This window comes from Patella vulgata, chromosome 1 (assembly GCF_932274485.2).
Source record: "Patella vulgata chromosome 1, xgPatVulg1.2, whole genome shotgun sequence".
NCBI lineage: Eukaryota > Metazoa > Mollusca > Gastropoda > Patellidae > Patella > Patella vulgata.
In genome coordinates this window covers 53,490,900-53,626,070 of record NC_065879.2, presented here as the reverse complement: position 1 = coordinate 53,626,070, position 135,171 = coordinate 53,490,900, and the positions used below count along the sequence as shown (strand labels likewise).

At 36.1% G+C, this 135,171-nt stretch overlaps 2 long non-coding RNA genes across 3 annotated transcripts; one reads left to right on the top strand and one right to left on the bottom strand.

Moving 5' to 3' along the window:
- Positions 1-32,323: 32,323 nt before the first annotated feature.
- LOC126830605 (uncharacterized) lies at positions 32,324-131,991 on the bottom strand. The gene is made up of 2 exons (XR_007683873.1): positions 131,807-131,991; positions 32,324-32,558 (listed from the first exon to the last, which is right to left on the bottom strand). It is a non-coding gene; the product is annotated as an uncharacterized LOC126830605 (long non-coding RNA).
- Positions 42,552-99,865, top strand: LOC126830296 (uncharacterized). 2 transcript variants are annotated; one of them, XR_008786254.1, is made up of 3 exons: positions 42,552-42,652; positions 98,689-98,770; positions 99,723-99,865. It is a non-coding gene; the product is annotated as an uncharacterized LOC126830296 (long non-coding RNA). The 2 variants fall into 2 exon arrangements; XR_008786253.1 differs by lacking the exons at positions 98,689-98,770; positions 99,723-99,865 and adding exons at positions 89,174-89,298; positions 89,520-89,773.
- Positions 131,992-135,171: the final 3,180 nt, after the last annotated feature.

Below are 135,171 nucleotides of genomic sequence, written 5' to 3'. Positions count from 1 at the left end.
ATGTATTTTGATAAACATGACTTAAACGTGCAACAGATTCTGAGACTAAACTGCGGGAAAAAAGTGGACAGGGAATAATCCAATCGAGTTAATACCGGGGTATATCTATGTTGTAGGTAATGGTATAATCGAGTTACTACCGGAGTATATTTTGGATATAACGACACCGGATTATACCCAGACTGGGGCTAGAGAATGGTTTGATTTGGAAGATACAAACGGAGATGGTTTCGTATCGAGTGATGAGTTGGAAACAATAGCATTGAATGTTGGAATGAGTCGTGATGAAGCTTTAGGGACAGTTAATACTTACTATATGACGATGGATACAAACAAAGATGGCAAGCTTAGCTGGGATGGTAAGTCATTCAAACGGCGAACTGGTTATGGTCTACTCTCGACACACTACTTGGGCAGTCTGGTAGAAATGAAATGGAGTTTCACGTGCTGCGTTTCTGCACCGATTGGGCTAATGAAGACGTGCAGTGTGCTATGTGGAAAATTTGCGCAAACATCGGCGCTTTAACGACCTACTCTTATTTCGAAGGGATCATTTACGTACATGTCACTGTGTACACGGGACCTTGGTTTTTCGTTCCACCCGAGCGACTATTGTTCATTGTTGCTCCACACAAGGGACAACCATGCCGGAAATCCCGAGGAATTTTCTCGTCAATACTAGACACTATTCCACGATCTATAAAAATTCTAAAATCTATAGTGGCTGATAGTGGCCATGTTAAATCTCGCCCTTTTCATAACGCGACAACACGACATCACAACAGTATTGACGCAATACTCTGTCGTATTATCGTGTTATTTTTGTCGTAACTTTGAGATGTCTCTTTCTACAAGTCACAAAAATACAGCTGTACTCATTACATCATATAAGTAGCAGATTAGATAAATATAAATAAGACTCGTGCAAAAGAGATAATAGAAAAACGTTTAGTATTATTTGTTTTCTCAAAATAATGAAACATTTTGTGCCCAAAAGTGAATTATATTTTGTATTATATTCAACCAACGGCTGCCAGACAGGATACGCCCACATTTTGCAAGAGATGGATAGAGAACAAGCTAAAAACAAACGAGATTTTTTGTACAATCAGGGGCAATAATCCAGAAAGTTATGGTCTGAAATGCGCAAATATCAAAAGGGGCTGAGATCTTTGGGATATAAAGATATGTTTTAAGTTTCATCAAAATCAGATAAAAATTGTGACCTCTACAGGTTCCACAACCTTCGTAGCATACTTTTACACAATTTGCGTACAAAGTTCGGCCATTTTGTCGGGCAGTTTCATTTCGATTTTCCCGAAATTCTAATTCAACCGTCATTATGGTGGAATGGTGATATATTTAAACGGATTTTAAAATCGGAAAAAAAATTGTGACCTCTAGAGAATCCGCATGCCAAAAACGTGATTTTTCGAACCTTCAGGCGCCATAATCCAGGAAGTTACGTTCGGATATACGCGATTATCAAAAGGAACCAGATCTTAGTGTGTAATGGTGAAATATTCACAATTTTTTTTTAAATCAGATATAAATTGTGACCTCTACATGGAACGCAAGTTAAAGCGTGATTTTTTGTACATTCAAGGGCCATAATTCAGGAAAATACAATCCGATACGCGCGAATATCGAAAGGAACCAAGATCTTTGGATTATAAACATGTATTTCAACTTTCATCAAAATCGGATCAAAATTGTGACCTCTAGAGGGTCCACAACCTTGATTTACCAGATGTTTACACTACTTGCGTACGAGGGGCGACCATTTTGTCCAGCAGTTTTGGCCCGATTTTCACGAAATTCGAAGTCAACAAACATTACTGTGTAACGGTGATATATTCGAACGTTTTTTTTAAATCGAATAATAATTTTGACTTCTAGAGGGACCACATGCTAAAAAAGCGATTTTTCGTACAACCAGAGGCCATAATAATCAGGAAGTTACTATTCGATATGCGCGAATATTGAAAGGAACCGATATCTTTGGGTTATAAACTTGCTTTTCAAGTTTCATCAAAATCGGATCAAAATTGTGGTCTTTAGAGGGTCCACAACTTTGATATACCAGATGTTTACACTATTTGCGTACGAAGGGCGGCCATTTTGTGTGGCAATTTTTGTCCGATTTTCATGAAACTCAACCTCAGACAAAATTACGGTGTAACGGTGATATATCCGAACGTTTTTTTTTAAATTGGATAATAAGTGTGACCTCTAGAGGGCCCACAAGCTAAAAACGCGAATTTTCGTACAATCAGGGGCCAGAATTCAGGAAGTTACGATTCGATATGCACGAAAATACAAAGGAACCAAGATATTTGGGTTATAAACATGCATTTCAAATTTCATCAAAATCAGATGAAAACAAAATTGTGACCTCCACAGGATCCACAACCCTGATTCGATAAGAACCAAGATCTTAGGGTGATAAACCTATAATTCAAGTTTCATTGAAATCGGATAAAAATTGTGACCTGTAGAGTGTTCACAAACAATTGTGGACGGACGGACAGGGGCGACGACAATATACGTCTACATGTCATGTACGACACCCACCAATACTTATAGATGACATGAACGGTAGTTTAGACGGGAATTCAGAAGATTTCACATTTGTTTTATAACAAGGTGGGAAGGGGATTGCAGAAAGAATCAAATCGGGCCACATACTTTAAAATCACCGCATTAGTGTTGCACGCCACCCCAATAGTTGCAGGAGAAGTTTTTTTATGAGGTGCAGGATAGGCTGTTTTATGAGGCGCAGAAAACGATTCGCAGCTGTTATTGACCTTATCGCATATTCATCCGTTTGGAATCACTAATAGGATCGAGTCCTAGATGAATAAAAATAGGCCAAGTATTGCCTTCAACTATGAACACACTCAAAAAGTCCTATACACCCCTCTCCCCTACGTCTCTTATTTTGTTCTACAAATAATTTCAGAATCAATAAAACGGTATCAATGATGTTTGATAGGACTGGAAAATAATATGTCTAAAATTGATTAAACAACATAGGGTAGTAATGAGAAATATTGCATTTTGAATCCGTATCAATGATAACGTACATTTACTCAGTAGGGCAAAACACTCAATGCGCGCAAAAGAACTGCGTCCCCTTCACTTAGCCCCTGCGCTCTGCATGGATCAAATTTAGCACGATCAATACTGGCACCCTCTGATGTAAATGCATGCCCGAACCACTTCTATCATATTGAAATGCGCTTTGAATCTTTCTTTTTTTTTTTTCGATCGGCTGCTTCCCTTGTTTTCAAGTACCCTATGTTGTTTAATCATTTTAGACATATTTTTTTCCAGTCGTATCAAACATCATTGATTATTATTATTATTATTATTATTATTACAGCTTATTTATAGTGCACCCTTTCATATAACATGTTCAGGGGCACTTTACAAAGTGACAATGTAAATCACACATAAACAACAAGATTATGGGCATGTTAACGATTGTATACAGAGTCAGTTAAAAGCCTGATTAAATAAATGTGTTTTAAGTTGTTTTTTAAAAGAATACAGAGATGTACAACATCTTAAACTAAATGGTAGATTATTCCATAAAACAGGTGCTTGATAACTAAAAGAGCGCTGACCATAGGAGACTAGTTGAACAGTTTTGGGCTTTAAAAGTAGTTTATTTGATGTACGTAATGTTCGGCCAGGTGTATAAAGTTCTAAAAGATCTGAGGGGTAAATAAAACAAAAGAAGAGACGGTGGGTGGGGGGGGGGGGGGTATGGGACTTTACTGGGCCTATTTTTAATCATCTAGGCCTGGATCCCATTAGTGATGCCAAACGAATGAATATGCGAATCGTTTTCTGCAACTCATAAAAAAAAACTCTCCTGCAACTATTTGGGTGGCGTGCTACACCAATGCAGTGATTTTAAAGATTGTGGCTCGATTTGAGGCTTTCTATAATTCCCTCCCCACCCTGTAATAAAACAAATATGAAATCTTCTGAAATCCCTTCTAAACTATCGCTCTAGTCATCTATAAATATTGGTGGGTGTCGTACACGAGCAAATGTTTGCTTACTTGTTCAATACCTCCGACACCACTTCTTATTCACGGAATTAACATATGCTAACTCACTCTGGTCCTGCTATTGTAATTTTAGATTTTTTTAATATAATACCAAATATAATTCACGTTTGGACGCAGAATGTTTCATTATTTTGAGAAAACAAATAATTAATCAACGTTTTTCTAATATCTATTTTGCACGAGTCTTATTTATATTTATCTAATCTACTACTTATATGATGCAATGAGTACAGCTGTATTTTTGTGACTTGTAGAAAGAGGCTAAGCCGACAAGTCCACATCTCGATGTTACGACAAAAATAATACGATGTTACGACAGAGTAAAGTGTCGTGTGATTGCGTCAATACTGTCGTGATGTCGTGTTATAAAAAGGGCGAGCTTTAACATGGCCACTATCAGCCACCATAAAAATCTATTCCACTATCTAAAAATTCTAAAAAAAGAATGCTAGACACTATTCCATGTGCACTATCTAAAAATGCTAGAAACTATTGTAAAAAAAAAAAACAAAAAAAAAAACAGCGGCTGCCAGGCAGGATACGCCCACAAGCTAAAAAGAAAGTGATTTTTCCTACAATCAAGGGCCATAATTCAGGAAATTACAATTCGATATGCGCGAAAATCGAAATGAACCGAGATCTTTGTGTTATAAACTTACATTTCAAGTTTCAACAAAATCGGATAAAAATTGTGACCTCTATAGGGTCCACAACCTTGATATACCATATTTTTACGCTATTTGAGAACGAACGGCAGAAATTTTGTCTGTCAATTTTGGGCCGATTTTCACGAAATTCGAACTCAGCCGTCCTTAGGGTGTAACAGTGATATAATAATACGTTTTTTTTTTAAATCGGATAAAAATTATAACCTCTATAGGGTCCACAAGCTAAAAACGCGATTTTTAGTACAATCAGGGGCCATAATTTAGGAAGTTACGGTCCGATATGCGCGAATATCGACAGGAACCGAGATCTTTCGGTTATAAACTTACATTTCAAGTTTCAACAAAATCGGATAAAAATTGTGACCTCTATAGGGTCCACAACCTTGATATACCATATTTTTACGCTATTTGAGAACGAACGGCGGCCATTTTGTCTGTCAATTTTGGGCCGATTTTCACGACTTTCGATCTTAGTCGTCCTTAGGGTGTAACGGTGATATAATAATACGGTTTTTTAAATCGGATAAAAATTATGACCTCTATAGGGTCCACAAGCTAAAAACGCGATTTTTCGTACAATCAGGGGCCATAATTCAGGAAGTTACGGTCCGATATGCGCGAATATCGAAAGGAACCGAGATCTTTGGGTTATAAACTTACATTTCAAGTTTCAACAAAATCGGATAAAAATTGTTACCTCTATAGGGTCCACAAGCTAAAAACGTGATTTTTCGTACAAACAGGGGCCATAATCCATGAAGTTTCGATCTGATACATGCCAATATCGAAAGCAGACGAGATCTTTTGGAGATAAACCTATATTTTAAGTTTCGTCAAAATCGGATAAGAATTGTGACCTGTAGAGTGTGGACAGACGGACGGACGGACGGACAGGGGCGCGACAATATACGTCCACATGAAAATGTGGGCGTATAAAAATGCTATAAACTATTTGAATATCTCAAAAATGCTGGTAATTATTACACCTATCGTATGTTTCTACAACTGTGGGTTGTTTGCTTTTGGCATTATTTCCGAGATATATTCAGACATAACAATTAAACAGAATATATCGAAGTTGAACTACTTGCTACAAATTTCTCAATAATTTCAACGTAATAATACACGATCGACGTGGGCTATTTGTTGTCTTCATCCTGTGATTCATTTCTGTCAGGACTTACGCGAGACAAGTATTGAAATTGTAAAATGTGAGGGGACCGACAAGAAGATGTAAAAGGTCAACAACTGCTGTCTATAATAAAACATTTTTAATAGTTTGGTTGGTTGTACAAATACGAGAATCGGTCGGCAATTAAACATAATAGAGGATGGATATTTGTAGTAATCATAATTTTCATGTTTATAAAATATTGCATATTTATAAAATATTGCATGTATATAAAACATAAATATTAACCTACGTTATATCTTTCAAGAAAAATCATCCGATAAATAGGTCTTCAATTGTGGATTTCAGCTTGTGGCGTTTAAATTCTTTAGGCACGGTGGTATGGAAGGGTATCGCTGCCAATATTAAATGCTCTGCTAAAATGTCTTTTCGATTGATTAAATATGTAAAAAGTACAATGTACAAAGTCCTAATACCGGTAATGATAAAGTCAAAATACCTCTAAGGTCAATGTTAAATGTAAAACGTCAAAAGTAATGTGTCAAATGACAATGTCTTATTGGAAAATGCTGTTTTTGACCTGTCAACATTTTACATTTCTCTCATTACATTTTACATTTGCGCCCTGCTGCATCTCATTTGTCCTTCGCGCTTTCTACATAACATCTTAAGCACAGCACTATCTTTGATATTATGCAAATGTTAGATATCACGTGACTTATTAACGTCCACTCGACACAAACTAGGTCATTTCGGGACTAACATGGTTTAATTTTATTTCAATCATTCGCTTGCGCATAGGGGTCTTTAGCAGTGGGAGGAAACCGGAGGACCCGGAGAAAACCCACGAGGTTGGACAGGCGACCCTACTCCTTGTCACGTACAACCGGGGAATCGAAACCACGCCAGTTGACTCAACAGTGATATATAATACGATAACTGGAATTTCGTATTAAGACCTGTATTTTGTCATTTTAAACACTCGCTGCCCCCACCCCCTCCGCTCTCTTAAAGAGAGGAATGAGCATGAATGTGCCAGAACATTATTTGCATATTCGAAAAGAGCAATGAACGTGCTTGTCTTCAATATATGTATGTTAAGTCAATAATTATTTCAATATACAACTAATCTATTATTAATTTAAAGAGCAAAAATTCTAGCAATCTTGCTACACGGGCGGGCGGACCGACGGCAATATACGACCATATTTCCATGTGGGCGTATAAAAATGGATAACTGAGACTTTGTTTACTATCGTAACAACGGTAGCAATGACAATCGAGATTCCCCTATTCTCCAAGCAGTCCTAACGTTGCTCAGAATGAAGGAATTTGACTGAAATCTGAAATTTTCAAGATATTTCCTTTTCATTATCTAGTTTTTAAGTATTATAGCGAGAACCGTCAACTCTTTATCTAAATCTTACATAATGCATCTTTAATTAGATGTTAAATAATTAATATTTTGGTATATTTTAGCGTGGGTTCAGCCGTGAAAAAAAGATATTGTCTGAAAAATCATAATGACGATCAAGTGCTTGACTGTCAATTTATTATTATTTTTGTATTTTTCAGAGTACCGGGCCCTATACAGACCATAGTAACGGCGGAAGTATTAGCAATTGAATGCAGGTTTTTTGGTTGTGTTTTTAAATTTTAACATTTATCTATTGAATGATATTAAATTTATAATTATAGGTGAATTCTTTTATTTCACTTGCACCACTTGTTCGTGTCGATAGACCAGGGGCGGATTGGGCCATCGGGCGATCGGACAAAAAATGAAAAAAATAATTTTGTCCAATTCGTCTAAAAAACCTTTTTCTGCTGAGCATTATATAGGGGGGGGGGGGTATTGGACCGGTATAATAGACTTTTTGGGCCGGGTGTGCTGGGTGTGGGCCGTAATTCGGAATCCTGCAATGGGGATTCCGAATTTCATCCGAAAATTTCATCAGATTCACCTGACACTGTCGCCCGCAAATTTACATATTATTAAGTCACCTGCACCCTGTTTGTGGGGATACGCCAGAAAGGTCTGCCGATGTTCTGAACTAATGCTATGTTCATTAATCAATCTGTAGTGTGTCAAATGTTCAAGTTCGGAGTCAAGGTAAAATAATTTACCTGGAACAACAAATCCAAAATTCAAAAAGCAGCTTTCATGAATTTCACTTTCGTCACTTTGTACCAATGTGTTTCGTGGCCTTCCATCACAGGAGGAATCAACTAGCGCTCCCGGCAACAAAAATGGGACATTTTTCAATGAAAATATTCCTACTTATTCAATATTCCTAACTGGTTAATCAAATGGTCAAAATTTTCTCAACTAGTCCCATTTTTTAACCAGTTAAATTCTCTTGACTCTTGACGATACAATATGTTAATTTCACAGGTTGATGGTTGTAAATTACTTGCAGGTCGGGGTTTTGGCCTAAATTAATCGATTTATGAGATATATTCTATGACAGAGATTCTAATCAGATATGCCACCAAATCGCATATTTGGGGTTCATTCTTTCAAAATTTTCCAGGAGGGGGGAGCCACCGGACCCCCGTCCGGGCTCCGCGGTCAGTAAAAGGGGCCGCTCAGACACGGGAGCCCGGGCCGGTTCCCGGTCCCAATCCGCCCCTGCGATAGACAATAAGATATACATTAAATTATTGTAACTTTTACGAGAAGAAGCAAAAAGGGTTAATTTGACTGGAAACTGAATAACCCATTTGTGCGTTACTCAGAAGTCCATACCACTGTACTTGAAAGTCAAGTGTTATAGCCATGGGAAAGAAGCCCATTGGTTCTCAAAAAATGAAATGAAATGGGGATTAACTCCTACTGTTCTGCTCCGACTGGGCTGAAGACGGGTGTTTCACAATGATTACTTAAAACTTTTTGCAGAATTTTATTACAACGCATATATAAATTATTTTGACAAATTTCGATATATATATACCAACATACAAAAAAAATGTGTTTTGTCCTAAAAGAAATGTCGGCCAATAGACCGACAGATATTTATTCGACACTAGTGGTTATCGGATTAATGATTGTATATTTTTATTATGTGCGCATTAGACTGACAACACTGTTATTATCAGACAAATACATGATGAGCTGGGTTTTCGGACTAGAGACATGGACACAGTCGTATGCTGACACAGTCTGATTCAAATATGCCAATACGATTTATGCAGGTTTGAACTCTTGTGGACGATGTTCGGCCATTTGTTTTAATTATTATTACGATTTTTGTGCAATTAAATAATTATAGACACAATTCCTTGTTTACACGATTTTAATTGCCATACAATGGACACTGATTATTCATTACATGATTTTTTTACGTGTTTGTTATGGACTCTAAAGTATATCAAGTACATTTAGTAGAAACCACAAAACTACAGAGCGCATCATGAAGTTATGTTTGCACAAATGGTATACTTGTATGGTTGTTTAATTAAATCAACATTTATTGTTAAATGTTTGCCGTCTCTGCTGTTTAACCTTGAAAATAAATAATTCTATTTAACTTTTGAATTGCGTTTTATTTTATAGAATACGTTACATTTGATCAGTTCAAATTCGATGTTGTTGCACCATATAAAAAGTAGAAGTAGCTTATCCAAAGGAAAACTTGGATGTTGAGCAAATGTGATGACTCCAGAACGCTTAAATATTGATAGGGTTCATCTTCTCATGACGCCAATGCTTACAACCAAATTTGAAAAACACCTGTTAAAAACTACAGCCTGTATTATGTTCACAAGGTTTTCGGCAAGGGAGGAATAACTCCGGAACGGAAAGTCGCGGGACACTAAATATCGATAGGGTTTTTTCTCTCATGAAAAAGTCACTGAACGCTGAAAATAAATATGGTTCATCCACTCATGACATGACCCCTTTGCTTCCCACCAAATTTGAAAAACAGCCTCTGTCGTGTTCACAAGGTTTTTGGCAAAGAGGGGGGGGGGGATACGGAAATTCGCAGGATGCTAAATATCGATAGGGTTCGTTTCGTCATCTCATGACCATAATGCTCCACACCAAGTTTGAAAAAAATCTGTCGAAAACTGCAGTCTCTGTCGCGTTCGCAAGGTTTTCGGCAAGGGGGGGGGGGGGTAACTCCATAGGTTTTGTTCCCTCATGGTAATAGTGCTTCATTCCAAATTTGAAAAGGATCGGTAGAAAACTGTAGCCTCTATCGCGTTCAAAAGGTTTTCGGAAAAGGGGGCAGAACTCTGTTAAAAAAGGTCGCAGAACATTGAATATCGATATGGTTCATCCTCTCGTGCTTCACACCAAATCTGAAAAGTATTCGTCAAAAACCATAGCCTCGATCACGTTCACAAGCCAATTGTTGACGAACTGGTTGACGACACAATCTGCCCCACTGAAATGTGGGAGTATAAAAATGTAGGCGTAGAAAAAGAAACGATGGAGGAGCCACATTTATCATATACAAAGCATCGAGCAATCACTATGCTTAACCTGGGCAAAATGTTCATTATCAAACTTAGTCAAGACATTCACCTAACTAACATCTCCACAAAGTTTGAACGTTCTACCTCCATTGAAATCCTAGTTAATCAATGTGTGACAGATAGACATACCTGAGCTGCTTAGCCTATCATTAACTCTGTCAACAGCCACGTAAGAAACGTCTACACCAGGTTTGAACATTCTACCCCAATTAGAAATGAGATGGGGTTTTAACGTCACACTTTTCTGCACCAACTGGGCTAATGAAAAGGACCTTAGTGTTCAAACTAACTAATCTATCAAAAATTTGGTTCAAATCCCTCTCAAAACAGACGCTGGCTCGCTAGCCTGGTGGTCGGGTGTTCGATCCCTGCATTGGCCGAGAAAGTTCATCCAGATTTTCCGGCGTGGTTCCCGGGCCATACTATATACCGGAATACACCATTTTATACTGAATACCGGAAAACACCGGAAAAAAAACTAAATACCGGAAACACCCTAAATACCGGAAAACATCCTAAATAGGTAACCCGGAGCCTGGTCCTCTGTGTGCGGTTTTGGACCAAGTGAGCGCCGATGAAGGAAGGTCAAGGTCATTACGATGTTCGTTTTACAAATAGCCCCCCCCCCCCCCCCAAAAAAAAAAACTCCAACAAAATTTCCGATTTTTTTTCTCCCAAATTTTGTGGATGCCTATTATGTTTTGAATGTTTTAAAAGACGCAATCAGTCTACCTCCATCATTGACCATATTTTATTTTCTATGTTAATTTTAGTTTTCAGTAAATTTCAGTAGATTTCAGTATTTCAGTAGATTAAACACTGCCCTCGGAGGGCCCCATTATATGCCGGTTGCGCCGGTCTCCTGATTCTTACCAGTAACGCTGGCATCAGGGTGGTACGAATTAGTGGAAGGCACGACTAGGCCAACTCCTCCCTAGGTAACAAAAAAACGCATCATAAAACAGCAAGTATCATCAAAAGCGAGTTAATAAATCTCTGAATAGTTCGAGTTGAAGTTCCAGGTTTAACCGCTATGTGTCCTAATCACCAAACGAAATGGATGCCGCGCAATTCTCGGACAGGCTGTAATCTGAAAAGTGTCTATCCTTTCCAAGAGCTATCCATCTCGTTGGAAGGGCTAAAAATCTACTTGTTTCTGAGCTTACTTTCATTCCAGGGTCAAATATAATCACTTGAACCATAATAATATTCAACATATTCCATCATATTCCGAGGGTTGCACACAGGATTTTTTTCTGGATTACTTTTCGAGCTTTTTTCCCCAACTTGTTGACCAGTTTTCCTTGAGAAAACCCCAACTTTCGCCCAATTGTCCATGAGAAAACTACATATTCTATCTTACTGCATTGACGGGAAGTGGTAAGCTTGACGTCTGTGAAAAGGGTTGATCGATAAATTTTCAAGGAAGCAATTGTTGTTTTTGTTTGTGAAATAGAGGATTCTAGCCGATGAGGCTACTTTCCCCCCGAGAACCTCAGGCAACCAATTTGTTTTATGTACTACTATCGTAATAAAACATTACTATGTTAACCACTTCCTGGTGGCTGAAGACTTACACCGAATGCGTATTCGGAAAAAAATGTCCCCGAGAAAATGTTTTTTCAGACAATCGATATTCGAGATGTCTTCTGTTGCACAAATTATGCTGCACTGTGTAAGAACTTGCATCCTTTGATCTGAAGATTGTAGATGAAAAAGTATCTTTTGCACTATTTCAAAGTATACCTGCATTTTCGTATATCATCCCGTAATTTGTGATTAATGACAATGACGGTGGAAATAATACGGGTTGAGGAACGGGAGATCTATGTTCGTCACGTGACTGGACAATTCCACCCCCGTCCCACCTTCACGATGATCCCTCCCGGAGCGGCGCGCTGTGTAAAAAAATCTCGAGCACAGTTTACTCTTCTAAGTTTTCCGGTAGCTATTTAGTAACCCGGAGTTTGGTCCTCGTGCGTGGTTTTGGACCAGGTGAGCGCTGATGAAATAAGTTCATTAACATACAAGCGAGCGATCGCCTACGGTCAAAGAAAAATTTCTTTTCAGATTTTTTTTTAACAATTTCTTCTCCCAAATTTCTCTCCAAAAAAAATTCAAATTTTTTTCCAGTATTTTTCTCTGTAAAATTATTTTCTACGGAATGTTTTTTTGTAAAACCAATTTTTCGAAACCGCACACAGAGGACCAAGCTCCGGGTTACCTATTTAGGGTGTTTTCCGCTATTTAGGGTGTTTTCCGGTATTCAGTATAAAATGGTGTTTTCCAGTTGTTTTCCGGTATATAGTATTGCCGGTGGTTCCCCCTTGTCAGTGATGCAGGACAGAGGTCCTGTTAAGGACAGCTGGCTAGTCGTTCGGATGGGACGAAAAAACGAGGTCCCGTGTACATATTGCCGTGCACGTAAAAGATCCCTTGGCAGGTGGAATTCGATATAAGAGTAGGCCATAGCGCCGCTGCCCGGGCAAAATTTCCCTCATAGCACACTGTATGACGTATGCCCGTCTTCATTAACCCAGTTTAGGAGCAGAACAGTAGGACGTTTAACCCCATTTCATTTCTCTCAAAACAATAAGATTAAATTACAGATCTATATTTCATTTCGTTTTTTTTATACTTTCGATGGCCTCTACTACATGAACTCGCTGCAACAGACCGTTTCAGTGGTTAATCCCTCACATCAACCATAACGCGGGTTATATAACAACTCTTCCAGATCCTAGTGTAGTAAAGTAGTAAAGACAAGACAAACGAAATTTTGAACTATAAAAAACGAAACGAAATAGGATCTGTGTTTTAATCAGACTGTATTCGCGGTCAGATACCTCAAGCTATAAATAAACTGTTGTAAGAAGCCATGATTGTCACTTAACTTCAATAAGGGAGGGTCCATTTTTCAGAATGTATTTTTCATTACTTACCGTCCATTTACCATACATATTAAGGCCTAAGTAAATTCTTAATTATTTTATGTCAACTCCTTTTTCCGCCGTTTAATTTCAGAGTCTTTGTACGTTGACACTCCACAATGTTCCCAAAACCGCCTAACCATTTGATAAAAGCTAGCACACAATACGCTGACAGACAAATCGGGTTGCCAGTCAGTGATACCCTGACATTTTTGCCCAGTGCTTGCCCCGTGGTTTTTTTTGGGGTAATCCAGTATTTTTCTAGAAAGACTGGGCGTCTACACTTTCGATATATAGCAAATTTGCAATACTTTTATTGGAAATAACCACTCGATAAATACTTTCGGGACAATGTATCTTTAACCAAGCAGAAAATGCTGAACATGGAACTAAGTCAAACCATTCACCTAATGAACACCCACGCCATGTTTGAAAATTCTATTTCAGTTATTAGAGTCACCCACACTGATCAGCAGTGAATATTTGCTAGGCAGCTACAATCACTGAGCAGTGGCGGCGCCAGGGGGGGGGGGGGCATTTGCCCCCCCCCCATTAATCTGGTCTGCCCTCTGTTTGCCCCCCCCCCCCCCAATAATTTTAGAAAATAAAAAACAAGTATTTGTGATATGTTTCGGTAATCAATACCTTCTACGGTGAATAAATTCCACATCCCCACTCAGTCATAAACTTGCATGTTGTAGAGCATTTCCGACAGTCTAATTTTCAAAATTTTCTTGGCGAGGTCCCCAATGGACTCGCTACTTTGGCGTTCACAAGGGGAATTCGTTGAGGTTCGCAAGTCTGTTCGTTTGACATTTTGTTCTCTACTCGGATAAACTAGTGATCAGGCGACGGACGGTATCTGGTCAGATCTTTTTATCTCGACGATCGGCGCCTGTGAATACTGTAAGACAGCATTTCCGGCAGTCTATTTTTCAAAATTTTCTAGGGGAGGACTCCCTACTTTGACGCTTGTGAGTGGGCTTCGTCGTGCCAAGCTGCATTTCCGGCAACCTGTTTTTCAAAATTTTCTGTGGGAGGCCCCCTACCCCTAGTTGAAGCTCGTGCCTTTGCCCCCTTAACCTTGGACTTTGCCCCAGCTTTGCCCCTCCAATCACCGACGGCTGGCACCGCCACTGTCACTGAGAGTGATGACATAGGTGCGGTTTAATGAGCTCAAGATATCAACTTTTTTTTCCATCTGGAAATTAAATTCTAAAACATTTTTTTGAAGTATTAGAAAAAATAAATAACGGTGTTTGAAGTATATCTAGATAAAAAAAAAAAAATTTCCTATTTAGTGTAAATGAGTAAAAGGCACCATCCTGCCCCGGACCAGTAAACGCAACAACGGCTTATGTAAACATCGCACACGCCATACAGTCAATGATGGACGCCCATGATGTGACGTCATACTTGAACTTATAAAGGTCAATCATCTAATACAGACCTACTGATCGATTATTTTAATAGTCCCCTGCTTTCTTCGAAATAATTTTTTATAAGAACATTCTTGAATCTATGGATGGGTTAATCATATTTATCATATTATATATAAATTTTCGACGAGGTCCTGAATGTGGAGAGGCCTATGACACAGAAATATATCTGCTTATCAATATGCCAAAAATACAGGGGTCTAATCTTGATTGATTTGACAAAAAATGACCCTTGGCAAAGATGCAACAAGGCAGGAGGTTCACAGATATCGTAAAACGTAGAAAACATCTACTGCAGTTATTGTACCGTAAAGACATATTATGATCTAAGCACATCCAAGTACCAAATGCTAATACTGGACTGGCATTTCAAAATTATTATTAAAGTAAAGGTGGCAAGTAAACTAAAGCAGGGCTTATGTTGAACTTAAAACTGCGTGCAACTGGTCTTTTGGCAAATGGCATGTTCCTGAAGTAACGACTGTGAGTTTTACAACATCTGGACGTTGCTAGATTACTTCACAATTCCCGAACTTATGGCTACGTTATCTACAGACACGTGAACAGTAACGTCAAATCAGAGGTTGCGACATAGCGACCTACACGAAAACCTTGACATTGAACGTGCCCCGAACTTTGCAACTCGATTATCACACAGGTAGACATTTTAGCTTGAAGGCGCGAGACTTGTACCCAATCGAAATTAGTGCCGAAATATGCAGGGTATTATGTGAAGGCCTTGATAAGATGTACGCAGTTAAAGCAAGACCAAGCCTTCTATTGAAGATGGGCAAATGGGAGCAACTGGCTTTAACTGAAAAAGGTCGACAGCGCCTCTTACAACCAAAATGAACTAGTTCCAGTCAGATGAAGCCAGTTGCCCATGTTTAACTGTCTGCAACTCGCTTCAACAAGTTGCCGTCAACACGAGTGCTCTTACAATTGGCGTCAACTCGTTTCCATGCAAATAACATCACATGATGGTCATTTCGGGACTAACATATGGTTCAATTTTATTCCAATATTTCGCTTGCACCTAGGGGTCTTTAGCAGTGGGAAGAAACCGGAGAACCCGGGGAAATCCCACGAGGTTGGACAGGTGTCCCTACTCCTTGTCACGTTCAAGCGGGGAATCAAAACCACCCCACTTAACTCAATGATAGACGTTGTGAATTCACACGCACACGTTAACCACTAGACCATCCACCCAGCCCCCTCCTCCACGTGTTAATGAGACGTGTCATTTGAATATAAATAGGAAAAATGAAAGCGAAGCAAGGCGTCCACTTTTTGAATGTCGATGATGTTGACAATAATGTAGTAATAGTATTGTGGCAAGACCGACCATGCCTTTTAGTGGGGAGCCGTGCATGGATATATATATTTTTTTTTCATTTTTCATTTCAAATTGATGCAAAAGTTTTGTTTTCAGTACCAATTTTAAGGTAAGCCTCATAACTTTTGTACTATTGAACCTAGAATGGTGATTTTGGTCTCTATACCTAGGTTTGTATGTATGAGTAATTCAATAAAAATAAGATAAAGATGGTTGGAGCATAACTTCTCCTACATTGAGTCCTACTTCCAAGTAAATTCTTACATAATTGAGAGAGAGAGAGGAAGGGGAGGGAGAGAGAGGGGGGGGGGGGTAATGTCCACTCGACACAAACTAGGTCATTTCGGGACTAACAAATTAACCAAGGCTTATATACAAGTTAGTATTGGAAATTGTTCTAGTCCAGCTACTTCTCGCATGTGCACTTCAACTTTGTCGTCACGCATTTGCACAGTGAGCAGGTTCACTTCAAATCCAGGTGAAACACATCCTTGGCGAGGGGCAGCGCAGTCCATAAAGGAAGCAGTATGCCGTCCTCTTCCTTCCACCCATGGTTAGTTATTTTAAACAATATTTTATTTCTTAGTGAATCACAGATATATTTAACATACAATATATGGATACAATAACAAGCATTGCTGCTTATGTAAAATCGCTTCCATAAATAGTGATCATTCAGAAGTGGACGACTGGATGTATTTGATTAACATATTTTACAGAGTGCAGAAGGTGAAGGAAAAGAAGGTAAAGAAGGTAAAGATCCCTTAGAAAGGAAATAAACAGTACATATACAAGTAGATTATAACGATAGATATTCAATAAGACGATGACGATGCCGAGGCCCAAAATTAGTTCATCAAGTTTTATGAATTTTATGAGTTCATCTGCTAACTGGAGGGGGTGGGGAATTTCAGTAATGATCTAGGCAGTTTTAAAGCGTTTAGTTAGTTTGATAAAATTATGTACGATTTCAACGATTAAAGAATTTTCATCAAAAGAAATAGCGGTGTTTCCAAAAAGTATTGTTTGAATATTCCTATGATCAAAACCTAATTTATTTATTGTGATTTTTCGCTGAGAATTGTATAGTGGACAGTGTAGGAAATAATGTTCACAGTCTTCGACACCTTGACCACAAAAACATGAGGGATTTTCCGATATGTGCATCAAACACTTATGAAGGTTTAAGTCGCTCTTTGAGTTTCGTAGTTTACAATGTATTATCTGTAGATGTCTTTCGCCTATATAGTAGTGAGCATTTGTTTCGATTAAGCGCATGCCTGATTTTAATTTAGTTTTGAATTCAGAAATAGTTTTGGAATTTTTTATTTGATGACTTAGATCATTCCACTGTTTAACAGAGGAAGGAAAAAAAGAATTCTGGTATAGTAATGTTCTACAGTTTATTTGCTTAATTTGGTTTGAGTTACGAAGACGGTAGGGTTGGTCGGCGGATACAAGAGGTGGGATTATATCGGTTAGATATTTAGGAACTAGTCCATTTAAAATTTTGTAGAAAAGTATCATTTTATGTTGATAGCGTCTTAGTTGAAGCTGGCATATTCCGGTTTCCGTATAAAGTATATTATGAGAGGTACCACGTGGAAGACCGGTTATAGTACGCAAGGCGTCGAGTTGGGAGTTTTTCAAGTTGGGTTGATTTGTCTTTAGAACAGTTATTCCATACACAATCTGCATAATCGAAAATTGGAAGAATGAATGACTTATATATAGTTTCTAATGTTTTTCGTTTTAGACGGTATTTAAAACTTCGCAGATAATTTATCAGTTTGCTTATTTTCGACGTAAGGTAATCTATATGCATATCCCAGTTACACGACTTACTGAAAAGAAGGCCTAAATGTTTATGGCTTATTTCATCGTTTATATCTGAGTTGTTTAGCGATAATCCACCTTCCATTTAATTGACCATTGAAATATCTTTTCAATATCTCTATTTAGAATGGCTTGTGCATCTTTAGGGTTATTTATTATTAAAAAAAGAGAAGTGTCGTCAGCGAACAAGCGTATATTAGATTCAATGTCATTTACAATATCATTTATGTAAATAAGGAATAGTAACGGACCTAAAATGGAACCCTGGGGTACCCCAGAGGTAATATTTTGAAGAGAAGAACTCTGGCCACCAATTAGCACCTTTTGTTTTCGATTAGATAAATAATTTTCGATTAATTTTAGAGTATTATTTCTGATACCTACCGAATTTAGTTTATGCAAAATGCCCTCGTGCCAAACACGATCAAATGCTTTACTTATATCAAAAAAGATGGATTTGACTTCATGTCCATTGTCGATGGCTCTACATATATAATCATACATTTCAATCAATTGGTAAACGGAAGAATTATTTGGTTGAAAGCCCGACTGTAAAGGGGTTATAAGATTGTGGCGTAGAGTAAAATTAAAAATATGTTTGTATACAATTTTTTCAAATACTTTTCCAATCGAGCTGAGAAGAGATATAGGCCTATAATTAGAACAATCATGAATATCGCCTTTCTTATATATCGGAACTATATTAGCTTCTTTCCAGCAGTTTGGGAAAATACAATTTTCTATTAAAATGTTAAAAAGTTTGGATAGGGGATTACTAAAAGAATTGGCTACGGTTTTCAGAATAATATTATTGATGTTGTCAGGACCACAGGATGTTTTCATTTTTAGAGAGAGTAGTGTAAGTTTAACGTCATATGGATTTACAGAGAGGTCGTTTATAATCGTGTTGTACGTTGTAACAAAAGGGAGATCATTGGACGATTTAGAGTCTGTTACTGACTGGGATACAAAGTAATCGTTCATGAGATTTGCCTTATCAACATTTTCGAAATAGACAGTATCTTTCGATTTAAGTGGCGGTAGTTTGTATTCAGAATTTCCATTATTTAAAGAAACGTTTTTTATCAAAGACCACCATTTTGATTCATTAAAGTTATTTTCGTCTATTAATCTATCAATTTTATCTAAGTAGGCTTTTTTGGATTTTCGGATTTCGTTTGTTACTAAATTTCGTTTTTGTCTAAATAAGTACCAATGGTTCGAATCGTTTGAAAGTTTAGCCTTTTTATGAATTCTATTTCTTTGCCTTATCAGTTTTCTAAGATGCGCATTTATCCATAAGGGATCCTTGGGTCGACATACTATAACCTTATTTGGAACAAATGATTTAATACCACTTAATAAAATTTTTGAAACATTTAAAGTTAATTCATGTGGACAAGCAATAGAGTTAAAAGTACTATCCCAGTCAAAGTTATTTATAAATTCGTTTAGCCCTATAACGTTCATATTCTTGTAATTCCAAATGGTCCTATTAAAACAATGGGGTTTTAGCTTGTTAAAATTGAAATGTAAAACTATCGGGCTATGGTCACTTAAGCCAGAATCCCTCACATCAACACTACTCACGTAATCAGGACAACTCACGATAGCAAGGTCGATCAATGATTTAGAGTTCGGCTGAACACGTGTTGGGTGTTTTACAACTTGAGAGAAGTTAAAAGTGTTTATCAGATTATGTAGTCTGCTATTTTTAATAGCAAGAAAATCAACGTTAAAATCTCCTAAAATAATAATATTATAGTCAACAAAATCACGAGTTGCATTAAAACTTTCTTCTACGAGGTCCCAATAATCAATGGAAGCTGAAGGTTGACGATAAAATGAACCTATTAAAAACTTTTTGTTTCTGAAATACACCTCTACCCAAATCGCCTCGAGTTTTTTAATGATAAGTTCATAACGTGGTTTAAAATATAGGTTTGATTTAATATAAATTGCAACCCCGCCACCCCTACCGTCTTCGCGATTCAATAATACGGGTCGATGATAACCGTGTATGCTCAAAATATCTAAAGGTGTGTTATTATTTAGCCATGTCTCAGAAAAAGTTAGTATATCGAAATCTTTTAATTCTACCGTTATTTCGTCAATTTTGTGTTTAATGCTTCGCACATTTAAATGCAGAATCGAAAATTTATCAGGTCCCGGATTTGGGTGGATATCCCCGCACAATGTTAAAAGTTTAATATTAAAAGATAAGCAGGTCTTCGTAAGACTAAAAGTTATTAAGTATCTGTAAGAAGTACAAACTATATCGTTTAGCGTTATATATTTAAATATTAAGTGATAGTGTTTGGATTAAAATAACTGGTTATCGACATAGTTGTATTTCCTGCAGATAATATAAATTTACAATGTGTGATGTAGGCCTGGCATCGACACCGATAATAATATAAGAAATAATCAATAATACGATGACAATAAGTTAAGATGAAATAAAACTTTACCAAGGGATGTATTACCTCCAGGAAAAATGTGATCAAAAGTATACAATGTGTTTTACATTTAGAAGAAAAATATACAAAATAAAGGTACAAGACAAAAAATGTTAACAAATATTTACAAGGGTGTAGGGGGGTCACAACAGACATATGGAGTACTTTAAACAGAAAGCAACTATTGATCAATATAAGGGTGAAAATTGATATTGATAGGATGGACTAAGTTAGTGTCAACAGATAGTAAAGCTTTTGTAAGTGACAAAGCGAGTAATGGTCACGTTCATGGGATATGTAACTAATATATCTCAAGGTGTGGTCAGGATGGGGGGGGGGGGTCAGGGTGTGTGTGGGGGGGGGGCGGTCAGGGTGTGGGGAGATCAGGGTAAAGATAGTTAATCGGATTATAATACTGCTTAATATATCAAGACATTATATATTGTATATTATTTATAAATGCATATAATAGAATAATGTTGATGGTGATAATAGTTATAATATTCGGATATCTGGGTTTATTTACAAGATAGTGTTACCTATATCATGTCACAGCAATTATACTTTTTGTGCTACTTTTTCGGGTGTGGGATTTTGCTGTTGGTTTTAAGTTAAGACAACGTTATAACGGTAATTTTGACGGTGATAGAGGTCACGGAGTGAGCACGTGTAGCGAAAGAGCAAGGGACTGTTTTGGACTTTCATTGGAATTGTTTACAAATCAAATTTTGATGGATACAGCGTTATCTTTCCTTTTTAAAAGCTATCGGGTGCTACACATGACGTTGCGTCTAAATTCATATATCTTTAAACGAAGTGGAGCCGAAAATCGAAAGTTGATAGCAATTTAGGGAGACAAGCTGGTACTACATACATCCAAAGTTGGAAGGGCCAATTTGCGAGCTTCAGTGGCTGTACATTTTAAATTATACTACAATGGCCAGTATACGATGCTTTGATTGATTGATTAACATTTTTAACCTGGATTTAAGATTATACTTATCTTATCAAACAATTTTACAAGGTTTTCATGATGTACATTAGAAAACAGGTTTGTCCCAAACTCAAGTGTGCTCTCTCATCAGTTTAGGTGGAATGATGTAAGGTATACAAAGGCACATATAAAGGAGGTAGAAGGTTTATGAATATACAATATACTTATGTATATGCACAGAATTATTTAAATGTGAACAAATTTAGCTAGAAGTATATGTTCGTATATGTATGATAAAATGTGTTTGAAATATGCTCTTTGAAATTTTACAGATTAGATTTATCATATATATTTTAGAGCTCTTTCAGAAAAAAAAAAAAAAAAAAAAAAAAGAAATATGTCTGCTACTATACAATTTTACTCATTAAATCCACTTGTTGTGAACAAGGAAAGAAATGGGGATAGTTATCTTAAAGACAAATGTATGTCAGCATACTTCCAGTTATAAATAATTTGTGCTTATACATTTGTAACAATATTTTATAAGAATATATAGGTTGAGCTATGTTATATAAATACGATTATGTAATAAATACTTTATATCCAGGATCTAATCTATAAACACCATTATAAGATAACAAGGAAATGAGATAAAGGGGTGGAACACATCATCTGTATTGTTTAGTGCTTGAGGACACAGCGACATACATTTTTATAACAGTATTCGCACATCTATCATAACTACCATGGATTTTACATGTACTTCAAACAAGCGAGTAGACGACAAAAAGTATGGTGGCCAATTATTGACATCGAAGTGTGTTCTGCAGTTGAACTGTGTTTGATGTTAAGTTTGTCGACTGTGGAAGAAGATATCTGTATACATATTATCTTTTGAGAAACACAATCGGATTTTCGCATATATTTATCAGATTACACATTCAGATTTCTTCAGTCAGATAAATACTTTATAAGTTGATCATCCATATCAGGGTATAATTCAACACGGCAAGTTTTGCCATTATGACCCTCTGCTCGAACCTTACCATTTGAAAACCACGCTGATTTCACAAGGGGGTGTTTTTGTACAGCTGCTAGAAGTTTCACATTGACTTGTGTCATGTCTTCTGATATAGATATGCCAGATTGTTTTAGTTTTTTCCTATTAGACAGCACTAGTTGTCTTTCATCGCGTCTCATAAAACGCACAATGATGCCTCTATGATGTATTTGTGTTGGATGCACTTGTCCTACAACAGCCTGGTTTGTTTTCGATTTGGGTCCGACTCTATGAGCGGCATCTATGGATATCGGCTGATCAATCTTTAATCGTTCTTTAATTATTTTGTTGACTAGCTCTATGCAACTCTCTCCAGCGGTCTCCTTGACGCCAAAAACTCTTAGATGCGATTTACGAGTATATTGTTCAAGATTGTTAATTTTATTTTTAAGTAACATTACCTCTTCGTCGTCGTTAATTTTTATACTGGATTCAATCTTCTCGAATCGTCCATGGAAGCTATCAACATCGCTGCCTACGTTTACAAGGGTCATTTCAACTTCTGTTACTCTTTCTTCTATTTTCGATAGTCGTTCGTTGATGATTGCAGTAAGACCAATTTTAAGTTCATTTACAGCCGCTTTCACTGCCTTGTCGACTATAGAGTTTATTTTAACAACGTCAAACAAAGGACTTTCCACATCACCTGAGATGGTGTTCACCTGAGTAGTTTCTTGATCCAATTCATCGATATCCATTCTTAAAGTGTTACAAAATCCAACAAAAGGTCACTAAATATACATCCTTTTCGTAAGAATACACACTGGTTTATACATTACATTCACTTTATATTCATTTATTTGATTACGTTGCAGTATTTCTGGGGTTTTGAAACTTTAGGCGGAGCGCTGATGAAAACGACTTTCTCCAGTCGCCATCTTGGGTTGTTGACAGGCATCATAGACATGTGAGCTGTTGCCCAGATGCACGCTTGGAAGACACTCCTTTTGAGAGGTTGATCCAAAGCGTCACTAGATGGGGGAATTCTCTCCACGTCCCTAGTCTTCTGTGATAAGAACTACAATCGGACGAGGTCAACATCACTGTCCTCGTTTGATTCATTTGAGTACAGCCTACAGACAAAGGTTGTTGCCACTTCTTTCAACCTTGGCGATATTTGGAATGGAGTGTCGACAAAAGTTGGCTCTTCGTGCATCAACGTGCAGCAGGATCGCTTACCCTTGAACTTGAAGGATAAAGTACTGTCTGATCCAGTGAATGCGTGGAAAGGGTCATGGCTTTGCACGTTGTCGTGCCTAGGTTTGTGGCGATAGTGTTCAGGGAAATCTTTTGGTTGTCTTTCCCGCTTTGAAGGAAATTCAGATTTCTGCGGCCGAATTCAGAGCCTTGATGTGATAGAAATTACGACAAGATCTGTGTCTCCAGTATACACCATGCCAAGTGACGAAGATTAGAGGGTGTGGAGGAGACGTACTACGACACGCGTGTCAGATTCCTCATGATTGCATTGATCCATTGGTGGACTGTTTCCAACATGGTGGACTTGATCACCTGTAGTGATGTAGACATTCTTGTCATCTGGGAAATGTTCATTACCTTTAAAATATTATCCGAGTTGTGAACAAATCATTATTTTGCTTAATACGCGGTGCAACTAAATAGCCACGCGCACGTGGGCAATGCTATTAAGCCGTACCGGTAATACGTGACTCTCATAGGGGCGGTAAAAGGGAAAGAATAAACAGTATAAAATCCTTACCGGTCTCCGTTATATAAATAGCCACGCGCACGGCAACTGAAATAAAAGTTTTATTTCGGTTGCCATGTGCAATGCTATTTAGACGTACCGGTAATACAAGACTCTGGTAAAAGGGAAAGAATAAACAGTACACAGTCCTTACCATTCTCCGTTATTTTTTAAATCCTTATTCACACACTGTTTGAGAGTTCGGTTCTCTCAATGCGATTTTTGAGAATACCATTTCTGCGCATGTGCAGACAGACATTAACGTACAACAGTCCACCGGATAAAACTTTTGATTGGAAAAGGAAATAAGCCAATGCGTGCTGATATTACAAGATTATACACTAGAACAATACCTAATTAGGCTATTGAATTTTTTATTTAAATTGTTTCTGATAAGTTTTAACAAATTTATTAACTATATGAAATAAACAGTGGTCCTCACAATAGTTATTTGTCTATCATGATTCTCGATAATAAAACCAAAGAAGATGTCAAGTCTTGTGATGTCGCTTATCGTGAAATAGTTCCAAAACTTACTACATGTACTTCGCGGCATTTTTTTTTCTCGTTTTATCTAGTTCATTGCTGGTATTTTCTGGACACTATCATAATGAGTAAAAGTTTTGGAAAAGGCGGCAAAATATCACATGGTTTACGCGTGACTGGACTGAAAGCTGAACGGGGGTTATCCCTTTGATGTCACGTGATTACTTTCAGACATTCTGGCTTCTAGATGCCGATAAAAAATTTAGAAATAATTCAGTGATTTGTATTTTTATGCTAGGCTACATTAAAAATTTAGACAAAATTTGTATCAACAAATAATAACTTATAATATAGATCATACTTTATTAATAATATTACCAACATTTGATGGTTTTATTTTTAACTATAGTTCTAGAAATGACAGGAGAATGTCACGTGATTGCCAATGTGGACAGACAGGTCAGGAAGCTATCGCATGTATCATTCATTACCGAATGAACCATTACATCTATTAGGCATACAGGTGCCGATTGCTATAGGGAATTATATCGCAATCAACACTTAAAATATGATAACTCGACATTATTCATTAATGATACAGCAAATAATTAAGTTCATAATAGATGGAGTGTATTTGTGATTGCGTAGGAAGCGTGACCCAATTTTATTACTTCCCAAGGCAAAATAGTACCCTGCATTTCCCAACTAACAATGACATATATCTACATAGATTATCATGCCATTCGAGGGCATTTTAATATGTAAATAGCTTTATATCCACCACTATCGGTAATTGTATCTGTATCAGCCGATATATTTCGCTGTCAATATCTGATATCGGTAAAACCGATAGGTGCCATATCGGACCATCACTAGTTGCAGAAATGTAATAAATAACAATAATTAATCATTGTTTTGAAGAACAAAAATTGACAGTTTTGCTTATGGAAGTACTATGTGATTCACATCTGAACCTTCCAGAAAGAACTATATAGTACCATCTTTTATCTCGAGACAGACAGGGTCGACATATGAGATTTCTTATCTATCTAGCCTTCGGAGAGTTTCATCTAAGGTATTCCGCCATTTTGTTGGTCGCGTCATCAATAAATTAACAGTCATGTGTTAAGAGTAATGTCTAACAGTTCTGACTCAACATTTAAGCACTCCGAATCCTATTGCTCTCAGTTTCTGATTTGATTGACATAAGCACACTTGCAACTGGTTGAAAGCAGTTGTCGACATAAGCCCCGCTTAGTGTTAACTTCAAATGGCTAGAAAACGTTATGAACAATTTGTTGACAAATGCTTGTGTTTGGTTGCTTACATCCCACTTCTACCTCGTTGCCACTGGCAACCTTTGATAAAACTGCTCTGTTTATTTCCAATACAGGCATAAAAGTATCCGTGTATCAGAAATGAACAGTACGCTTTACATAAAGAGTACTATTCATTTCCGACAAACGAACACTTTTATATAAGCAGGATGAAAACAACCGCCTAGAAAGTAATAAATTTTATTACAAATAAATTTCAACGGACCAACCATCCACCGATGCACACTTCACCAGGATTGACCCACGTTGTGCAAGGCCCTTTACATTAGGTTTAATATAATTGCAGTCCTCTACGCCAGGGACAAGCTGTTTTGACGACGGCGGCCCCCGACCAAAACTGTCCTGATCTTCACCGATACACCGAGGAAAGGTGCTAATAAGTAACTTACATCACATTTCTATCGAGTATTGTCAAGCGAAATATGAAAAAGTGTATTTATTATCGAGTCGTGTCAAGCGATATGTGACAAATACTTTCTTCTCTTTCATTTATCCCTTTCTGTGCCTCACGTTACATTTCGTGGTAGACTGATTTCGCAGTGGAGAAACGACCTGAGTAGTATTTACACGTGCGTCTTGCTGCGTTACCCTGAGCGTAAAACAGTCACGTGTTTTTTTAGACTGTACTCCGTATTGAAAGACGAAGTTGTTTTGACGAAGCCGGTGAACATAGAGCCAGCCACATCGTCAAAACAGCTTGTCCCTGGCGTAGAGGACTACAATTATATTAACCTTTATGTAAAGGACACTGCACAACGTGGGTCAATCCTGGTTGTAACGATATTCACTCATTATCATTAATACTTAATATTGGTCTTAACCCTATTCATGAGTTACTTCCCTTATATATACTCTTCTTGTGATGTATTCAACATGGCTGTTTAATAAAGGTATTCATATCAACACCAAACAATTCCTCTCCTCTTAGCCCCCATCATCGACATAAAAACGAAATATGGTGTCAGAATAAGGGATAAACATCCAGAAAAGATGACCAACGAACTTAAATGCAACCAAAACCTGTCGTAAGTACAAAATTCTCGCACAGAAACTTACTTAAAACCACGTGGTCCTCACGTGTGAACTAAACGAATATTTGCTGAAAACTCTCTTCTGCTTTTAAGATGGCACAAGAACGCCAGGCTGCAGCTCCTGCTACTCAGCAAATTCCAGTCAACATAAATATTCCTTTCCCAGGCAAACTGGAACTCTCTGGAAATATCGCCACGAACTGGAAACTATGGAAACGAACCTGGCAGCACTATGAAGTGGCAAGTTTGTTAAATCGTCAAGAAATGGCACAAAGGACATCAACTTTTCTTACTTCCATGAGACCAGAAGCCTTAACTGTCTGCGATGGTCTACCCTTTGCTGATGAAGCGGAACGTAACAATATAGAAATCATCATTCAGAGGTTTGACGCCTTTTGCCTTGGACAAACCAACGAAACATATGAGCGTTACACATTTAATAAACGCTTCCAACAAGCAAATGAGACAATTGATGCATTTGTAGCCGTTCATCGAACATTAGCCAAATCCTGCAACTATAACAATCTCCAAGATAGTCTTATTCGAGACCAAATTGTTGTTGGGATTCTGAGCAATACTACAAGAAAAAAACTCTTGCAAGATCCACGACTAACCCTTCAGTCTGCTATTGATATATGTAGAGCAAGCGAAACTACAGCTTTACAGCTCAAGTCGATGACTCAAAAGGAAATCTGCTATATTTGCAACAAACCCAAAAAGTTCAACTCTGCATCTCAGAAACCTGTTGAAGCTAGGCATCTTCAAGCATCAAAACACAAGGTTCCAACACCGCAGGAATGCAAATTCTGTATTCACAAACATGTTTTACAGAAAGAACTTTGTCCAGCCTGGGGCAAGAAATGTAGTCAGTGTGGTGGTTTTAATCACTACCGTGTGAAATGCCCATCAGCATCTAATCATAAGAATTCTTCCAAGATTAGGAAACCTAAAGCACGACTCTACGCTATTGATGGTGATCCTAGCGATGAGGATGAAGGAGTATTATGCATAGGTACTATCAACTCTATACATCACACCAAGAAACTAACTGCCGTAATGGTTATCAAGAAAACCAGCATCCAGTTTCTACTTGACTGTGGCTCTACAGTCAACATTCTACCCAAAGTTAATTTTACTGAAATCTTTGGTGACAACTCCAACATACTTGAGACAACACTCACAACTCTAGTTATGTACAACAAATCTACTCTAAAGCCTCTTGGAAAATGTTCCTGCACTGTTGTAAATCCTGCCAATAAAGAAGTCTATACTCTCTACTTTATAGTGGTAGACGCAACTCTTCAACCAATCCTTGGATGTCTCGCTGTCCAAGAAATGGGTCTTATTACAGTCAACACTAACTGTATTCTACCATCAGTGAGTGAAACTAACAATTTCCTCACAGGTACGACTCAACCTCTAACTCAGGAGAAAGTAACCACCGACTACGAAGATGTGTTTACTGGGTTAGGCAAGTTTCAAAGTAAACTTCAACTGCAGATAGACAAAACTGTACCAGGTGTTCAACTTCCTACTAGGAAAATCGCCTTAGCAGTGAAACCAAAAGTCCAAGAAGAACTAAAACGTCTTACTGAACTAGATGTCATCACTCCTGTAACAGTCCCTCATGACTGGATTTCGTCATTAGTTCCTGTCTCCAAAGGATCAACTGGGAAAATTTGTCTCTGTATTGATCCTAAACCGCTCAACAGAGCTCTTAAAAGGAATCGCTATCCTACACCTATCATAGATGATTTACTTCCTGAACTTGCAAATGCTCGCATATTCTCTGTATGTTATACCAAAGATGGATTTTGGCATTGTGAATTAACAGAAGAAAGCAGTTATCTAACTACTTTTGCTACCCCTTGGGGACGCTATCGCTGGAAACGTATGCCTTTTGGCATATCACCTGCACCTGAGGAATTCCAACGTCGCCTAGATCAAGCCTTGGAAGGACTCTCTGATGTAAAAGCTAACATGACGACATACTAGTATATGGTACAGGCAACACTGATGAGGAAGCGATACGAGATCATTATCAGAAAATAATCTCACTCTAAGAACGCTGTAGAAACCAACAAATCAAGCTCAACAAAGACAAGCTTAGATTTCATCTACGTGAAGTTACATATATGGGACATGTCATCTCTTCAAATGGCCTTAAAGTTGACCCTCAAAAGGTTACAGCTATAACCAGCATGCCCACTCCAACTGATAAAGCAGCTGTTCAACGTCTCCTCGGTATGGTGAACTATCTTCAAAAGTTTGCTCCACGTCTCTCAGAAATCACAGCTCCAATTCGTGATTTAATTAAAGACACAACTGAATTCTATTGAGATCCTCAGGTCCATGGAAAATTTTTTGAAGAAGTAAAGACCGCTCTATCTGAAACTCCTGTGCTTCACTACTTTGACACGTTGAAACAAACCGTATTACAATGTGATGCGTCAGAATATGGTCTTGGTGCATGTATTCTCCAAGAAGGACACCCTGTAGCCTACGCTTCACGACCACTCTCTCCCACAGAAACAAACTACGCCCAGATTGAAAAGGAGTTACTTGCAGTGGTTTTCGGGATGGAATGGTTTGAGAACTATCTTTATGGAAGACATGTGCTTGTTGAATCAGATCATAAACCTCTTGAGGTTATCTACAAAAAACCTCTACAGGCAGCACCCAAACGTTTACAGCGTATGCTGCTTCGCCTTCAAAGTTTCGACTATTCTATATCCTACATGAAAGGTGCTGAACTTTATATCGCCGATACTTTAAGCAGAGCTTATCGACCTCACACAGTGAAGAAGACCAATTTTGAAACTGTGCACTTAATTGACACTCGATCAAAAAGTGAAATTGAATTTGAATCTGTTAACGCGCTCTACAACCTGTCGGTTTCTGATGAGACTTTTAGGAAAATCCAAGAAGCTACTACGTTAGATCAAGATCTTTACTCACTAAAATCTTTCATCATTAACGGATGGCCTGATAAAAGATCAGACGTATTACCTGCTATAACAAACTATTATACCACAATGGGTTAATATTTAACGGTGAACGGGTTGTGATACCCACCACTCAACGTGAATATTTGCTCTCCAAAATACACCCTAGTCATCTCGGTATTCAGGCCTCTATGAGGAAAGCCCGTGAAAGTGTGTACTGGCCGAATATGAATAGAGATATCGAAGAAGCTGTTAGTAAATGTGCTATTTGTAAAGCACACCAGACTGAGCAGTGCAAAGAACCTTTAATAAGTCATGAAATTCCAGAACTCCCTTGTCAAACAGTTGGAACAGACTTGTTTGAATTAAATCAGAAATCGTATCGCATAACAGTAGATTATTTCTCCAACTATTTCGAGATAGACTACTTAGCCGACAAAACTGCGAAAACCGTCATTCCAAAACTGAAAGCGCACTTCGCAAGACATGGAATACCGAAGGAACTAATGTCCGACAACGGTCCTCCCTACAATAGTAACGAATTCAAACAATTTGCACATGAATATGACTTTGAACACGTGACTAGCTCTCCAACCTTTGCCCAATCAAATGGACGAACTGAAAATGCAGTAAAAACAGCTAAACGTATTATGCAGAAAGCCATAGATGACAAATCAGATGTTTATTTAGCATTACTGGACTTTCGTAATACACCAACGGAAGGATTAGGAAGTTCCCCAGCTCAACGTCTTTATAGTAGGAGAACCAGGACAACTCTACCCACATCTGCTAGTTTACTTGAACCTAAAGTTCAACAGGATGTGCAGTCGCAAAAAAGCTAAGCAAGCTTATTACTATAATAAAACAGCTCGCGAATTACCTGAACTGAAAAAGGGGATGTGGTACGCATTAAACCTAGTGGACGCGATAAAACGTGGACCAAAGGACAAATTGAAGGTCAAGTTGACATTCGTTCTTACCAGTTGCGAACAGAAAGTGGTCAAGTTTTCCGACGTAATCGTAAACATCTACGATCTTCAAAGGAACAATTTGAAATAATGAAACCAACATGTTGTGAAACTTTTCGAAAGGAAATGTGCAACTATGAAACCCCGTCTGTTACCAATGAACAATTGCATAGTAATACTAATTGTAAATTGGACTCTCCTAAACCTAAGTCAAAACCTACTGAAGCACAATCTAGTCAAAACCCAACCAAAACAAATTCTGCATGTAACACAAAGATGAACATTAGTAAACCTGATAAAGTTCAAACCCCTTATACGACTCGTAGTGGTCGAACTGTTAAGAAACCTTCATATCTGAACAACTATGGGAAATAATTTGTGTTGATAATCTGTTGTGTGTTTTATTTGTTACTTGCTTTATTTTGTTAATGTGTTCTCTTTCAGGCAAGAATACATAGTGACTCTGTCAATTACCAAAGAATGGTGTATAAACTTTAGTTCATTATTCAGAAATAACTTTTGAACCATTCTTTGTGAACAGTTAACTTGTGTTTAGTTCTTTCATTCCTTTTTATGAAAAGGGAGATGTAACGATATTCACTCATTATCATTAATACCTAATAGTGGTCTTAACCCTATTCACGAGTTACTTCCCTTATATATACTCTTCCTGTGATGTATTCAACATGGCTGCTTAATAAAGGTATTCATATCAACACCAAACAATTCCTCTCCTCTTAGCCCCCATCATCGACATAGAAACGAAACACTGGTGAAGTGTGCATCGGCTGATGCTTCGTCAGTTGAAATTTATTTGTGATAAAATTTATGACTTTCTAGGCGATTAGTGTTTGTTTGTCGGAAATGAACAGTACTCTTTCTGGAAAGCGTACTGTTCATTTCTGATACACAGATACTTTTATGCCTGTATTGATAATAAACAGGACAGTTTTAGCAAAGGTTGCCACGGGCAACGAGGTAGAAGTGGGATGTAAATACTACTCAGGTCGTTTTTCCACTGCGAAATCATTCTACCACGAAATGTAACGTGAGGCACAGAAAGGGATAAATGAAAGAGCAGAAAGTATTTGTCACATTTCGCTTGACACGACTCGATAATAAATACTATTTTTCACATTTCTCTTCACAATACTCGATAGAAATGTGATGTGAGTGACTTATTAGCGCCTTTCCGCGGTGTATCGGTGCAGATCAGGACAGTTTTGGTCGGGGGCCGCCTCGGCTGACCAAAACTGTCCTGATCTGCACCGATACACTTCGGAAAGTGTGCTAATAACTACTACATAATGTGTTGGGGTTTTTTTGTTTTGGGGTTGTTGTTTTTTTTTTTTTGGGGGGGGGGGGGCTGTAGATGAAATGAAAATATCACTTGCACACTTGTATTGTGAGTCAACCAATTGTAAAAAAGAAACACAGCTCGCACACACAATGGCATACATGTGCAGCAATAAACAAACAGAAAGAACTACTTTCAGTTTAAAAACCATAGTTGTTTTATTCCCTGAGGAGTTATGCCCCTTGAATAGAAACTCTTTCACTATAATAATGCATGGTCTATTTGGTTCACAATTTATCCAAGAATCATACAGCCTCAATCAAATATTATTAACAGAAGTCAATTAGTTTAACAGATCATTATCATCCCCATCCTAACTACATCTAATCATCATGACAAATCGTCGTCATCAAACAGGTCATCAAAATCTATAATGATAAAAAGCATAGGTTAAGTTTGTCAAAATGAATTAAAAAGAATTAATAGCATTCTAGATCACAGATGGTCTATTTGGTTCACTATTTATCCAAGAATCATACTGCCTCAGTCAAATATTATCAACAGAAGTCAATTAATTTAACAGATCGTTATCATCCCCATCCTAACTACATCTATTCATAATGACAAGCTGTCATCAAACAGGTCTTCAAAATCTATAATGATAAAAAGCATAGGTTAAGTTTGTCAAAATGAATTAAAAAGAATTAATAGCATTCTAGATCACAGATAACAACAAAATATAGTCCGGTGGCTGAAGGGGGTGGGGTGGGGAATCGCCACCCGAGCTGTGAATTTATGAGACGAAGTTTTTCCAGACCAGTTTTTAGCGTAGATTCCGAAACTGGGTGGTGATTAGGCGTTTGAGGGGGCGTTTTCGCGATATGGGGGGGGGGGGGGTCCAATGTCTGCAATTGGGGGAAAATGTGATTATGTTGACATAAATGGTGATGATGTTATATATAAATAAAACATAGATTTCTAGGACTGTCCATCTCTAAATAAGTGTATATGATGCCCCTGGACCACTGTTTTGATTTGTGGCAAGGTGGGGTGGGTGGTTGCAGGTATGCATGTGTGGAAAGGGGGGGGGGAGGTGTAAATTGGTGGGAAATGAATTCACGTTGATTTAAATGATGATTTTCTTAGGACTTGATGAAACATCTCTACAAATATGTGTATAAGATTCCCAATGTGTGTGTGGGTAGGGGGGGGGGGGCGACGGGATGGGTGCTCATGGGGGTGTGGGGGGGGGGGGCAACATGTATCTTTGTGGACAGAAATTATTTGGTTCAATATTGACCTTAAACGTGGTTTCTCGTTAGCTTTTCGTTCAGTACCTATATTTGGTCATTCAAAATATTAAATTATGATGGTACTTTTCAAGAGATCTGGAAATGTAAATCAAAAACACAGCAAATCAGAGACATGTTTAGATATTAGTTTATTCTTAGTCTTCATCAGAAGATTCAAAATCAAATGAGCGAGATAAATATCTTCTTGGTTGCTTACCAACAGCTCGCATATGTCCTTTGGATATGCTTCAGATACCAGTTCACATTGTAAATCTTCATTCCAGTCATGTTATTTTTTCACCCAGAAAGTCTTTCTTCTAGCTTCATCTACTGATGTAAGTCGCCTTCCGGAATATTTTCTATCTTTGCCCGTCTCATTACCGATCAAAATGTGTATTTTTGGATCATCGTTTGCAAGGAGAACGATTGGGATGTCTATTTCGCCAGAGCAAGAACACAAAATACAATTTGTTTCAGCGCCTCCACTAATTTGCAATGCGAAGAGGAGTAGCTAAGCTAATCTGGTATCCTCGTGGTTTGTTTCCAGTTCTAGGATATTCTCGACACTTTCAATACTAATCTTGATATAAGTTTCTAGGAATATCTAGGCCTGCATGCTTTCAGTGGTAATGACAATTGACTATCTGTTTTTCTTTTACAAGATAATTCCAACTTTCTAACAATTTTTAAAGAGCAGGGACAGGCAAATGATGTTTCTGATGACGTAATTACTGGAATAGAAATAATTGTTTGTACGGTGAAAGGCGACTTACATCAGTAGATGGCATTAGAAGAAAGATTTTCTGGAGGAATTTTAATTGTTTCTTTCTTTATTACCATCTTGCCTGGCTAGAAAGATTTTCTGGGGGAATTTTAATTGTTTCTTTCTTTATTACCATCTTGCCTGGCTAGTCTTTTGCTGCACATTAAATAACCAAACAAGATCACCTTGCGATACAATACAAGGCTGGAATGAAGATTTACTATGCGTATGGGTATCTGAAGGATATATAATGCGAGCTGTTGATCACCCATAAAGAAGATATTCTGATGAAGAATATAAGAATAAACTAAACATGTCTCTTGTTTACTGTTTTTTTTCCAGATCTCTTGAAAAGTACTGTTATAATCAATCTGATTAAAATACAGATCTATATTTCGTTTCGTTTTTTTACACTTTCGATGGCATACATTACATGAAGATCTGACCGGTTATATAGTGGGGATGGCGTCAGAGGTTTTTGACACCATGACGCCAGACATTGATTAATCAACCAGCTTTGACAAGAACTCACCGTAACAGACCGTTTCATTGGCTAATCCCTCACATTAACCAGAACGCGGCTTATATAACAACTCTTCCAGATTAGTATTAATTATTATTATTATTATTATTATTATTACAGCATATTTATAGTGCACCCTTTCATATAACATGTTCAGGAGCACTTTACAAAGTGACAATGTAAATCATACATAAACAACAAGATTATGGACATGTTAACGATTGTATACAGAGTCAGTTAAAAGCCTGATTAAATAAATGTGTTTTAAGTTGTTTTTTAAAAGAATATAGAGATGTACAACATCTTAAACTAAATGGTAGATTATTCCATAAAACAGGTACTTGATAACTAAAAGAGCGCTGACCATAAGAGACTAGTTGAACATAACATAGTGGTATGAAGACAAATTCTGAACTATAAAAAACGGAACAAAATAGGATCTGTGTTTTAATCAGATTGCATTATAATTTAATATTTTGAATGACAAAATTGGTACTGAACGAAAAAAAAGCTAACGAAAAGTCACTTTTCAGGTCAATTTTAAACCATGTGGTTTCTGTCCCCAAAAATACATTTTACCCCAACCCCCAATACAATGGGAATCTGATACACATATTTAGAGATGTGCAGCGAAATTAAAAAGTAATGTTTTTATCAAGCTCTAAGAAAATCATCATTTAAATCAACGTGAACTCATTTCCCGCAAATTTTATCCCCCACCCTTCCACACACGCCCACCCCCACCCCCACAAATCAAAACAGTTGTCCAGGGGCATCATATACACTTATTTAGAGATGGACAGTCCTAGAAATTTATGTTTTATTAATACATAACATGATCATCATTTATGTCAACATAATGACATTTCCCCTCAATTGTAGACATTGTACCCCCTTATCTCGCCCCCCCCCCCTCAAACGCCTGTTCACATTTTGCCCACACCCATTAAATGGGAATTTATACTCATATTTAGGGATGTGCAGCGGAATTAAAAAAAGTAATGATTTTATCAAGCTCTAAGAAAATCATCATTTAAATCGACGTGAACTCATTTCCCGCCACTTAACAACCCCCTCCCCCCCTCCACACGCACACCTGCAATCACTTACCCCACCTCGCCACAAATCAAAACAGTTGAACAGGGGCATCATATACACTTATTTAGAATGACCAAATATAGGTACTGAACGAAAAACTAACGAGAAACCACTTTTAAGGTCAATATTGAACCAAATGATTTCTTTCCACAAAGATACATGTTGCCTCCCCCACCCCCATGAGCACCCATTCCCGTCGCCTCCCCCCCCCCCCCCACACACACACATTGGGAATCTTATACACATATTTGTAGAGATGTTTCATCAAGTTCTAAAAAAAAAACATCATTTAAATCAACGTGAATTCATTTCCCGCCAATTTACATACCGCCCCCCCCCCCTTTCCACACAAGCAAACCTGCAACCACCCACCCCACCTTGCCACAAATCAAAACAGTTGTCCAGGGGCATCATATACACTTATTTAGAGATGGACAGTCCTAGAAATCTATGTTTTATTTATATATAACATCATCACCATATATGTCAACATAATTACATTTTCCCCCAATTGTAGACATTTGACCCCCATATCTCGAAAACGCCCCCTCAAACGCCTGATCACCAACAAGATTCGGAATCTACGCAAAAAACTGGTCTAGAAAAACTTCGTCTCATAAATTCACAGCTCGGTCGGCGATCCCCCCCCCCCCTTCAGCCACCGGACTAATAAGAGTAAATCTCTAATAAACACGGCACATTTCACTGCCTGTTCTTTTAAGTGGCAATAAGTCCACTGGCAGTAGAGTGGTTCAATGGTCAATTATTTGTCCTTAAATAAACATGCACTGCACCGTCCGTGATCAAAATGTAGTCTCGCGCACGTGAATTTCGATGTCGCAGCAAATATACGTCATAAATAGCATTCCACGTGGTATTATACAAACATGTATTGGTATATAAAGTTTATTAGGGTGACCCACCATAAATAAATATCTCCATATATCTCGACAATTTCGCCACAATATTTATATGTATGCCAAGCCTCAAATCAGTTTCACACAATTATAGTCACTAAATAAACGATCATGTTGTACTTAATAAGCTATGACCATTAATCATCTATAAATAATAGACTGAAAACTGGTTCCATGTGTCGTCCATAACATCCAGACACGTTTGAGTAAAAGATAGGTTACGTGCCCTTGTTTTGAAATTAGTCTCGCTTAACCAGTCTATCGACCATTCTAAGGCTGATTGACAGGTCGGGATAATCAAGACTACTTTTTTACGAAACATAACAGAAAGCTAGAACAAGAAATTGAATTTAGAAATGAGCACGTTAGCTAGCTCAACAATTGTTTTAAGAAGCTTGTAAAAGTAAAATGAAACTACTGCTAGTATCATGTTCCTGTCTAACCCGAGTGTTTCAGAGATAGTATTTGTACTAAACCAAAAGATGCCGCTCTTAACGGTACAGTTAATGATAAAGCGATTTAAAAAATGAAACGAACGTAATTTCTAAATCTGCTGTAATAACCAAAAAGCTTAATTTTACTGCTATTCAAAATCGTCAACAATAAATTTTTTACGGCTGTAATAGTTGATAGATTTGTAGAGAATTGCACGTGCCATGGCTATTTATAGTATCATACTGTCAGAAAGTTGGCCTCGACACGGCGAATGTGCACGCTTCAGTGGTAGTCTCGAACTATCAGCGGTTGACTGTATTTCTGTAAGTGCATGGGTCACCCTATATAAAGCCAAGTAAAAATACACTCATTACGCGCTTCGACTTTCGTGTTTATTTAATAGCGAACGTGAGCAAAAATTTCTATTGCAATCTTTGATTTAATTTTTGATTTTGGCGATTTGGGCGATTTCGGTACAGAACTAGCTGTAATAGCTTCGTTTCATTTCTAACTTTTTAATCCATGAGCGTGGCAAGATAAACTCATTACAACATTTTGGGATTTACTTTTATTTAGTGATTACAACCTTCGTTTACGTGGCGATCTATTTACTTTAGGAAATAAATATTTGCTAGCTCTAAATACGCAGAACTATTTGAGACCGGAAAATAACCGAACAAATTTTTTATTGGTAGTCTTTATTTTCCAGACACTTTTTGGTAACTTGGTGTAAATTATTTTCATAATCAATTTTAATTATTCTGTAGCCATAATCCTTGATCGGCGGACTTAGTTTTTTTTTTCTAGATCGGAGACTGAGCACTGCAAGATGACGTCCACCGATGATTTGCTATCCAGCATAGGATTGGACAAGTACCCCTATGATTTGAGCACTATAACCAAACTACCCATGGCAAAAATCACAAATAGGCTTATACTAGGCATTGTTAATAAATTTCCGACAACTACGGAGCATTGGTCTATCATAACTGCTTTACATGACGACTGTGTGACGTTTGGTGACAATTACATTCACAATAGACTGGTCAGACTGAAGACAAAGGCTAAGAAGCTGGGTAAAAGTAAGGCTAAGTCCAATAAATGTATGAAGTCATACGACGATTTTCTTGAAACCCCATTTTTATCCGGGATAGTGTACGAGACTCCATCGGCAGATACTAGTGAAATTAATTTAACAAGCCAACAGTGAGGCTGATGTCCCCCGCCGAAATCCCAATTAAATAAGTATCGAGCAATCAAACTGATTATCAACTATACACTAAGTTTCATCACTCTCTATCAGATAGAATCAAAGTTATCTTGTCCCAAAGCATCGACCAAGGAAATTGCTTATCTCTGCTTAGCTTTAGCTCAATATGTTAATCATTGAACTCAGTCAAGACGAACATCTACATCAAGTTTAAACATTCTACCTCAATTAGAAGCAGAGTTGTTATGTTCCAAAGTCTTGACCAATCAAAATGCTTATTGTTCCTTAGCCTAAGCAGACAATTCTCATCATCGAACTTAGTCAAGGTATTGATGTAATGAAACTATACACCAAGTTTCATCACTCTTAATTAGAACTAAAGTTATCGTGTCCCAAAGCATCAACCAATCAAATTGCTTATCTCTACTTACCATAAGCAGAAAATGCTCATCTTCACACTCTATCAAGGCATTGACCTCATAAACACCTACACCAAGTTTGAACATTCTAGCTCAATTAGAAGGGGAGTTATTGTGTTCCAAAGTCTTGGCCAATCAAATTGCTTATCGCTCTGCTTACCCTGAGCAGAAAATGCTCAATATCGAACTTAGTCAAGGTATCGATGTAATGAAACTATACACTAAGTTTCATCACTCTCGCTTAATTAGAACTAAAGTTATCGTGTCCCAAAGCATCAACCAATCGAATTGCTTATCTCTGCTTACCCTAAGCAGAAAATGCTCATCTTCGAACTCCATCAAGGCATTGACCTAATAAACACCTACACCAAGTTTGAACATTCTAGGTCAATTAGAAGGAGAGTTATTGTGTCCCAAATAGTGTGACGGACAGACAGACAGACAAGATAACTTGTCACGAACAGGACTCGAACCCTCGACCTCATTATTGACAACCGATAGATAACCTATCGGCCAGACGGCCACTCAGCCACTATCCACAATAGTCGCCTTTTACGAAACGCTAAGGAGGGGCGATGGACACATTATCCTAAAAAAAAAAGGTCCACAGGGGGTAGGGACGAAGATGAAAATAATTTCCAAAGTAAATAAAATTCCCATACAAGTAAAAATTTATAATAAATTAGCACGCCTCCCCCCCCCCCCAAACGGTGAACATTTTATCCTGCCCCTTGGAGGCATCGTCACGTAAAAATTGATATTTTTCAATTTATTTTTATTGGTTTTTCCAAATATTTTTAGGGTTAGGGTTAGGGATAGGGATAGGATTATATTAATCGAAATATTTTTAGGGTTAGGGTTCGGGTTAGGGATATAATATATGTATGGAAAAATTGTTTAATGTCACGTGACTGTGCCTCTAAGGGGCAGGAAAAAATGAATTAATGAATGCATGTTGTTTTATGACAAGTCGACACCGTAAGTCAGGTCAATTTCGACCAATAAAATTCACATGTTATCGCAGAAAGACGCAGATGATCTGCTTATGCACTGGGAGTACTTGCGCTGCAGGGGTAGTGGGTACGTACCCCTGCGTGATCGGATAGGCTACTACAAAAAACTTGTCACGGACATCGCAGAGAACAGGACTCGAACCCTCGACCTCATTATTGACTACCGATAGATAACCTATCGGCCACTCAACCACTCTCCACAATAGTCGTATCGATACGATCGTGCTCCCAGTCTAGGAGAGAAGTAGAGTTGACTGAGTTGAACCTATGTGTCGATCCTGATTACGATCGTATCGATTGAACACGATCGATACGATCGTGCTCCCAGTCTAGGAGACCAGTAGAGTTGACTGAGTTGAACCCATCGGTCGATCCTGAGTACAATCGTATCGATTGAACACGATCGATACGATCGTACTCCCAGTCTAGGAGAGAAGTACAGTTGACTGAGTTGAACCTATGTGTCGATCCTGATTACGATCGTATCGATTGAACACGATCGATACGATCGTGCTCCCAGTCTAGGAGAGCAGTAGAGTTGACTGAGTTGAACCCATCGGTCGATCCTGATTACGATCGTATCGATTGAACACGATCGATACGATCGTACTCCCAGTCTAGGAGAGAAGTACAGTTGACTGAGTTGAACCCATCGGTCGATCCTGAGTACGATCGTATCGATTGAACACGATCGATACGATCGTACTCCCAGTCTAGGAGAGCAGTAGAGTTGACTGAGTTGAACCTATGTGTCGATCCTGATTACGATCGTATCGTTTGAACACGATCGATACGATCGTACTCCCAGTCTAGGAGAGAAGTACAGTTGACTGAGTTGAACCTAGGTGTCGATCCTGATTACGATCGTATCGATTGAACACGATCGATACGATCGTGCTCCCAGTCTAGGAGAGTAGTAGAGTTGACTTAGTTGAACCTATCGGTCGATCCTGAGTACAATCGTATCGATAGAACACGATCGATACGATCGTACTCTCAGTCTAGGAGAGAAGTACAGTTGACTGAGTTGAACCCATCGGTCGATCCTGAGTACGATCGTATCGATTGAACACGATCGATACGATCGTACTCCCAGTCTAGGAGAGCAGTAGAGTTGACTGAGTTGAACCTATGTGTCGATCCTGATTACGATCGTATCGATTGAACACGATCGATACAATCGTACTCCCAGTCTAGGAAAGGATAGAGTTGACTGAGTTGAACCTATGTGTCGATCCTGATTACGATCGTATCGATTGAACACGATCGATAGGATCGTACTACCAGTCTAGGAGAGAAGTAGCCTACAGTTGACCGAGTTGAACCTATGTGTCGATCCTGATTACGATCGTATCGATTGAACACGATCGATACGATCGTACTCCCAGTGCAGTAGAGTTGACTGAGTTTGGCTGTCGCGGGTTAAAATCTGATTACACTCCATCAAAATCTACAGTTCAAAATATATCATGTGAGCTCGTCGGTGTATCTTTAAAACATGTTTCGGAAACCTTAAAGTCGGCGAAAAATACCACCCTTTATACTAACCAAACTACAAAATTTAAAGAGGTTGTGTGTACAGGCGATTACAATTAATAGATTACAATTTAATATCAACTTAAATCATCTTTGGGAAACTTGTATTTCTGTAGTATAATAGCTGACATGATAACATTGGTTGTTATAAAAAATATCTGAACAGACAGATATATGGTTATACTGTATAAGTATATGTATATGATTTAATGATGTTGCAAAAGACAACATTCGGGAGCAAATGCAGCTGTAACATACAGACATTTTGGTCACGATGAAATGTGTTTTGGTAAATGTTATTGAGCGCTTTGAATGCCTGTATAAATGAATGCGACATAGAACAGATAACATAAATATTCGTGTGTAAATGCTAGCATACAACACGAGAGAACGTGGTCATAATTTTGAATTTTTTGTTAATATAAATTATCTTTTATGTTGTATTTACCCCTCCCCACTATACCAAATGCGAATTCAAATCTCCCTGAATCTCGATCGTTATTTTATTTGTAATACTTATAGAATATCGTCCCCATACTTTATCCTACAATGTTTTCTTTTTTCATAACAAACATCATACGGCACTATATAGTTATTTAGAAACACTTCACGTGTAATGAAGCGCTATATAAATCGAACAATAATAATTTATCCGTGGGACAAAAAAATAAAGTGTTAAATTAATAGATTTATAGAGGTCTTTATCCCTCACTCTCCGCATTACATGCCATTATATTTCCCTCCTACTTTATCCGACAATTTTTTTTTCATAAAAACATCATACTGCACAATATTTATTTATCTTTGGAACTAACATGCCATTATAAACAGACCGGTGTCTGTGGGTATACATAAATGAAAGCATTGTTCTTTTTAATACATGTTTTAGTGTAATCTTTAAACAATTCATGTCAAACGTCGATCTTTTCATATCCAGTTAAACATGTATTTTAATTTCCACTGTAGCATTATAAACAGTTAATATTAAGACATTTGAAGGCGTGGGTATTGTTAAAACAACTAAGCGTTTGCGCATACATGTCAAATTCAACCGTCTTATCGAGTGTATTCTGTTACTTCACAGCAAAGAAATAAACGATGTTTTCCGACTGCGATAATTGAATTTCGTTTCAGGGGAGTACGTTTCAGTTTTACGTCTACCAAGGGAAATAACTCTTATTTTCACCAAAAGTTATCTTCCTTTATTATGGAGGCCGGGTAGATTTTGAAGCATTTATAAAATTATTTCTAAATGGTTATATCCTCAAAAATCAAATGTGGTCAGACTTTCATTCTTGATAAATGAAGTTTTTATGGTAAGTCTTATCATATAATGTTAAAATAATCCCGAAATAGTGTCTGTTTGATGTTAAAAAAAATTGAGTATGAACCACTCTACCACTGGCAGATTACACATGGCACACCTGCGACAGGTCCACCCAAGGTTTCGGGAATTCGGGGGGCCTTAGAAAGTTAGAATACAGAAAAAATTGACAACAACTACATATATTACATAAACGTCTCAGTAAAAAAGAAATTTTACTGAAATGTATATCCAACTAAATTTATTTTATAACTTATTAGGGTTTCACACTGTGTAGCTTGTGTGAAACACTATTGTTTTTGTTCGGATTATTCTTATTAGGGTTTCACACTGCGTAGCTTGTGTGAAACACTATTGTTTTTGTCAAGATTATTAGGGTTTCACACTATTTTTTTTTGTTCTGATTATTAGGGTTTCAGACTTAGAAAGTTAGAATACAGAAAAAATTGACAACAACTACATATATTACATAAACGTCTCAGTAAAAAAGAAATTTAACTGAAATGTATATCCAACTAAATTTATTTTATAACTGATTAGGGTTTCGCACTGCGTAGCTTGAGTTAAACACTATTGTTTTTGTTCGGATTATTCTTATTATGGTTTCACACTGCGTAGCTTGTGTGAAACACCATTGTTTTTGTTCGGATTATTATGGTTTCACACTGCGTAGCTTGTGTCAAACACCATTGTTTTTGTTCGGATTATTAGGGTTTCACACTGCGTAGCTTGTGTGAAACACTATTGTTTTTGTTAAGATTTAATAATTAGGGTTTCACACTGCGTAGCTTGTGTGAAACATTATTGTTTTTGTTAAAATTATTAGGCTTTCAGATTTTTGTCTGAAAGACGATTGTTAAAACTACAATTATTATTATTATTAATAGGGTTTCACACTGCGTAGCTTGTGTGAAACACTATTGTTTTTGTTATGATTATTAGGGTTTCACACTGCGTAGCTTGTGTGAAACACTATTGTTTTTGTTAAGATTATTAGGGTTTCACACTGCGTAGCTTGTGTGAAACACTATTGTTTTTGTTAAAATTATTCTTATTATTAGTCTGAAAGACTATTGTTTTTACTAAAATTATTATTATTTTTTTCCGCGAGAGCCTATTTCTCCATGATCGGAAACAGATATTGATCTGGAACCAAGTTTTCTATCGGGAAACCATGTGGTGGCTACTGGATAAACTATTTTTCAAACTTCTGCGCATACCGGAAGTGACCGAACTTTGGACTTTTTTCCGGAATTGAAAATCGGCCGTTGTTTCGTCAATTCTTTACCTATTTTTAAACAAATGACATTTTCGGAAAACCCTGAATCTTTTCCGAGATAATGGCTATCTCACATTTTTCAATTTCGAACATTCGTCTATGACTTTTATCGTTCGAAAATTGAAAACACGTTGTTTTCGAGACAATTTTTGTTATTTTTCAAAATTTTCAAATTTGACCTACATTTTTGGATACCTGAAGTCCTTCCGATTCCAGTAATATAAGTTTCATTCCGAGTTATCGCCCTTTATTTTTCGATTTTTTTTCGAATTTTCTGCCCATTTTCCAACCCTAATATTTTTTTGAAAGCATCAATCGATCTTTCTGAATCTCCAGGATCGTAAAGCCATATTGTCAGACCGTTGGATAAAGCAATTTCAACAACGACCCGTAAACCGGAAGTAGTCGAAATAATGCTCGATATTTTGAAAAAAAAAGGGCAAAAAATGGGTGCTTTTGGGAAAAACGGGATTTCTCCGTCCAATATCATGTATCGTTGGGTAGCATGATGATTGGACTGTCGTATGATACCAAATTTGTAAGGATACTATGACCAGGCAACAAACTATGGCACGCTGAAAATCAAGTATTTTCTGATTTGGAGCGTTTTTGGACGCCTTTATCTCGAAAACTGCTCAAAGGATTTTTCTTAAACTTTCTCTATCGAGAGTCCTTTCGGTAGTCTTGTGCATGAAATCATCCAATAAGAATTTGAGACATCTGGAATAGGATAAAAAATGGACAGAAAATTGAAAAAAGTCGAAAAATCGTGAAATTTTGGAAAATTCTCTATTATTTGTTTATTTTAACAGATTTTCAAAAAAAAGTTAAAAATTGAAAAACCTGACCTAATAGCGATTCTAACCATGTATAATATGTAGTCAGTTATTGAAACTTAATTTTCGATATTTTGACATTTTTGGCACTTTTGAACAAAGGATTTCTCAGGGGGATTTTATCTGATCGGTTAATTTAGTATATCATTATAAAGCCCTGTGCCCATTCAAGTTCCAAAACCGGATGTTAAATAAAGCCCTGTGCCCATTCAAGTTCCAAAACCGGATGTTAAAACTACCCGACAATGATTCGTATACCTGAAGTAGTTTAAAAAAACGAAAAAAAAAGGTAAAAAAATGAAAAAAAAAATGGCGCTCTTGTTAAAAACTCGAATTCTCCGTCAGATATTAGCGGACCAAAACAATTAAAGTGTCGTCGGATAGTCCCATGAATAGACTATCTTATGAAATCTAAATGATACGAATTCGATGGTTAGGAAATAAATTATGGTACGCGGAAAATCTAGTATTTTCCGTTTAGGTGCATTCTGAGACGCCTTTTTCTCGAAAACAACGCCAACGATTTTTCTTAAACTTTTCTTAATCAGAGTCCCATCGGTGGTTTAGGGTGTGAATCCAAAAATAAAAGCATTGAAATAATATAGGTGGTCCAAAAATGGCCGCAATCTTTGAAAAAAGTTGAAAAATAGTGAAATTATTGAAAATGCTCTTTTATTTATCTTTTTCTCGAAAACTACTAAATGGATGTTTCTAACAATTCTGGCACAGGAAGTTAAGTATCCATACAACTTGTTAAAGCTATCCCGACAATGATCCAAAAACCGGAAGTAGTCGAAAAAATATCCGATATTTTGAAAAAAAAATGCAAAAAAATGAAGATTTTTTTGCCAAAAACGTGATTTCACCTTTGAATTTCACCGAATCTAAACAAATAAAGTCTCATTGGATAGCCCGAATAATGGACTTAAACTTCGGTTACTTAGGGTCCTAACGGTGGTTTAGGGTGTGAATGCAAATCTAAAAGGGTCAATATAGCATAAACGGTCCAAAAAGGGCCCCAATCTTTGAAAAAAAGTCGAAAAAACGCTATATGATTGATATTAATGATAACGCTGGTAACGGTATAAGGGAGGTAACCACTCCTAACAAATTGGACTCCGACTAGCAATTATGATTGCTGGCCTATGTTACTCCCCGGTCGGAGACTACGCGACTTGATGCAATGATAGACCATTGTTATTTCACGTGTATAATAGCTAATCGAGAAAATCTATTTCTTATACCGACTTGGCTGATGAAGAAATGTGGTTTAACATCTATCGACACAAAATAGGTCATTTTGGGCATAACTTCATTTCAATAATATGCTTGTGCTTTGGGTTTTTACCAGTGGGGGGAAACCAGATGACCCTATGCCCTGGTCACGTACAGCAGGGTTCTGGATTCCACAGCACTTTGACTTCGTGACAGAAACTTTCGCAGTGGGAGGAAACCCAGGAGATTGGACAGGCACTAGTCCTTGTCATGTATAATCTATGACACATCCACACCAATCGATTCAATGATAGACCTCATGATCGAATACGTTAACCATTTGGTCACTCTAACCCCACCCCTCCTTAACATATGTGACTGGCACCCCCACAGCTGCTTAGGTAGAAAATGGCATAAATGGTCCAAAAAGAGCCTGAAACTTTGAAAAAAAATTGAAAAATCGTTAAATTACTGAAAATGCTCTTCTATTTTTCTTTTTATTCAAAATTGCTCAATGGATGTTTCTGAATCTTCTGGTACAGGAAGTTAAAGGCCAACGCCACGTTTTAAAACTATCCCAAAATTGATACGTAAACCGGAAGTAGTTGATACGATATCCGATATTTTGAAAAAATGCGTAAAAATAAAGATTTATGACAAAAACGCGATTTCTCCGTTGGATATTACCAGATCAAAAGAGCTAAAGTATCGTTCGATAGCTCAGTGAATGGACTTTCGTATGCTTTCTTCGGGTCTGTTACCTGAAAGCCGATTCAGTACTGCCATGCAGGTCTAGTTGTTATTTTTTTTCCAATTTGATTGTATCTCAGAAACTACTTGTCGGATTGATTCGATGTCTTCGGTTTTTCATCGAATTTTAACATATGATGCATTTTGACATAGCCGGAGACCAGGCACATAGCTGTGCTACTTTTGATTTTAGATTGTCGACGAATCTTCGTAGATATTAAGCGCCAAATTTCGAAAATTTAAAATTTTACAAAAAACTTTTTTATTTATGAATATTTTTATATGACATCTTACCCGGGGTTGAAGAGTTATCAGGTTTGACTAAAAATGTCAAGATTTTTTGTGTCCGAAATTTTCCTTGGCCGCCATTGACTAATTCAGTTTTTCAGTCCTAGATTAATTATTTATTATTCGATTTGTACAAAAGAAAGTTCATATGCTGCGTGGTCAAAAATGTCATTTTTTTGTTACCGGTAAAGATTCCTGTCGGCACCGGAACTGACGTACTATCAGCAAAAACTACAATTTTGACAGATTTTGACAGTTCGGTACAACTTTTTGAAAGCAAATATCATTTTTTTCAAATCTGATTTAACTGAAAGGGTGCGCCCTGTAAAGGCGCAAAAAACATCGGGCTCAGTTTTTTTAATTTCGATTTCGTTTTCGGGCCATTTAGATTAGAAGGCGAAAAAAGGTGTAAAAATAAGCTATTTACAATCCATCCACCGTCTTCAAATTTCAAAATATTTCATCGTTACTTTCATAACCTCATAGCAATAACCCATACAAAGAAAATGTATGTCAAAATTAGTTTGTAATATCAGCAGTTGCCGAGAAATAGGCAATTTTGCATGAGTCACATTTCGTGTTATTTTGCCTGAACAAGAATCAATTATTATTCAATTTTCTTTCACCATTTGAAGCCTAATGCCACGTTTGACTAGATTAAACCATTTTAACACCTTTACTGTCATCGGAAGTGGCGTCATTTGGGCAAAAACTGAATTTCAGCCTTCAAAACCGATATTTTTTTCAAATGAGTCGTATATGTTATTTGTTGAAAAGTATGATATTGAATTTGAATCAACAAATAGAATGAACCCATACGACCATACAGATACCACAAATTGGGTTCTAACTTGTAAGGTTGCAGAGAAAAAAACAATTTTCTACTAGTCACTTTTCAAGGTTTTTGGTCCATAAAAGTGCCAATTATTATTCGATTTTCATAAAATTTTCACCATGTGATGCCTTATGCCATTTCTGATTTCTTAAAACTAATTTAACATTTTCATTCTCATCGGAAGTAATGTCATTTTAGAAAAAACTGTATTTTTAGCCTTCAAAACAAATATTTATTTGAAGTGAGTTATATTTAGTATTCGTTTAACATTATTATATTTCATTCCAATGGAAATATAGATTGGATCAATACGATCATAAATATTTAAAAAAATAGCTTCTAGCATCTTCTCTTCCAAAGAAATAACCAATTTCGTCAGGATCACTTTTTATGACTTTTCTCATTTTTATTACAGGTTATGGGTTCTAAATCAATTATCTATTGGATGATTTGTATAAAACAAAAGGTCATATACTTCTTGGTGCAAATTCTCAACTTTATTCTACCTATAAAAGTTTCTGTCGGCACCGGAAGTGACGTAATTTTGCCTAAAATTTAAATTTTGACGGGTCGGGAGGTTTTTTCCTAAGGGAAAACTTTAATTTCTACAAATCTTATCAATGAAGATGAATGCTCTTAATACAGGCGCAAAATATGTCGGGCTTAGTTTTTTGGGGTTTTTTTTATATCGGTTTTGTATTTGCGCCATTTTAATTTAAGGGTGAGAAAAAAGGAGTAAAAATCAGCTATTTACAACCCATTGATCGTCTTCATATTTTAAATTATTTCTACGCAACTTTCTTAATTTTGTAGCATTAATCCATACAAGGACAATGTATGTCAAAATTAGATTGTAATATGCGCAGTTGCCAAGAAATAGGCAATTTTGCATGCGTCACTTTTCACGTTATTTTGCATGTAAAAGAGTCAATTTGTTACCATGTGATGCCTCATGCCACCTTTGACTAGGTCAATCCAATTTAACATTTTCACTGTCACTGAAAATGACGTCATTTGGGCAAAAACTGTATTTTTAGCCCCCCAAACAGATATTTTATTCAAATGAGTCTGATTTGTAATGTTTTGAAAGCAAATATCATTTTTTTAAAATCTGATTTAACTGAAAAGGTGCGCCCTGTAAAGGCGCACAAAACATCGGGCTCAGTTTTTTTAATTTCGATTTCGTTTTCGGGCCATTTAGATTAAAAGGCGAAAAAAGGTGTAAAAATAAGCTATTCACACCCCATCTACCGTCTTCATATTTCAAAATATTTCATCGTAACTTTCATAACCTCGTAGCAATAACCCATACAAAGAGAATGTATGTCAACATTAGTTTCTAATATCAGCAGTTGCCGAGAAATAGGCATTTTTGCATGAGTCACATTTCGTGTTATTTTGCCTGTACAAGAATAAATTATTATTCAATTTTCAATTTTCCTTCACCTTTTTATGCCTAATGCCACGATTGAGTAGATTAAACCATTTTAACACCTTTACTGTCACCGGAAGTGACGTCATTTGGGCAAAAACTGAATTTTAGCCTTCAAAACCGATATATTTTTTCAAATGAGTCGTATATGTTATTTGTTGAAAAGTATGATATTGAATTTGAATCAACAAGTAGAATGAATCCATACGACCATACAGATACCACAAAATGGGTTCTAACTTGTAAGGTTGCAGAGAAATAGACGATTTTCTACTAGTCACTTTTCAAGGTTTTTGGTCTATAACAGTGTCAATTATTATTCGATTTTCATAAAATTTTCACCATGTGATGCCTTATGACATTTCTGATTTCATAAAACTAATTTAACATTTTAATTCTCACCGGGGGAAGTAATGTCATTTTAGCAAAAACTGTATTTTTAGCCTTCAAAACAAATATTTTTTTGAAGTGAGTTATATTTAGTATTCGTTTAACATTGGATTGGATCAATGCGATCATAAACATGTCAAAAATAGCTTCTAGCATCTTCTCTTGCAAAGAAATAACCCATTTCGTCAGGATCACTTTTTAAGACTTTTCGCAATTTTATTACAGTTTATGGGTTCTAAATTAATTATTTATTGCCTGATTTGTATAAAACAAAAGCTCATTATATACTCCTTGGTGCAAATTCTCAACTTGTTTCTACCTATAATGTTTTCTGTCGACACCGGAAGTGACGTAATTTTGCCTAAAATTTAAATTTTGACAGGTCGGGAGGTCTTTTCCTAAGGAAAAATCTTAATTTCTACAAATCTTATCAATGAAGATGAATGCTCCTACTACAGGCGCAAAATATGTCGGGCTCATTTTTTTTTTTTTTTTTTTTTTTTTTTAGATCGGTTTTGTATTTGCGCCATTTTGATTTAAGGGTGAAAAAAGGAGTAAAAATAAGCTATTTACAAACCATTCATCGTCTTCATATTTTAAATTATTTCTACGCAACCTTCATAATTTTGTAGCATTAATCCATACAAGGAAATTGTATGTCAAAATTAGATTGTAATATGTGCAGTTGCCGAGAAATAGGCAATTTTGCATGCGTGACTTTTCACGATAATTTGCATGTAAAAGAGTCAATTATCCTTCGATTTTCAATTTTTGTTACCATGTGATTCCTCATGCCACCTTTGACTAGGTCAATCCAATTTAACATTTTCACTGTCACTGAAAATGACGTAATTTGAGCAAAAAATGTATTTTTAGCCCCCAAATCAGATATTTTATTCAAATGAGTCTGATTTGTAATGTTTTTAAAATTATGATATTTGATTCCAGTCAATAAATAGAATGTACCCATACGACCATACAGATATCACAAAATGGTTTCTAACTTGTTCGGTTGCAGAGAAATAGGCGATATTCTACACGTCACTTTTCAAGGTTTTGGTCTATAAAAGTGTTAATTATTATTCGATTATCATAAAATTTTCACCATGTAATGCCTTATGCCATTTATACTTCATAGAATTAATTTAACATTTTTATTATCACCGGAAGTAATGTAAATTTGGCAAAAGCTGTATTATTAGCCTTCAAAACAGACATTGTTTTGAAGTGAGTTATATTTATCATTCGTTTAACATTATGATATTTGATTCCAATGGACATATAGATTGGATCAATACGATCATATAGATGTCTAAAAATTGCTTCTAGCATCTTCCCTTAAAATGTCAGCTAACTTAGCAGTAAGTTAGTAACAAATTTTGCCAGGATCACTTTTTTGACATATGTAACACATGGTAACAAATGTATAAATGAAATTGATATTGCTGGGTAACCGGGACCGGAAGTGACATAAGTTCAAGGGTAACGTGGCACTGGTGAAACCCGTCATTACTGCATCGCAGTTCTAGTTATTATTATTATTATTTTCCACGGGGGCCTATTTCTCCATGATCGAAAACAGATATCGATTTGGAACCAAATTTTCTATCGGGAAACCATGTGGTGGCTACTTGATAAAACAATTTGGAAACTTCTGCGCATACCGGAAGTAACCGAATTTTGTACTTTTTCCGGAATTGAAAATCGGCCATGGTTTCGTCAATTCTGAATGCCATTTTCGGAAACCCCGAATCTTTTCCGAGATAATGGCTATCTCACATTTTTTAATTTCGAACATTCATCTATGGCTTTTGTCGTTCGAATTTCCAAAATACGCTGTTTACCAGACAATTTTTGTTATTCTGCAAAATTTTCAAATTTGACCTACATTTTTGGATACCTGAAGTCTATCCGATTCCAATAATATAAGTTTCATTCAAAGTTATCGATCTTTATTTTTCGAATTTTCTGTCCATTTAATAACCCTTATATTTTTTTGAAAACCTCAATTGATGTTTCTGAAACTACTGGAACAAAAAGCTATATAGTCAGACCGCTTGGTAAAGCAATTTCAACAAGGATCCGGAAACCGGAAGTAGTCGAAATAATGATAGATAATTCGAAAAAAATGGGTGTTTTGGGGGGAAAAAACTCGATTTCTCCGTCCAATATCAATGGATTAAACGAATTAAGCTTTCGTTGAGTGGCCCGAGGAATGGACTGTCCTATGATGCCCAATTTATACGGATACTATGACCAAGCAGCAAAATATAACAAGCTGAAAATCAAGTATTTTCTGATTTGGAGCGTTTTTGGACGCCGTTATCTCAAAAACTTAACTTTCTCTATCGAGAGTCCATTCGATAGTCTTGTGCATGAAACCACCCAATAAGACTTTGAAATGTCTGGAATAAGGTAAAAAAAGGGACTGAAAATCGAAAAAAGTCGACAATTCGTGAAATGCTATATTATTTTATTATTTAATCAGATTTTTACGAAAAGGTTACACATTCAGATAGCTGACCTAATTACGATTCTAACGATGTATAATATGTATTGAGTTATTGATATTTAATTTTCGATATTTTGACATTTTTGAATTTTTGGTACTTTTGAACATAGGATTTCTCAGGGCCATTTTATCTGATCAGATAATGTAATATATCATTACAGAGCCCTGTGGCTATCTAATTGCCCAAATTGGTTATTAAAACTATCCCGACAATAATCTCCATACCGGACGTATTCAAAAAATGAAGAAAAAGGTTAAAACATTTAGCGCTCTTGCAAAAAACTTGATTTCTCCATCAGATTTTAGCGGACCAAAAGAACGTCGTTGGATAGATTTAGATTGCTAGAAAATAAATTATGGTACGCCGAAAATCTAGTATTTTCCGTTTTGGAGCATTTTGAGAGGCCTCTTTCTCAAACACAACAACTACGTTTTTTCCATAAAATTTTTTTACTCAGAGTCCTAAGGGTGGAATATAGCGTGAGTCCAAAAATAAAATCATTGAAATACCAAAAAGAGCCTCAATCTTGGAAAAAAGTTGAAAAATCCTTAAATTACTGAAAATGCTCTTCTATTATTCTTTGTTTTGAAAACAGCTCAATGGATGTTTCTGAAACTTCTGGTACAGAAAGTTAACTATCCAAACAACATGTTAAAACTATCCCGACAATCATCCAAAAACCGGAAGTAGTCGAAAAAATATCCGATATTTTGAAAAACCAGCGGCTGCCAGGCAGGATACGCCCATATTTTCGAGAGATGGATATCGAAAGGAACCGAGATCTTTGGGTTATAAACTTGCATTTCAAGTTTCAACAAAATCGGATAAAAATTGTGACCTCTATAGGGTCCACAACCTTGATATACCATATTTTTACCCTATTTGAGAACGAACGGCGGCGATTTTGTCTGTCAATTTTGTGCCGATTTTCACAATATTCGAACTCAGCCGTCCTTAGGGTGTAACGGTGATATAATAATACGGTTTTTTTTTAAATCGGATAAAAATTATGACCTCTATAGGGTCCACAAGCTAAAAACGCGATTTTTCGTACAATTAGGGGCCATAATTCAGGAAGTTATGGTCCGATGTGTGGGAATATCGAAAGGAACCGAGATCTTTGGGTTATAAACTTACATTTCAAGTTTCAACAAATCGGATAACCAGCGGCTGCCAGGCAGGATATGCCCACATTTTCGAGAGATGGATAGAGAACAAGCTAAAAAGAAAGTGATTTTTCCTACAATCAAGGGCCATAATTCTGGAAATTACGATTCGATATGCATAAATATCGAAAGGAACCAAGATCTTTGTGTTATAAACTTAGATTTCAAGTTTCAACAAAATCGGATAAAAATTGTGACCTCTATAGGGTCCACAAACTTGATATACCATATTTTTTACGCTATTTGAGAACGAACTGCAGCCATTTTGTCTGTCAATTTTACGCCGATTTACACGAAATTCGAACTCAGCGATCCTTAGGGTGTAACTGTGATATAATATTACGGCTTTTTAAATCGGATAAAAATTATGACCTCTATAGGGTCCACAAGCTAAAAACGCGATTTTTCGTACAATCAGGGGTCATAATTCAGGAAGTTACGGTCCTATATGCGCGAATATCGAAAGGAACCGAGATCTTTGGGTTATCAACTTACATTTCAAGTTTCAACAAAATCGGATAAAAATTGTGACCTCTATAGTGTCCACAAGCTAAAAACGTGATTTTTCGAACAAACAGGGGCCATAATCCGTGAATTTTCGATCCGATACATGCCAATATCGAAAGCAGACGAGATCTTTTGGAGATAAACCTATATTTCAAGAATTGTGACCTGTAGAGTGTCCACAAACAAATGGACGTACTGACGTCCGGACGGACAGGGGCGACGACAATATGCGTCCACATGAAAATGTGGGCGTATAAAAAAACTTAAAAAGTAAAAAATGGTGATCTTGCGAAAAAAGTGATTACTACGCCATATTTCAACGAATAAAAACAACTAAAGTGTCATTGGATAGCCCGAACAATGGACGATCTTATGACATCTCAATGGTAATATATTATGAGATGCTGAAAATCTAGTATTTTCCTTTTTAGAGCCTATTTAGACGCTTTTATCTCGAAAATTACTCATATTTCCTTTCTTAAACTTCTGTTACTTCGAGTCCTAACGGTGGTCTGGGGTGTGAATCCAAATTTAAAAGCCTCAATATATACTATTCAAAAAAAGTAGGGGATATTTGATTTTGGGGGCATAATACTAAAATATGCAAATGACTACGAAAAAAGTCACTATAGAACCTAACAGAAGAAACATTTCCAGTTACATGTGACGCCCAAACGCACCAATAGCTACCGCATGGAATGCAGGTGATGCTTGGGATCATCATGGGGGTCCAACCCAAGATTTGCACGACTCTGACTTTGAATGTTACAGTCATTGTGGCATTGAATTCCAGGGTGGAAACATCAGTTTAATTGTTTTAGTGACCAGAAAACAAATTTTGATATGCGTCGGCTTACCCAAAATGAAAGGTTACGTGCCCTTGGCATGCTACAGATCGGCACAACACAGGCGGTTGTGGCGCGGACGATGAATGTTTCTCAGTCTGTCATAAGCAGGCTATGGTCCAGATACCATGATACACAATCTGTACAGGACAGACCACGCTCAGGTCGACCAAGGGCGACAACTCAAGCCCAGGATCGATTTATCCGTACCTTGGCCTTGAGAAATCGTGTCATCACAGCAAATCAGATCAGCGCTCGTCTTCAAACAGACACTGGTGTGAGAGTGAGTGGCCAGACATTCAGGCAAGACGTCGTTGGTGTAGGGATCGTCAACACTGGGATAATCGACGCTGGAGCAATGTGACGGCATGTTTCTATCAAAAATTTAAAAAGTTATGTGACTTTGAAAAGTAACGTTTTTTACGATTTCGAGCAACTTTGGACGCATGTTTCTCGGAAACGCCCACAACGATTTTTTAAAAACTTTCTCAATCGAGAGGCTTATGGGTACTCTGTTTTGTGAAAGAGATCGAAAATCGAAAACGTCGTATTTTTACGATTTGGAGCATTTTTAGAGGCCTATTTCTCGAAAAGTCAACATAATTCTTTTTTGGAACTTCTTCTACAGAGAGGCCTATCGGTAGTGTTATACATAAAACGATTGTACAACAGTCCCAAATATCAGGCGTAGGAGAACAGAGGGATCGAATATTGAAAACGGCATCTTTCATTGTTAAGCGAAACATAGGGTGGATACAATCAGTACGTTTTGTCAACGTATAGAGCCTGCTCAAGAGTGTTTTGTTTTCTTTCACATTGACGATATTTTGAATTAACATTATTTCAACTATGAGTGTTTACTTCTATCCAAAATATGGGTTTAGTGACCCTGTAGCAGAAATAGTTGATTGCAGTGTGTAATAATTAGTCTTTGAATTCATATTGTTGTTTCTTTGTCAAGATTATCTTATAACGGTAATCATCTAGACAGAAATGGACGGCTCGCGCTGTTTATAAGCAAATCCAATTTGCTAAATGTATGCGGTAGTATCGTACAGAAGTATCGAATATTTTACCGCTGATAAAGGCATGACGTTGTTTGAGCATGGACTCTATCTGAAAATATTATTAAATTTTTATATGTTAGTGACGTCAAATCTTTTACGTGCTCGAAACCAGAAAATTGAAGATATTTCATTGAATATTCAATCAATTTTTGAACCAGTTACATATTTGAGTAGCTGACATGAACGCGATTCCGATGTCCCGTGTACAAATTGGTGTAACCGTAAAAGATCCCTTGGCAGTTGGAATTCTATATAAGAGTAGACTAGCGCCGCTGTACGAGCATGTTTAGAGGTCTTTTTCTCAAAAAGGCAATCTAATATTTTTTTGGGGGAACTCCTTCTATAGAGAGCCTAACCACCGTACAACGGTCAAAAGTATCAAGAGTGGCCAAACAAATGGCACTGTATATCGACAAAAGTCCGAAATGGTCATAATCGGAACGTTTTGCATACGTATAAAGCATATATAGAGACCTTTTTTTTTAAGTGGCAATATTTGAACTAAAGGTATTTTACTGTCAACCAAAATACGGAATTGGTGCTTCTAGACTGAAAATAAGTTATTTTAGTAAATAACATTTAGTCGTAGAATTTATGTGCGAGGTCATTTGTCTACATGACGTCATCACTTGATACCATTGAAAATAAAGGAATCCGATGCGGCTTTTTATAAGGAAGTCGCCTTACTGTCATCAAAAATGAAAATCTAATGCTTGTAAGTATGTTTTAGGTTTTGGTAGTTATCTTAGACCTAAGATTCCTTTTTTGTCCCATTCGGAAAACTGTTTTGTTTATTCCTTTTCTATTCGTGTAGATCTTTGAAACTGTGACAGGCAGAGTTCTGAATATTGATTTTCACATGTTTTAAACTGTTAGTACTTATAACTATGGCGAAAGTTATGAACAGACCCGAAGTGAAGTAAATCTTTAACGTGCACGAAAATTGAAAATTGGCCATAACTATGTCAATTCCCAACCGATTTTCGAAAAAGTTATATTTTTGTACAGCTGGGGATATTGCGGATGCGATAACGGCCGAAGTGAGATATCGTGTCGTTCTCATTTTTTCTTCAAAATTTGAAAATTTACTAATATTGTTATTTCTTGGAATTTTGAGTTTTCGATTACATATTTGGATTGTCGGCATCTGTTCGATTCTACCAATCTAGGATTATCATGATGTGAATTGTTCAGCTATATTTTTCAATTCCCTTCTCCATCGTAATGCGCATGCAAAGAATTTGTCAATATCTGAGTTATGCATATTTGTGTTTTTATTTGGGGGGTGGGGGAGTGGCGGGGATAGTCTTTGTCATGGATCTGGCGACCGTGTGACGCCTTGGCTAGGGTGAAAGCCTTCAGTCTTGCAAGCAATTCTAGTTCTTATTATTATTATTTATATTTTTTTCCACTTGAGCATATCTCAGAAACTGCTTGTCGGATCAATTCGATGTCTTCGGTTTTACTGGGAAAGTGGGCGTGACTTAGAGATTAAAGCTATTTCGAACGTTCTATGACAATGCGAAATGTCCGAAACGCCAAAGTTGTCGTTTTTTTAAATATTGCAGTAATATTAACAATAATTGTCGGATTTTAACATTGGATACATTTTGACATAGCCTGAAACATTTGGTTTTGTATTTGCGCCATTTCGATTTAAAGGTGAAAAAAGATGTAAAAATGAGCTATTTACAACCCATTCGGGCTTTTCATATTTTAAAATATTTCTTCACAACTTTCATAAACTTGTAGCATTAATCCACACGAAGAGAATCTATGTCAAAATTAGTTTGTAATATGAGTATTTGCCGAGAAATGGTCAATTTTGCATGAGTCACTTTTTACGCTATTTTGCCTGTAAAAGAGCCAATTATTATTGGATTTTCATAAAAGTGACACCATTTGATGCGTAATGTCAATTTTGACTAGTTCAAACCAATTTAACATTTTCAATGTCACCGGAAACGGCGCCATTTGGGCAAAAAATGTATTTATACCAAACTGGCAGGATAGTGGAGTAAGGGGGAGTCGCGATCAGACGGACTCGGCATCGAAACACTATTCCACCAAAAACAGACACCAAACCTACAGAATGGGATAGTGGAGTAAGGGGAGGTCATGATAAGACGGGCCTGGCACCTAAACACAAACCCGACAAAGATGATATCTACCAAACTAGCAGGATAGTGGAGTAAGGGGGAGTTACGGTCAGACGAACTCGGCACCTAAACACTATTCCGCAAATAAAACTGATACCAAACCCAGAGAGTGGAGTAAGGGGAGGCCACGATAAGACGGGCCTCCACCTAAACACTAAAACGATGACATCTACCAATCCAGAAGCAGACGTAATCATCTACCAAACGATATGTTTTATATTAAATAAAGGGAAGAACATCCCACTAAACCAAATCCATGGCCTACGGCCAAATGGAAAGATTGCAAAATCATATTCTAAAAAACAGGAATCAGCTTCGGCTCTCCTATGTCTTGTCTGCAATATCACTTATGTGGAAGCAGACGTTAAACACCAAGAACGAACGAAACGAACGAACGTCTGTATCAGTATTGTGCTTGATAACGACAAGAGAATCATTGTTGAAACGTAGCTTTAATTAAATATAGTAATTGTTATCCATAGAACTGTTGTGTTTATTTTATGTAATACAAGGTTGTGATCCCTTTAGAGGTAAAGTTAATATATGATTGACTTTCAATTATATCCATGTTTAAGGTCATGAGACGAAAAAGCCTACTGATTTTCACCGAATTCCAATAATTACTGCCAGAGTTACATATATGGCCCTTTATCACTTTGATAAATCTTGTGGACGCGCTATTGGCCAAAGTTAATATCCGATCGACTTTAAATATATACATAGTCTTTAAGGTCATCAGACGAAGAAGCCTATTAATTTTCAATGATTTTCGATAATTACTGCCAAATAGTTATCAACTGATTGATTTTATTTTTATACACCGTGTTAACGCCTATATCATGATTGTTTCGATTGATACGCATAGTTTAAGGTCTTGAGACGAACAATTATGTTGATTTTTAATGATATTTGATAACTTAAAGTTACTTAAACAGCTAAATCCATGATATTAAATGTTTTGTGTGATAAACCTCAGCATGGGCCAAACAAATTCTAATGATTTCTGATAATTACTTAATGAGTTGTTACTCTTAATCAGATTTTAGTGTATTATAAATGTTTCATTACCGACAAATATCTCTGTTCCTTTTGATATTCGCGCATATCAGAGCTAACTTCCTGTCTTATGGCCCCCAACTGTACGAGAAATCACATTTTTATCTTGTCCGATTATATGTGACCAGCCGCATCTAAATGAGTCGGAATGCGGGAGAATCAATAATGAGATAAAGACAATAAGTGAAAATATTGATTTTGAACGAAATTGAGATTTTCACAAAAATGAGTCCATATACTATCTATCGACACTGAAGATCAAAATAGCAATAAAACATTTTAAAACACCTGTATTTGAACATTTTGTAAGAGTATCGTATTCTTAAATCTGTCCTATTTCTCAAAATTCTCGGCGAAATTAGTTATTTTTCTTCGCTCGCAGTGGGACGACCGGTCATTCCTCTTGCATAACAATTGACATCGTTGTAAAGCGGAGCATGTGTAGTTTATAAATATGATCAAAATATTGTCGATGAATTGATTTTGAACGGATACAAACAAGTTTTAAAACCCTCCAAAAATATAAATAAACTCTGCCTGTTGCCATGCTGTCCACACAACTCCTTTGCTGATTGGCCCGGACACCACGTGCAAGACATTATCGATAAATATTTGTTTTTGGCAATGTTTTTGAGTACCTACATGCGATTCACTCTGATAAGTGGCAGAAAAAAAAAATTAATTCTGATCGTATAGATTGCCGTTGAGTGTTAATCGAAACCACGGGTCAATGATAAAGCCGTCGACAACTCATTATTTACTCCGAATAATTAATCCAAGTGGTGATTGTTTGATATCTCATATCATCTTTAAAAAAATAATCTATAGGCCTTAAATGGAAATAAACAAAATGGCCAATAATGTTCTTTTTGAAGAGAATTTTATTGATAGCTGAATTCCGTTTAACGTCGCTTCTTCGTACGGCATGCAAAGAAAGGAATGCATTTGGGATATTATTGTTTAAAATTCTCTTATCACAATGGGTCGAAAAAATGAGAATGACCAACGCGCCGAAATGTGACGATTCTCAAGTCTGCCATTGAGTATCCTCTGAATAATGTTGATATTTACATCAAAGCCAAAATGCACGAAAGTGAACGTAAGCATTGACTATGAAATTGACATTTCTATAGGGACTCATATTTTGATAACGTCGCGGTACCTGAAAATAATAATAGACCTATCGTACACGCAAAATCCGCTTTTAATTCACGTGTTAAATGAACACGCGTACAGCTGTTGCGGCTTCTTTAATGATTATCCAATCAACAATCTTAATCTCCTGACCACTAGCTGGCACTAAGGTGCTAATTAATTTAGTTAATCTCACTAAAGTTATATTATACACAACAGACAACTAATGTATAGATTGTTCTTCAGTATAACACTATCATGTGAATATTATGCCGTATGTGTTGTGGATGTTTCGTTACGAAAGGAGTACATTTATTACGATTTTCGTCATCAGCACCCTTGAAATCCTAAATAAAAAACATATTAAACGACAAAATCTAGAAAATAAATTGCAGAAATAGTCGGATCAAATTTTTACTACAATTTTCGTCTTCAGCACCCCTGAAAACCCATGGAAAGATATATTCAACTACAAAACAGCAGATAAATGGCCTTGTTGCTATGGGATTTTGTTTTGGAACATACCAAATCTTTGACTTGCTTTTTCTCAAAACTTACTTTTGTGAGTTGGGTAGCTTCTATTGGACACAGCTCAGTCAATATTTGCCCAATTCAAACAAACTATACATCAAATTGAAGGTAATGAGTTGGAGAATGTGAAAATAACAATAACTCAATTTTCAAAATTTCCTCATTGTGACTCAGTATGCTGTGGGGGGTCACATATGTTTATATCCCAAAGTTCTGGGTTCCAGTCGATACTTCAGACCGTGTCTGCCTGGATTATGATACCTGATTGTACGAAAAACTTTTTTTTAAAGCTTGTTCTCTGTCATCTCTTGCAAAATGTTGGCGTCCCTTGCATGGCAACGCTTGTTTCCAAATATATTTCATATTCACGATGTATATTAAATATATTTTGGGGTAACCTCTCCCTCTATTTAAAAAAATCAGTAAATGTTCATTTTATGCACCAACATAAGATATTTTTGGATCCAATTTTCTTTAATAATAATTGATTAGTTTGTAAATTTGTACCTTGTGTTTACATATAATATACATGTACGATGGCTCAATAGGCCGTAAATATTTCGATATTGAGCCCTTTCTATGGAAATAAATATTCATAGGTGAATGTAAAGTGCCACTGGCAAGAGTTATTGAAGGATAAATGGCTCAACAACGCTTGTTTTACTTATGAATATTAATCTCCCAAGGAAAAAGGTCCAAAATCATTTAATTGGTTAACATCAGATTAGTCAGTATCAAAGTATATGAGTAAAATAGTGCAAGATATTTTATAGCCTGGCTTAGACGTACTGTACATATTACATCTCATTATATAAGCTTATTATTACTTTGTGTAATATTTGAATCCATTTTTTTTATTATTATACTAAATTGTTATTCAATTTGTTTATTTCTATATTTAATTTGATTTGTTTCTCTTATACAATTTCAATTTGAATTGAAAATCTCATAGAACCTGATATTTGTATACCCTGGCTAAAACAAGATGCAGTAGATATTACATCTAATTATATCTTATTATTACTTTATGTAATATTTGAATCAATTTTATTTTCATTATATTAAATTGTTATTAAATTTGTTTATTTCTACTTTCAATTTGATTATTTTCGTTTATTCTCTTATTTAATTTCAATTTGAATTGAAAATCTCAAACCCATCTACATGTAGCTTGTACGTTCTAAATATAGAGCAGTGTAATATGACACTTAAACACTGCACCATCTAAAAAGATAATAATTTGGCGACAATTTATTATCTTTGAGAAGTTGATGACAAGATTCTCTTCAACAGATCTCTATTATCTTTGAGGTCACATTCCTAAACTTGAAGAAATCTAGCTGATTTCTAGTTAGTCCTAAGAGTAAGAGTGTATACTATCATACTGTGGACTTGACACTTGTTGTGGTCTTTAACCTGTAAATAACTACGTTTTTTTCCCCCTTTGACCACACATGGGAAAAAAATACAATATAACTGTTTAAAATTGATGTATGGCACAATATCGCGGTAGAACAGTCATTTATTTATTAAACATACATTATGCAAGAGCTAAATCTGATTATTGCAAGTCTTTATCTAGGCTTCAGATGTCATAGAAATTATAAGTTAGATCTTTATTTACACAACAAGCACAAAATCAACTCTGTAGACCCACGGATGGCTTGGATTCAGCTTGCACTATACGACTGGTAGCTGGAATCTCGGGTAAATAGCGTTATTATCTAATCTATGTAGAATTATTCATAAATATCATTGAATTTGGCCTAATAGCATTCAATTTGTGCTTGTATACAACTTAAATCTCAACGTGAAATTTTGATCACCAAGCGTTAATTAACTAGTGTTTAGTTTGTCGACACGTGTGTAATTATAAGCGTCCCGCATAATTTTCACGACTGTTCAATAATTAGTTGGACCGTTCAATTTCCCGAGTTGTGATAAAAATTAGTCAAGGTGTCCAATTACGCCAGGTATTCAATTCTGTTGCCGAACATCCAATTTCACATGCGTTGTTCAGATTTTAACGTAATGTTTATATTGAAGGAGTTGTAATATAGTAATGCTGCCGTGAAAACGTGTACATGTATAATGTACAGGCCGGTTTGAATAACAACAAAATGAGTTCGGTAATCTCAGGAAAACATTTACCGGCATTCTGTATCGGTTAGGACTTTTTTCTAACGCACTGTACATGCATATAACGTCGGCCAAAATGTATGCAACAATGAACAACTTACAATTTTTTTACAACGTAACATTACATCTTCGTCTATAACTTAGATGTAATCCATCAATTATTGGCTGCTATAAAATCCAAACTTTAAATTATATACGTCATACAATGAGCTTGCAGCTTCAGTTAATCTAAATCAATCATTCATAGAGCACTCGATCCACTCCACGGGGCGCTTAACGGTAAGTCACGTGGTCAGAAACGCTCCAAAAGATTATTGGGACTATATTCTTAGTCTGTCTGTGTTAATCGGCGACAAATCTCCGCTGTGACAATATACATCTACTTTAAATGTCGCCCAATTCATTTCGGTGGAAGCGGATATTGAAAGTGTACATTACATGCGCATGTCATATACATGTATTTATACAATGTCCACAATGTCGGACTGCAGTTATTTATATATTTGATCTTTTTTGTGGGTTTAATTTGTTTACAAATTTCGTGCATACCACTGAACTATAAATGCTCGTATCTTAAAATTGATCACACACAGTACTGTCATTTCCCGATATCATAACCAACCCCAATTTGATTATCCGATATATTCTAATCGCCATTGTTATCAGATTAACGAATCTTGTTTCGAAAGCAAGTTTATAAATGTAAAATTGCACAATTAATGAAAATCTATAAGTTTTCGTCACTGCTATATTTACTACGCGTTGGTGTATTAATATATAAATGTATAGTTTCTTGCCTGGGTCATAGATAGGACTACCGAGAAAAGGTAATTTCCTCACTATATATAACAAATGACAACTCACATATCAAATAAAACTGATGAAAACAGAGACATGCGCCCGCTTCCACCAACGGTAATATTCCCTATTGCCGAACATTATTCAGATTCGATCGAACTATGTGTAATGAGCTCGTCTTTGAAAGAATAATACTGATATATGACCTAATATTGAGACGCTTATTCATATAGCCGCTTGTTTTCCATTGTATGAAATAGCTTTATTAATTTACTCCACAGTACTAAGAAACCACAGGTTCTGTGTCGGTTCGTGCACACTTTTCACACGGAACTGTTCTTTGATGTTGACAGGCACACACAGTTAGCTCTGCTCTTTGATGTTGAGAGGCGAGCTGTTTCTCGTGCTCGAATGGATTACCTGATAAAGTTGGTTGGAATTGTTACAGTTTATTTCAATAACTACAACAAAAAGGACAATTTTGTAATGTGGGTGAATACTGTGGAAAATTCAATTTTGATCTTATTGCAATGGATAAATGTGTGGTTCACTTTTCGAGCATCTCATTTAAATAAAGCTTATATTCATTTCATTTTTTTTTCTCATAGGAAATTTCGGTTAGTATCTGAAACGAAAAAACTGTTCAAGTCATTATATTATGTTGTAATCAGAGAAATGTTCAAACAAAGAAATGAACTAAACAAGATAAAGAGTACAGTGCACTCTATCACATCCGACATCGTACGGGATCGTTACAAAATGTCGGATTACACAGAGTGTCGGAATACCCAGTTTTCTCAAAACCGGAAATATTGTAACTTCGAAAACCGGAAGTATTATTATAATGTAGCTTCGGACATAGAACTTCGAATCACCAGAATGTTGTTCCCTTTAAAAATGATAAACCTTTCTGTACATTCAAAATTGTATTACATTAATTTTTATTTCATTTAACATGCGTAGGCATTTTGAATAGGCCAAGTCTGTCTTTAATTTATCTTCTTCGCCGTCTTGGGTTGATCAAACTCTTGTATTTGCTATCACGTGTTCATTGATAATGGGCGTACTCGATTGAACGTTCCGGAATTGAATTCTCTCAATCCCAAAAATAGTGACTATGTCAAGTCTGTAGTTAATTTATCTTCTTCGCCGTCTTCAGTTGATCGCATTCTTGTCTTTGCTATCACGTGTTCATTGATAATGGGCGTACTCGATTGTACGTTTCGGAATTGTATAAGCAAAACCATTATTTGTTGTCACATATTGATGTTTATATGCGTTCATAATTAAATGTTTTAATTAAATCGTAACGTATGAATTGTGTGCTTTATTTTTCATCGAATTGGCAATTGGCATTAGCCAAGACATTTGCTGCTACTGCTACACGCATATTTGCTCCAATAATGATAGTTTGTGGAATTTTATGGGGTTTTAAAAGAAATATAGTCAATGGGTGGAATATAAGACTCGGCAGGGCGAAGACAGGGGAGCGTTATCAAATTGTTATTCAAATTATTCAAAGAAATATAAGGCCAAGAAATACGCGATGACATTGAAAAGGAGAAATGCTTGTGCTACTATGCCGACATTATCACGGCGCACGTGGACTAATGCTAAATCATAGGACTATGATATTTTGCTATAGCATATTTCCCAAAAAAAAAAAAAAAAATCTTTGTGGAAAATTTAAAATCTTTTCTAATAATATTAAAAAATTATTTTTTGTTTGGTTGTTCTTCTTTTTGGATTTGTTTTTTTAATTATTAAAAGGAATTTCCAATTCACATAGTAGAAATTTACATTTCTAATTATAATCACCAAACTGACACCAGAGCATAGACACTTCCCTGATCACCAACTTGTAACAACGTTGACCTAGATGTTATATAACTGCTGCCAGACTTTATTAGGGGCAATAAATGGACACACAATTCCATTGTAACTGTATAATGTGTATTATAAACCAAAGGTAAATTTATAGATTTCAGAACAGAACAATAATATTCCAAATACATTCACTGTCTTGTTATATGATGACTTTTTGGTTTAATAAAATTTAAAATTCGTCATGACTCTGTAAGTTAATAACGATGTGTTGTGTATCCTATTTAAAAACTGTAATTTGTCAGCGACACAAACGCCTCAATGGATTATGTACATAAGCTATAGATATTTTAATTACATCAAAGGTGTATTAGAAATTACTGTTGATCTGAAATAGTTTCTTTTTAAAAAATTCATAACGTGGAACTCAATAGAATAAAAAATAGCCAGAAATATTGAAAATGAAGCTATATAGGTTTAAAACTATGACTTTAAAATATAGTGAATATGTCGAAATGGGTAACTGCAGCAATAAATTATTATTGCCTAATGATATACATATATTGGTAGTGGCCTAATTCTTTCACGCAATTTTACATGTCCATGTGAATAGAATACATAACAAATATAGTGAAATTTACTGAAATACATGACAAACCATCTCTTTATGCAAAAACTTTGGTGTGCATCATTATTTTTTTTTATGAGTTATCACATTGTTAATGTCCCACGCCCCCTTTATGTTTATAATATTTTCTCTGATTGTAACAGCTTTAAGTGATTTCTCGGTATCATTCAAAATAATAAGTCTTTGCTCTGCAAAAGGAGATCAAACAGTTATAAATGGGATTTAGACAAAAGGGGAACATATTTACGCATATACTTGAAGACTTTCTGTTTCAAATCTACGTTGTATTATTCATCTGTTTTATGTGATTTATTTTTGGTATATACGGACACATATTTAATATTCCATATTGTTCATACTGTATTAACAGGCCTTTTTAGATTTTTAGATTCCGAAGCGCACACAATTAAGCAGAATTGGCAGTAAAAAAAAATAAAAAATTACTACGGCTTATTATGAAAATCGTTTCAAATAAAGCGACTGAAATAAAAAAAAAGACACCAAAGTGATTTCCAAAGGCAATTGCATGCTTTTAGAATAGAACAAGCTAGGCGACACATGGAGCCGGGCCTAATTGTCCAAGAAGGGTCATCTAAGCTGTTGAAAGAAGGGAAACAAACATAACCTAATGCGAATATATCGGGAAGCTGTTTTGTATGAAAATATGATTACAATATAATGGCTGCTTCGAAAACAGATTGGTTAATCTGATAACAATGGCGATTAGAATATATCGGATAATCAAATTGGGGTTGGTTATGATATCGGGAAATGACGGTACTGCGTGTGATCAATTTTAAGATACGGGCATTTATAGTTCAGTGGTACGCACGATAATTTGTAAACAAATTAAACCCACAAAAAAGATCAAATATATAAATAACTGCAGTCCAACATTGTGGACATTGTATAAATATATGACTTGCGCATGTAATTTACACGTGTGTGAAATGGCTTTATTCAATATCCGCTTCCACCGAAATGAATTGGGCGACATTTAAAGTAGATGTATATTGTCACAGCGGAAAGATTTGTCGCCGATTAACACAGACAGACTAAGAATATAGTCCCAATAATCTTTTGGCGCGTTTCTGACCACGTGACTTACCGTTAAGCGCCCCGTGGAGTGGATCGAGTCGAGTGTTCTATGAATGATTGATTTAGATTAACTGAAGCTGCAAGCTCATCGTATGACGTATATAATTTAAAGTTTGGATATTATAGCAGCCAATAATTGATGGATTACATCTACATGCGCATGTAATGTACACGTGTGTGAAATGGCTTTATTCAATATCCGCTTCCACCGAAATGAATTGGGCGACATTTAAAGTAGATGTATATTGTCACAGCGGAGATTTGTCGCCGATTAACACAGACAGACTAAGAATATAGTCCCAATAATCTTTTGGCGCGTTTCTGACCACGTGACTTACCGTTAAGCGCCCCGTGGAGTGGATCGAGTCGAGTGCTCTATGAATGATTGATTTAGATTAACTGAAGCTGCAAGCTCATCGTATGACGTATATAATTTAAAGTTTGGATTTTATAGCAGCCAATAATTGATGGATTACATCTAAGTTATAGACGAAGATGTAATGTTACGTTGTAAAAAAATTGTAAGTTGTTCATTGTTGCATACATTTTGGCCGAAAAGTCCTAACCGATACAGAATGCCGGTAAATGTTTTCCCGAGATTACCGAACGCTTTTTGTTGTTATTCAAACCGGCCTGTACATTATACATGTACACGTTTTCACGGCAGCATTACTATATTACAACTCCTTCAATATAAACATTACGTTAAAATCTGAACAACGCATGTGAAATTGGATGTTCGGCAACAGAATTGAATACCTGGTGTAATTGGACACCTTGACTAATTTTAATCACAATTTGGGAAATTGAACGGTCCAACTAATTATTGAACAGTCGTGAAAATTATGCGGGACGCTTATAATTACACATGTGTCGACAAACTAAACACTAGTTAATTAACGCTTGGTGATCAAAATTGCACGTTGAGATTTAAGTTGTATACAAAGAGAAATTGAATGCTATTAGGCCAAATTCAATGATATTTATGAATAATTCTACATAGATTAGATAATAACGCTATTTACCCAAGATTCCACAGTACCAGTCGTATAGTGTTGGATTTAAACCGGATTTCGTTGACTGATTTAATTACGAATGGCGTCGTGAGCGGAGATTAACCGTTATGTTGACGTCATACTTCCGGATCGAGGCTAAATGATAGAGTGTACGAAGCGAGGCCGCTGTTGAGCGATGCCTTAACAAATGACATCTAAACTATTTAAAGTGCAATAAACTAAACACAGATAATGAAAAATTATACAATTCCTGGAGACCGTGTGATTACTAATACAGACGGACAGGTCTTCTGTCTTAAGAGCCATTCCACGAGAAAACCATGCAATATCAGGCAGATGTTCGAAGGTGGGGGGCGGCCGATTAAGTTCATACTCACAGGGTTTGGTCGACCCATCAAGCCTACTCCCCAGCCAAAATCGCCGATTTCAGAAATCAACCGTTTCCGAGATCATGGCCGATTACGTTTTTCGGCTGATTTTTGTCATCTTTAGGCCAAATTTTAGCTATTTTAGTCACACTTCTACCGATGTTGCATGACCCTGGCGAACTAGGTTTCGGTTGTTCGCGATAGTCGGGGTCTTACCCTCTCACACTATCATGGTCACCCAGTTCAAGTTCATTTTCCATAGGTGTCAGGAGACTACACAAGATACGTGTCTGGAGATACCTGAAATGTACCCTATCTTCAGATCGCGATAACTCCACTGGAGCAGGGTTTGCGATAAAAATTAAAATCAATGAATTTATCTGCAGCTAGACCAGTTCTAACAACATAAGAAATAAAATCGTTGTCAACTAACTTCCATAAGTATGAAAATTCGTGTCGAAAGTTACCAAAAACTTTAGTTTTGATTGGGATACATCGGCAGATTATTCAGGTACCCAATCGCCAATATTGTTATTCAAAGGGTCAATATATCAACTCCGGCTCCCCTTCAACCCGCTTTGTCAAAATATTCAGTCTCGGTGTGGTTTGGTATCCAGTCTACAAATCCAAGATGGTGTCTCCCAGTGAATATGGATTTTCGCAAATTCTCGATCTAGAATGTCGATCCTGATTATTTAAACATTTTTTTTTCTATGAAAAATGAGAAATTTCAATTCAAAATTTTGCAAAACAGTCGAGTTAGAGCAGATGAAAGTCGACAATTATGCAAAACAGACCCAATTTCCATGAAAATCGCCTATCTAGTCTTCACTGTGACCTTCAATCGCGAGGTCATCAGGGATACAATTTGAAGTTGACACGTTGCTCTATCAACAAACCATATCTCATTCGAAAATATTGAAAAAACAAATGAGTTAGAGTTGGGATTTCAAAAATTTTCTTGTCCGAAATTTTACCGAAAATAAAGGGGTATAACAATTAAAAATCACGTGTCAACAAAATATTCAAATCCGCAGCTAATAAAAATAGGAACACCTCACTATTTTTGTACGCCCACATTCTCGTGTGGATGTATATTGTCCGCCCGTCCATCAACAATTTGTTTATGGGCACTCTACAGGTCACAATTTTTATCCATTTTCAACAAAACTTGAAATATAGGTTTTTTAAAATTACATTGATAGTTAAATTACTTGTAAAAGGCATACATAACTTCGGCGTATGGTGTACGTGACCGTTGACATATAACACATACAGTTTGTTTCATAGTAAGCAAAAATGCCTTACATAGTAAGCGATTTTCGTGAGATAATCAAGATCGCGGGAAAGTGCCCCTGTAGATGGGAATTTATATATGGTGTCTTAAAAGAAGTAGTTTCATTACAGAAAATAAGTTAAATGTTTAATAGCTAACAATAGACAGAGGTTTTGAAATTTATAATGACTGTCCTTTGATTTGGGGTGTTATATACTATTAGGATAATATGTGACATCAAGGACTAGTTTCTACATGCTGTCGGTTGATATCAATGGATTAAACTTTCCGGCTATGGAGAAACCACTGAGGTAATCACGTAGATAAGGTTGATACTCATTATTGGATTGATGAAAAGTCCGACAAAAGAGAAGCAATGACTTCTGTTCAAGATTAGATTGGTGAATTTCCCGACAAAGTAATAAGTCAGTCAAGCAAGGCAGTATTTTGTGTAGTGCCATGACACCTACGGAAAGAGAGGTTGCATTGGGTGACCATTATAATATGGTAGGGTGAGACCTGGACTATAATCACTAATCAAAACTTAGTTCGCTATTGGTCAATTAACGGCTATAGTAATGCTACAAAAATGGTCGAAATTTGACCTAAAGACGAAAATCAGCCGAAAAACGTAATCGGGCTGTACCTCAGAAACAGTTGATTTCTAAAATTGATGATTTTGGCTGGGGAGTAGGCTCGATGGGTCGACCAAACCCTGTAAATATGAACTCAATCGGCTGACCCCCACCTTCGAAACTTCTGCATGGTTTTCTCGTGGAATGGCTCCTAATAATATCAATAAAAATATTTTTATTTCCCCAATTAGCACGACCCACTGGACCTATAGTATAGATTTATCATAATTGTATTATAATATTATGTCCTATATTCAATTGATTTAATGCATGCCCAAAATACAAGTAAGAATGAAAATTTACCCTCTCACTCATTTTGTCCAATTGTTATAAAAATCCAAAAAGGTAAAACACAAATTCGGATATGATGACAGCAGACAAAAGGCAGCAGAGATAATGTAGGTGGATTTAACGCCTGTCAATCAAACGATCGACCATGCTAAGAATCAGTGAAGATGGAATTCAATCCCATTTCTAGTCAAAAATTACACTGGTGATAACTATGTTCAGAATAAAGTAATTTGACTGAAATTTTCAATATATTCTTCTTTCATCATCTATTTTTGAACTGTTATAGCAAGAATGGCTAACTCCTTATAAAAATCTCCCATAATGTATCTTTAACCCTTCCTGAGCTAATCCCGACGATTGTCGGGATAATTTTATAGTCTGTCAGAGCGGCACCCGACGATAGTCGGGAAGTTTATTTAACTTGGTTTACTCCCCTGTAAAAGCATGGTTTTAACCTTAGATGGTGTATAACACGAGTTTTCATTACGAGGGGGTTTCCTCTATTGACGGAACAACCATCAATAGTCAGAACAGCCGAGGAATGGCGTCCTTCACAACAAAAAGACTTCGGCTGAATTTAGCCGTGAGTCCCTATGTCGATGACGTCACGCCTATATTGGATTCGGGTAGTGACTATACTATTAGTGGGGATTCTTCTTGTGATGAAAATTCAGATGTTTGTCACAAAGTAAAGACACAAAAAAGGGAGACTTCTCCGGAGGAAATTATTCGTCTGCTTTTATACAGTCGCGCACTTAGATCGCTACCAATATAAACGTAGACGATATGGTCAAATTGGTTACCATGGCAACCCTAATGTGAATATTTCGGTATATATTATTGTTATTTTCCAAATATTTAATTTATTTTTATTTTATTGTTAATAAAAACTTGTTACTGATGATTTTTATATGTGTGTTGCCTACCGCAAAATTGTCAATACTGCTCGTTTACATATTATTATTTTTAGAAAAAAACATTATTATCACAATTTAGTGACTTTTCCCCAAAAACCTATACTATTCTTACAAAAGAGATATCTATCATGTTAATAATCCATATAGCTTTATTCCTGACCATCTTGAATTTTTTAATGACAAGAAAATATCCAATATTTCATTTATGACAATAATATGGCAGCCATTTTGAAACACACTGGTAACCATAGTAACCATACAATCTAAACTAAACATATGCAAAATTCCCAAGTCATATATAATGGATATACATTTGCAATTTTACAGTTGTAGTCGCATTCATATTCAAGGTATGCATGGTTTTTCACAACAGGGTATATAAATTGAGTGGGTTCAAGTTGACATCTTGAAAAGTCAAGGTAATATCTTGAAATTTCAAGTTAATATCTTAAAATAAAACTGCTTAAGATATTAACTTGAGCTTTTAAACTACTAACATTTTCAAATATCAACTTGAACTTAATCTTTTAAAGGGACTATCCCTTATTTGAACAGAGTCTCAAAAATAAAAGTCTGAGTATGTATGAAATTTAAACGCCAAAATATAGAGAAATGGTGTATTGACCGTATCTCAAAATTTCAGCTCAAAATATTGAGTCATTTGGACGTGACCTTCAAAACTGCTTAACCGGACATGTAACCCTTTTAAGATTTCGGGTCAATTTTTTTCGTTGGGAGACCTGATAATCGATTCCCGTTCATTGAGAGGTCTATACAGTGAATGACCCAAATGCTGTACTTGATAATGAAAGGTAAATTTCACCTACACATTATTTTTATACAAAAAATGTCTGATTTTATCTAGACACCGCATAATACAGCTTGGGACACCGGTTTCCATTTCCAGGTGACGAATGACGGGTTTCAGTTATTTGAAAACGTATCAAAAATATTGAGTTAGTTGCTCGGCAATTAGGTAAAGGATTTTAAGGGATTTTAAAACAAAATTAAACAGTTTTATTCTCCAAAAAATTATCGGGATTAGCCCTTTAAGCTATTAACTTAAAGATACATTATGGACAATTTTAATAGAGAGTTGGCCATTCTTGCTATAACAGTTCAAAAATTAACCATTTCCGAGATACAGGCCGATTACGTTTTTCGGCTGATTTTTGTCATCTTTAGGCCAAATTTTAGCTATTTTAGTCGCACTACTACCGCTGTTGCATGACCCTGGCGAACCAGGTTTTGATTGTTCGTGATAGTCGGGGTCTTACCCTATCACATTATCATGGTCACCTGGTTCAAGTTCATTTTCCATAGGTGTCAGGAGACTACACAAGATTCGTGTCTGGAGATACCTGAAATGTACCCTATCTTCAGATCGCGATAACTCCACTGGAGTAGGGTTTGCGATAAAAATTAAAATCAATTTATTTGCAGCTTGACCAGTTCTAACAACATAAGAAATAAAATCGTTGTCAACTAACTTGCGAAAGTATGAAAATTTGTGTCGAAAGTTACCAAAAACTTTAGTTTTGATTGGGAAACATCGGTGGATTATTCAGGTACCCAATCGCCAATATTGTTATTCAAAGGGTCAATATATCAACTCCGGCTCCCCTTCAACCCGCTTTGCCAAAATATTCAGTCTCGGTGTGGTTTGGTATCCAGTCTACAAATCCAAGATGGCGTCTCCCAGAGAATATGGATTTTCGCAAATTCTCGATCTACAATGTCGACCCTGATTATTTAAACATTTTTTACTATTAAAAATTAGAATTTTCAATTCAAAATTTTGAAAAACAGTCGATACAATTTGAAGTTCAAACCATATCTCATTCGAAAATATTGAAAAACAAATGAGTTAGAGTTGGGATTTCAAAAATTTTCTTGTCCGACATTTTACCGAAAATAAAGGGGTATAACTCTTTTTGTTATTTAAGCAGACGGATTCATACCACAATTAAAAAGCACGTGTCAACAAAATATTCAAATCCGCACGTAATAAAAATAGGAACATCTCGCTATTTTTGCATGCCCACATTCTCGCTTGGTTGTATTTTGCCGTCGCCCCTGTCCGCCCTCCGTCAAAAATTTGTTTATGGGCACTCTACAGGTCACAATTTTTATCCATTTTCAACAAAACTTGAAATATAGGTTTATGTCCCCAATTTGGCTCCTGTCGATATTGGAATGTATCGGACCGTAACTTCATGGACTATGGCCCCTGAACTTACGAAAAATCACGTTTTTAGCTTGTGGACACTGCACATGGAGGTTACAATTTTTATCCGATTTTGATGAAACTTAAAAGGTATGTTTATAACCCAATGAACATTGTTCCTTTCGAGGTCACAATTTTTATCCGATTTTAAAAACCGTTTCAATACATCACTGTTACGCCCTAATGACAACTAATTTCGAATTTCATGAAAATCGGAGCGAAACCACCGGACAAAATGGCGGCTCCTCATAAGCAAATAGTGTAAAAGTATGTAATTCCAAGATTGTGGACACTCTAGAAACACAATTTTTATCCGATTGTGATGAAACTTAAAATGTATGTTTATATCCCGAAGATCTTGGTTCCTTTCGATATTCGCGCATATCACATCGTAGCTTCCTGAATTATGATCCCTGAATATACAAAAAACACGTTTTGATCTTGTAGTCCCTCTTAATGTCACAATTTTTATTCGACTTGATGAAACTTTTATATTTTATACTTTTATATCCCAAAGATCTTGGTTCCTTTTGATATTGTCGCATGTCGGACTGTAACATACTGGATGATGGCCCCTGGTTGTACGAAAAATCACTTTTTATTTAGCTTGTATCTAGCATGGCAACCGCTTATTCATATTTAATTCCTGTATGGTATTCAAATTTATGTCAGTAATATTCCTACAAAATTACGAGTTTTCGTAATTCGATATGATGAAATTTGCCGATCCGCGCCTGTTTCAATCAAATTCCGCCAGTAATATTCCCCAAAAATTACGAGTCTTCGTTTATACGTCAGCAAATGAAGAAATGCGTCCGAAATAAGAATTATTTGTGGTGATGTCAAATCATTTTTGTAAAATGGTATTTTAAAATTTCATTGATAGTTAAATTACTTGTAAAAGGCATACATAACTTCTGTGTATGGCGTATGTGACCCTTAACATATACAGTTTGTTTCGTAGTAAGCACTGCCTTGCATAGTAAGCAATTTTCGTGCGATAATCGAGATCGCAGGAAAGTGCCACTGTAGATGGGAATTTAAGTAGTTTCATTACTGAGGTTTTGAAATTTATAATGACTGTCCATTGATTTGGGGTATTATATACTATTAGGATAATATGTGACATCAAGGACTAGTTTCTACATGCTGTCGGTTGATATCAATGGATTAAACTTTCCGGCAATGGAGAAACCACGTAGATAAGGTTGATACTCATTATTGGATTGATGAAAAGTCCGACAAAAGAGAAGCAATGACTTCTGTTCAAGATTAGATTGATGAATTTCCCGACAAAGTAATAAGTCAGTCAAGCAAGGCAGATTAGGCAGGTAAACAACGTAGGTGTATAGATGGTATAATACGATAAATACGCTGATCACGTAATTACCTAACCAATCCAGCCTATTATCAACAATTATCGGGATGAGTGGTAGTTATACACTCAGTTTACTATATTAATTTTGAAATTCTGTATACTATTCATCATACCTTGATGTCCGATTGGGCATATTCCTGGCCGGACATTTGGAAAATAGCGTAGGACATGTCCGGAATATACGGGTGAAATCCCAACACTTAAGAAACTGAAATTCGACATGAAAAGTGACAAATTTCGTAACTTTCGACACCTGTCCGGAATATACGGACGAAATTCCAACACTTAAGAAACTGAAATTCGAAACGAAAAGTGACGAATTTCGTAACTTTCGACACAAATTTTCATGCTGTTGAGGGTTAGTTGACAACGATTTTATTTTTTATGTTGTTAGAACAGGTCTAGCTGCAAATAAAACGATTTTCAATTTTATCGCAAACCCTGCTCCAGTGGAGTTATCGCAATTTGAAGAAAGAGTATAATTCAGGTGTCTGCAGACATGTATTTTGTGTAGTGCCATGACACCTACGGAAAGAGAGGTTGCATTGGATGACCATTATAATATGGTAGGGTGAGACCTGGGCCCTGTTTCACGAAATTTTAACTAAAGATAAAATCCAAATTTTAGTAGATACTTCAATTTTGATTGGCTAAGAACTAATATCAATCTAAAATTATCCAATCAAATTACTAAAATTTGGATTTTATCTTGGTTAAAATTTCGTGAAACAGGCCCCTGGACTATAATCACCAACCAAAACTTAGTTCGCTATTGGTCGATTAACGGCTATAGTAATGGTACAAAAATGGTCGAAATTTGACCTGAAAATGACGAAAATCAGCCGAAAAACGTAATCGGGCTGTATCTCAGAAACGGTTGATTTCTAAAATCGATGATTTTGGCTGGGGAGTAGGCTCGATGGGTCGACCAAACCCTGTAAATATGAACTCAGTTGGCCGACCCCCACCTTCGAACCTTCTGCATGGTTTTCTCGTGGAATGGCTCTTAAAAATAAGACTTTTAATAAATAATATATAGATAAGAAGCGAAAGTTTGAAAGGAATGGACCAAATCAATGAGGAATAATTACAGCCGACTTCTTATTAGCCTGCGTGTACTCTAACTGGTGGTAGGCCTACGCAACTCCCGAAGCAGACAAATACTATGAAATAGGAAACAGTGATCCAATGGGGCTGCAATTCAACTGGGGTGATGTTAGCTGCGATGTTTATTAATTTCCATAATTTTTCTGTAAACGCAAGTGACAAAAGAGCGTATAATACCGACATCCAAACTAAACATAATATCAAGGCCGTATATATATCGAACTTTCAATCAAATTGACTGACATGCGGCCTCGCTCAACAGCGGCCTCGCATGCTTGTATCTAGCATGGCAACCGCTTATTCATATTTAATTCCCGTATGGTATTCAAATTTATGTCAGTAATATTCCTACAAAATTACGAGTTTTCGTAATTCGATATGATGAAATTTGCCGATCCGCGCCTGTTTCAATCAAATTCCGCCAGTAATATTCCCCAAAAATTACGAGTCTTCGTTTATACGTCAGCAAATGAAGAAATGCGTCCGAAATAAGAATTATTTGTGGTGATGTCAAATCATTTTTGTAAAATGGTATTTTAAAATTTCATTGATAGTTAAATTACTTGTAAAAGGCATACATAACTTCTGTGTATGGCGTATGTGACCCTTAACATATACAGTTTGTTTCGTAGTAAGCACTGCCTTGCATAGTAAGCAATTTTCGTGCGATAATCGAGATCGCAGGAAAGTGCCACTGTAGATGGGAATTTAAGTAGTTTCATTACTGAGGTTTTGAAATTTATAATGACTGTCCATTGATTTGGGGTATTATATACTATTAGGATAATATGTGACATCAAGGACTAGTTTCTACATGCTGTCGGTTGATATCAATGGATTAAACTTTCCGGCAATGGAGAAACCACGTAGATAAGGTTGATACTCATTATTGGATTGATGAAAAGTCTGACAAAAGAGAAGCAATGACTTCTGTTCAAGATTAGATTGATGAATTTCCCGACAAAGTAATAAGTCAGTCAAGCAAGGCAGATTAGGCAGGTAAACAACGTAGGTGTATAGATGGTATAATACGATAAATACGCTGATCACGTAATTACCTAACCAATCCAGCCTATTATCAACAATTATCGGGATGAGTGGTAGTTATACACTCAGTTTACTATATTAATTTTGAAATTCTGTATACTATTCATCATACCTTGATGTCCGATTGGGCATATTCCTGGCCGGACATTTGGAAAATAGCGTAGGACATGTCCGGAATATACGGGTGAAATCCCAACACTTAAGAAACTGAAATTCGACATGAAAAGTGACAAATTTCGTAACTTTCGACACCTGTCCGGAATATACGGACGAAATTCCAACACTTAAGAAACTGAAATTCGAAACGAAAAGTGACGAATTTCGTAACTTTCAACACAAATTTTCATGCTGTTGAGGGTTAGTTGACAACGATTTTATTTTTTATGTTGTTAGAACAGGTCTAGCTGCAAATAAAACGATTTTCAATTTTATCGCAAACCCTGCTCCAGTGGAGTTATCGCAATTTGAAGAAAGAGTATAATTCAGGTGTCTGCAGACATGTATTTTGTGTAGTGCCATGACACCTACGGAAAGAGAGGTTGCATTGGATGACCATTATAATATGGTAGGGTGAGACCTGGGCCCTGTTTCACGAAATTTTAACTAAAGATAAAATCCAAATTTTAGTAGATACTTCAATTTTGATTGGCTAAGAACTAATATCAATCTAAAATTATCCAATCAAATTACTAAAATTTGGATTTTATCTTGGTTAAAATTTCGTGAAACAGGCCCCTGGACTATAATCACCAACCAAAACTTAGTTCGCTATTGGTCGATTAACGGCTATAGTAATGGTACAAAAATGGTCGAAATTTGACCTGAAAATGACGAAAATCAGCCGAAAAACGTAATCGGGCTGTATCTCAGAAACGGTTGATTTCTAAAATCGATGATTTTGGCTGGGGAGTAGGCTCGATGGGTCGACCAAACCCTGTAAATATGAACTCAGTTGGCCGACCCCCACCTTCGAACCTTCTGCATGGTTTTCTCGTGGAATGGCTCTTAAAAATAAGACTTTTAATAAATAATATATAGATAAGAAGCGAAAGTTTGAAAGGAATGGACCAAATCAATGAGGAATAATTACAGCCGACTTCTTATTAGCCTGCGTGTACTCTAACTGGTGGTAGGCCTACGCAACTCCCGAAGCAGACAAATACTATGAAATAGGAAACAGTGATCCAATGGGGCTGCAATTCAACTGGGGTGATGTTAGCTGCGATGTTTATTAATTTCCATAATTTTTCTGTAAACGCAAGTGACAAAAGAGCGTATAATACTGACATCCAAACTAAACATAATATCAAGGCCGTATATATATCGAACTTTCAATCAAATTGACTGACATGCGGCCTCGCTCAACAGCGGCCTCGCTTCATACACTCTATCATTTAGCCTCGATCTAAAATTCCCGGGAGTATGATGTCAACGTAACGGTTAATCTCCGCTTACGACGCCATTTAAAAATTTAATCAATCAATGAAATCCTGTTTAAATCAAAGCCGAATCCAAGCCATCCGTGGGTCTACAGAGTTGATTTTGTGCTTGTTGTGTAAATAAAGATCTAATTTATAATTTCTATGACATCTGAAGCCTAAATAAAGACTTGCAATAATCAGATTTAGCTCTTGCATAATGTATGTTTAAATTTTTAAGATATAAAAGATACATTCTCAGGAAAGTATTTATAGGGTAATTTTTTTTCAATAAAGGTATGGCAAATTTGGTATATATTTGGAAAGTAGAGACGACCAATCTTACTAGAAAAATACTGGATGGGGTAGGCACTGGGCAAAGATGTCAGGGTATTACTTACCGCCAGATTGACTTAGGAAGCGGTTATTGAGGGGATTAAACGTACCACGCAAAATAATTTGGCAGAAGATAATCAAAGAATTTACTTAGGCTTCAATATGTACGGTAAATGGACAGTAAGTAACAACAAAAACATTCTAAAATGGGCCCTTCCTAAAACAAGTAACGTGAGAAACATGGCTTCTAAAAATAGATTTTTACTTTTTGGGATACTTCCTCCTGTATACAATGTTTTGAGAGGCATTTGAAGCAAATATTTGATAGATTAATTAGTTTGAATATGTTTTTAGCCCAAATATATCATCAGTTTGTGCATGGAAAGGCATCTCTAACTTAAGCATTTCAGATTTTATCTTAATTGTTAAGTTATTAACTTAAACTTTTAACCCTTTCATTGCGTCTACCCGGTAGTACCAGGTATTCTAAAATGTCGTTAAAATGCCCATAGCTGCAAGTACCATCTATTGTATTTTCTATACACTAGAACATATTTCCACGTGTTTCAAAGAAAGCGACAAACCGTAAAATAGCGGAGTCTCTTGCTTGGTGGCATATCGGCAGTCCAACTGGGTATTATTTGCATCGGCGATATACTACCGATAGAAATTAATGATCGCCGGGAACAGGTTTTCTGGTGTGCAGGGGAAGCTTCGGGCTCGTCGTGGGCCATTTGGGACCATCAGGAGGCCAAAGGAGAACTGCGAAAAATTTCAAAGCTTGCATTGAAATTTTTTCCGATGAGTTCCCAACATTTTGTCAGGAAAACTGCCAGGGAGGCATCCCGGCAGCGTTCCAGATCCACGGGAAAGCTCTGAAGATACTTCCGTTGAGCAGTGAAGCTTCAGCAAAATATTTTTTTCCCGAAGCATTCCCTATTCAAATATCCTCAAAGGTCCCCTGATAAGTCAGCAAGGCATCACCAATGCGAATATCTAAAGGAACCGAGATTTTTGGGTTATAAACTTACATTTCAAGTTTCAACAAAATCGGATAAAAATTGTGACCTCTACAGTGTTCACAAGCCAAAAACGTGATTTTTCGTACAATCAGGGGCCATAATCCATGAAGTTACGGTCCGATAGATGCCGATATCGAAAGGAGCCAAGATCTTAGGGTGATAAACCTATATTTCAAGTTTCATTGAAATCGGATAAAAATTGTGACCTGTAGACTGTTCACAAACAATTGTTGACGGACGTCCGGATGGACGGACAGGGGCGACGACAATATACGTCCACATAAAAATGTGGGCGTATAAAAAAGATAATTTTTCGCAAAATAATTTTTTTATTGAACATTATACCTAACATATTGAAATTTTTTGAATCGTATCACTCTAGACAAAATTATATCAAATGCAAACAATGCACATTAAAATTCATATAAATAGCAATCTCTATAGGTAGAATATACATTGAATTATGTTAAATGAATGAAGATGCTATTATTTTTGGGTCATAAGACAGTAAAGATGACCATTTTAGTAAATATAAAATGTCTCTTTTGAATTGGACAGACGCATGGCACATTTATTTTCCTTTCAATTATTAACTGTTGCTTATAAAAATTTTCTTCAAAAGTTTAATGTAATAATACATTATCTAAATCTGAAGTTTCAGATTAATTAAAAATTAATTGCATTGCTAATGTTACATGTGGACAGACATTCTGGCAGATTTGTAACATTAGCACTAAAGTTTGAAGAAAATTTCTATTTATAGTGTTGATGTAAGTAGGCTAGTTACTGAGATTTTTTACATGCTAAATAAAGCATAATATTAAGAATTTAAGATTAATATAATAAAATATAATCATATATATTCCTGAACTGCAATGCAGTAATGACGGGTTTCACCAGTGCCCCGTTACCCTTGAACATATGCACTTCCGGTACCGATGAAACCATTAAACAGGTTTCCATTTAAGCATTGCACACATCACATAAAATGTACGCAGAATCAACCAAATCCGGCAATATCAATTCATTGTATACATTCATTACATGTAAGTGATCCTGACAACATTACATTACTTCCGGTGATAATGAAAATGTTAAATTAGTTTCATGAAATCAGAAATAGCATAAGGCATCACATGGTGAAAATTTTATGTAAATCGAATAATATTTGCCACTTTTATAGACCAAAATCCTTGAAAAGTGACTTGTAGAAAATCGTCTATTTCTCTGCAACCGTACAAGTTAGAAACCATTTTTTGGTATTTGTATGATCGTGTGGGTTCAATCTATTTGTTGATTGGAATCAAATATCGTAATTTTAAAAACAATACAAATCAGACTCATTTGAATAAAATATCTGTTTTGAAGGCTAAAAATACAGTTTTTGCCACAATGATGTTACTTCCGGTAACAAGTGTTAAATTACTTGTATGAAATCGTAAATGGCAATAGGTATCACACACTGGGAATTTTATGAAAATCGAATAATAATTGACACTTTTATGGACCAAAAACCTTGAAAAGTTACCTGTTGAAAATCGTCTATTTCTCCGCAACTGAACAAGTTAGAAACCATTTTGTGATATCTATATGATCGTTTGAGTTCATTCTATTAGTTGATTGGAATCAAATATCAAAATTTTAAACAAATAACAAATAAGACTCATTTGAATAAATTACTGGTTTTGAAGGTTATGAATACAATTTTTGTCCAAATTACGTCATTTCCGGTGACATTGAAAATGTTAAATTGGTTTGACCTGGTAAAAATTGTCATTACGCATCAAATGGTGTCACTTTTATGAAAATCGAATAATAATTGACTCTTATACAGGCAAACTAGCGTAAAAAGTGACTCATACAAAATTGCCCATTTCTCGGCAACTGTTCATATTACAAATTAATTTTCACATACATTCTCTTCGTATGGATTATTGCTACTAGTTTATGAAAGTCGCGAAGAAATATTTTAAAATATGAAAAGCCTGAATGGGTTGTGAATAGCTCATTTTTTCACCATTTTTCACCTTTAAATCGAAATGATCCGAAAACGAAATAAAAATTAAAAAAACTGAGCACGATGATTTCTGCGCATTAACAGGGCAAACCATGGGTTCCACGTCGGCCGTATATGCTGGTCGGGACCTACGGCTATGGAAAATGACCGTTCCTAGATCTGACCTTACAGGGCACACCCTTTCAGTCAAACTAGATTTGAAAAAAATAATATTTGCTTTCAAAAGGTGGTACTGAACTCTCAAAATTGCAGTTTTTGCAACTTTGTTTTATACAAATCAAACAATAAATAATAATCCAGGACGGAAAAACTGAATTAGCCAATGGGGGCCAAGGAAAAATACGGTGACAAAAAATGTTGACATTTTTTGTCAAATCAGATGACCCTTTAACCCTTGGTAAAATACCACATAAAAATATTCATTAATAAAAAAGGTTTTCGTAAAAATTTAAATTTTCAAAATTTGGCGCCTAATATCTCCGACGATTCGTCGAAAATAAAAAATCCAAAGAACCTTAGCTATGTGCCTTGTCTCTGGCTATGTCAAAATGTATCAAATATTACCGGTAACAAAAAAAATGATATTTTGGACCACGGAGCATATGAACTTTGTTTGATACAAATCGAACAATAAATAATTAATCCAGGACTGAAAAACTGAATTAGCCAATGGGGGCCAATGAAAAATACGGTGGCAAAAAATGTTGCCATTTTTGGTCAAATCAGATGACTCTTTAACCCTAAGTAAAATACAACATAAAAATATTCATTAATAAAAAAGTTTTTTATAAAAATTTAAATTTTGAAAATTTGGCGCCTAATATCTCTGAAGATTCGTCGAAAATAAAAAATCCAAAAAACCTTAGCTATGTGCCTTGTCTCTGGTTATGTCAAAATGTATCAAATATTACAATCAGACAATTATTGATAACATTACGGCAAAATATCGAAAAACGACAACTTCGGTGATTTCGGACATTTCGCATTGTCGCAGAACGTTGGAAATAGCTTTAAAATTTAAGTCAAACCCACTTTCACGGTAAAACCAAAGACATCGAATCGATCGGACAAGTAGTTTCTGAGATATGCTCAAATGGAAAAATAATAATAATAATAACTAGAACTGCAATGCAGTAATGACGGTTTCACCGGTGCCACATTACCCTTGAACTTATGTCACTTCCGGTGCCAGTTACCCAGCAATATTAATTTCATTTATACATTTGTTACCATGTGTTACATATTTAAAAAAAGTGATCCTTACAAAATTTGTTACTAACTTAGCTGTCTTTTTAATGGGAAATTTCTCGACAAGGGAAGATGCTAGAAACAATTTTTGGACATCTATATGATCGTATTGATCCAATCTATATGTCCATTGGAATCATAATGTTAAACGAATGATAAATATAACTCACTTCAAAACAATTTGAAGGCTAATAATACAGTTTTTGCCAAAATTACATTACTTCCGGTGATAATAAAAATTTTACATTAATTCTATGAAAATATAAATGGCATAAGGCCTGACATGGTGAAAATTTTATGATAATCGAATAATAATTGACACTTTTATAGACCAGAACCTATATCTCTGCAACCAAACAAATTGGAAACCATTTGGTGATATCTGTATGGTCGTATGGGTTTTTGCCTAAATGTCGTCATTTTCAGTGACAGTGAAAATGTTAAATTAGATTGACCTAGTCAAAGGTGGCATGAGGCATCACATGGTTAACAAAAATTGAAAATCGAACGATAATTGACTCTTTTATATGCAAAACCAGCGGCTGCCAGGCAGGATACGCCCACATTTTCGAGAGATGGATAGAGAACAAGCTTAGAAGAAAGTGATTTTTCCTACAATCAAGGGCCATAATTCAGGAAATTACAATTCGATATGCACAAATATCGAAAGGAACCGAGAACTTTGTGTTATAAACTTACATTTCAAGTTTCAACAAAATCGGATTAAAATTGTGACCTCTATAGGGTCCACAACCTTGATATACCATATTTTTTACGCTATTTGAGAACGAATGGCGGCCATTTTGTCCGTCAATTTTGGGCCGATTTTCACAAAATTCGAACTCGGCCGTCCTTAGGGTGTAACAGTGATATAATAATACGTTATTTTAAATCGGATAAAAATTATGACCTCTATAGGATCCACAAGCTAAAAACGCGATTTTTCGTACAATCAGGGGCCATAATTCAGGAAGTTACGGTCCGATATGCGGAAATATCGACAGGAACCGAGATCTTTGGGTTATAAACTTACATTTCAAGTTTCAACAAAATCAGATAAAAAATGTGACCTCTATAGATTCCACAACCTTGATATACCATATTTTTACGCTATTTGAGAACGAACGGCGGCCATTTTGTCTGTCAATTTTGGCCCGATTTTCACGAAATTCGAACTCAGCCGTCTTTAGGGTGATATATTAACACGTTTTTTTAAATCGGATAAAAATTATGACCTCTATAGGGTCCACAAGCCTAAAAACGCATTTTTACGTACAATCAGGGGCCATAATTCAGGTAGTTACGGTCCGATATGCGCGAATATCGAAAGGACCCGAGATCTTTTGGTTATACACTTACATTTCAAGTTTCAACAAAATCGGATAAATATTGTGACCTCTACAGTGTTCACAATCCAAAAACGTGATTTTTCGTACAATCAGGGGCCATAATCCATGAAGTTACGGTCCGATAGATGCCAATATCGAAAGGAACCGAGATCTTAGGGTGATAAACCTATATTTCAAGTTTCATTGAAATCGGATAAAAATTGTGACCTGTAGACTGTTCACAAACAACCTTAAATCCAAATGGCGCAAATACAAAACTGATATAAAAAAAAACCCCAAAAACTAAGCCCAATATAATTTGCGCATGTAGTAGGAGCATTTTATCTTCATTGATAAGATTTGTAGAAATTAAGATTTTTCCTTAGGAAATTTTAGGCAAAATTACGTCACTTCCGGTGCCGACAGAAAACTTTATAGGTAGAAACAAGTTGAGAATTTGCACCAAGGAGTATATGAGCTTTTGTTTTATACAAATCAGGCAATAAATGATTAATTTAGAACCCATAAACTGTAATACAAATGCGAAAAGTCTTAAAAAGTGATCCTGACGAAATTGGTTATTTCTTTGCAAGAGAAGAAGCTAGAAGCTAGTTTTTGACATGTTTATGATCGTATTGATCCAATCTATATTTCCATTGGAATGAAATATCATAATGGTAAACGAATACTAAATTTAACTCACTTCAAAAAAATATTTGTTTTGAAGGCTTAAAATAAAGTTTTTGATAAAATGACATTACTTTCGGTGAGAATGAAAATGTTAAATTAGTTTTATGAAATCGAAAATCGAATAATATTTGACACTGTTATAGACCAAAAACCTTGAAAAGTGACTAGTAGAAAATCGTCTATTTCTCTGAAACCTTACAAGTTAGAACCCATTTTGTGGTATCTATATGGTCGTATGGGTTCATTCTATTTGTTGATTGAAATTAAATATCATACTTTTAAACAAATAACATATACGACTCATTTGAAAAAAATATCGGTTTTGAAGGCTAAAATTCAGTTTTTGCCCAAATGACGTCACTTCTGGTGACAGTAAAGGTGTTAAAATGGTTTAATCTAGTCAAACGTGGCATTCGGCATCAAATGGTGAAAGAAAATTGAAAATTGAATAATAATTTATTCTTGTACAGGCAAAATAACACGAAATGTGACTCATGCAAAATTGCCTATTTCTCGACAACTGCTGATATTACAAACTAATTTTGACATACATTCTCTTTGTATGGGTTATTGCTACGAGGTTATGAAAGTTAAAATGAAATATTTTGAAATATGAAGACGGTGGATGGGTTGTAAATAGCTTAATTTTACACCTTTTTTCACATTTTAATCGAAATAGCCCGAAAACGAAATCGAAATTAAAAAAACTGAGTCCGATGATTTGTGCGCCTTTGCATGGCGTATACTTTTGGTAATATCAAATTTTGAAAAAAACATTATTTGCTTTCAAAAAGTTGTACCGAACTGTCAAAATATGTCAAAATTGTAGTTTTTGCTGATTTTACTTCACTTACGGTGCCGACACGAATCTTTACCGGTAACAAAATAAATGACATTTTGGACCACGCAGCATATGACCTTTCTTTTGTACAAATCGAATAATAAATAATTAATCTAGGACTGAAAAACTGAATTAGCCAATGGCGGCCAAGGAAAATTACGGACACAAAAAATGTTGACATTTTTAGTCAAATCGGATAACTCTTCAACCCTGGTTAAAATATCATATAAAAATATTCATAAATAAAAAAGTTTTTTGTAAAATTTTAAATTTTCGAAAATTGGCGCTTAATATCTACGAAGATTCGTCGACAATCAAAAATCAAAAGTAGCACAGCTATGTGCCTGGTCTCCGGCTATGTCAAAATGCATCATATGTTAATACTACGTCATTTTTTTAAAAAACGCTTAATATCTACGAAGATTCGTTGACAATCAAAAATCAAAAGTAGCACAGCTATGTGCCTGGTCTCCGGCTATGTCAAAATGCATCATATGTTAAAATTCGATGATTATTGTTAATACTACGTCATTTTTTTAAAAAACGACAACTTTGGTGATTTCGGACATTTCGCATTGTCACAGAATGCCCAAAATAGCTTTAATCTCTAAGTCACACCCACTTTCCCAATAAAACCGAAGAAATCGTATCGATCCGACATGTAGTTTCTGAGATACAATCAAATTGGAAAAAAAAAAAATAATAATAAGAATAATCTTAACAAAAACAATAGTTTTTCACACAAGCTACGCAGTGTGAAACCCTAATAATAATAATAACTAGAACTGTGACGCAGTAATGACAGGTTTCACCAGTGCCCCGTTACCCTGGAACATATGTCACTTCCGGTACCGATGAAACCATTAAACAGGTTTCCATGTAAGCATTTCACACATCAAATCAAATGTAGGCAGAATCAACCAAATCCGGCAATATCAATTCATTGTATACATTTGTTACATGTAAGTGATCCTGACAAAATTACATTACTTCCGGTGATAATGAAAATTCTAAATTAGTTTTATGAAATCATAAATGGCATAAGGCATCACATGGTGAAAATTTTTATGTAAATCGAATAATAATTGCCACTTTTATAGAACAAAAACCTTGAAAAGTGACCTGTAGAAAATCGTCTATTTCTCTGCAACCGTACAAGTTAGAAACCATTATTTGGTATCTGTATGATCGTGTGGGTTTAATCCATTTGTTGATTGGAATCAAATATCATAATTTTAAAAACAATACAAATCAGACTCATTTGAATAAAATATCTGTTTTGAAGGCTAAAAATACAGTTTTTGCCACAATGACGTTACTTCCGGTGACAGAAAAAGTGTTAAATTACTTGTATGAAATCGTATCACACACTGGAAATTTTATGAATAATAATTGACACTTTTATGGACCAAAAACCTTGAAAAGTTACCTGTTGAAAATCGTCTATTTCTCCGCAACTGAACAAGTTAGAAACCATTTTGTCATATCTATATGATCGTATGGGTTCATTCTATTAGTTGATTGGAATCAAATATCAAAATTTTAAACAAAGAACAAATACGACTCGTTTGAATAAATTACTGGTTTGAAGGCTATAAATACATTTTTTGCCCAAATTACGTCATTTCCGGTGACATTGAAAATGTTCAATTGGTTTGACCTAGTTAAAATTGAAATTATGCATCAAATGGTGTCACTTTTATGAAAATCGAATAATAATTGACACTTTTACAGGCAAACTAGCGTAAAACGGGACTCATGCAAAACTGCTCATTTCTCGGCAACTGCTTATATTACAAACTAATTTTCACATACATTCTCTTCGTATGGATTATTGCTACACACTGGAAATTTTATGAACATCGACACTTTTATGGACCAAAAACCTTGAAAAGTTACCTGTTGAAAATCGTCTATTTCTCCGCAACTGAACAAGTTAGAAACCATTTTATGATATCTATATGATCCCATGGGTTCATTCTATTAGTTGATTGGAATCAAATATCAAAATTTTAAACAAATAACAAATACGACTCGTTTGAATAAATTACTGGTTTGAAGGCTATAAATACATTTTTTGCCCAAATTACGTCATTTCCGGTGACATTGAAAATGTTAAATTGGTTTGACCTAGTTAAAATTGACATTACGCATCAAATGGTGTCACTTTTATGAAAATCGAATAATAATTGACACTTTTACAGGCAAACTAGCGTAAAACGGAACTCATGCAAAATTGTTCATTTCTCGGCAACTGCTTATATTACAAACTAATTTTCACATACATTCTCTTCGTATGGATTATTGCTACTAGTTTATGAAAGTTGCGAAAAAATATATTAAAATATGAAAAGCCTGAGTGGGTTGTAAATAGCTCATTTTTTCACCCTTTTTCACCTTTAAATCGAAATTACACGAAAACAAAATCGAAATTAAAAAAAGTGAGTCCGATGTTTTCTGCACTCTTACAGGGCACACCCTTTCAGTCATACCAGATTTGAAAAAAATAATATTTGCTTTCAAAACGTGCATGAGAGATCAAAGGAAATAATATCCAAAGTGTGTAAAATATAATACCACTTATTGTCAACAAATGCTATTTTGGTAAGCAACTAATTAAGAATTAGGGTTTTCATCTTGAGAAATATGGAAGTTTGTGATACTCAGTAAGTTTGTAGATGACCATAATATGCCATATTTTTAACTCCATGTAAAGACATCAAAAGTTGGTATGAAAGAATGTTCGAACAGAAACATAGCTACATTTTAAAAGATTTTATAAAATAAAACTGAATATAAATGTCGCAGGGTTAATATTTGTATTAATGTTGTGCTTGAGTATTTTATTTTTGTGTGTTGAGGTTGTCCATAGTCTGTTCATGTGTGCTTGTATATTGGATTTGATTGGTTTGGAACTTCATCTGCGAAATGCACAGGGATTAAAATGCAGTCCACTACACACAATCATTAGACCACACGTTGAATGGTAAGATTATATTAAATATATTTTAGTCAAAATTATATCAATCATCTATAGCTTCAAAGTTATTGATTAGTTACGTATGACATGATTTGTCTATATTCGGATATGAATATATACAGTAAAATATTAACTGCTATCTTTAAAGTGGTGTACATGTATTCATGTGTTATGTATCATGTTATTACTCGTAACTTTGTTATCTGTATTTTGTGTATATTTTGCAGGTCATTTAAAATCATTATTTTTATACAGAACCTTAACATGTCTTGACATGTTTTATAAAGACCCCGTGGCATAAACTTACCATTAAAGAAGTCAGAATGGACGGACTTTTCATTAGCTGCCAAGTCCATCAATAGAGCACTCGATCCACCAGCCTGGAGTAGAAACAAGCCAACAGTGAGGCTCATGTCCCCCACCGAAATACCAAAATAAATAGATAACACATAATTAATTGCACATTTATCTTTTTCAAAAGTATCGAGTAATCAAACTGATTATCTATGCTTGGTCTAAGCATAAAATGTTAACAATCAAACTCAGTCAGATTTTGAAGTATCTGGTAGTGAAACTATACACTAAGTTTCATCAGTTAGAATCAAAGTTATCTTGTCCCAAACCATCGACCAATGAAATTGCTTAGCTCTGCTTAGCTTTAGCAGGAAATATTAATCATTGAACTCAGTCAAGACATTCGCCTAATGAACATATATACCTAGTCCGGCAGAACTATGGCTGAACCTTGAAACTGTATACAAAGTTTTTTTATGATTGATTTTAGTAGCCTAGGGTGTCCGCTTTAAGAATATACCGGGTGAACATGGGTCACCCTGGAGCATTTTGAGAAATTTAAGTTGGCGTCCAAGACGGCCGTCATTTCAAATAATCTCCTTTTACACCCATAGTATTTTGTCTAGGATGTTAATTTTGGTATCTAACCATATGTTGTTGAGGCCAAGGAATACACTGAAATCATTCATTATGTTATGGGGTGATTAGATGATAGTAAAATTCAAATGCCAGACAATATAGCTCTTTAACTCGATAGCGGCGGTTGGACGGCGATTATTTCACCAAACCAAACTATATCTAGAGACAAACTATATATTTCTGGACATAGGAGCATATGAGTGATACAATAACACCACATACATGCCTATCAGGGGATCCAGGGCCACATGGGACAGCCCTAAAAAAGGAGGGCACAAGCTGTGTTTTGAACATTTAAACCAGCGGTTGCCAGACAGGATACGCCCACATTTTGCAACAGATGGATAGAGAACAAGCTAAAAACAAACGCAATTTTTTGTACAATCAGGGGCAATAATCCAGAAAGTTATGCCTGAAATGTGCAAATATCAAAAGGGACTGAGATCTTTGGGATATAAAGATATGTTTTAAGTTTCATCAAAATCGGATAAAAATTGTGACCTCTAGAGGGTCCACCACCTTCGTATTACACACTTCTACACAATTTCTATACATAGAGCGGCCATTTTGTCGGGCAGTTTCATTTCGATTTTCCCGAAATACGACTTAACCTTCATTATGGTGGAATGGTGATGTATTTAAATCGTTTTTAAAATGGGAAAAAAATTGTGACCTCTACAGAATCTGCAAGCTAAAAATGTGATTTTTCGAACAATCAGGGGCCATAATCCAGGAAGTTAAGTTCGGGTATCCGCGACTATCAAAAGGAACCAAGATCTTAGTGGGTAATGGTGATATATCCACACATTTTTTTAAAACGGATAAAAATTGTGACCCGCTACAGGAACCACAAGCTAAAAACGTGATTTTTTTGTTCAATCAAGGGCCATAAAACAGGAAATTATGATCCGATATGCGCGAATATCGACAGAAACCAATATCTTTGGGTTATAAACCTTGATTTACCAGATGTTTACACTATTTGCATACAAGGGGCAAACCATTTTGTTCAGCAGTTTTGTCACGATTTTCACAAAATTTAAAGTCAACAAATATAACAGTGATATATTTTTTTAAATCGAATAATAATTGTGATCTCTATGGGGTCCACAAGCTAAAACGCGATTTTTTGTACAATCAGGGGCTATAATTCAGGAAGTTATGGTCTGATATGCGCGAATATAGAAAGGAACCAAGATCTATGGGTTATAAACATGCATTTCAAGTTTCATCAAAATCAGATGAAAATTGTGACCTCCAGAGGATCCACAACCCTGATACGCAATATTTTGACACAATTTGCGAACGAGGGGCGGCCATTTTGTCCGTCAGTTTCAGTTCGATTTTTACGAAATTCGAATTCAACCATACTTAGGGTGTAACGGTGATATATTCAAACAGTTTTTTTAAATCACGTCCACATGAAAATGTGGGCGTATAAAAACCCAATTCTACCCGCAAAATACGAAAATAACCCCCACACAACTAGGTAATATACAGTTTAATCCTTTAGTCGTGTGTCTGGTTGCAACCTGCGACAGCACAGGCGCAATATACTGTACATTCTAAGCCATCCCTAGAGGAGTTACAAGCAAGCATACTACTTGGGGTGTCACTCTTGCATCCACATCTGATGAGCCACAGGAGAAAGTTGACTGGTTGTAATGTTCTCAATTTAGTGTCTTTAACCCAGCAATACAGTTCCGGATTACGATCTTCCAGTGAACGCCACACAATAGTATGGTAGTGATATCTTTTTACGTTGCCTGCAAATGCATCTTTGTTGGAGCAAGACTACATGGTTTAGGAAGGAATGATGATGATGATATATTTCCAGATGCCTATACCCTTCGGCGTGTTTCCGGCATTGATTTGCAAGAGCTCTGTCCGTAACAAGCTGACAAGAATCATGTTACAATGAAATCACCAATCAAAGAAAGAACAACCGTTGACATTGGTCAAACTACGGAGAAACACATGTCAATTATTATTGAAATCCTACCAGCACATACTCTTTTTATTATTATTATTATTATTATTACAGCATATGTATAGTGTGCCCTTTCATATAACATGTTCAGGTGCCCTTTACAAAGTGACAATGTAAATCATACATAAACAACAAGATTATGGACATGTTAACGATTGTCTACAGAGTCAGTTAAAAGCCTGATTAAATAAATGTGTTTTAAGTTGTTTTTTAAAAGAATATAGAGATGTACAACATCTTAAATAGTAAGTGCAGGGGGACTGCACCACACAAAATTTACACAAAAACAAATACACGGACAGGACATCATACTCAGGAAAACACAAACATAATGACAATTCAAAAAAAGTGAATGGATCCGGGGGCTAGCCGTAAGCGTCCACTGCGCTGTACAGTCCCGGGTCTGTAGTGACACAGACGTCACTCAAATTTGAAAACAATTAGGAATACAACCCAAAGTGTAATGCCAGCATGAGTCATGATCTGTTATATGCTACACGAAATGCGAATGTAAGCATATGTAGTAACTATACAAGTAACCACATCGGTGAAATGTATAAAAAAGTAGTCTAAACTCTAAATTCAATCAAGAAACGTTTAAGTATTCAATACATATAGGGTACATGTTCCATCGTCACAAAAACAAAAACAAAACTGAATACAAAGAAGCAAAAGAGAAATGTAGACTGTCTCGAGGGACAGCTGTCTGCTGACTGAGAATGACGTCATATCACAATAATAAGGGCGATAATCCAGATAAAATAACGTTGAAAGCTTAAAAAACCATAAGTCTTAGCGACTAATCGGAATTATTAAGTTATGTAATTGTACAATATATAATATATTAATAATACCCCACACAAGAAATGCAAAACAGGTATGTTGAAGAAATCGTACTATGTAAGTGTATTTATAACGGCATAACATTAAGGGAGGTAATTCAGACAGGGTTAGGTAACTACAGAAAATCTAAAATAAAATTTAAATTGGATCATTATCCAGTATGTAGTCGGTTATATACTTACATGTACAAGAAATGTCGAACTTGGTATGTTGAAGTAATGGAAGTTTTGAAATTTCTTTAAAAATGCGTAATTGTGTTGCGCCTTTGGCAGTGCATTTAAAGTAAAGAGATTTTATTCGGGAGAGAAATAGTTCTTTATTGTTCCATATTGTAAAAAATCGTAATGCCTGTGAATAGAAAACACTATACATGTATAGCATGGTATCTCGTATGTTACAATAGATTGACGGGTATTTTATTACTTCACAACCAAATTTGTCCGTTTTGTCGAAAATACCGACATTAAATTTATTGTTAATTATATTGATGTTAAGGTCAAGAACAGATGCATTTATAGTACTGGAATTTTCTTTATTTAATATTAGTTCAGGAGGATATATTTCACTTTTATATTTGTTGAAATTTCCGTTATCATTGATAGGTGTTATGTCATCAATGTATCGGAAGGTATAGTTTAGACTTTTAGCTACTTTGTAATCTGTTTTTCTTTTATGGTCTTGAAAGTCGAATTCGTATTTATATAAATGTGCATTTGCCATAAATGGGGCGGGGTCAGTTCCCATTGGCAAACCAATGGTTTGTTGCATTATCTGATCCCCAACCTCAAATATGGCATTATCAATGAGGAAATGTATGATATTTTGAAATTTTTCTTTATCAAAAACTACAGTGTCGGCATTGCAACGTTTTATAATCCATTTAGCATCTTCTGCATAAATGGCCATCAAGTTTCTGCCTTTCCCAAAAGCTCCATTAAAGGCTTTATCTACAAACCAATCTAAATTATCCTTAAGATCTGCATGTTAAAGCATAGTATACAAAGTAGAAAAGTCAAACGTTTCTATTGAGTTAGCATTAATTTTTTTATTGATTTTTTCTAAAGTGTCTACTATAGGTTTATTTTTATCAATTATAAAACCAGCTGCTGCCAGGCAGGATACGCCCACATTTTCGAGAGATGGATAGAGAACAAGCTAACAAGAAAGTGATTTTTCCTACTATCAAGGGCCATAATTCAGGAAATTACAATTCAATATGCGCGAATATTGAAAGGAACTGAGATCTTCGGGTTATAAACTTACATTTCAAGTTTCAACAAAATCGGATAAAAATTGTGACCTCTATATAGGGTCCACAACCTTGATATACCATATTTTTACGCTATTTCAGAACGAACGGCGGCCATTTTGTCTGTCAATTTCGGGCCTATTTTCACAAAATTCGAACTCAGCCATCCTTAGGGTGTAACGGTGATATAATAATACGTTTTTTTTAAATCGGATAAAAATTATGATCTCTATACGGTCCACAAGCTAAAAACGTGATTTTTCGTACAATCAGGGGCCATAATTCAGGAAGTTATGGTCCGATATGCGCGAATATCGAAAGGAACCGAGATCTTTGGGTTATAAACTTACATTTCAAGTTTCAACAAAATCGGATAAATATTGTGACCTCTATAGGGTCCACAAGCTAAAAACGTGATTTTTCGTACAAACAGGGGCCATAATCCATGAAGTTTCGACCCGATACATGCCAATATCGAAAGCAGCCGAGATATTTTGGAGATAACCCTACATTTCAAGTTTTGTCAAAATCGAATAAGAATTGTGACATCTAGAGTGTCCACAAACAAATTGTGGAAGGACGGACGGAACGGACGGACAGGGGCGACGGCATAATACGTCCACATGAAAATGTGGGCGTATAAAAACTATTAATTCCAGTATGGCTACGAAGTGTTCTGCACCAAATGGCATGTTGGGTTTGGCATAATTTAAGCCCTTTGGTGATAGTCTTAGCTAATGGCTTCGTTTGGCAGATACTGGAGGATATTATATATCTGAATTTTACTGGGTTTTTATGGAATTTTGGTATAGAATAAATGTAAGGTAGTGCATCTATTTTCACATTGTCTTTAATATCATTACTCCTGTTAAATGTATATTGGTTATGTAAAATATCTACTTTAGTTAAATCCGTAATGCATTTATAAGTGTCATTATGGGTATTGGGCCAAAGTCCAACTTCAGTAAGAATATTTCTAATGTAGTATTTTTTACAGATAAAGGCAATATTATTGCTGGCCTTATCGATATTTGGGACCTAGAAATTGACCCAAATGGGTCGCAACACATATAATAATGTAATCTGATTGTATATAAACTGATTTACATTCAATTGTTTCTGTTTTGACTCTTAATTTCAAATCAGTTATGTCCAGCGAAATACGGCCTGTGTCTCAACCCTATAGCAATTTCTAGCATCTGGTTATTCCAGTCTATTGAGCAGGTTCTCCAGTTGAATATGTCTAGCCTCGTTCTTTCTGGTCACTTGTTGCAAATGACGCTAAAACACACTATGGTACACGATTCGTGTACCAATGGTAAAATGTTTATTCTGTCTTAAATATTGGATATCAGAAGCCTGTCTTTTCCTGGTAAGATCACAACATCAATGTTTATTTGAATTGACAAATAATTCTTATTATATTCCACTATAGCCCTTCAGGCTTCTCCGATTTATGATTGCATGTTTCTTGTGACGTCACTAGAATATGCACCAAATTCAACGTTTAAAGTAAACAAACGTGCGTGTGTACATAACAATCACGTGTCCCTAGATCAGGGTATATAAACAGTTCTATAGCCATCATCGATGTCTTTTTTCTTGTTGATTCTAGACCTTTGCACTACATTCCATTGGTTTGTATTTAAGAATCGCCGATTCGTTTGTAAACTTTTTATCATCCATATATCTCTTTTAAACTCTTTATCATTGTTGTAAGCGATCGTTGCTTTGTCCCTTATTTTTTATTTTCTTATCGCTATCCGTCCGTTGGGTTGATAATTACTTTGAACTGAGTAGATATGGATAATTTTGAAGATGGTCACATACCATCTAATGACAACGATCTAATAATTGATTACGATCCTCTGGATCGTAATAATTTTGATTTTGGTGACGATCTTAACCATCAATCGTCCAATGAAACATGGCTGTCGTCAGCAATGTTTCTATAGGTTTCCCCGGAAGTAGTATTGCCAAGAAAGAATATAAACAAACTCCAGTGAATACAAGAAAACGAAAGGAAGGTAAAATTACATCCATCAAGACGATCAAAAATCCCAAAATCTAACACTAGTAGTTGTCATACTAATGTTTTGGACTCTGCTTTCAAGAAAAATAATCTTAGGCCTGCACCTAGTGCTACTATCACAAGCAATACTAATCAGCATATTGATATGCCTGTACCTATTTCTAATAATAGTTTTGGTTATAATTATGATGCACCTAATAATAATAATAATGTTGTCATTGACAGGATCGAATTTGATCAAATAAAACAGAGACTGGCAGCTGTAAATGAGTTTTTACAGTTCAATTTGGGGGAACCAGGGGTTTATGTCAATAAATCAGATACAGGCCCATCTACCTCTTGTAATGCAACTGAGACGTATGATGATGATAATTATGCCAATGAACCAGTATTAGATATCGTTGGCCCGCAATCTATGTATGACGAATTCCAAGAGGAACCGTCTGAATCAGATTCCTTTGATGTCCCTAAAATATTTCAGGGTGATGACTTTTATGGCAAGCCAGTTGGTGACAATTTGGTTAATTTAGTCAATATTGCGACTTAAAAAAAAAATAGAAGTTAACAAATTGGTTATAAAATATCCAATCCCTGAAAATTGTAAGAGGTTACAACCTCCTCTGGTTGAACCTGATATTTGGCAGGTATTACCTAGGCCTGCTCAAGCGCAGGATAATTCACTACAGGAGGTGCAAAAATTAATAGGACTGGGCATTGCCCCCTTACTGGGTTTACTTCCCAAGTCTAATAACAAGGAATTTAAAAATACCCTCATGGATTCTATTATCACCTTAGGCAATAGTATATTAGAACTTTCACTTAGACGTTGTATATTTCTTAAGAAATTTATGAGTAGGCGTTATCACCCTCTTTGATGCAGAAGTTTCGACTTTGCTATCAAAAAGCGTTATTGTTCCTGTCTTTAGGTCTGACTCTGATCAATTTGTATCAAATATTTTTTTAGTAGAGAAAAAGAATGGCAAATTTAGACCAGTCATAAATTTAAAATATTTAAATGAGTTTGTTGCATATGAGCATTTCAAACAGGAAACTTTAACTTTTACGTTAAAAATGATTAAACCTAATGATTATCTTTCATCTATTGATCTCAGTGATGCTTATTTCTCAATCCCTATTTTTGAAGGTCATAGAAAGTACCTTCGTTTTGTTTGGCGGGATGTTCTGTATGAATTCACTTGTTTGCCGTTTGGAATTTCGTCTGCTCCTAGAGTTTTTACTAAAACCCTGAAACCTATATTTACATGTCTTCATGGTCAAGGCATTGTGTGTTCCTATTTTATAGATGATTCTATTTTTGCTGCTGATAATGAGCAGGAAAGTCTGTTTGCAACGAATACCGCAGTCAACCTTTTTCAGAACTTAGGTTTTTCTGTTAACAAAGAAAAATCACATTTTACTCCTAGTAAGGAATTAGTTTTTCTCGGCTTTCTTATCAATACTGAGACATTTACAGTGTCTTTAACTCATGAGAAAATTGAGAAGATTAGATCACTTGCAAATGATATTCTGTTTGCATCTAACTTGACTATTCGTAAAATTGCTTCATTCATTGGGCTGTGTTCCTTTACAAGGACAGTTGTTTTAGTGGCGCCACTCTTTATTCATTTCCTGGATAAACAAAAGAATGTGGCTTTAGCCTATAGTAATTTTGATTATGATGCGGCTATATCTTTGACTGAAGAGATGAGATTGGAGTTGCTCTGGTGGTATAATAGTGTCAAGATTTTTAATGGTTTTTTTTATTTAACCACCCAAAATTGCCATAACAATGAAAACCGACGCATCCCTTATTGGTTGGGGTGTAGTGTTAGGAAACTCTCAGGCTAATGGCCTTTGGAGTTTTTTTGAATCAAAACAGCATATTAATGCACTGGAGCCATTGGCAATTTGGTATGGCTTACAGCGTTTTTCCTCAATTATTGAAAGGAAGCACATTTCGATTTTGTCCGACAGCATGGTTGCTGTCACATATATTAATAATGTAGGGGGATCAAGTGATCCATTATTTACCATTACTAAAGAAATATGGTTGTGGTGTTATAGTAGAAGCATTTTTTTGTCAGCTAAACATTTACCAGGCAAAGAGAATCAAATAGCTGATAGGTTGTCTCTAGTTTTTTCTAACTCAACTGAGTGGAAACTTAACGAATATATATTTAGCAAGGTTTGTAATAGATTCTTTCTTTCAGATGTGGATCTTTTTGCTTCCAGAATAAATGCTCAGATTGATTGCTATGTTTCCTGGGATCCTGACCCTTTTGCAGTTGCATTTGATGCTTTCTCAATTTCTTGGTCTAATTACCATCCCTATATGTTTCCACCTTTCAGTATTTTACCAAAAGTTCTTTCCAAAATGAAGGAAGATTGTGTCTTGAAGGCTATATTAATAGTTCCAGCTTGGCCATCCCAGGTATGGTTCCCTACCTTACTTTCCATGCTGATCGCCGAACCAGTGCTTCTACCTCTCAGGAGAGATCTCCTCCGTTTAGCTCACAACAATTGTCTTCACCCATTAAGGGGCAAACACATGTTCCTAACCGCTTGCCTTGTATCAGGCAATATCTCTCTAACAAAGGACTTTCAGACAAGTCTAGAGACCTCATTATTGGATCTTGGAGAGCAGGTACCAATAAACAATATGATCTTGCCTGGAAACGATGGTGTATTTGGGGTATTCAGAGGGAAGTGGATCTGCTGGATCCATCTGTAATTGATGTTATAAATTATTTGAGTTTTTTATCAGACCATCGTTCCTACAGTGTGGTCAATACTCATAGATCTGCAATTTTAGGCAAAATTACTCTGAAAAATGAGCCACTGGTCTCTAGATTTATGAAAGGATTATATGATAAACCCAAATACACTTTTACTTGGGACGTTTCAATTTTATTGAAATATTTAGATTCTTTATTTCCTTTAGAAGATTTACCTCTGAGGCTGTTAACATATAAAACGGTTCCCTTATTAGCTCTTGCTTCAGCCCATAGATGTCAGACTCTTACAGCTCTCACTATTAATGGTCTGATTGATAGTGGTTTCAGTATAACTTTGATCATAGACAAGGTCCTTAAACAACCAAGGCCACCAATCCATTAAAATTAATTAAAATTAAAAGTTTCAAAAACGATAAAATTTGTCCATGTTTTACTCTAAGACAATACTTGAAGTCCACTGAAAGCAGAAGAAAGTCTAAGCAGCTCTTTGTGTCATATGTAACCTTTAATTGTATTTCTGCTTCTACCATAAGTAGGTGGATTAAAGAAACTATGGCCCTTGCTGGAATTAATACTTCTATTTTTTCTGCCCATTCTATGAGAGAAGCTTCAACTTCTAAGCTTATTTGTCGGGTTGTCCAATTTCAGAATTGCTAGAGACCGCCAACTGGAGAAATGAACAGACATTTTTTAAATACTATAAGACGGAAGAGGTTCCTGAAGCAAGTATGGATTTTCAGGATTATGTTTTTACTGATGAATGATTCACAGTATTAAAATTCTTTAACTACTTTTAAGTGTTAAGTGTTCTTTAATTTTACTAAGTGACCAACCCTTTAAATATGCAATCATAAATCGGAGAAGCCCGAAGGGCTATAGTGGAATTTAATTCCACTCTCATCCGAGCGCCCAAAGGGTGCTCGGATGAGAAGAATTATATGAATATGTAGCCTGAGGGCTCGAGGATTTATCTTCCCTTGGCTATATTATTCATTTGGTTGTCCACTTACAGTTACACTTTACTTTAAAAAGACATCGATGATGGCTATAGTACTGTTTATATACCCTGACCTAGGGACACGTGATTGTTATGTACACACGCACGTGTGAGTTTTGTTTACTTTAAACGTTGAATTTAGTGCATATTCTAGTGACGTCACAAGAAACATACAATCATAAATCCTCGAGCCCTCGGGCTATATATTCATATAATTCTTGGAATTTTCAACGTGCATGACTTTGGATGATATTGAGTTACAGACTTAGCTACTTTAAACTAAATGGTAGATTATTCCATAAAACAGGTGCTTGATAACTAAAAGAGCGCTGACCATAAGAGACTAGTTGAACAGTTTTGGGCTTTAACACGGTTACATGCTGCTACGTCGTGAGGAAATGAACAGCTTTGGAAGTGGTAAGAGCTTGATTGTATTCTGTCTCACTCGTCGAAGTAGTAAAATCAGTGCTTACCTGGGCCACTGTATTTATGTCAGATTGTTATGGACAGAGTTCTAGCAAATCGATGCCTGAAAGACGCTGGAGGGTATGGGCATCCAAAACTGGAAATGTATTATTATCATCCCCACCCAAATCATGCTCAATAAATGATGCATTTGCTGGGAACATAAAAAGAGCTCATCACCGAGCTATTTAGTGGTAATCACTGGAAGATGGTAATCCGTCGGAACTTGATCCGGAACTATATTGCTGGGTGAAGGATACTAAATTGAGAACCTAACTGGCCAACTACCTCCAGGGTCTGTCATGTGGCTCATCAGATGCGGATGCAAGATTGACATCTCATGCAGTATGCTTGCTTTTAGATGCACTAGGGTTGGCTTAGAATGTACAGTATTTTACCGGTAGGCGTTTTTACAAGAAACCGATTAGGGCTAATCGATTTGCATTTGCTTTCCAAACACATTTACATGTACGGCAAAAATTAGCCTAATCGGTTTCACCTAATTGTCGTATTTACCACGACGATTTGCCAAATCGATTATGCAAATCTTCCAACTTGCTCACCTGCCGGATTGACGATTCGATTTCCAAGATGGCGTCCCCAACAAACTCATCGCGTTTACGAGAACCGATTTGAATACCTATTCGAGATAGGTAATCGAAACCGATTTGTTTTCTTGTAAAAACGGCTTTTGCGCTTGTGCTGTCATAGGTTGCAGCCAGAAACACGACAAAAGGATTAAACTGAATATTGCCTAGTTTTGAGGGGGTTATTTTTGTGTTTTGTGGGTAGAATTTGTTTTTTTAAATGTTCAAAAACAGCTTGTGTCCCCTTTTCAGTGCCGGCCCTGGAGCCCCTGATAGGCATGTAGGTGGTCTTATCGTATCACTCATATTCTCCTTTATCCAGAAATATATAGTTTGTCTCTAGATATAGTTTTGTTTGGTGAAATAATGTCCCTCAACCGCCGCTAACGAGTTAAGGGCAATATTGTCTGGATTTAAATTATAGTATCATCTAATCACCCCACAACATAATGAATGATTTCAGTGTATTCCTTGACCCCTGGAACATACGTTTAGACACAAAATTTATCATCCTAGACTAAATACTATGGGAGTTATAGGGGATTAATTGAAATGGGGGCTGTCCTGGTCGCCATCTTGAATTTCTCAAAACGCTTAAGGGTGACCAAGGTTCAGCCAGAAGATTCTGAAAGAGGACACCATAGGTTACTAAAATCAATCATAAAAAAACTTTGTAGACAATTTCCAGGTTCACTCGAAATATTGGGTTTGGCGACCGGACTAACCTCAATTAAAAGCAGAATTGTTATATTCAAAAGTCTTGATCAATCAAATTGCTTATCACTACTTTGCCTAACCTGAAAATTCTCATCATCGAAATTAGTCAATGTATTGATATAATTAATCTATGCTCAGAGTTTCATCGCTCTCACCCAATTAGAACCAAAGTTATCGTGTTCCAAAGTCTCAAACAATCAAATTGCTTATGTCTGCTTAGTCTTAGTGGCAAATGTGCATGATCAAACTCTGCCAAGGCATTCACCTAATAGGCACCTACACCAATTTTGAACATTCTACCTCATTTAGGAGAGTTATTGTGTTCCAAAGTCGTGACCAATCAGATTGAAGTCTCTACTTTGCTCAAGCAGAAAATGCTCAGCACTGAACTTTGTTAAGGTATTGATGTAATGAAACATACACAAAGTTTCACCACTATAACTCAATTAGAATCAAAAGTTGTCGAGCTCCAAAGTCTCGACCAATCATATTGCGTATCACTCTGTTTACCCGGAGCCGAAAATGCTCATTATCACACTTTAACAAGCTATTGATGTGGTGAAAATATACACCACTCTCACTTAATTAGAACCAAAGTTATCGTGTCCCAAAGCATCTACCAATCAAATTGCCTATCTCAGCTAACCCTCAGCAGAAAATGCTCATCTTCGAACTCCATCAATACGAAATGAAATGGAGTTTAACGTCCTACTGTTCTGCTCCTAACCTGGGCTAATGAAGACGGGCATACGCCATACAGTGTGCTATGAGGGAAATTTTGCCCGGACAGCGGCACTACGGCCTACTCTTATATCTATTTCAACTGCCAAGGGATCTTTTACGTGCACGCCAATGTGTACACGGGACCTCGGTTTTTTGTCCCATCCGAACGACTAGACAGCTTTCCTTGTCAGGCCCTCCGTCCTGCATCACTGACAACTCCATCAATACATTCACCTAATGAACGCCTACACCAAGTTTGAACATTCTACCTCATTCGAAGGAGAGTTATTGTGTTCCAAAGTCTAGAACAATCAAATTGTTTATCACTCTGCTTACCCTGAGCAGAGAATGCTCATTATCGAACTTAGTCAAGGACTCAAGGTATTGATGTAATCAAACTATACAGTTTCATGACTCCCACTTAATTAGAACTAAAGTTATCGTATCCCAAAGCATCAACCAGAAAATGTTCATCTTCGAACTCCATCAAGACATTCACCTAATAAACATCTTCACCAAGTTTGAACATTCTAGCTCTATTAGAAGGAAAGTTATTGTGTCCCAAATAGTGTGACGGACGGATGAATAGACCCATTTTTATCGTCCCCAGCTTTCTTCCAAAGGTGGGGGACAAAAATAAGATCATCAATACATATAAAATTTTAATACTGTATAAGGAAATACATGTCAACAAATATTTAATGTTACTTAATTAAAGTGGGGGACAGACGAGCATATTTTTTCGCCTGATCGCGGCGATTTTTAAAATCGCTCGAAAAATATACCCGTGTGCCCCTTCAAGGCGACAACGATTCTGCTCGGCGAACTATTCGCCCGATCAATCGCTCGTATCTAGCATGTTAGATATTTCCGGCCAAATATTTTTCGCCGGCGATTAAATTCGCTTGTGTGCCCGTGTCGGGCATATAATATCGGGCGATTCATTTTTAAGTGCCCGTTCGTTATCGGCCGTAAAAAATCGCTGGCGAATTTGAATCGCCGAGATTGGGTAGAAAAATACGCTCGTCTGTCCATAGCATTACAGCTCTTTTCCATATTACAATAAGGAAATATGCGACAGCCGACAACAAATATTGAACACCCTTTTACGGCTGTTGGATGCCACTGTCTGTAATTGTTGGTTTGTGGGTTTGGGTATTGAATAAAAAGACACTGGCATGCTATGGAGGGAGGCCTGTGTTACGGGAATTCATTGTCTAACTAATATAGTGAGAGAGACAGAAATGGGGTTTAACGTCCACTTGATACAAACTAGGTCATTTCGGGACTAACATATGGTTTAATTTTATTTCAATAATTCGCTAGCGCGTAGGGGTCTTTAGCAGTGGGAGGAAACCAGAGGACCCGGAGAAAACCCACGAAGTTGGACAGGCGATCCTAAACCTTGTCACATACAACCGGGGATTCGAAACCCGCCAGTTGACTCAATGACAGGTCTTATGATACAGCGCGCATGTTCTAACCATTCGGCCATCCAACCCCTCAATATAGAACAATTTAAAAGATTGGTTTATAACTTAAGCCTCTACATGTATGTCTTAGACATGTTGCTGAAGCAACACCCGCAAGTTTTACAACATTTAGACGATGCTAGACTGGTCTGCAATTTCCGAAATTATAGCTATGTTATCTCCCTCTAACTCAGAAACATGAACAAAAGCGTCCAATCAGAGGTTGTGACACAACCACACTCAAATCAAACATGGCTACCTCCACTGAAACCTTGACATTAAACGAACTTTGAACTTGATTATCTAGCTAGACATTTTAGCTGGAAAGCGCGAGACTGGGTACTCGCAATGATCAAGGAATCTGATAGGCCCCGAAGTGGGTCAGTAGCAGATCGAAATTAGTTCCAAAATATGCAGGTTATTATGTGAAGGGCTTGATAAGATGTACAGAGTGAAAGCAAGATCAAGCCTTCTATTGAAGATGTGTCTTACACTACAATGTGCAATTCAAAGATTCTGCAAAGGAATCGAGATAGAAACAACAATATTTTGTGTCACTTTTCTTATGATACTGATTACATCAAGATTAGTTAATTACAATTTATGTCTTATCAGTCATTCACAACACATTACAAATAAGCTTGATGTTTCAAAATGGTTCAAAATTTAGCAGCTTGCCTTGTACGTGTAAACGCAAACCAAGAGAAATGATCACATTACCCTGATATCGCACTTTTAACCTATTTGCTACAGTATTGTGCTGGCAATCATTTGGCAACCCTACTGTAGATTCAAATGGTAAATGGTGGAAAGTTTAACTACATAGAAGAAAAAGAAACGAGAAAAGAAATAAAATAGCTGAATACGCCAACATGGATAGAGAACAAGCTAAAAACAAACGCGATTTTTTGTACAATCAGGGGCAATAATTCAGAAAGTTATGGTCTGAAATGCACAAATATCAAAAGGGACTAGATCTTTGGGATATAAAGATATGTTTTAAGTTTCATCAAAATCGGATAAAAATTGTGACCTCTATAGGGTCCACAACCTTCGTATTAGACTAAACTGATTTTCGGCCGGACATTTCAGATTTTCAGCTGGACAAATACTTTATGTATATTAATATTATACCCAAAAAACTGTTCAATTTTACTATGTTTAATCTTTATTATGATACCGTAATTTTCGGGGTACAAGTCAATATTTTTTTTCGCGGAAAAAAGGCCTTTGTCTTATAGTCCACATTGACTTATCAAGATAAAAAAATTACAACCGGAAAAATAATTTAAAGTATCACACTCATAAGTAGTACGGTACCTGTAAGTAAAGTCAAACTTTTGCTATCGTCTAGAAATACTTTCTGTATTCCAATACAAATACTTGTCGACATTTCTAAATATGTATAGCTTGTATAACTTGTATTTAAAAACATAACTCCATTTAAAATATAATCATAAACGCTAGAAAATTCCATCAAATTCCATTTTTCTTTCAACATTATTCATTTGTAGATTTTGTTTATGCCACCTCTTGTAATTTCTCACATCTCGCGAGAGTTCTACTTTAGTTTTCTGTTAAATTAACCAATCATACATAGGCGCCATCTATTTTAAGTAACACTCATCATAATTTGTGCAATCACAAACAGTGTGTGTATTATCTAGTATTTATCGGATATATTGAAATAAAAACTGGTTTAAATGAACCAAGAACAAAACTTGGAATATTACTCAAGTAAGTCCTACATTTATAAACTGATTATTTTACATTTATTAATATTATGAGGCATTTTTTGACGTACATCCACACAACTCCTTTATCTCGATAAAAGATTGCTACACTGGAGTTAAAAAATATTCGTCTTATATATTGCTTCGATAATATAGATGGATGGAGGTTTTCACTATGACTCGGGTCAATGATATTATTGCAAATACATGACATATATGCATTTTTGGGCCTGGATCTTCGAGTCTAATAATTAACGATCGACTCAAATATATATGTCTTGTTTTTGTGAATGGAAATTATTATTTTTGACTTAATTTTTTACAAAAACTCAGTTGGACAATCATGTCCAGATGAAAGGCAATTTGACCTGTCCAAAGGGGTCAATTCGGAAGGACATTGTCTGTGTCCGGTTGCTTATTTCAGAACATGGGTACAAGTAAGCTGAATTGAACACAAACTTGTTAAACAGACTGTTAGAAATGAAAATATTTACAACAGACTAAAATCTGATTACGAGTAACAACCCATTTGGCTTCTAGTTCTGCCCTATACTAACATTTAGCATACCAAATGCTTAATATCAATTGCCATAATTATCAGAAATCGCTGAAAATCAATAGGCTTCTTCGTCTCATGATCTTAAACACTGTATAAATATAAAGTCAATTGTATATTACCTTTAGCCTCTAAAACACTGACCTAAAACACTGTGTAAATTGTTGAAAATCAATATGCTTCTTTGCCTCATGACTTTAAACACTGTGTATAAATTTCAAGTCAATCGGATATTTACTTTAGCCTCTAGAGCATCCACAATATTTTTCAAATTGATCAAGAGCCATAACTCTGGCAATAATTATCAGAAATCAATAGACTTCTTCGTCTCATCACCTTAAACACTGTGCATAAATTCAAAGTCAATTGGATATGAACTTTAGCCTCTAGGATCCACAAGATTTTTCACAGAGTGACCAAGGGCCATAACTCTAGTAGTAATTATCAGGAATCATTGAAAATTAATAGGCTTCGTTGCCTCATGACATTAAACACTGTGTATAAATTTAAAGTCAATTGGATATTAACTTTAGCCTCTAGAGCGTCCACAAGCAATAATTCAAGAAGTTACAATCCAATACGCGCGAAAATCAATAGACTTCTTCGTCTCATAACCCTAAACTCTGTGTATAAATTTAAAGTCAATCGGATATTAACTTTAGCCTCTAGGTCCACAAGATTTTTCAAAGTGATCAAGAGCCATAACTCTGGTAGTAATTATCGGAAATCTACCTTAAACACTGTGTATAAATTTAAAGTCAATCAGATATTAACTTTAGCCTCTAGAGCGTCCACAAGCAATAATTCAAAAAGTTACGATCCGATACGCGGGAATATCAACAGGAACCAAGATCTATCGGTTATAAAGATATATTTAAAGTTTCATCAAAATCAGATCAAAATTGTGACTTCTAGAGGTTCCAAAACCTTGATATACCATGTATTTACACTATTTGAGTAGGAGGGGCGGCCATTTTGTCTGGCAGTTTTGGTCCCATTTTCACGAAATTTGAACTCAGCCGTCATTAGGGTGTTATCACCGAATAGTGATATTAATTTCTTTTTCAAATAATGCATAATTTAATTCTTACTTCTATATTCATCAATATGGCTGACTTTATCTATTCATTGATTTAGATTTTAATATTTTGATTTAAACCCCTTAAAGTGATTGCCCTAAGCAAGAATGGTCTTGACTGTACTATTATAATCTTTGAGGTGCCAATAGGCTTATTAGTAGAAAGCGCAAAATAAAGATTTATACATTTAACAATGCAGTCAGATCAGTGCCAATCAAGTGTCGACGCTTTTAATTTTATTTACGGCTTAAAGCTTATTAACTAATTCTATATGTTATTGTAAAACTTTTACCCAATGAAATTTATATATTAATTTAACTTCTTTCATTTGATTCGTTACTATATATTTTTATCCCTAAATTTATCTTTAATCTGATTTGTCGAAATGATTGTCTTTTTGTCTGTATGCAAATTAGTTTGTTTAAAAGACCCCTACACAGACAGAAGAGACAATGAAAAAAATATACAGGGACATCAGATGAGATAGGCATAAAGGCTCAGGGACATCAGATGAGATAGGCTTAAAGGCTCACTTGTTGTAACTGAATAATATGTCCCAATCTTTATTCTGGTCAACAAATTGTACTATTTTAGAATATTTCAATTAATTGATGATACAAATTTCATCTTAACACACCTTATTTAAAAATTTTGAAAAATTCAACATAATGGTTTGAAACGTCAAACGTAAATCTTTTCAAATGAAACTTCGATTTAAAAATATTTTCGAACCCTCTGGACAAGTAAAATAGGATGTAATGGATAATTTACACAACAGGTAGGACACTTAAACATCTAGTACTTAGATAGAGATATTATTTATTTTCTGGAGCTTTCAAGCCAGCAAGAGTGTTATTGTCCCTTTAAGACATTTAGTAACCCTTTGATATGATCTTGTAAATAATGTATTTTTAAACTGTATATAAAGTAATATTGAAATGGATTTGGAATTGGACTCATAATGCAGTGACCACCTTCACTATAATACTTCTCCACAAATGAGCTATACACCCCCAATCCTAGCTCATCTACAAATATTACATATGTATCACCTGGGTGCATATTCAAAAGCAGAATAGCCCCGAAACAGTTGGTGATATAATGGTGGAAGATGAATTTAAGACTCGGAACTTCTTACATGCCAAGTGAGAACAACTAAAGATCTAATGGTTTGAACAAAGACAGTCAAGAACAGTTTGCAGACACAAGTGGATTCCTAGATTTGGTTCATATGAGATCACAGAATTAGTTTGGTAAGTTAAATCAACTATTTCTTGTACCATTCTCGGAAATTTACATTTAGTGTGTGACAATAATTATCATTCTTTTTGATAATAGACTTATTTACTAGTTAATTTCAACCTAAGTCAGAGTCATTAAGATGGGTCATGCTCACTCAAAGGAACTAGATAGTAATAGCCGAGTTTATTATATGTTGTTATCTCCCTTGCCGGAAATTAACGCTTTAGAGATAATAATAATAATAATACTTCCGGTGAGCAAGTCATCTTATGTTTACAATGAACAATGGCGAACAAAGAATCTACCGATGCGTTTAACCCAGATAACTGTAAAGTTCGTGACCTAAGGCGGTTTTTAAGAGATCACGGAGAGTTTGTATCGGGAAATAAAACAGAGTTAATTCAACGAGTGAAGGGAGCTTTACAGCTCGGGGTTAAACCGTTAAACAAAATAGCCGAAAACGACGAAGAAATTGCTAATCGACGCCAACATGAAAAATTTATTACGCCGTTAGGAGAGGATTTACCAGACCCTATGTTACTGAAAAATAACTGGACCAGTTCTGTCGACGATATTCCGTCCATAAATGAAAAGGACTTGTACAATTATTTGGTATTGAACACCCAGAGAACATTTGACCATGACCAAATGAAAGCAAACCGGGCATTGAAGACAAAGGTGTTTTTTAAGGATGGGCATGTTCACAACTTACAATATCATCAAATTAAGGACAATTGTAGTCACTGTTTTGTTAAATGTAAAGTAATGCCCTCCATCTCTACACAGAAGGAAAACCAAAAGCCTGATTATGATGTATGGCTTTGTATGTCAAAGATGTCTGGTCAAATCCATTCAGCTGGTTGTAATTGTAATGCATGGTAAGACATTAATTTTTTAAATTTCAGTCTGGATTGTTCTCTTGTTTGTTGTTCTACAATGCTACGACCTGTGATTTCTGATATGGTACCGCATTAATTCTTGTTTAGCTGGGAATCGGTGCAATCGAACATTACGTTCTTATACAACCTTTCCAGCATAATTTGAGCATACACAGCAATAAAGTCTCTTCTTTTCTGTCGATTTCGGCACATTCGGTAATGAAATATGCCTAGCGTTCTCCATGTTATTTTCTCGTTTGCTCACCAATCGCTCATTTCTGCTCTTTGTCCAATGAAGAGTTTGTAAGGGGAGACAACTCAATGTTGTTTACGAAACAGGGCTATACCAAATCTTCGACTACCGATATAAATGTTATCGCTTCCCTAAATAAAAATTTTGTAAATGTGACTTTAGGCAATACTATCATAAAAAGTTTCATTGATACAGGAGCGAGTATATCTTGTATTTCCAATTCACTGTTAGATAAGGTTTTACCAGATGCAGAAATATTATCTTCAGATATAACTTACATTTCTGGTGTAGGGGGTTAAAGTGTCAAAGTCGTATGGAGTACTCTACTCGAATTTTAAATTTCCAACACTAGTATTATTCATAAATTTTACATCTTTAATTATCCAACATGATTTTATAATATACTATTCAAAAAAAGTAGGGGATATTTGATTTTTAAGTGTTATTAAAGTCACCTAATGAAACTGACAAAGAAACAAATGACAAAATGAAATGAAGTTCACATTCATCGATTTATTCCAAATGATCGTTAGACTAAGTAAGGCACAGACTGACCATTATAAGGGTAAAATGATACCCGGGGTCAAACAGCAAAGTTACCACAGCATCACAACCAAGTCAGTAACGGGTAAATCCTCCTCTGTTTGCCAAACAAGCATTGATCCGACGTGGCATACTCCTAATGAGACGTCTAAGGTCATTTTGGTCCAGATTGTCCCATTCCTGTTGCAACGCAGCAGCAAGTTCTTGGACATTGGCAGGACGTTGTTGACGTTGACGTAACCTCTGTCCAAGCATGTCCCAGACATGCTCGATGGGGGAGAGGTCGGGACTCAGTGCTGGCCAAGGTAATGTGGTGATGTTCTGTTGTTGGAGGTAACCTGTAACGATCCTGGCCCTGTGACATCTTGCGTTGTCATCCTGGAAGATGAAACGGCGGCCATGACGTCGTACGAACGGCACAACATGGACTGCCAAGATGTTGTCCTGGTAGTACTGGCCTGTAACACGCCCTGCAACAACATGTAAAGCCGTTCTTCCAGCAACAGTGATGCCTCCCCACACCATAACAGAACCACCCCCAAATCGATCATGTCTGATGACGTTAACGTCTTGGAAGCGCTCGTTTCGACGACGCCACACCCTCCTACGTCTGTCCAAAAAATCAACAGTGAACCTTGACTCATCTGAAAACATCACATTGCTCCAGCGTCGATTATCCCAGTGTTGACGACCCCTACACCAACGACGTCTTGCCTGAATGTGATGATCTCTCAAACAAGGGATCACGCGAGGACGTCGGGCGCGAAGGTGACCCCTATGCAGTCGATTCCGAATCGTCTGGCCACTCACTCTCACACCAGTGTCTGTTTGAAGACGAGCGCTGATCTGATTTGCTGTGATGACACGATTCTCAAGGCCAAGGTATGGATAAATCGATCCTGGGCTTGAGTTGTCACCCTTGGTCGACCTGAGCGTGGTCTGTCCTGTACAGATTGTGTATCACGGTATCTGGACCATAGCCTGCTTATGACAGACTGAGAAACATTCATCGTCCGCGCCACAACCGCGCCACAAACAGAAGACAAAATTACTAGGCTTCTTAGGTCAATACATAGAAGATATTTGTCGTTTTGTCGTGAATAACATATTTTATTTCATCGAGAAGCAAGAAAACTTATATTTTCACGAATGCGTAGCATGAGTAAAAATATAAACGTTTTCTTGCTTAGAGATGAAATAAAATATGTTATTCACGACAAAACGACAAATGTTCTATTTATTTTATGATTTTACAATCATTTTAGGTAAAAACAACATGGACTACTGCTAGCCAGTGGAATAACACTTTTATTTCACTGATAAAACACGGTATTCCACTACTGATCATAAAATAAAGAGATATATTTGCAACAAATCTAGCCGAATTAGGCAAAGCAAAAGGGTATATGCACAAAATTAATACAAACAAGCCAACAGTGAGGCTGATGTCCCCCGCCGAAATCCCCAAATAAATAGATGACACATATTAATTAATCGCACATCTATTTTTTTTACAAAAGTATCGAGCAATCAAACTGATTATCAACTATACACTAAGTTTCATCACTCTCTATCAGATAGAATCAAAGTAATCTTGTCCCAAAGCATCGACCAAGGAAATTGCTTATCTCTGCTTAGCTTTAGCTTGATATGTTAATCATTGAACTCAGTCAAGACAAACATCTACATCAAGTTTAAACATTCTACCTCAATTAGAAGTAGAGTTGTTATGTTCGAAAGTCTTGACCAATCAAAATGCTTATTGCTCCTTAGCCTAAGCAGACAATTCTCATCATCGAACTTAGTCAAGGTATTGATGTAATGAAACTATACACCAAGTTTCATCATTCTCACTTAATTAGAACTAAAGTTATTGTGTCCCAAAGCATCAACCAACAAATTGCCTATCTCTACTTACCATAAGCAGAAAATGCTCATCTTCGCACTCTATCAAGGCATTGACCTCATAAGGTATCGTGTCCCAAAGCATCAAACAATCAAATTACTTATCTCTGCTTACCCTAAGCAGAAAATGCTCATCTTCGAACTCCATCAAGACATTGACCTAATAAACACCTACACCAAGTTTGAACATTCTAGGTCAATTAGAAGGAGAGTTATTGTGTCCCAAAAAGTGTGATGGACAGACAGACAGACGGACAGACAGACGGACGGACATACAGACGGACAAACCCATTTTAATAGTCCCCTGCTTTCTTCGAAAGGCGGGGGACAATAATGCACCACCAATTAGATCACGCCCATATAGACAAAGTACTGATGCAAAGGGAATTACTGAAAAATTAACCAAGGAAATGTTAGACAACGGTGTAATAGAACCATCTTCTAGTAGTTGGGTATCTCCAATTGTGCTAGTTAAGAAACCAGATGGCAGTCATAAGTTTGCAGTAGACTATATAAAATTAAACCAAGTCACAGAACCTATGACACATCCATTACCACTCTTATCAGACACCATAGATCTCATTGCTGCTGCAAACGCTACTATTTATTCGGTAATAGACTTACAATCAGGATTTTGGCAACAGGAATTAGATCCAGAAACAAAACATAAAACTGCTTTTGTCACGCATCAAGGATCATTTGAATTTAATCGTCTCCCGTTTGGCTTATGAAACTCGCCAGCTGCTTTCCAGATGATGATGAACTCCGTGTTGCGAGGGCTAAATTGGAAAATCACTTTAGTCTATGTAGATGATTTAATCATTTTTAGCCAAAACTTTGAATCGCATTTAAATGATTTACGGCAAATCTTCGACAGACTTCGCAAAGCAAATCTTACACAGAGAGAGAGAGAGAAATGGGGTTTAACGTCCACTCGACACAAACTAGGTCATTTCGGGACTAACATATGGTTTAATTTTATTTACATAATTCGCTTGCGCGTAGGGGTCTTTAGCAGTGCAAATCTTACAGTAAAACCATCAAAATGAAAATTTGCTAAGAAGAAAGTTAAGTACTTGGGACATATTTTAAGTAAACAAGGCATTAGCGTTTATAAAGACAAAATACGAGCAGTAACAGAATTTCCTACACCAATGAATGTGAAGCAGGTACACATAGTTTTTTAGGAACCTTTAACTATTATAGACAATTTATCAAAAATTATTCAAAGATTGCCTCTCCTTTAAACGCTTTACTGCAAAAGGATGCAACATTTCTATGGACAAAAGAATGTGATGTCGCATTCGATGATCTTAAGAAGCATCTAACCTCAAGTCCTATTTTAAAATTTCCAGATTTCAGAAAACAATTTATTATTTCAACAGACGCGTCTAATGATTCTATTGGCCTTGTTTTCGGTCAGAAGGATGATCAAAATAGAGAATATGTGGTTGCTTACGGAGGTCGACCATTACATGGTGCCGAAAAGAAATTGTCAATTTCTGAAAAAGAAGGCTTAGCGTTAGTCAAAGCTGTAAAGACATACCGTCCATATATAGTTAACCAAGAATTTCCTCGTATTTACTGATCATATTTCTTTCAAATGGTTAAAAAGCATCAAGGATAAAACTAGTCGCCTTGGAAGATGGTCTATGCTTTTAGGAGAGTATCGCTTTGACATCCAACATAGAGCAGGTTCCAAGAATGGAAATGCTGATGGTTTGTCAAGAAGAATCTACCTCCCATCAGACAATCCAAATAAGTTCCTTGATGATCAGCCAGTCTATTGCTATCAGGAGAAAAAGCCAGAAACAATTTATACATTCGAGTATGAGACAGACCGATATGAAGTGCAGCATTCCTTGTGCACTCTTCCACTTGTTGCTGCAGCCATGGATGAAGCTGATGTTCCGGATGATCAAGGTAATCACAACTCTTGTACAATTTTAAATGATCCAAATTTGTGCCACCTGCAACGTAATTGTGAAGATCTATATGATATCATAATAAAGTAATATGTTGTCTGATGACGAGAAGATGGCGAAATGTATCAACATTAGGTCCGAAGATTATGAATTAGAAGATGGAATCTTGTTCTATATGCGCAAACTAAAACACAAAGGCCCGAACAAGGAGGAAAAATTTCGAAAATTACTGGCAGTACCCAAAGCACTTCAAAATGATGTCTTAATTGGTGGATGTCATCAAGGCCAAGAGAGATTATTTGAAACCATCAGAATGAAGTACTACTGGCGTAATATGCTCAATGATATTCATCAGTATGTCAAGACCTGTGAAGATTGCCAAAGATGTAAGAGAAACTTCCATGGAAAGAAAACTCCACTCAATCCTCTACCTGTTAACAAGATTTTCAGTAGATGGCATATGGATGTATTACAGTTAACTCCAACACCAGATGGCTATAAATATGTTCTATTACTTGCTGAAAGTACAAGCAAATGGCCTGAAGCATTTCCTTTAAAGACACAGCAGGCTCCTGAAATTGCTAATGTACTGTACAAAGAAATATTTACCAGGTATGGAGCTCCTAAGTCACTCTGCGCCGATCTCGGTCAGAATTTCATAATTATCATCATTGGTCAAGGCACTTTCAGAATTGTTTCAGGTCAAGCGAACCCATACCACACCATACCATCCTCAGACCAATGCAGCATGTGAGCGAATGAATTCCTTCATTATCCAGTCATTATGAATGTATTGCGATGAAAACCATACCAAATGGCCAGATTTACTACCAGGTGTCATGATGGCTTTACAGACTTAGTCCAGCCACGCAATCCACTGGTTCCTCACCATTCGCAATGCTTTTTTGGGAAAGAAATGCGGGTTCCGCTTGATTCACAGTTAATACCCAAAGAAACTCTACCAAGATCAAGTAAGACTACCTAACAAAAGTCATTGAGCAACTAGAAATCACCAGAAAAATTGCAGCAGAGAATATGGAAAGGGCTCAACAAAAATACAAAGGTCAGCATGATAAGAAATCGGAAGAACCAAGCTTTGAAAAGGGAACAAAGGTATGGTTGTTTTGTTCAAAATTCAAGGTAGGATTAGCACCGAAACTTTGCAAGAAGTGGCTCGGACCTTACTACATTGTAGACCTTGGACCAAAATACACCTACCAACTTAGAAGATGTTCTGATGACAAACCTCTGAAATACCTCACAAATGCTAATCGTTTAAAGAAATATTTTGACCCTGCAACACACCCAACAAATGTCCCTACTGAGTCCGAAGAGGAATTAAATCCAGAAGAACTTGAAGAGGAACAAGATGCAGAACAGAAATCTACTGACGAAACTACCGATGATGCTTTACAATCTCATTCACAGCAACAAACACAATCTCAAGTGTTGAAACCAAAAATGTTGCCTGAAGCACAGATTGTAAAAATCATTAAAACAGCAAGGTACCAGGGACGAAAGTCATATCTAATCAAACTGATTACGAGAAATGAAGCTGGAAAGAAACGCAAGCGCCCTCTCAGGAACCATAAATTTTTTGTCAAGAAGGATGAAGATATCACCAAATCACAGAATTCGACAAATTTAGCAAATGTGAACATGATAAAACATCAGCAAGATACCAAACAAGATTTAGAAAAAATGATGAGTGACTTCAAACTCAACACCAACATTAAAATGTTGTGCGATATGAGAAGCATGAAGACAGGCCTTGAAAGAAAAATGATGCAAATGGAAAAGGGCTTAAAGCAATGCATAAAAGGGGGACAATATGTCTGTCATGAACAGAGACGCCAGATTTTTTGAAAAATATATGAAACAATAGACCATAATTGGATAGAAATAAACAGACTATCAGAACACTGTGACAATCGCTGCAACATCAATGACAAGGGAATATCTGATCTAGCAGACTATTGTGATTATTTTGCTAATGATCTTTATAAACATGTACAATACAATAAAACATTTTCCACAGAATCTTTTAAAGAGGCATTATATAGATCAGTACACAAGGCAGTTACACAAGGCAGTTACACAAACTTTAACTGCATAACACAGTACATAAGAATAAAACAAATCCATTAAGAAAAAAAAATAAAGTAGCGTGACTACGTTCCCCTGTGGGACTGGGGACAAGAGTAGGCCCAACGTTAGTTAAATTGTGTGTCGTAAAAAGCGACTAAAATTTGACAACTCCTATAATTTCCACATTAAAATAGTTAAATTAAAGTACGTTTCACTTTTAAAAAAAGAAAAAGGTCTGTGTGTCTAAATTATTTTTAAAATTATTGTTATATTTCTATAATCAGGTTTGCTAGGCAAGGTGGACTGGCCATCCATTTTTGACTGACATTCCAACGCTGTGCCATATTGGTGACGATCAATGTGTAAAGCACTGTGTAATCATTTTACAAACTTTAACAAAGTTTGATTTGACCACATAGACCTAGTTCTTTTACTTTATTAAATTGTAAACATAGCAACACTATTATGGTTTTCATGTAATAGGAAATAGAAGTTCTGAATATGATAAGTATATTGAATGATATATAAATATAAATTGTTTTGTTTTTCACATTTCGTGAAATATGCCCCAAATTTGTTTTGTTTAATAAATAATACATGAGAATAAATAAGAAAATAAATCAGATCATATAAGAAATGATCATAATATAAGAATAAGAAATGATCATATAAGAATAAGAAATGATCATAGTAATAACCAAAATATTGAATAAGGAATAAAAGAATAGAGTATCTTCTGAGCCTTTGCACAGTCTTGACAATTTGACAGTGTTGAAGACATACACGATTATATTTGGAACGGAAAGTGAAACTGGTATTACATTTTAGTCAGGTTGAGTACAGGGAATGACCACATTCTTTTGATTCAAAATTATTTAATATAATTGATTTATTGTCACGCATTGAATGTTATTATATGAGATGGTCAAGAGATATTTCAGGTTTAATCTTGTTGAGCAACATCTCTGATAACAGACTGGACCAAAGAAGCTTGAAGCTGATATCTTCAATCCTGGACAAGGTTGACTTTGTCAAACCAAGTGAGATTTCTCCACGTTCAAGAAGAAGTACCAGCTCATGGTTCATCAACAGATAAACTTCAAGGTATCTAGACAACAAAATGTGCTAGATCAATAAGATGAATGTGGTGGACCTTACAATCATAATCCCTGATCCAGTAAATTGTAAAGTTCCAGAAATTGTTAAAGATTAAAAGTGTGTTCCTGATTAAATTTGTGTGTATATAAGTGCGGTGGAATCATCATAGTTGTGTGTTACAACAGAAGTTATGTTTATATGGCTATGTTGATATCTAATGTGTAAGTGCTCTGCATTTGAAACAATCAATTAGCAACTACTGCTAGAAATAATGTGTTTAATTATTCCCACAAATTATAAATATTCAGGTGTTGCAGACTTTAAAGTGAAGATACATGTATTGAAACTTTCTTCATCATATAGTGCTAATGCTTTATTATGTGACTCTTAATTACCATTGACTTTTTAAATTTCATTTATCTTTATTCAGTTTGATTACTGACTGAAAATCATTTCAATTGTTTTTGGGTTTTTTTTCATAATTATTGCAAGTGATAACTAAGTATGTGACAAGAATGTATTATACATAAGGCGAAAACAAAAGATTACTTAAGTGACTTTAGCCTGTATAATCATATTATAACAACATAATTCACTCAAGATATTGTGAAACAAAATTTATACAAATATTTAATTATAAGCACATTTTTTTCTTTTATGTAATTATTAACATTTTCATCAAGTTTATAGTGGTATAAATCATGCGAGGACGCATGAATTTTAAAGGCCGGGGGCATTTATCACCGAATAGTGATATTAATTTCTTTTTCAAATAATGCATAATTTAATTCTTACTTCTATATTCATCAATATGGCTGACTTTATACTATTCATTGATTTAGATTTTAATATTTTGATTTAAACCCCTTAAAGTGATTGCCCTAAGCAAGAATGGTCTTGACTGTACTATTATAATCTTTGAGGTGCCAATAGGCTTATTAGTAGAAAGCTTGAAATAAAGATTTATACATTTAACAATGCAGTCAGATCAGTGCCAATCAAGTGTCAACGCTTTTAATTTTATTTACGGCTTAAAGCTTATTAACTAATTCTATATGTTATTGTAAAACTTTTACCCAATGAAATTTATATATTAATTTAACTTCTTTTATTTGATTCGTTACTATATATTTTTATCCCTAAATTTATCTTTAATCTGATTTGTCGAAATGATTGTCTTTTTGTCTGTATGCAAATTAGTTTGTTTAAAAGACCCCTACACAGAAGAGACAATGAAAAAAATATACAGGGACATCATATGAGATAGGCTTAAGACATTTAGTAACCCTTTGATATGATCTTGTAAGTAATGTATTTTTAAACTGTATATAAAGTAATATTGAAATGGAATTGGAATTGGACTTATAATGCAGTGACCACCTTCACTATAATACTTCTCCACAAATGAGCTATACACCCCCAATTCTAGCTCATCTACAAATATTACATATGTATCACCTGGGTGCATATTCAAAAGCAGAATAGCCCCGAAACACGTTGGTGATAGTGTATTGGTGATACCAGCCCGGCATTAATTTCCACTAATCCGTAGTTGGAAAAGGTACAAGCTTTGATCTTCAATATTTGGGCATATGTTTTGTTGCCTGCCAACGTATCTTTTTTAATAAAGATTGTAGACTTGATTGCCCAATAATTAAGGATGCGTTTGCGAGAGAACCATGCAGGGACTGGAACATGGTGGCTGACCGATTTTCAAGATTTTTTTTTATGTATGATGGGTAACCCCTCCAAACCCCACTGCCACAATTTTAGATCAATCAAACCATTTTTAGAGTGTAGAAAAAAATTTGAAATTTTAAGACCTAAAAAAGCCAAAAAATCATCATTTTTAGGCCACTTTTCAATTATGGCGTACAACTAAACTATGGCAAGTAGATTAATGAAACTTTATAGGGTAGCAGATATGGTTTGTAAGTATACATTCTGAAAGTTTGATGGACTTTCATTGAGCGGTATAGAGACTTAGTGCTGCAAGGTACCAAAATAGCTCAATTTAGGTATGTCATTTTATTCTATCTATATCTCACCCACTGCGGGTTTTAGTATTTTTGGGGAATGCTGACTGAAAAGGCAATGATCTATAGTATTAAGATCAAGACAAAAATTGGGTGGCACTCGACCCGTTTAATAGTAAATAATTTCCATTTTTGTCCAAAAATAACGATTTTTAACAAAAAAAACGAAACATAAACCGCTCTATTTACACACTGAAAAGTGTAACATGGCACTGGAAACCAAATTAACGTGGGTTCTAGTTCGGTGTTTCCCAACCTTTGGGTCGCGAGCACTTTTCGGGGGTCGCGAACTAGTCTGAGAACTTTAAAAAAAAAAATGCTATCTTTTCATGTAATCTATACATCTTCAATAGAAGGCTTGATCTCGCTTTAACTCAGTACATCTTATCAAGGCCTTCACGTAACACTCTACAATCTACATTTTCCGTCACTAATTTCGATTGATCTAGGACCCAGCTCTAGACCTCTCAAGATTCCTTGATAGAAAATATCATTGCGAATAGCAAGTGATAATCGAGTTGCAAATTTCAAGGTTCGTTCAATGTGAAGGTTGCTGGAAATTTCCCAAACAAAGAGACTAGCCGCTGCCAATTTTCGTGCAAATAAATATGTCTCTAGTCTCTAAAACAGTTTCGATTGCTTTTCCATGAGTTTTTCAACTGAAAAAAAAACTTTTAACGGCTGTAAACTTATCTATTCATTTTTTGGTGGAGATCGCAATGTTTGTATTTGGATATGTGTTTGTATCACGACCTCTGATTGGACAACGTTATTGTTCACGTGTCTGCAGTTAAGGGAAATAACGTACCTAAAAATTCGGGAATTTCAGACAATTCTGGCAACGGATAGAGGTTGTAAAACTGCGGACGTTGCCTCGGGAACATGTGATCTATACAGCTCTTGCCACATTGCTAATCGATTTCCTCTCTTGGCCACGATTTGTTTTATCGGTCTGTCATTGTTTTCTCACTCTGACAGGATTCTCCGTAGCACTTTCACTTTGTGCATTAGCCCAGCATCCTAATTACTACTGCATAATTGCACGCCCTACATCGCGGGTGCAATTCAGGTAGTTTTCGGGCCTGAGAGTCATCAGCATTTGGCAGGTGGCGAGCTAACAAGACCGTGAGCGTCGGTTCATCCATTTTACATCGGATCTTCTTGAACATTACGTTTCTCATTAAAGTGGTACTTGTTGTGAAGGGAGATGGCCGGCGCATCACATGGACGACCTTACCATGAACAATTCATTGAGCTAGGTTTCTATTATGTGACAGATCGTGGAGTCCAGAAACCTCAGTGCATCATTTGTTATGAAGTACTTTCGACTGAATCCATGAAAACGAACAAGTTACAACGGCATCTGTCATCAAAACATGCAGCATACAAAGATAGAGATCGCTCATTTTTCGAATGGAAGTTAATCGCCCTTAGGAAGACCCGCTTGGATAAAGAAGGTAAAAGTCTTCAGACAAATGCACGTGCTTTGGAAGCGTCATATCATGTTTCATTGCTCATCGCAAAAGCTAAAAAAACACACACCATCGGTGAAGAACTGATAATGCCATGCGCCAAGAAAATGGTTTCTCTCATGATCGGAGAAGACCAGGTTAGTAAACTCGGGATCCTTCCTCTCTCAAATAACATTGTTTGTCTTACAATTTGTGAAATGAGTGAGGACATCACCCCAAAAATTGTTACGGCTATCAAGCAGACAACTAAATAAAGGAGCTGACATTTTCACAAAAATCAAAGCATTTTGCAATCAAGAAGGTCTGGACTTCAATAAATTGATGGGATCAACAACAAATGGAGCTCCTGCAATGGATGGGAAACATTCTGGCTTCAAAGCTAAATTACAGCAAGTTGCTCCTCATGCATTCATGATACATTGTATGATCCACCGGGAGGCGCTTGCTGCTCGCACGATGCCCGAAGTTCTTATGAATGTGTTATCGCAGGTGATAAAAATCGTTAATCACATCAAATTAAGTGCCCTAAACACGAGATTATTCAGATTGTTCTTTCATGAGATGAATGCTGACCACATGAACTTACTGTTTTACACTCAGGTACGATGGCTTTCACGAGGTAATGCAGTACTCCATGTTAACAAGTTACGTGAAGAGTTAAAAGAGTTTTTGCATACACAAAACAAGAATGAATGGGTGGCAATGCTGGAGTCCAGAAACTGGCTTGCTAAATTGTGCTATTTGAGTGACATTTTTGAACATATCAATGTGCTTAATCGTACACTTCAAAGGAAAGACACGAACCTGATGCTCTTTCATGACAGTCGAGCATCTTTCTGAGTAAATCACTGAACTTCTTCAGTCACTAATCGATCAGTTCGAACACTACTTCCCCGAGCTCTACGTCCAGTCATTCACCGTGGTCTGAGATCCATACAGTGCACCATTAGACGCCATCACCAACGATGATATCGCTCAAGAGGAGCTTGTGAGACTGCAGCAGGATTCCGGAGCTAAATCACTGTACAAGTCCTTGTCTTTGTCCAGTTACTGGTGCCAAATGCTTGAATCCTATCCATGTCTATCCAAGAATGCAATACAGTTCCTCATGCCGCACCCGTCGTCATACCTATGCGAACAGTCATTTTCTACAATGGTTGTGATAAAAACAAAATTTAGGAACCAGCTGGAGATAGAAAGGGACATGATTGTCGAGCTGAGTGGCGTTGAGCCACGCATTGAAAACCTGGTCGCTGAAAAACAGGCGCAACCATCACACTGATTAAAAAAATCAATAATTTGTTATCAGACTTTTTATAAGTAAACAATAATAAAGTGAATGATAATGATGTTTCATAGTAAAATGTGACTTTGTTCTTCGAGGGGTCGCGATCTGATCCTGGGTCTGGAATGGGGTCGCCACCCAAAAAAGGTTGGGAACCTATGTTCTAGTTCAATTAAGATGTTACATAATCACAGATTATCTGATGTTATAGACGCTTCCTGCCAACTTGACACCTGTTCGCTATCGACATCTCTGGAGTTCTTGGTCTATGTGATTATGTAACCTTACCTTGATGGCATGTCTTATTTAAACTTTCTTTGATGATAAGCAAATGTTAAACCTGATATGATACATGATACATCAGCCAGATGTCTAATAAAATTCCTTTGACTGGAATGGTTTATAAACCTAGAGTACAAACGAATCGGGAGAGGGGTCCGGACAGGACACGAGAGCGGAGGCCATGGGCGCCTTGGCACAGACGTGACGAAATGAGGGAGAGCGTATTGGAGTTGGCACACTCGTACCTAGCCATGCTAGGATATGGCTCCCTCAATACAAGTTAGTTACGGAGTCTTTAAGTTTTGTACATATTTTAGAAGAAGCAGTGAATAAAAGTATTATAAGATGTGTTGAGTGTAGGGTCAAAGTTTTATGACCCCTTAGGGCTCATTTCTCTGATAGTACTTAGCTTTAAGTTGTCTTTTCAGAAACTGTGTACCATAAGTGTTAACTGGGATGATCAGCTAGACAAGAGTTTAGTGCTTGAATGGAAATGTTTAATAACTGAGTTACAAAAGTCTAACATTATTCAGATTCCTAGATGTTATTGTGAAGACTTGTCTGATTCTAGTTGTACAGTCTTACATGTATTCTGAGATGCATCAGAACATGCATATGCCCAGAGTGTTTTGAAGGCACTTAGTCATGTCAATATCAGTCAAGTTTTCTACTGGTCAGATTCGCAAGTAGCGTTACACTGGATCAAGAATACGTCAAAAGAGTACAAACAGTTTGTTCAGAATCGCGTAATGGAAATCGGGCGATTGACATCTATCGAGAACTGGTTTTATTGTTCAACGCACGAGAATATCGCAGATCTCGCATCTAGAGGTTGTCCCTCATCCGAATTAGTTCAAAATCAGAACTAGTGGCATGGTCCTACCTTTTTGTCGAAGCCGAAAATAGAGTGGTTTAATCAATCAGAAACCGAATCAAGCGGATACAGTGAAGAATTCGAGTCAGAATTAAAGGTCAAACTTGTGAGTGTAGTCACAAATATCAGTCAATCAAATCAATCAACGCTGAATTTGAATGCAATCATATTGGCGTCAAGGTTTAGTAGATATTCCACACTGTTGAGAGTGACATCTAACGTATTGTGGTTTATACACAACCTTCGTTGTCGAGTACAGAAATCTGATGCTTTGTATCATGGCGAACTGAGTGAAGACGAATTGAAATCCTCCGAAATCATTTGGATCAGAGACCTTCAAGCAACTAATCCCAAAGATGATAAATTCAAACAGAGAACTGTTTCACTGAACCTCATAAAGGATGATGATGAGATTCTTCGTTGCCACGGAAGAATCGGTAATTCAAACTTGAGTTTTGACACTAAGTTTCCTATGTTTCTGCCTGAAGGTCACCATGTGACGTCATTAATCATTTGGAGATGCCATGCTGAGGTTATGCACGGTGGTGTGCAGGAAACTTTATTTCAGTTGAGATCTAAATATTGGATTGTGCGTGGTCGTCAAGTTGTAAAAGGTATCATTTCACGTTGTACTGTCTGTAGGAAGTTAGAGAGTAAAGCCTATGGAAACCCTAACTCACCACCTTTACCACAGTTTCGTGTCGCTGATGATTTTGCCTTTAGTCATATCGGAGTTGACTATGCTGGTCCTTTGTATGTATAGGATATCCATTTGAAATCAAATGACATGCATAAAGCTTATATTGCACTGTATACTTGCGCCAGTAGTCGAGCTATTCATCTCGATCTTGTTCCTGATTCAAGTACGCCATCTTTCATTCGTAGTTTCAACCGATTTATTGGACGTCGAGGAGTTCTACGCTTTGTTATATCTGACGATGGAAAAACATTCCAATGTGCAGATTTGAAGGCTTTCACAGCATCAAAGAATATAGAATGGAAGTATAACGTCGAACGATCACCCTGGTGGGGGGGATTCTTCGAGCGGATGGTTCGCTCAGTAAACAGACGCCTAAAAAAATCGCTAGGAACTGCACGCTTAACATACAAGGAACTTTTAACGTTAATCATTCAGATTGAATGAGTTTTGAACTCCAGACCTTTAACCTATGTGTGTGCTGATGGAGGTAATCCGTTGACGCCATCCGAATTGGTAATTGGAAGAAGATTATTGTCAGAGCCGAGAACCGTTACGATTTTGGAAGATAAACTTGACCCGTTAGAACGACAGAAGTATCTCTCAAATGTTCTTAATCATTTTCATAACCAATGGAAACATGAATATCTTACAGATTTACGCGAACATCATAAACCTCGTGAGACGAAAGGCCAGTCTGTTGAAGTTGGTGATGTTGTGATTATGTACGACGACAAGACTTCGCGATTGAATTGGAATATGGGGCGTGTGGAGAAAACGCTTAACGGTCGTGATGGGAACATTCGATCAGCCATGATACGAACTCTGAATAACTCTGGTAAACCTGTTTCAATGAACAGACCTGTGCAGAAGTTATATTATTATTATTATTATTATTATTATTACAGCATATTTATAGTGCACCCTTTCATATAACATTTTCAGGGGCACTTTACAAAGTGACAATGTAAATCACACATAAACAACAAGATTATGGGCATGTTAAAAGTATGATTAAATAAATGTGTTTTAAGTTGTTTTTTAAAAGAATATAGAGATGTACAACATCTTAAACTAAATGGTAGATTATTCCATAAAACAGGTGCTTGATAACTAAAAGAGTGCTGACCATAAGAGACTAGTTGAACAGTTTTGGGCTTTAAAAGTAGTTTATCTGATGTACGTAATGTTCGGCCAGGTGTATAAAGTTCTAAAAGATCTGAGAGGTAAACAGGAGCTAAATTATTTAAACATTTAAAAGTAAGTAATAAAATCTTAAAATCAATTCGATATTTAACAGGTAACCAGTGTAAATTATATAAAACAGGAGTTATGTGGTCACATTTCTTAGTTAAAGTAACAAGTCTAGCCGCAGTATTCTGTACTTTTTGTAATTTATCTATAAGCTTTAAAGGTAAACCAACTAAAAGTGAATTAAAGTTATCTAATCGAGAAGTGACCAGAGAATTAACAAGTGACTAAGTGGCCTCTACAGTTACACATTTACGTATTTTACCTATATTTCTAATATTAAAATAGCACAATTTACAAATATTATTTACTTGAGCTCCCATAAGCATAAAACTATCAAAGATAGCCAGGCATCGATATTTCCGCGCACATGCGCACGGCGTGCGCAGGCACATTTGCTTTAAAAAATTTTTTTGCAGGCACATTTTTAAAAATTATTACTGTCACGTAAATCATGTAAAATAAAGAATACTATTTATTTTTATTGTTGTTGTTTTTTTATTTGTTTTTTTTGTTTACTTTGATTACCATATAATAATTTACTAGAATAAGGTAGTCGATGATAAATACATCAGCACGCGATGTTAGCGATTCCACCTGTGACTTATGACCTATCACCTGTGACCTCTGCTTAATTTAGTGACAATTCTAGTAGAATGCCAATCGATGATTAAAAGAATAGCACACGACGTATGAACTATCACCTGTGACCTCGGCGACCCCTAAACACCAGTACCGTGTAGTAATCACACTTACACCTGATAATTATATATATAACGATGGCTTCCTATCGAGTATCAAGTGGAAAAAAGAACAAAGTCTTTTGCCGAGTTTGTGGTGATGTTATTTTATTTAGTGACGGTGCATGAATATCCTGTCATCGTCAAGGGAAACAACTCTTGTTAGTATCCGAATTATACCGGAAGTTAAGTTTAACAAATGAGAACCTGGCTGCGCAAAGGGATTTAATGAACTTGTTTGAAGCCGGTAGGCATCTATTCTATGTTTATATCAACCCCAAACAAAAACAATATGCTCATCAAACATAATCTTTATTATTAAAGTAATCTATAATACATTAATACAATTTAGAAACCATAATAAAAAAGGTACTAAAAATTATTTATAATTTCTTCGTCTGCCGAGTCCAACCCAAGAAGCTTTCGTAAGCCCCCCCCCCATTCATACTATATACCTGACAATATCTCCTAATGGTGACGTATAGAGGGTAAATAAAATCGGACCAAGAACAGAACCTTGGGGAACCCCAGATGACAAAACAGATTCAGACGACGATTTGCAATTAACTAAAATACACTGTTTTCTACCCACAAGATAGCTCTCTAAAAGATTTAATGCAGAGCCACAAATACCGAATTTAAATTGAAGTCTACGTAGAAGAATGGAAGGGTCCACCGTGTTGAAAGCAGCAGATAAATCTAATAAAATTAAAAATGTACATTTTCTATTATCAATTTCCATTAAAGTATCATTTGAAACCCGGGTTAAAGCTGTTTCGGTACTGTGAAATTGTTTATAAGCACTTTGAAATGGTTCATACAAATAGTTATCATCTAGATGGGCCTTTATCTGAGAAGCAATACATTTCTCCAATATTTTAGAAATAAAACTTAAGTTAGAGACTGGCCTGTAATTTTTAAAAACATTAGGATCCAGTGTAGACTTTTTAATTAAAGGGGTAACATAAGCTTGTTTGAAAACGTTGGGAATAGTAGCGGATGATATACAAGAATTAATAATATTGGTAAAAACTGGAATAACTTCGTCTAGACAGTCCTTAAGAACAGAAGTCGGAACAGGATCTAATGAACAAGATTTAGGAGCAGACGATTTAATTAGCTTTAAAACAAAAGATTCACTAACCAAGTTAAAATTTTCTAAATAAACAGGATTTTCTAACTTATCAAAATCATGAGCGTTAAAGTCAATAGTTTTATTTAAATCATCAAGTTCAGTTCGTATTTTCTGTATTTTTATTTGAAAGAAATCAGAGAATAAATTTGCAAGTTCAGTGTCATTATCATTGTTGAACTAAAACCAAACTAACAATTGAGTTTTGAATTTTAATTGTTTTCATTTGTGTTAGTGTAGTATTTAGGACAATATTTATCACTAGACATGTGTCCAGATTACATGAACGATTATTTGTTATTAACTTGCAGTCAATAAGGGGGGAGTGTGTACAAGTTTATAGGGTTAATGCCATTCATTCTCAGTTAAGGGGAGAAAACTCCTGTTTTAAGAATGCTTTAGTTTAGAGATTATGTTGACTTCTTTCTAGAAAGTTCCAATCCGCCATTTGCTTGTTACCCATATGTAAATCTTTACTGTATAGTATCAATAAAACCCGATTCAAAATAGACCCGAATAACAGAATTAGAGGCAGCTTTCTAGAAACCTGTCACAACAAGATCAATTCAGATCACATCCGTAAGGACAGACTTGATTTACCTATATTTGGATATTGGAGACACAAGTATATGTCAATTCCCATATCCACATTGGAGCTTATTTACCATTAAGCATTGAACCAATAATTGTTACATTAATTGTCTGCTGTAAGTTATGTTGATTATTGTTAACCAAAGAATAGAGAAATATTAACAACCAACAAACTTGTCTTCATTTAGTTAACAACGCAGATCCAAGAAAATACACAAAAATAGCACTTGTACAGTAGGATAATTGATATTTCATAATCAAAATTTTTCAAAATTTTAACCTATGTCCCACATGACGAAAATTGAATGTGAAAATGGGTATATTTTGTACATTTTCAGTGTGCATTGAATTTCGAGACTGGATATTTGGAAAAGTATATATCCCATCGACTCAGAATCTTTTGTAAATTGCTTAATGCTATGGCAGCTTACGTACCTTAATCTACGGGACTAATGTTCGATCTCTTAAGAGACAAATAGTTTTGTTAATAGTTCTTTAATATTGTTCAGATTGATTTTTTAATTATACTATTCAAAAAAAGTAGGGGATATTTGATTTTTAAGTGTTATTAAAGTCACCTAATGAAACTGACGAAGAAACAAATGACAAAATGAAATGAAGTTCACATTCATCGATTTATTCCAAATGATCGTTAGACTAAGTAAGGCACAGACTGACCATTATAAGGGTAAAATGATACCCGGGGTCAAACAGCAAAGTTACCACAGCATCACAACCAAGTCAGTAACGGGTAAATCCTCCTCTGTTTGCCAAACAAGCATTGATCCGACGTGGCATACTCCTAATGAGACGTCTAAGGTCATTTTGGTCCAGATTGTCCCATTCCTGTTGCAACGCAGCAGCAAGTTCTTGGACATTGGCAGGACGTTGTTGACGTTGACGTAACCTCTGTCCAAGCATGTCCCAGACATGCTCGATGGGGGAGAGGTCGGGACTCAGTGCTGGCCAAGGTAATGTGGTGATGTTCTGTTGTTGGAGGTAACCTGTAACGATCCTGGCCCTGTGACATCTTGCGTTGTCATCCTGGAAGATGAAACGGCGGCCATGACGTCGTGCGAACGGCACAACATGGACTGCCAAGATGTTGTCCCGGTAGTACTGGCCTGTAACACGCCCTGCAACAACATGTAAAGCCGTTCTTCCAGCAACAGTGATGCCTCCCCACACCATAACAGAACCACCCCCAAATCGATCATGTCTGATGACGTTAACGTCTTGGAAGCGCTCGTTTTGACGACGCCACACCCTCCTACGTCTGTCCAAAAAATCAACAGTGAACCTTGACTCATCTGAAAACATCACATTGCTCCAGCGTCGATTATCCCAGTGTTGACGATCCCTACACCAACGACGTCTTGCCTGAATGTGATGATCTCTCAAACAAGGGATCACGCGAGGACGTCGGGTGCGAAGGTGACCCCTATGCAGTCGATTCCGAATCGTCTGGCCACTCACTCTCACACCAGTGTCTGTTTGAAGATGAGCGCTGATCTGATTTGCTGTGATGACACGATTTCTCAAGGCCAAGGTACGGATAAATCGATCCTGGGCTTGAGTTGTCGCCCTTGGTCGACCTGAGCGTGGTCTGTCCTGTACAGATTGTGTATCACGGTATCTGGACCATAGCCTGCTTATGACAGACTGAGAAACATTCATCGTCCGCGCCACAACCGCCTGTGTTGTGCCGATCTGTAGCATGCCAAGGGCACGTAACCTTTCATTTTGGGTAAGCCGACGCATATCAAAATTTGTTTTCTGGTCACTAAAACAATTAAACTGATGTTTCCACCCTGGAATTCAATGCCACAATGACTGTAACATTCAAAGTCAGAGTCGTGCAAATCTTGGGTTGGACCCCCATGATGATCCCAAGCATCACCTGCATTCCATGCGGTAGCTATTGGTGCGTTTGGGCGTCACATGTAACTGGAAATGTTTCTTCTGTTAGGTTCTATAGTGACTTTTTTCGTAGTCATTTGCATATTTTAGTATTATGCCCCCAAAATCAAATATCCCCTACTTTTTTTGAATAGTATAGTACGAGAAAATTGAAATACAGTAAACATATACGTGGCATATTTCTTACTCTTTTCAGGTACTGTAGATGTAAATAAACTTTTTTTCCTTTTCATTTTCACTTGTACGAAAAGATTATATTATGGTTAAATTGCCAATGGATTAAGTAACTTGCAAATGGATTAGGTGTTTTAAGTAATGTATTCCATTAAATGTGTGTCTAGTGTCTATTAAACATGAATTTCAAGTGTATCTAATATACGGGACAGTGTCCGCTAATCTACGGGACAAAAGTAATTTATATAATTATAGCATTCTAGTCAAATTTTTAGAAGACGGGCACTTGCCCCGTGAAAATGAAATGGTTTCCATTATTGATTCAGGTAGTGTTTTAAACATTTTGAATTGATATATTTAACTGAAGACATCGCAAAAGCGAGATATAGTAATTAAATGGAATTTTATTGTGGTTCATTGTTTGAATAAAGTTGATATTCTGAGAACCTATCGAATTCATCATTGTAATTTGAATTTATTTCAACAAGTTATCATGTCTAGCGAACTTACAAACCAAAATTACATTATTAATCATAAAGACGACTCTGTACATAACCTTCTAATGACCACATGTTCAAATTAAATGTAGCAAAAAATAATTCTATTGCTGAACTAATATATAAACGGAATAACATGAAAATCTCATCAAATGTTGAAAATATTTTGGATTTTACTCGCCACAATATATTTCTTGCTGGTAACATTATCAAAATTTGTTTGTCTTATTGAAAATATTTTACTATATTGTTGCTCCAATTGTCATAAGCAAAAATAATGAACTGCAAATAATCAAAATCATTGTCAACTGGTTATCTAATACGATCAGTCATCACCATCTTCATCAGACTCAACGATTTCTTTGTTCTGACAGGATTCACCATTCTTTCCACTATTGACACTAGTATCAGAAAATATATATTATTTTTGCATGCATGGTCAGGCTGCGATACGACGTCTTCGACTTTTGGACAGGGCAAACTTTTAAACTTGATCTTAATACCACGAGAAATGATTATGTTGTATTACTGCGTCCAGTGTTTAGAAAATGAACCATAATTAGATATACACACGTCATTATTTTCGTTTTTTTGCATATTTTTTCATTGAAAATCGGATACCAAGTATGAAACTGGCTGCCATGGTAACCGGACGATAAAATTAATGGCTTTTTCGGATTCTGTGACCCAGAAAACCAATATTTTGACACCATACAAAGTAACAATGTCAAAGAAAAAATACGATATATTGTTTTTTCCCAAAATTTGGATACCAAAACTAAAAATGGCTATAAATTTTTTTGCCTGAGGCCGATTTTTGGGGACTTTTGTCCTAAAGTCATACTCACATATACCTTTCATAAAAATCAAGAATCATTCGTTTCGCAATTTTTTCCACAGCTTGGAGGTTCTCCTACCAGCCTTCACTAAAATGTTCCTTTATATTGTACAGGCATTCACACGGATTGACACCCCACTGTTTAGCAGTCAAAAGTTGCCCAGTAAAATTGACTGGGAGGCGATTTCAGTTTCGCCAAAGATTCAATAGGACGGTTCCTGAACGTACAGCGCGAGTGTAATGAGACCTACGTTCAGAGCTGAACTACTTTTGTAGCAACAGTTTATGATTTACAAGTTGAAAGGCTTTCCCAAATAAAAGAAAATACCTCCACCATAGAAGATATTTATTTACGGAGTCATACATAGGCTATTTTCAGTAATATTGAGTTAACAACTTGACTCCTTTAACATCTGTTGTTTTTATAATACTAGGGATATGAAATTGAGCTTGATAAGGCATATATGATTCTTAACAAATTTTAGTCATAGTCATAGCTAAATTTATAAATTGCTGTAGGCCTACTATAACTAAGTACTAGACTAGAGTAGCCTACTACAGTACTAGTAACTAGTACAACTACTAACAGTAGGCTACTACCAACCAGTAAATTACTGACATTTTCTGTATGTAAAGTGGATGTTTGAATTTATACACCAGCAGGAAATGGAATTATATCTACCTCTTCTATGTCCATGTATGGACCAGCGCCTTCGGGAAACATTTCGTCTGCTACTATTGCTGGCTTCATTTTCTACCTCTTCTCTAACACTACAGCAATCTTTTCTTCCAGGAAAAAAATAATTCAGAAACTAATCAGAGTTATTCCCCGTAAATTATTTGCGGGTAGACCAATCACCGGAATTCATTTACAATCACCGGAATTCATTTACAATCACCGGAATTCACCGGAATTCACTTCTAAAATCCCCGATTCCTCCCACAAAACTGACTTATTTTAAATGTATAATACATTTTGATCTCTCCACAGGCCAGATAAAGGCGCTGTAGGTGAATTTATTTGAAAGACTACCGGAATTCATTTCAAATATATGCATCATAATAATACTTTGCGTCTAATTACCCAATAACTTCAAAATAACAGCCAATAACCCCAAAAATGTTGACTGTGGAAACACAATATAACAATTTAGTTGAATTTAAAGGAGCTAAATCGCTAACATTTGGGACCTAGAAATTGACAAAAGTAGGTCGCAACACATATAATACTGTAGCATGAATGTATATAAACTGATTTACATTCAATGGTTTTCGTATTTACTCCAATTTCAAATCAGTTATGTTCGGCGAAATAAGCCAGCAGTCTCAAGCGAGTGCAAATTCCTAGCGTCTGGCTATTCCAGTCTACATACGCCGTTTGATTTGGTGCAATGTGTCTAGCCTCGTCCATCGAGTCTCTTGATACAACTGGGGCTGAAGCGCATTATAATTATGGTACGCGATTCGTATACCAATGGTAAAATGTTAATTTTGTCTTAAATATTGGATATCAAAAGTCCATCTTTTTCCGGTAAGATCACAACATGAATGTTAATTTAATTTGACAAATAAATCGTGTTTTCAATGTTGAAGATTTTGGATGATATTGAGTTAGAGACTTAGCTACTTTAAGAAGCCTCGCTGATTTGTTCCCAAATCGGAGGTTCACGGGAGATAACTCGTGAGTCGTGTATGGACTAAGACTAGTAATTATTTCCCTTTATTTCATGATGGACGAATGTAGTGCGAGTTATAAATATACATTTCTCCCTTAATTTTTTTCTCCCCTCTTCCTGCATTTTTGGGTTGACGTTTTGGTCTAGAATTGGAGAAAAGGGATCAAATTTGCAATTTCATAGCAGTTTTGGGTAATACTGATGATATTACAGCGGAGGGATAGGGGGTGTAAAGTGTCTTTCTGCAGAGCAGTCATTGTGTCGGAAGTGAGATTTTCACCCCAGTCAACTTCAAATCCGTGTAGCAAAAAATCTAAATGGTCAACCCCCTACAAAATTATGATGAGGAGATTGCCAAATGTTGTCCCCATTGTGCCTATAAAGATTGGAACCAACGGAATGTTGAGAAAAAAGCTACAGCCTGTGATGTTACAGCCATTTAACATTGAAGTCAATGGGCAAATAATTGCTAGTCTGAGTCCTGGTATGTGATTTTTGTTGACAAGAAATTAATGTATATTTTCGTTGCAATTCGTTGTAATGTATTGTAATAAAAGATTGGTAATAGTTTATTAAAATAAACAATTTAATATAAGAACTACACTTATTTATTTATAATTGCAAATTGCGCCGATTGTCACTTTCGGTCATCGACATCGTAACTTGTTTAGAAATAAATAAATTCTCATTCTCATGTTATCATAGTTTGTTATGTTTTTTGGAGGTGTGATTGTATGTGATTTGTCACCTTTTACAATGACAATGAACTGGTGAACATTCTATATGGACACAGATCACTAAAGATTTCCCCATTGACTCCAATGTTAATTCTCATATCTTAGACCGGCTCTAACTTTTTCCCAAATTTTCGTTGGGTAGAACGCTTTCTACCACAGATGGAGCAACATGTGGCAACCACTTGCCCAAAAGCACGTATGAGGTTCTTCATGAAAAACTTGAGATACACAAGCTGGAAGTAGAGACAAGTAAACATGCAATTTCAGGCCCTACATTTCAACCTAACCAACCTCTCAACTCTTGTATCCTTCCGCATCACAATTATGAATATTCACCAAAACCTGGCAGAAAATGTATTTTCAAACCCTTTTCCTCGATTCTACACCAAAAAGTCAACAAAAATCGCCATGCAAAAGGAGGAAAAGGGAGAGGAAGACTAAAAATAGCTTTGGCCCTTGTTTCGTGGGTGACGGCGTAGGAATATTTGGTGTAGGAATATTTGGTGATCTGTGTCCTATATAGGGGTGAAACTTCAGGTATTTTATTTTATTTTATTTCCTTCCCATGTGTTCTGGCAACATGCAGGTGAAAGAAAATCAAAATCAAAGAATAACTGTAAAAATGATGGCCCTTTAAGTACACATGCTGCTTTATGTGCACTGGTGCATCTCAGGTCCATAGGCCTTTTGTGCTAAAATTTAAAAATCTTTCTTATTAAAGGCAGTATCTGAGTTCTGTGAAAAAATTAGACAAGTTACAAAGAAACTACATAGGAAACACTCATAATTTGGAATTTTTTTCAAAAATATAATTTTTTACTGCCATGTGATGAAAAATGTACAAAATTTACATGTAGCATCTCTCAAAATACCAATAATTTTCCACTTTTTTAAATATCCGGACGGACAAGAAATATATTTTTAGAATCTGTGGACAATATGCAAACAGAAAAAATGCAAACCAGTTGCAATGATTGTAATATTAGAGATCTATACTGAAACATGTATGCCTACCCCCTGAACATGCCACTGATTGAATTAATCTAATCTATGGTTGCAGAACTTACATTACCAAAGGAATCTGTCTAACAGCTATGTTTTACCATCCCTGGCTAACATATGCACATATAAACTAAAATAGGTGCAATAAATATGAATTATGGTTAAAAATAGGCCTTGATGAATGAAAAAAATGCCATATTTGGTCTATGATCACCCCTCTCTAACAGAAGGGTCACAGAATACACAATTTTCACAAATTTGGGAATATTTCAATGTTTCCAACATCTCAAACCTCAGAGGCATATTACAAATTTGTATTGCAATCCTTGTGCTGAAGCAAGATGTCTGGAACTTTACATTAATTTCCTGAAAAAAGAAGTAAAAAAAGTAGTCATGACAGAGTTGACAACATAAAAAGAGGCCCGAAAAGGAGAAAAATTAACATTTTATTGTTTTATAGGCGACATAAATGCAGCAAACACCACAAATGCTGGATTTTGATAAGAAAATATTGAACATTAAACTGACATTTACACATCTACACCAGTTTTATATCTGGGTCTGATCTCATTGGCCTGAAATGCCTCAGGGTTCTACGTTTGACTCTGAACAAATAAGGGTTAGAAATCCTT